Consider the following 144,179-nt stretch of genomic DNA (forward strand, 5'->3'; position numbering starts at 1 on the left):
GTCTCCCATTTTGCTTGCGCCTTCTCCTGTTCTTCCAGGATGGCTTGCCGCACGTGATTGCAGTGAACCCAGGGCCCGATCCCGTCGACCTTAACAGCAGTAGGAGTGGTAAGGAGAACAAAATAAGGGCCTTTCTGTCTAGGTTCTAATGCTTTAGTTTGGTGTCGTTTTACCCAAACCCAATCACCCGGGCCAATATTATGTGAGGGGATAGTCCCCCTGTTTGGACCCTCGTGTATCTCTCAAATTAATTTCCAGACATGGCTATGCACCTTACTTAATGCCATCAGTGTTTGCTGAAATTGCCCCAAGATAGGGGGTGGTAGGCATTTTCCCTCGAATATAGGACACACAGGAGGGGGTCTTCCATACAGAATCTCAAAAGGGGTAAGATTCAGCTTATAAGGGGTGTTACGCAGTTGAAAGAGCGCGAAGGGAAGGAGGGTCACCCAGTCTCCGCCAGTCTCTATTGCCAACTTTGTCAAAGTTATTTTTAGGGTCCAATTCATTCTCTCAACCTGTCCTGAGCTCTGGGGATTATATTCACAATGTAACTTCCATTTTGTCCCCAGAGCTTGGGCCAGCCCTTGAACAATCTGGCTCACAAAGGCAGGTCTGTTATCAGAGCCCATAGTCACTGGCAGCCCGTACCTAGGCACTATCTCCTCTAAGATCTTTTTAGCAACCACTGTTGCTGTCTCTCCCTTAGTGGGGAAGGCTTTTACCCACCCTGAGGAGGTATCTACCAGAACCAACAGATAGCGATACCTGTACTTGCCTGGCCTTACCTCAGTGAAATCTATCTCTCAGTGTTGCCCTGGCTCTTCCCCTCGGTACCTCGTTACAGTGTGCTGCCTTTTCCCTGTCCTCATCAGCTGGCATGCTTTGCAAGCCTGGATTATCTCTCGTACAGTTGCATTTTGTCGAGGGAACCTCAGGCAGGCCGTCTGGAGAAGTGTCAAGGTCTTTTTCTCCCCCAAGTGTGTAGTTGTGTGCAGGTGTTCACGTAGGTGATGGCCCAGGATGGCAGGCAATATCAGGTTGTTGCTTTGATCTCGGTACCATCCATCTTTGTCATCCTTCTGGAGGGTGGTATCCTCATTAATCCAAATGAGGTCAGGGAGGGAATAGTCGGGGACTAGCGGCAGAGTCCCCATACCAGGAGGTGGAAGTCCCATGGCTAATATGGGGGCAGCATAGTCCCGGCTGGCCGCTCCTCGAGCGGCTGCATCAGCAACCCGATTGCCCCGTGCCCTAGGGTCTTCTCCTTTCTGGTGACCGGGGACATGTACAATTGCTACTGCCCGGGGCAGTTGAACAGCTTTCAGAAGCCTGCGGATCTTGGGCAAATTCTTGACTTCTTTTCCCTCTGCTGTTCTAAATCTCCTTTCCTGGTATATCGGACCTTGAATATGGACAGTGCTAAAAACATATCGACTGTCCGTATAAATGGTGACTCTCTTCCCTTTTGCTTGTTCCAGAGCCTGTGTTAGGGCAATCAACTCTGCTTTTTGTGCAGACGTGTTTGGGGGAAGTGTCTCAGCCCATATTGTCTGTCCTGAATCATCAACTATAGCGGCTCCTGCCTTCTTTTGTCCATCTTTTACATAACTGCTCCCATCAGTGTGCCATACTAGCTCACTGTTGTTTAGCAGCACATCAGTTAAGTCTTTTCGAGCCGCCAGAGCCTCAGCCAGTATCTCACTGCAATCATGGAGAGGGTGATCCTTCTCTGGGTTAGGTAGAAGCGTGGCTGGATTCAGGAAGCAAGGGGTCTGATAACGCACCCGTGGGGCATCAAGCAGCAGGGCCTGGTAATGTGTCAAATGGGCATTGGAGATCCACTTACCCGGCGGCTGCTTTAAAACCCCTTCGATGGCGTGAGGGGTGTAAACCCAAAGTTGCTGTCCATATGTCAACTTGCCAGTGTTGCAGACGAGGAGGGCAGTGGCTGCAATGATGTGGAGGCAAGGGGGCCACCCAGAGGCCACCGGGTCCAATCGCTTTGAAAGGTATGCTATCAGCCGCTTCCATGGTCCCCATTGTTGCATCAAGACCCCCTTTCCTATTCCTTGCTTTTCATCTACAAACAGCTGGAATGGCTTATTTGGGTTAGGCAGGGCAAGGGCTGGGGCTTCTAGTAGGGCCCGTCTGAGTGTCTGGAAAGCCTGTTTCATTGGCTCAGTCCAAGTCCAGTTTGGGGTCTCTTTACTTCCCTCATACAAGGGTCGGGCCTTCTCAGAAAACCCCATGATCGACAGTCTACAATATCTAACAGTCCCCAAAAACTCTCTCACCTGGCGGGGGATCTTGGGCTCTGGTATCTGCAATATTGCTTCCTTCATGGTCTGAGTTATCCACCTTTGCCCTTGCCTGATCTTATATCCCAAATAGGTGATCTCTTGCCGGGATATTTGTGCCTTCTTTGTGCTAGCACAATATCCCAAGGTGTCTAGAGTCTGTAAGAGGTCACTGGTGGCATGGCTGCATGCCTCCTCTGTGGTTCCAGCCAACATAAGGTCATCCACATATTGCAGCAGAATGACCTCTGGGTGGCTGAGTCTGATATTCATAGAGGTCCTCACTCAAGGCCTCATTAAACAAGGTAGGGGAGTTTTTGAACCCTTGTGGGAGGCGGGTCCAAGTTAGTTGTACTACCGGTTGGACTTTCCCCTCAGTCCACTTAAAGGCAAATATCTCCTGGTTCTGGGCCGCCAGGGGTAGGCTGAAAAAAGCATCTTTCAAGTCCAACACAGTGTACCAAGTGTACTCAGGCAGCAGACTGTTCAGGAGGGTATATGTGTTGGGGACAGTAGGGTGTATGTCACTCACCCACTTGTTGACTTCTCGTAGGTCCTGGGCAGGTCTGTAATCTGTACTCTCTGGCTTCTTCACCGGTAGTAAGGGGGTGTTCCAAGGGGATTGGCACCACTTGAGAATTGCAGCATCCATGAGCCGTTGAATGTGGGGAGTGATCCCCCGCCGAGTCTCCTGGCTCATAGGGTATTGCCTCACCCTCACAGGAGCCGCCTCAGCTTTTAGTTCGATGACAACCAGATGTCTCTGTTTAGCCAGTCCCATTCCTGCTGTTTCTGCCCATGCCAACGGGTATTTGTGGACCCACGGTTGTATATCTGGTGCTATAACCTCTGAGGGCTTAGGCACAAAAAGTCTGTATTCATCTCTTAAAGCTAGAGACAAGACATGTATCGGCTGTCCAAGTCCATCCGTGACTGACATTCCCCCAGGGTCAAAATGGATCTGAGCATTAACTTTAGTCAACAAGTCCCGTCCAAGTAGAGGGGCTGGGCATTCTGGTATCACCAAAAACGAATGGGACACCTGATGGGTCCCCAGATTTACTTTCTGTTCCGTGGTCCAACAATATCTTTTTGTCCCCATGGCTCCCTGCACCAAGCTGGTTTTTTTAGGCATTGGTCCCAGTTTTTGATTTAAAACAGAGTGTTGGACGCCAGTGTCCACCATGAAGCCAATGGGTTTCCCCTCTATATGTAAGGTTACCCAGGACTCGGGGAGGGGTGCCAAGTCTTGACTCCCCTAGTCACTGTCTTTCCCCACATATAGAACTCGAGTCCCAGGGGAAATATTTGCTCTCCGAGTTGTTCCTCTCTTCAGGTCCCTCTTAGGGCACTCATTTTTCCAGTGCCCCCATTCTTTGCAGTAATGCACTGATCTTTCTTTAGGGCCTGCCTTTTTGGTCTCTCTCTCTTTTTTTTTTTTCCCGTCTGGGGGCCTCGAGGTTTCCTCAATTCTGTTCCCTGCAAAAAGAATCTTGGCTAGCTCTCCCTGGTTCTTCCAGTTTTCCTTCACCCTATGTTCCCTATCTTCTTTTCTGATCTCAGCTAGTTCCCTTTCCTCTCGATGAAGTCGTTCTTCCCTTTCTTCTGGGGTCTCCCTATTATTAAATACCTTTATAGCTGCTTTCAGTAAGTCTTGTATTGTCTGTTCTCTTAACCCCTCTATCTTTTGTAATTTCCTCTTAACATCTGGGTCTGCTTGATTTAAACGCTAGTAGAATTGCAGCGCGTGATTCCTCAGCCTGGGGGTCCATAGGTGTATATTGCCTAAAGGCTTCCATTAGCCTCTCTAGGAAGGCTGACAGGCTCTCAGTGGGCTCTTGCCTTACTAAATTTACCTTTGTCAAATTTGTTGGCTCTTAGCTGTGGCCCACAGGCCAGCCATTAGAGTCTGGCGGTACACTCGGAGACACTCCCTACCTTCCACTCGCTCAAAATTCCAGTTAGGCCGCAACAAAGGAAGCCCCTTGTCCACGAGATGAGGCTGGGCGGTGGGTTTCCCGTCGACCCCCGGGACCCGTTTCTGCGCCTCTGCCAGGATTCGCTCTCGTTCTTCCATGGTGAAGAGCACCTGCAACAGCTGTTGGCAATCATCCCAGGTGGGATTATGAGAGAACAAAATGGGAAAAGGGCCAGCATTGATAGGTTCGCTCTCTGTCTGGGTTAGCAGGTCCCACCCGGATGGGGACTGCCTGTACAGTAGGTGAAGGTATCTCTGGGTCCCCATGATCTTGCTCACCCCTATTTCCTCTATTCCTTCTCCAGGATCAGGATTCCCTTGTCCCCTCTGATTCATTGGGTGGGGCTCTTCCCCCCGGGGGAACCTGCAACGGAGGAGGGGCATATGGCGGGGGCCTAATTTCCATCTCCAAGTCAATCAGGTTCTGGTCCGAGGATTCCTGCAAGACCGGTTTGGGGCCCTTATTTTTTTTTGCTTCCTCTGGAGAGGTGGGAGTTTCCATAACCAGGGCCTGTACATTAGGAGAATCAGGGAGTTTGTGAACAAAAGGTTTTAACCATTCGGGCGGATCTTTTACTAGATTTTGCCAGACCATAACATATGGGACTTGGCTCGGGTGGCCCCAGGGATTAGGAGCCATAACTTTTTCTTTCACTGCCCAAATAATAGAAGGTTGAAAACTTTCCTCTGGAGGCCATCCAACTTGGAAGGCGGGCCACTCTGCAGAGCGAAAGGTTATTAATTTACTCTTTGTAACAAGTAGCGACAGATCATTCGCTCTAGCCCTGACATCCGAGAAATGATAAGTCATGAGAGAGAGTGAGGTAGATTTTCCTTGCCCCATAGCAAGAGTCAGAAGAAAGTCACCGAGAATTACCACCAATAAATCCTATCGGGAGTGGTGGCAGCCAGGAGGTTGGGCTTGTGGTATGCTTCGTGGGACTATTTGAGTGCCTTAGTCATTGCACAGAAGTTTTCTTGCTGGGGGCGGGCACCCTAGGGGTTTCTAGCCCGTTCCATGACCCCCTTATCCTTTCACGGGAGTCTTCCAGTGGCAGGCGCCCTATCGGCCCTTAAGTGCCTGTCCCGTGCCCACACAGACAGGTTTCTGTTTGGCCAGATTCTCGGTTTAGAATATGAGAAAAAAGAAAAGAGTTTCACCCTCTTGGGCTCCCATTACTGGGGCTGACTTGTTGGGAGGCCTTCAGAATCTGCCAGGGAGTAGCCCTGGCTGGGACTCGTCAGTTGCCCTGACAACTGTCAGCCTGTTCACTGAAACTCCCAGAAAGAGAAATGAGGCTCCAAGGCTTTATAGGAAGAAGTAGACAACGACACACCAGAGAACAACGAGACAGGAGACAATGCCGGCAGTTATACAGAAAAACACAGATAGACACACATCAGCCGACAACACAGATCCTCTGGAACAAGGGTCACCTTACCGAATGGCATCCACTGTTCCCCAGATTCAGGCTTAAGAGAGGAGGTCTCCTTCCCGCAGAGCTGGCTGCCTTCCAGTGCGTTCCCTGGCCTCGGCCTCACACCAGCCGGAACGGCCAATCCGTTCCCTCATGGAAAGCTTTCCCTAATGCCAGACACCTTCCTGTCTTTTAGCAGGGCCTCAGATTTACTCTGACTTTCTGTGCCAGACACCTTCCTGCTTCACAGCAGGGCCTCGGATTTATTCTGGCTTTTTGTGCCAGACACCTTCCTGCTTCACAACAGGGCCTCGGATTTACTCTGGGCTTTTCCATACCTGCCTGAGCACCGGTGCTATTACCTGTCCTTTTTCCTCTTTGTTCCAAAGAGCGCTCTTCCCCAGTCAAGGGATCCCGGACAAGCCCCCAAATGTTCTGCCCGTAGTCCAAGTCCCCGGTCGGGAAAGAAGACTCCTCGAAACAATGCAACTCGCAATAGGGGAATTTATTACTGACTCGAGCCAGGGCCTCCCGCCCTCACCAGGTGTGTGACGACGAAAGGCCCCGAGCCCCAGTTCTCTCGGGTATTTATTAGGTCAAAATAAGCAGCAGGTAGTTGGCGCAATCGGATTGGTTACACAGTGGGTAGTTGGCGCAAGTGGATTGGTTACGCAGTTGCAAGGTAATTTTTGTTGGCCCAACGTGGGGCTTTCAGCTTTCCCCCGATAGGTTCCCTTTTTTCTGGCTAGGCATATGTTGATTGGCTGACTCCAGGAGGCCTGATAATTATGTTACCCTGGGAAACCAGGCCTACTCTTAATCTAGGCTGCCTGCCATGGTGTTAGCCATGACAGCCTCACAGTGAATACTAATTAGAGTGTATACAACTCCATGGCTAACACTAGCAAGGGGATACTCTTTCTGCCCCCTTCTGATGCCTATGTCAGAAGCTTTCTCTATCTCCTTTATACTTTAATAAAACTTTATTACACAAAAGCTCTGAGCGATCCAGCCTCGTCTCTGGCCGCAGATTGACTTCTCTTCCAGAGGCCAAGAATCCCAGAATCTTTGCATGGTTCAGCAACAACCTTTCAGTATATGTATGGGTCTTGTTTTTGTATCCATTCAGCCTGTGTCCTTTGATTGGACCATTTAATCCATTTATATTTAAAGTAATTATTGATATATATGTTCCTATTGCCATTTTCATAATTGTTTGTGGTTGATGTTGTAGATCTTTTTTCTTTCTTGTATTTCTTGACTATATAAGTCCCTTTAATATTTGTTGTAAAGATGGCTTGGTGGGACTGAATTCTCTTAACTCTTTCTTGTCTGAAAAGCTTTTTATTTCTCCATCAATTTTGAATGAGATTCTAGCCAGGTACTGTAATCTTAGTTGTAGATGTTCCCCCTTCAATCCTTTAAATATATCCTGCCATTCCCTTTGGCCTTCAGGGTTTCTGCTGAAAGATCAGCTGTTAAGCATATGGGGTTTCCCTTGTATGTTGCTTATTGCTTCTCACTTGCTGCTTTTAGTGTTCTTCCTTTGTGTTTAGTCTTTGTCAGGATTAGTATGTGTCTTGGTGTGTTTCTCCTTGGGTTTATCCTGTATAGGACTTTGTGCCTCTTGGACTAGATTTACAATTTCCGTTTTCATGTTGGGGAAATTTTCAACTATAATCTCTTCAAAAATTTTCTCATACACTTTCTTTCTTCTTCTTCTTCTTTTGGGACTCCTATAATTCAAATGTTTATGTGTTTGATATTGTCCCAGAGGTCTCTGAGACTATCCTCTGTTCTTTTCATTCTTTTTAGTTTATTCTGCTCTTCAGAAATTATTTCCACCATTTTATCTTCCAGCTCACTGATTCGTTCTTCTGCTTCCGATATTCTGCTATTGATTCCTTCTAGAGTATTTTTAATTTCAGTAATTGTGTTGTTCATCTCTGTTTGTTTATTCTTTAATTCTTCTATGTCTTTGTTAATTGATTCTTGCATTTTCTCCACTTTGTTTTCAAGATTTTCGATCATCTTTACTATCATTATTCTGAAATCTTTTTCAGGTAATTTTCGTATTTCCACTTTATTTATTTGGACTTCTGTGTTTCTAGTTTGTTCCTTCATTTGTGCAATATTTCTCTGCCTTTTCTTTCTTTCTTTCTTTTAATTATTGTGTTTGAGGTCTCCTTTTCCCAGGCGTCAAGGTTGGATTCTTTCTTCCTTTTGGTTTCTGCCCACCTAAGTTTGGTCCAGTGGTTTGTGTAAGTTTCATATAGGGTGAGATTTCTGCTGAATTTTTCTTTGTTTGTTTTTCCTGATGGGCAAGGCTGAATGAGTTGGTACTCGTGTCTGCTGGTGACTGGGTTTGTATTTTTTGTTTTGTTTATTGTTTAGATGAGGCATCCTGCACAGGGTGTTACTGGTGGTTGGGTGATGCCAGGTCTTATATTCAAGTGGTTTCCTTTGTGTGAGTTCTCACTATTTGAAACTCCCTAGAGTTAATTCTCTGGTAGTCTAGGGTCTTGGAGTCAGTGCTCCCACTCCAAAGGCTCAGGCCTTGACTGCTGGAGAATTGCTGATTCTAATGCAGCAAAAGAACAAAATGTTTCCCTTTACCTTCCTAGGTTATTTGCCTAGGAGGTCCTGGGAATTCACCTGTTTGCCTTCTCTCTCTTCCTCCTCAGTTAGGCTGGCAGCTTTATGAAGGCAACTATCATGCCTATTTGCTTCAAGATTGTATCTCCAGTGCCAGGTATTAAAAAGATCCTCCATTTGCCCAGGCAAAGTGCTGGCATTGCATTCGTGCTCCTAGTTGTCACAACTAATGCTCCAGTGCCCCAAGGACTGGACACAACACCACCTTTCTTCAATCCACTGATGAGGTATCCTCCTGCATTTTTGTAGGCAGATTCTTTTCTATGGAGCCACAAGGGAAGCCCTACAATGGAATGTTACTCAGCCATGAAAAAGAATGAAATAATGACATTTGCAGCAATAAAGATGAACCTAGAGATTGTCATACGGAGTGAAATAAGTCAGACAGAGAAGGAGAAATAGTGTATGACATCCCTTATATGAAGAATCTAAAAAGAAATGGTACAACTGAACTTATGTACATAACAGAAACAGACTCACAGACCTAGAGAACAAACTTATGGTTGCCTGGGGAGAAGGATGGAGGAAAGGATAGTAAGGGATTTGGGGATGGACATGTAAGCACTGCTACATTTAAAATGAATAACCAAAAATGTTTTACTGTATAGCAGAGAGAAACCTGCTCAATGTTATGTGGCAGCCTGAATGGGAGGGGCGTCTGGGGGAGAATGAATATATATATATATATATGTATGGCTGGGTCACTCTGATGTTCACCTGAAATTATCACATTTTTAATCTGCTATATTCCAAAACAGAATAAAAAGTTTTTTAAAAGAGTGATATATATATGTGTGTGTGTGTGTGTGTGTGTGTGTGTGTAACTGATTCTCTTTGCTATATAACTGAAGTAAACATGACATTGTAAATCAATTATACACCGATAAAATTTTTAAACAATATAGAGATAAATAAATAAATATGGCAAGGAATATACAGATTGTCTTCAAAGTCATAAACTTGCTATTGATCATTGACCAGTTTTGACACTGAAATATTTATTTTAGTGCTTCTAAATTCTGGCTGCACAGTGGAAGCACTTAAAAAAAAAAAAGACCAAATCTGTGTCCCAAACTAGTTCATTTAAATGATCATCTCCAGAGTCATCATTGGACAGAGGAAAAACAAGACTAAATGACAGTTTTTTTATTTTTATCATTGGGGCAAAGTCTACTCAGAATAGTTTGCAAAGTGGGTGTGATTGATTTGTCTGTTTATTTTAGTAAGGCATTAGTTGAATGCATAGGGACTGTTTAGCTTATAAAAGCTTTAGATTTCAGGCTCACAGTCGTCTGAGTTAGAAGAGAAGACATCAGTGGATCTGGCTGTGGTCCTAGTAGTCTGTCTCTCCTGTCTGCTTCTCTTCTTACTCTGGAAACAGAGCTCTGGGAAAGGGAAGCTCCTGCCCAGCCCCACACCTCTCCCAATTCTTGGAAACATCCTACAGTTAGATGTTAAGAATATTGGCAAATCCTTATTCCATATAAGTAGGCTTTATGCTTCTCCACTGTCTTGCAAAAGGTAAGTAATTTAAGCTCAATTTAAAAAATAAGTGCATATACTTATGAGCACACTGTTAAAACAAGTCAGTGTGAAGCAAATTACTCCTCATAAATTTTGATATTTGATAAATAGAGAAATAAAGTAATGTGTTTGTGAGTAGAGAAATATTTAAGTCTTTTCACATATGGTAGAATCAAAATAATAAAGTGGCAAAAGCTGGGAGTGTTCCTTCCCTTTGTTTTACAGGCACTTGCTATGACTTTTGATTAAAGGTAAGTGAAGTGTTTTGTGATTAGAGGTTTCCTTGCAGAAGTCTCTTATTATACAAGCAGTGTGTTTTGTTCAGATGGCCATGAAAGTAGAAGTTTTCTGAAGAAGCACGTTGTGATTAGTATTAAGGAAATAGCTCTACATGCAGGACCAACTTGAATGAATGAAAGAAAGAAATCAACAGCCAGGGTCCTACTGGTGGCAGCAGCATTCATTTGGATCCTGCAGGAAGCTGCCATCTGTACACTGTGAATACTGTAGGATGGAAGGAATTGTTCTTCCATGAGATGCTGCATGTCCTGGTGCTGCCTCTATGATGCTTTCCTCCCTTTCTGTGTTAGTGACACCAGTCCACCTCAAACTAAGATGGGCATTAGAGTTATCTGAATTTATTTTTTATTAATATGGAATTCTACTATTCATCATATGGCTAGCAAATATATTCTCCTGTGGGAAGAATCATACAAGTGGTTCTGAAGTAATCAGCTGGGTGATGGTTTAAAGGTGGGCCCTGAGGATTGATATATTCATTGCTCAAGAATAAGAGGCTGACTAAGATTTCAAATACAAATCTTCTATGTAGTAGCCACAGAACATTAGAAAGGGAAATGGAATTTCCTGACCTTAGTTTCCTTATTTATAAGTAGGACAAATAAACCAGCTGAAGGTGCTGATATTGAGAGAGTTAATTCCTAGGGAGGTTGATAAGATGCCTGGGGCTCTGAAAGAGGAGATAAGGGTCTGGAATTCTCAAGGAGGAGGAAAGGACAAACATCTTTTTCTTTTTTTCTCTACATTCCTTCCTCTTAGTCACATAAAACTTTTTTTTTTTCCTTTGAGCCTGGAACTGATGATTACACAACAAACAACTCAGTTTAAACTCTGTAGTAAGGATTATATAACAACAATGTATCCTGCCTGAGGACAGTTTCTCCTTGAAAATCTTCTGACTAATCCTGTTATCTTAGAAAGTATATATGGCAGTGGGTATGTTAAGATCTTTCTATTGTTATTTCTAATCCTGTCTTCATAAAGTGTAAATTGTGGGAGTGGGTTTAGTAAGATCTTTAAACCTTGAGACATTCTTTTGATTTATTGTAATAACCAATTTAAAAATATATAACTAGGCTAACAAGGGAGGCACTCTCTGTCCCCATTCTGATGTCTATGTCAGAAACTGTCTGTCCCTTTTCTTACTTAAAACTCTGATATAAAAAAGCTCTTCAGTGATCAAACTTGGTCCCTCCTTCAGAAGCTAAATCTTCTTCTTTGGAGATCATAAATAAGCTGTTAAATGAGGATTAATTGTAATCTGTGTACCAGTTACTTGGGCCATTGTTTGGCATTACAGAACATCCATAAGTGGTAATTATAACAGTTATCATCGTGTTTATGTATCAAACTTAGACATATTAAAGCTATATGTGGCAGAATAAAAGCATAATCAGTTCACTTCAGTCACTGTCTTTTCTGACTCTTTGAGACTCCATGGGCTACAGCACACCAGGCTTCCCTGTCCATCACCAACTCCCAGAGTTTACTAAAATTCAGGTCCATCGAGTCAGTGATGCCATCCAACAAACTAATCCTCATCCCCACTTCTCCTTCAGCCTTCAATCTTTCCCAGCATCAGGGTCTTTTCCAATGAGTCAGTTCTTTGCATCAGGTGGCCAAAGTATTGGAGTCTCAGCTTCAGCATCAGTCCTTCCAATGAATATTCAGGACTGATTTCCTTTAGGATAGACTGGTTGGATCTCCTTGCTGTCCAACGGATTCTCAAGAGTCTTCTCCAACATTGCAGTTCAAAAGCATCCATTCTTTGGTGCTCAGTTTTCTTTACAGTCCAACTCCCACATCCATACATGACTACTGGAAAAACCATAGCTTTGATTAGACAGACCATAAAGGTAAAGTAATATCTGTGCTTTTTAATATGTTGTCTACATTGGTCATAACTCTTCTTCCAAGGAGTAAGCATCCTTTAATCTCATGGCTGCAGTCACCACCTGCAGTGATTTTGGAGCTGAAGAAAATAAAATCAGTCACTGTTTCCACTGTTTCCCCATCTACTATCCACGAAGTGATGGGACCACATGCCATGATCTTAGTTTTCTGAATGTTGAGCTTTAATCCAACTTTTTCACTCTCCTCTCTCACTTACACCAAGAGGCTCTTTAGTTCTTCTTCACTTTCTGCCATAAGGGTGGTGTCATCTGCATATCTGAGGTTATTGATATTTTTCCCGGCAATCTTGATTCCAGCTTGTGCTTCGTCCAGTCCAGCATTTCTCATGATATACACTGCATATAGGTTAAATAACCAGGGTGACAGTATACAGCCTTGATGTACCCCTATCTTGATTTGGAATCAGTCTGTTGTTCCATGGCCAGTTCTAACTGTTGCTTCTTGACCTGTATACAGATTTGTCAGGAGGCAGGTCAGGTGGTCTGGTATTCCCATTTCTTTCAGAATTTTCCACAGTTTATTGTGATTCACACAGTCAAAGTCTTTGGCATAGTCAATAAAGCAGAAATAGATGTCTTCCTGGAACTTTCTTGCTTTCTCAGTAATCCAACTGATGTTAGCAATTTGATCTCTGGCTCCTCTGCCTTTTCTAAATCCAGCTTGAACATCTGGAAATTCTTGGTTCACATATTGTTGAAGCCTGGCTTGGAGAATTTTGAGCATTGCTTTGCTAACATGTGAGATGAATGCAATTGTGTGGTAGTTTGAGCATTCTTTGGTGTTGCCTTTCTTTGGGATTGGAATGAAGACTGACTTTTCCAGTCCTGTGGCCACTGCTGAGTCTTCCAAAATTGCTGACATATTAAGTGCAGTGCTTTCACAGCATCATCACTTAAGATTTGGAATAGCTCACTGGGATTCCATCACCTCCACTAGTTTTGTTCGTAGTAATATTTCATAAGGCCCCCTTGACTTCGTATTCCATGATGTTTGCCTGTAGGTGAGTGATCACACCATAATGGTTTTCTGGGCCATGAAGATCTTTTTTGTACAGTTCTTCTGTGTATTCTTGCCACCTCTTCTTAATATCTGCTGTTTCTTCTTGGTCCATGCCATTTCTGTCCTTTATTGCGAGCATCTTTGCGTTGAATATTCCCTTCGTATCTCTAATATTTTGTTTATTTATTTATTTTTTAAATTTTTTTTATTAGTTGGAGGCTAATTACTTCACAACATTTCAGTGGGTTTTGTCATACATTGACATGAATCAGCCACAGAGTTACACGTATTCCCCATCCCGATCCCCCTTCCCCCCTCCCTCTCCACCCAACTCCTCTGGGCCCTCCCAGTGCACCAGGCTCGAGCACTTGTCTCATGCATCCCACCTAGGCTGGTGATCTGTTTCATCACAGATAATATACATGCTGTTCTTTTGAAACATCCCACCTTCACCTTCTCCAACAGAGTTCATAAGTCTGTTCTGTACTTCTGTGTCTCTTTTTCTGTTTTGCATATGGGGTTATCGTTACCATCTTTCTAAATTCCATATATATGTGTTAGTATGCTGTAATGTTCTCTATCTTTCTGGCTTACTTCACTCTGTATAATGGGCTCCAGTTTCATCCATCTCAATAGAACTGATTCAAATGAATTCTTTTTAATGGCTTAGTAATATTCCATGGTGTATATGTACCACAGCTTCCTTATCAATACATCTGCTGATGGGCATCTAGGTTGCTTCCATGTCCTAGCTATTATAAACAGTGCTGCAATGAACATTGGAGTGCACGGGTCTCTTTCAGATCTGGTTTCCTCGGTGTGTATGCCCAGAAATCAAATTGCTGGGTCATATGGCAGTTCTATTTCCAGTTTTTTAAGAAATCTCCACACTGTTCTCCATAGTGGCTGTACTAGTTTGCATTCCCACCAACAGTGTAAGAGGGTTCCCTTTTCTCCACACCCTCTCCAGCATTTACTGCTTGTAGACTTTTGGATAGCAGTCATCCTGACTGGCGTGTAATGGTACCTCATGGTGGTTTTGATTTGCATTTCTCTGATAATGAGTGATGTTGAGCATCTTTTCATGTGTTTGTTAGCCATCTGTATGTCTTCTTTGGAGAAATGTCTGTTTAGTTCTTTGGCCCATTTTCTGATTGGGTCATTTATTTTTCTGGAATTGAGCTTCAGGGGTTGCTTGTATATTTTTGAGAGTAATCCTTTGTCTGTTTCTTCATTTGCTATTATTTTCTCCCAATCTGAGGGCTGTCTTTTCACCTTACTTATAGTTTCCTTTGTAGTGCAGAAGCTTTTAAGTTTCATTAGGTCCCATTTGTTTACTTTTGCTTTTATTTCCAATATTCTGGGAGGTGGGTCATAGAAGATCTTACTGAGATTTATGTCGAAGAGTGTTTGCCTACGTTCTCCTCTAGGAGTTTTATAGTTTCTGGTCTTACATTTAGATCTTTAATCCATTTTGAGTTTATTTTTGTGTATGGTGTTAGAAAGTGTTCTAGTTTCATTCTTTTACAAGTGGTTGACCAGTTTTCCCAGCACCACTTGTTAAAGAGATTGTCTTTTTTCCATTGTATATCCTTGCCTCCTTTGTCAAAGATAAGGTGTCCATAAGTTCGTGGATTTATCTCTGGGGTTTCTATTCTGTTCCATTGATCTATATTTCTGTCTTTGTGCCAGTACCATACTGTCTTGATGACTGTGGCTTTGTAGTAGAGTCTGAAGTCAGGCAGGTTGATTTCTCCAGTTCCATTCTTCTTTCTCAAGATTACTTTGGCTATTCAAGGTTTTGTGTATTTCCATACAAATTGTGAAATTATTTGTTCTAGTTCTCTGAAAAATACCGTTGGTAGCTTGATAGGAATTGCATTGAATCTATAGATTGCTTTGGGTAGAATAGCCATTTTGACAATATTGATTTTTCCAATCCATGAATACAGTATATTTCTCCATCTGTTTGTGTCCTCTTTGATTTCTTTCATCAGTGTTTTATAGTTTTCTATGTATAGGTCTTTTGTTTCTTTAGGCAGATGTACTCCAAGGTATTTTATTCTTTTTGTTGCAATGGTGAATGGTATTGTTTCCTTAATTTCTCTTTCTATTTTTTTCATTGTTAGTATATAGGAATGCAAGGGATTTCTGTGTGTTAATTTTATATCCTGCAACTTTACTATATTCATTGGTTAGCTCTAGTAATTTTCTGGAAGAGTCTTTAGGGTTTTCTATGTAGAGGTTCATGTCATCTGCAAACAGTGAGAGTTTCACTTCTTCTTTTCCTATCTGGATTCCTTTTACTTCTTTTTCTGCTCTGATTGCTGTGGCCAAAATTTCCAACTGTTGAATAGTAGTGGTGAGAGTGGGCACCTTTGTCTTCTTCCTGATTTCAGGGGAAATGCTTTCAATTCTTCACCATTGAGGGTGATGCTTGCTGTGGGTTTGTCATATATAGCTTTTATTATGTTGAGGTATGTTCCTTCTATTCCTGCTTTCTGGAGAGTTTTAATCATAAATGAGTGTTGAATTTTGTCAAAGGCTTTCTCTGCCTCTATTGAGATAATCATATGGTTTTTATCTTTCACTTTGTTAATGTGGTGTATTATATTGATTGATTTGCAGATATTAAAGAATCCTTGCATTCCTGGGATAAAGCCCACTTGGTCATGGTGTATGATTTTTTTAATATGTTGTTGGATTCTGTTTGCTAGAATTTTGTTAAGGATTTTTGCATCTATGTTCATCAGTGATATTGGCCTGTAGTTTTCTTTTTTTGTGGCATCTTTGTCTGGTTTTGGAATTAGGGTGATGGTGGCCTCATAGAATGAGTTTGGAAGTTTACCTTCATCTGCAATTTTCTGGAAGAGTTTGAGTAAGATAGGTGTTAGCTCTTCTCTAAATTTTTGGTAGAATTCAGCTGTGAAGCCATCTGGTCCTGGGCTTTTGTTTGCTGGAAGATTTCTGATTACACTTCCGATTTCCTTGCTTGTGATGGGTCTGTTAAGATCTTCTATTTCTTCCTGGTTCAGTTTTGGAAAGTTATACTTTTCTAAGAATTTGTCCATTTCATCCAAGTTGTCCATTTTATTGGCATAGAGCTGCTGGTAGTAGTCTCTTATGATCCTTTGTATTTCAGTGTTGTCTGTTGTGATCTCACCCTTTTCATTTCTAATTTTGTTAATTTGGTTCTTCTCTCTTTGTTTCTTGATGAGTCTTGCTAATGGTTTGTCAATTTTGTTTATTTTTTCAGAAAACCAGCTTTTAGCTTTGTTGATTTTTGCTATGGTCTCTTTAGTTTCTTTTGCATTTATTTCTGCCCTAATTTTTAAGATTTCTTTCCTTCTGCTAACCCTGGGGTTCTTCATTTCTTCCTTCTCTAATTGCCTTATGTGTAGAATTAGGTTATTTATTTGTTTTTTTTTCCCTGTTTCTTGATGTAAGCCTGTAATGCTATGAACCTTCCCCTTAGCACTGCTTTTACAGTGTCCCGTAGGTTTTGGGTTGTTGTGCTTTCATTTTCATTCATTTCTATACATATTTTGATTTCTTCTATGATTTGTTGGTTATTCAGAAGCGTGTTACTTAGCCTCCATATGTTTGAATTTTTAACAATTTTTTTCCTGAAATTGAGATCTAATCTTACTGCACTGTGGTCAGAAAAGATGACTGGAATGATTTCAATTTTTCTGAATTTTCCAAGACTAGATTTATGGCCCAGGATGTGATCTATTCTGGAGAAGGTTCCATGTGCACTTGAGAAAAAGGTGAAGTTGATTGCTTTGGGGTGAAATGTCCTATAGATATCAATTAGGTCTAGCTGGTCCATTGTGTCATTTAAGGTTTGTGTTTCCTTGTTAATTTTCTGTTTGGTTGATCTATCCATAGTTGTGAGTGGGGTATTAAAGTCTCCCACTATTATTGTGTTACTATTAATTTCCTCTTTCATACTCGTTAGCGTTTGCCATACATATTGCGGTGCTCCTATGTTGGGTGCATATATATTTATAATTGTTCTATCTTCTTCTTGGATTGATCCTTTGATCATTATGTAGTGTCCTTCTTTGTCTCTTTTCACATCCTTTATTTGAAAGTCTATTTTATCTGATATGAGTATTGCAACTCCTGCTTTCTTTTGGTCTCCGTTTGCATGAAATATTTTTTTCCAGCCCTTCACTTTTAGTCTGTATGTGTCTCTTGTTTTGAGGTGGGTCTCTTGTAGACAGCATATATAGGGGTCTTGTTTTTGTATCCATTCAGACAATCTTTGTCTTTTGGTTGGGGCATTCAACCCATTTACATTTAAGGTAATTATTGATAGGTGTGGTCCCGTTGCCATTTACTTTGTTGCTTTGAGTTCACGTTTATACAACCTTTCTGCATTTCTTATCTAGAGAAGATCCTTTAGCATTTGTTGAAGAGATGGTTTGGTGGTGCTGAATTCTCTCAGCTTTTGCTTGTCTGTAAAGCTTTTGAATTCTCCTTCATATCTGAATGAGATCCTTGCTGGGTACAGTAATCTAGGTTGTAGGTTATTCTCTTTGATTACTTTCAGTATGTCCTGCCATTCCCTTCTGGCCTGGAATGTTTTATTGATAGATCAGCTGTTATCCTTATGGGAATCCCTTTGTGTGTTATTTGTTGTTTCTCCCTTGCTGCTTTTAGTATTTGTTCTTTGTGTTTGATCTTTGTTAATTTGATTAATATGTATCTTGGGGTGTTTCGCCTTGGGTTTATCCTGTTTGGGACTATCTGGGTTTCTTGGACTTGGGTGGCTATTTCCTTCCCCATTTTAGGGAAGTTTTCAGCTATTATCTCCTCGAGTATTTTCTCATGGCCTTTCTTTTTGTCTTCGTCTTCTGGGACTCCTATGATTCAAATGTTGGGGCGTTTCACATTGTCCCAGAGGTCCCTGAGGTTGTCCTCATTTCTTTTGATCCTTTTTTCTTTTTTCCTTTCAGCTTCATTTATTTCCACCATTCTCTCTTCTACCTCACTTATCCTATCTTCTGTCTCCGTTATTCTACTCTTGGTTCCCTCCAGAGTGTTTTTGATCTCATTCATTGCATTATTCATTTTTAATTGACTCTTTTTTATTTCTTCTAGGTCTTTATTAAACATTTCTTGCATCTTTTCAATCTTTGTCTCCAGGCTATTTATCTGTAACTCCATTTTGTTTTCAAGATTTTGGATCATTTTTATTATCATTATTCTAAATTCTTTTTCAGGTAGATTCCCTATCTCCTCCTCTTTTGTTTGACTTGGTGCGCACTTTTCATGTCCCTTTACCTGTTGGGTATTTCTCTGCCTTTTCATCTTGTTTAGATTGCTGTGTCTGGAATGGGCTTTCTGTATTCTGGAGGTCTGTGGTTCCTTTTTATTGTGGAGGTTTTACCCAGTGGGTGGGGTTAGACGATTGACTTGTCAATGTTTCCTGGTTAGGGAAGCTTGCGTCGGTGTTCTGTTGCGTGGAACTTGATTTCTTCTCTTTGGAGAGCAATGGAGTGCCCAGTAATGAGTTTTGAGATGGGTCTATGTGTTAGGTGTGACCTTGGGCAGCCTGTATGTTGATGTTCAGGGCTATGTTCCTGCGTTGCTTGAGAATTTGTGTGGTATGTCTTGCTCTAAAACTTGTTGGCTCTTGGGTAGTGGTTGGTTTCAGTGTAGGTATGGAGGTTTTTGGACGGTCTCTTATTACTTAAAGTTCCATGTAGTCAAGAGTTTTCTGGTGTTCTCAAGTTTTGGGCTTAAGTCTCCTGCCTCTGGATTTCAGTTTTATTCTTCCTGTAGTCTCAGGACTTCTCCAACCATACAGCACTGATAATAAAACTTCTAGGTTAATGGCAAAAAGATTCTCCCCCGTTAGGGACTCCCAGAGAGGTTCACAGAGTTACATGAAGAAGAGGAGAGGGAGGAGGGAGATAGAGATGAGCAAGAGGAGAAAAGGGGGGACTCAAGAGGAGAGAGACAGATCTACGCAGTTGTCTGTTCCCAGAGTTTTCTCCGTAGCCTAGACATCCGCAAAGATTCACAGAATTGGATTGGGAAGAGAAGGGGAAAGGAGGAAATAGAGGTGTTCTGAGGTAGAAAACAGAGAGTCAAGATTGGGAGAGAATAATCAACACACTCCTGAATAAAAATGGGAACTGAATATTGGATTCTTAAATGTTCACAATTTATATCATATACTGAAAAACAAAAATTAAAAATCTAGAGTAGAGGTTAGACTCTTAAAAATACTATATTAAAAACAAAAAACCAAAACACACACAAAAAAATTTTAGAAATATATATGAAGTTTGGTTTAAAAATAGGGCTTCCCTTTTTTTTTTTTTTGCAAGGTTATAGTGTATTGAAAATGAAAATTAAGGAGTAGTAGAGGAGTACTAGAGGACTTTAAAAGAAATAAGAGAAAAAGAAAAATAGAAGATAGAGGAGAATAAGGAAATAAGAAGAAGAAAAAAAAATTTTTTCCCCTGATTAAAAAAATCATAAAAATCTATGTAAATGAAAGTCAAGGAGTAATGGTGGAGTAATAGGGAATTTTAACGGAAAATAAAAGAGAAAAAATAGCAAAGAAAAAATTTTTTTTAAATTATTTCTTCTTACTTAAAAAAAAAAAAAGTAAAAATATATCTAGGAGTTTCTCTGGAACTGTTGCGGTCAGTGTGGGTTTGGCTCAGTTTCAGATAGCTCCTCGTTCCAGCTTACACTTCTCGATATCTACAAGCCCCTTCCGGTGTAGTCGGTGTTTTCCTCAGGGATTTTAATCTGTTGCACCAGTCCCTTCTGAAGCGGTTCCCTTTGTTTATTTGGCTTCTGTTTGCCGATCTCTTCAGTGCCTCATTTCCGCCCTGACACAGGCGGGCGGAGGTGGACTCTTATTCAGGTAGCTAGTTCCGTCGCACTGCAGGGAGGGGCCAGCGCTGCGGGGAGGGGCCGGCACTGCAGGGAGGGACTGGCGCTGTTTTCTCCCTCTGCACTGCTCGGGCTCCCGGCAGCTCTATATGGAGCCACCCTGCGCTGCGCGCGGTTCCAGCCCTCAGGTGTTCCACAAAAGCGCGGAACAAAAAGCTGCACCTGCTCTTTGTGCCTTCCCCATCAGAGCGGTTCAGGCAGCCAGGGGCTTGACGGGCACACTTTCCCCGGGTACGGCATGCCCACTCCCTTCCGCAGTCCCAGTCTCAGTTTCCGCCGGCGCCAGTCTGGTGCGTGCGCCTTCTGCCCTCCGTGTCCCCATTCCCAGTCCCCGCCCGCCAGTCGGGTGCCTGTGCCCTGTGTCTCGCCACGACCCTCCCGGCGGTTGTCGACCATCCAGAATCTCGGTCCCTTTGTTCTGCGAACAGCCGGCAGTGTGTTCAGGCCGGTTAATTTTCTCTCTCTCTTTTGCTCTCCCACAGTTCAAGTTGGCAACTCACAAAAGCTCCCTCCGATTGTCCTCAGGGCACTCAGGCCCGGACCTTACCCCAAGCAATGTTGCCCACTCCTCTCCGTTCCGCCCCCACTTGCTGGCGGCGGATGCGGGCGTCTGGGGCACTTTTCTGCTGGGAGTTGCTTTTAGGCTCGTAATCTGTGGGTTTTATTTATTGTTTCTCTCCCAGTCAGGTTGACACCCGAGATTCAAACACTTCCCCCAGGCCCGCCAGGGTAAGGGTTTCCCAGTGTCTGGAAACGTCCTCTATTAAGACTCCCTTCCCAGGACGGATCTCCGTCCTTAGCTCTTTTGTCTCATTTTTTGTCTTTTATATTTTGTCCTACCTCCTTTCGAAGACAATGGGCTGCTTTTCTGGGCGCCTGATGACCTCAGCTAGCGATCAGAAGTTGTTTTGTGAAGTTTGCTCTGCGTACAGTTATTCTTTTGATGAATTTGTAGGAGAGAAAGTGGTCTCCCCGTCCTACTCCTCTGCCATCTTGGCTCCTCCCTTTCATATCTCTAATTTTTTGAAGAGATCTCTAGTCTTTCCCATTCTAGTGCTTTCCTCTATTTCTTTGCATTGATCACTGAGGAAGACTGTCTTATCTCTCCTTGCTATTCTTTGGAAATCTGCATTCATATGGATATATCTTTCCTTTTCTCCTTTGTCTTTCGAGTCTTTTCTTTTCTATTACAAATAGGAGACTATTTGTATGGTCTCGTCAGACAACCATTTTGCCTTTTGCATTTCTCTTTCTTGGGGATGGTCTTGATCACTGCCTCCTGTACAATGTCTCGAACCTCCATCCATAGTTCTTCAGGAACTCTATCAGATCTAATCCCTTGAATCTATTTCTCATTCCAATGTATAATTATTAGAGATTTGATTTAGGTAATATCTGAATGGTTTTCCATCCAGTGGTTTTCCCTACTTTTTTCAATTTAAGTCTGAATTTGGCAATAAAATGTTCATAGTCTGAGCCACAATCAGCTCCCAGGTGTTTTTGCTGATTGTATAGAGCTCTCCATCTTTGGCTGCAAAGAATATAATCAATCTGATTTCAGTATTGACCATCTTGTGATGTCCCTGTGTAGAGTCTTCTCTTGTGTTGTTTGTAGAGGGTGTTTGCTATGACCGGTGTGTTCTCTAGGCAAAGCTCTATTAGCCTTTGACCTGCTTCTTTTTGTACTCCAAGGCCAAATTTGCTTGTTACTCCAGGTATCTCTTGATTTCCTACTTTTGCATTCCAGCCCCCTATAATGAAAGGAATATCTTTTCTGGGTGTTAGTTCTAAAAGGTCTTGTAGGTCTTCAAAGAACCATTCAGCTTCAGGTTTTTCAGCATTACTGGTCGAAGCATAGACTTGGTTTACTGTGATATTCGGTGGTTTGCTGTGGAAATGAACAGAGATCATTCTGTCGTTTTTGTGATTGCATCCAAGTACTGCATTTTGGACTCTTTTGTTGACTATGATGGCTACTTCATTTCTTCTAAGGGATTCTTCCCCATGGTAGTAGATATAATGGTCATCTGAGTTAAATTCACCCATTCCAATCCATTTTAGTTTGCTGATTCCTAAAATGTTAGTGTTCACTCTTGCAATCTCCTGTTTGACAGCTTCCAATTTACCGTGATTCATGGACCTAGCATTCCAGGTTCCTATGCAGTATTGCTCTTTACAGCATCAGAATATACTTCCATCACCAAGCACATCCACAACTCGGTGTTGTTTTTGCGTTGGCTCTGTCTCTTCATTCTTTCTGGAATTATTTCTTCACTGATCTATAGTAGCATATTGGGCACCTACTGACCTGGGGAGTTCATGTTTCAGTGTCCTATCTTTTTGCCCTTTCATACTGTTCATGAGGTTCTCAAGGCAAGAATACTAAAGTGGTTTGCCATTCCCTTCTCCAGTGGACCACTGGAGAAGTTTGTTAGAACTCTCTGCCTGGTCACATCTGTCTTGGGTGGCCCTACATGGAATGGCTCAAAGTTTCATTGAGTTAGACAAAGCTGTGGTCCATGGGATCAGATTGATTAATTTTCTGTGATTGTATTTTTCATTCTGTCTACCCTCTGATGGAGAAGGAGAAAAGGCTTATGGAGTCTTCCTGATGAGAGAGACTGACTGAGGGGGAAACTGGGTCTTGTTCTGATGGACGGGGCCATGATCAGTAAATCTTTAATCCAATTTTCTGTTGATGGGTGGGGCTGTGTTCCCCCATCCCCAGTTGTTCAACCTGAGGCCCAACTATGGTGGAGGTAATGAAGATAATGGCCACTTCTTTCAAAATGTCCTGGGCACCCACTGCTGCACTCAGTGACCCCAAGCCTGTAGCTGGCCACCACCGACCCATGCCTCCACCCGAGACTCCTGGACACTCACAGGCAAGTTGGGTCTGTCTCTTGTGGGGTCACTGCTCCTTTCTCCTGGGTCCTGGTGTGCACAAGGTTTTGTTTGTGCCCTCCAAGAGTCTGTTTCCCCAGTCCTATGTAAGTTCTAGTGGGTTTTGTTTGTGCCCTCCAAGAGTCTGTTTCCCCAGCCCTATGTAAGTTCTAGTGGGTCTATTGTAGGGTTAGTGGTGACCTCCTTCAAGAGGGCTTATGCCATACCCAGGTCTACTGCATCCAGAGCCCCTGCTCCTGCAGTAGTCCGCTGCTGACCCATACCTCTGCAGGTGACACTCAAACACACTTCTGACTCAGTCTCTGCGGGGTCTTTGGGTCCTGGTACACACAAGGTTTGTTTGAGCCCTCTGAGTGTCTCTGGCAGGTATGGGGTTTGATTCTAAACGTGATATTTTGCCCCTCCTACCATGTTGCTGTGGCTTCTCCTTTGCCCTTGGTTATGGGGTATTTGTTTTTGGTGAGATCCAACATTCTCCTGTCGATGGTTGTTCATCAGTGAGTTGTATTTTTGGAGTTCTCACAGGAGAAGATGAGCACACATCCTTCTACTCCGCCATCTAGGATAATACATTTTGTACCAGGCACAATATGTTATCAAATATTGACTTCTTTTGTTATTCATGCATCTCCATATTCAGCTCTCAAAAGTATCACCCTTCCTATTTCAGTATGAAGCCCACTGAGGTCTTGCATGGGTATGAAGCAGTGAAAAAAGCCCTAATTGATCTGGGAGAGGAGTTTTCTGGAAGAGGCATTTTGCCTTTGACTGAAAGATCTAATGAAGGACTTAGTAGATGTGCATGTGTGTGTGTTCAGCATTGCTTCACCCATGGCTGGCTGTGGAGAGGATGGAAGAGAGGAATTTGAAGAACCCCGAAACATACCTTGTTTCATCTCTAAGGCTGCCATGTGCAGCACAGCCTCCCTCTTAGTCTCTGTTTCCTCTCCTGGTAGGAATCATTTTCAGCAGTGGGAAGATATGGAAAGAGACCTGGCATTTCTCCCTCCTGACCCTGTGGAATTTCGGGATGGGGAAGAGGAGTCTTGGGGATCAAATTCAAGAGGAAGCTGGTTGCTTTGTGGAGGAGTTGAGAAAAACCAATGGTGGGTGATGCTATACTCTAACTCTGACCTTAACGGACTACTCACTTCTCCAGTGATGCCCTTGGAAACATTATAGGAATGGCCATATCTTTGCCATGAATAGTGGTTGTCAGTCCTCAGATGGAGGGAATAGGGTGTGAAGCAAGGAACCAAGGGGGCTTTTGTGTATCTATGCTTATTGTATGTATGCTCCCAAGATTGCACATACTGTGTTGTTATAAAAGGTCATTTATTCATAGTCTCTCCTAGGCTTTATTTTAATAAAATCAGAAATCACTAAAAACAGTTTTGAGTCATTTCCTGAAAGGGAGAACAGTGGTTTTCTTATCTCACAAATATATTGTCTATTCCAGAGCATTTCACTTGGGAATACTTGTTAAGTGGACAGGGTGGGAATGACCTCCTCATATCCTTATGGAGCATGAAACAAATGTCATATGTATTCACTTAATGGAACTAAATTTATATGTCCAGCCTCACAGAGAAATTTACTTCCAGGACCCAGGCCTACAGTTCTGGCCTATAGTTCTGCCATCTATGGTTTCAGTCCATTAGGAATATCTTCATGCAATTCTCCTTAATCATGAATTCTCTGTTAAGGCAGCACTGTTTAAAAATACCAGCATTTATTATGTCTTGTTACTGAATACTCACTATATTTATATTTTAAAAATAAATGCTATGTCATAATTCAGCAAAATACACAAAAACAAAGTTATTAATATTAAATGTTTTATTTAAGTAGATTTCAACCTAATCAATACATTTTTACCCTGTCTTCTCTAAGTGAAATTTGACACTATTTTCAGTTTGATAAAATTTGCTTCATCTTTATTGGATTTTGATACAAATTTCTGGTAATTATTTACCTCCCACTACCGGGCATATAATGTTCATCACAATGACTCTGATAGGAGTTGCTAAATACACATGTTCCTTTTGTTCCATGCCCTACCATTTCTTTGAAACATTTAGAAATTTTTGTACTAAACAAACAAACAAAAAACACATGTTATCTAGCCTCTTAACATGTTGAGTGTACATGATACTATTCTTAACTGTAATCATGCTCTTGTACAGCAGGCCTCTAGACTGTCATCCTGTATGGCTGATACTCTATTGAACTCTCCATTTCCTCTCCCCAAAGCCCTGCTAATCAGCATTCTACTTTCTGTTTCTATGAATTTGACTTACTTTGGCTACTTCATGTAAGTGGAATCATACAACATTGGTCCTTTTGTGATTGACTTTTTCACTTAGCAAAATGTGCTTATAGGTCATTCATATTGCAGCATGTGACAAGATTTCTTTCATGTTTATGGCTGAATAATATTTCAGTGTTTGTATTTAAACATTTTTAAATTCAGTAATTATTGCGAGATCTTTAGGTTCTTTCCACATCTTGGCTATTGTGAACAAGGGAATGCAAATATCTCTGAGATCCCAAATCAGTTCTTTTGGATAAAAACTCAGAGGTGGAATTTCTGGGTAATACAGTAATTTTACTTTTAATTTTTTGAAAAAGCTCCATAATCAAAATATGAATGCAAGGACTGGTCCAACCTCAGCATTGGTTATTGATAAGCTGAGACTAGCACGGAACCTAATGATTAGTGACATTGAGCATCTTTTCAGATATCTGTTATCCAGTCTTCTTTATTTTTTTTTAATGAAAACAAATTAAAGATACTATTTATTTCATTAATGAGGAAATCAGTTATAATCAGTTGTAACAAGGTGTTCCAAGCGGTTCAAAGAACATGGATAGAAAACTTCAAATTTATTTAGTGTAAAAGAATGTTGATGTGAATGTGCAAATGAAGGCAAATTATCTACGAAAGTCATTGAATCTGAAAGAACAGAGTTTGTATGTCTATAGACAAGAATTTCTTTGCATCACTATTATTGAAAATTTAGAAAGTTGCAGAATAGCTCCCATAAAATCACAAAAAGATGAACTATAGACAATGAATAGTTTTCTGCTGAACTGTACATTGTTCCTATGCTGTAGCTGTAACTACACGTACATATCCAGTTTTTTAAAAATCAACTTCCTGAATGAGTGTGGTCTGCATTCAATATTTTCTCCCAGTTTTGAGATATAATTGATATTGTGTAAGTTTATGGTATACAATATGTTTATTTTATATACTCATATATGCAGATTAACACCTCCATATAGCCTTGTTTAACACCTCCACCAAGTCGCTTAATTACCCTTTCCTTAGAAAACATATAAAGTCTAATTTCTTGGCAACTTTCAGTAATGATTATGTTAACTGTAATCATAATGCTGTGCATTAGATCCCCATGCTTGATTCATTTTCTAACTGGGAGTTTGTTCTCTTTAACCAACATCTCGTCATTTCCCTGACTTCTTAGCCCCTGGTAACCACCCTTCTACTTTCTATAATTAGGTTTTTTTTTTTTTGTTTTGTGTTTTTGTTTTTTTTTTTAGATTCCACATATATATTATATCCTGTAGTATTTGTCTGGCCTCTTTGTCTTATTTCACTCAGCATAATGTGCTCAAGATCCATTCGTGTTGTGACAAATGCAAGGATTTCCTTCCTCTCATGGTTGAATAGTATTCCATTGCATCTATGGATGTATATACAGTTGACATTTGAACAACATGGATTTGAACTCGTGGGTCCACTTGTATGTGGTTATTTTTCAATAAGTACTTGCAAAATATATAGTACTACATGACTCATGCTTGGTTGTATCCTGTAACATGTAACTGCAGATATGGTGGTCCAACTGTAGGGTTATACATGGACTTATTGACTGTTTGGAGGGTCAGTGCCTCATCCCCATGTTGTTCAAGGGTCAACTCCCTGTGTGTGTGTGTGTGTGTATGTATGTATGTGTATATATATATTTCTTTATCCATTAAACAGTTGATGGACACTTAGTTTCCATATGTTGTGTACTGTGAATATGTGCCAGTTTACATTCACTCCAACAGTGCATAAGAGTTCCATTTTCTCCACATCATAGGCAACCCTTATCTCTTGACTTTCTGATGGTAGCCATTCTACCAAAGGCTTCCCTACTAGCTCAAATGGTAAAAAATCTGCCTGCAATGCAGGAGACCTGTGTTAGAAGCCTGGATCAGGACGAGGCCCTGGAGAAGGGAATGGCAACCCACTCCACTATTCTTGCCTGGAGAATTCCATGGACAGATGATCCTGGCAATCTATAGTCCATGGGGGTTGCAAAGAGTCAGACATTTCTGAGCAACTAACACTTTCATCCTATCAATAACACGCATTTTGTGATTTTGATCTGCATTTTCCTGACAACTGGTAATATTGAGAACCTTTATATGCACTTGTTGGCCATCTGACTGTCTTTTTGGAGAAATGTCTATTCAGTTCCTCTGCTCATTTTTAATCAGGTTGTTGTTCTTTTTACTGAGTTGTATGAGTTCTCTACATAGTTTGGCTATTAACCCTTTATAAGATGTATGGTTTGCAAATATTTTCTCACATTTTATAGGTTGCCTTTAGTATTTAATTTGTTGTTCAATAAAGCTTTTTTCTTTGATGTAGTCCTTTTTGTTTTACATTTTATTACTTATTTAAATGTATTGTGTGTCTATTCAAATACTGCTGCTGCATTTTTATTTTATTTATTTATTTACTTTTTAATTGATTAAAAAAAATTTTTTTACTTTACAATATTGTATTGGTTTTGCCATACATTGACTTGAATCTACCATGAGTGTACATGTGTTCCCCATCCTGAACCCCCTCCCACGTCCCTCCCCATCCCATTCCTCTGGATCACCCCAGTGCACCAGCCCCGAGCACCCTGTATTATGCATCGAACCTGGACTGGCGATCTGTTTCACATATGATAATCTACATGTTTCAATGCCATTCTCCCATATCATCCCTCTCTCGTCCTCTCCCACAGAGTTCAAAAGACGGTTCAATACATCTGTGTCTCTTTTGCTGTCTCGCATACAGGGTTATCGTTACCATCTTTCTAAATTCCATATATATGCGTTAGTATACTGTACTGGTGTTTTTCTTTCTGGCTTACTTCACTCTGTATAATAGGCTCCAGTTTCATCCACCTCATTAGAACTGATTCAAATGTATTCTTTTTAATGGCTGAGTAATATTCCATTATCTATATGTATCACCGCTTTCTTATCCATTCATCTGCTTGATTGCTTCCATGTCCTGGCTATTATAAACAGTGCCGCAATGAGCATTGGGGTACATCTGTCTCTTTCAATTCTGGTTTCCTCACTGTGTATGCCCAGCAGTGGGATTGCTGGGTCATATGGCAATTCTATTTCCAGTTTTTTAAGGAATCTCCACACTGTTCTCCATAGTGGCTGTACTAGTTTGCAGTCCCACCAACAGTGTAAGAGGGTTCCCTTTTCTGCACATCCTCTCCAGCATTTATTGCTTGTAGACATTTTGATAGCAGCCATTCTGACTGGCATCGCATGGTACCGCATTGTGGTTTTGATTTGCATTTCTCTGATAATGAGTGATGTTGAGCATCTTTTCATGTGTTTGCTAACTATCTGTATGTCTTCTTTGGAGAAATGTCTGTTTAGTTCTTTGGCCCACTGTTTGATGGGGTCTTTTATTTTTCTGGAATTGAGCTGCAGGAGTTACTTGTATATTTCTGAGATTAATCCCTTGTCAATTGCTTTGTTTACTATTATTTTCTCTCATATTGAAGGTTGTCTTTTTACCTTGCTTATAGTTTCCTTCATTGTGCAGAAGCTTTTGATTTTATTTAAATCCCATTTGTTTATTTTTGCTTTTATTTCCAATATTCTGGGAGGTGGGTCATAGAGGATCCTGCTGTGGTTTATGTCGGAGAGTGTTTTGCCTATGTTCTCCTCAAGGAGTTTAATAGTTTCTGGTCTTACATTTAGATCTTAAATCCATTTTGAGTTTATTTTTGTGTATGGTGTTAGAAAGTGTTCTAGTTTCATTCTTTTACAAGTGGATGACCAGTTTCCGCAGCACCACTTGTTAAAGAGATTGTCTTTTCTCCATTGTATATTCTTGCCTCCTTTGTCAAAGATATGGTGTCCGTAGGTGTGTGGATTTGTCTCTGGGCTTTCTATTTTGTTCCATTGATCTATATTTCTGTCTTTGTGCCAGTACCATACTGTCTTGATGACTGTGGCTTTGTAGTAGAGACTGAAATCAGGCAGGTTGATTGCTCCAGTTCCATTCTTTCTCAAGATTGCTTTGGCTATTCGAGGCTTTTTGTATTTCCATACAAATTGTGAAATTATTTGTTCTAGTTCTCTGAAAAATACCATTGGTAGCTTGATAGGGATTGCATTGAATTTATAGATTGCTTTGGATAGTGTACTCATTTTCACTATACTGATTCTTCCTATCCATGAATACAATATATTTCTCCATCTGTTTGTGTCATCTTTGATTTCTTTCACCAGTGTTTTATAGTTTTCTATATATAGGTCTTTTGTTTCTTTAGGTAGATATATTCCTAAGTATTTTATTCTTTTTATTGCAATGGTGAATGTTATTGTTTCCTTAATTTCTCTTTCTGTTTTCTCATTGTTAGTGTATAGGAATGCAAGGGATTTCTGTGTGTTGATTTTATATCCTGCAACTTTACTATATTCATTGGTTAGCTCTAGTAATTTTCTGGTGGAGTCTTCAGGGCTTTCTATGCAGAGGATCATGTCATCTGCAAAGAGTGAGAGTTTTACTTCTTTTCCTATCTGGATTCCTTTTATTTCTTTTTCTGCTCTGATTGCTGTGGTCAAAACTTCCAAAACTATGTTAAATAGTGGTGGTGAGAGTGGGCATACTTGTCTTGTTCCTGACTTTAGGGGAAATGCTTTCAATTTTTCACCATTTAGGATAATGTTTGCTGAGGGTTTGTCATATATAACTTTTACTATGTTCCTTCTATTCCTGCTTTCTGGAGGGTTTTTATTTTTTGGTTTTTTGTTTGTTTGTTTTTATAAATGGATGATGAATTTTGCCAAAGGCTTTCTCTGCATCTGTTGAGACAATCATTTGGTTTGTATTTTTCAATTTGTTAATATGGTGTATCACATTGATTGATTTGCAGATAATGAAGAATCCTTACATCCCTGGCATAAAGCCCACTTCGTCATGATGTATGATCTTTTCAATATGTTGTTGGACACTGTTTGCTAGAATTCTGTTAAGGATTTTTGCATCTATATTCATCAGTGATATTGGCCTGTAGTTTGCTTTTTTTGTGGCATCTTTGTCTGGTTTTGGTATTAGGGTGATGGTGGCCTCATAAAGTGAGCTTGGAAGTGTACCTTCCTCTGCAATTTTCAGGAAGAGTAAGATAGGTGTTAGCTCTTCTCTAAATTTTTGGTAGAATTCAGCTATGAAGCCTTCTGGTCCTGGGCTTTTTTTGCTGGAAGACTTCTGATTACAGTTTCGATTTCCATGCTTCCCTGATGAGTCTGTTAAGATCTTCTATTTCTTCCTGGTTCAGTTTTGGAAAGTTGTAGTTTTCTAAGAATTTGTCCATTTCTTCCAAGTTGTCCATTTTATTTGCATATATTTGCTGATAATAGTCTCACGATCCTTTGTATTTCTGTGTTGTCTGTTGTGATCTCTCCATTTTTGTTTCTAATTTTGTTGATTTGATTCTTCTCCCTTTGTTTCTTGATGAGTCTGGCTAATGGTTTGTCAATTTTATTTATCTTCTCAAAGAACCAGCTTTTGGTTTTGTTGATTTTTGCTATGGTCTCTTTTGTTTCTTTTGCATTTATTTCTGCCCTAATTTTTAAGATTCATTCCTTCTACTAACCCTGGGGTTCTTTATTTCTTCCTTTTCTAGTTCCTTTAGGTGTAGAGTTAGGTTATTTATTTGACTTTTTTCTTATTTCTTGAGGTAAGCCTGTATTGCTATGAACCTTTCCCTTATCACTGCTCTTAGAGTGTCCCATAGGTTTTGGGTTGCTGTATTTTCATTTTTATTCGTTTCTATGCCTATTTTGATTTCTTTTTTTATTTCTTCTGTGATTTGTTTGTTATTCAGCAGCGTATTGTTCAGCCTCCATATGTTGGGATTTTTAATAATTTTTCTCCTGATATTGGCATCTAATCTTACTGCATTGTGGTCAGAAAAGATGCTTGGAATTATTTCAATTTTTTTGAATTTACCAAGGCTAGATTTATGGCCCAGGATGTGATCTATCCTGGAGAAGGTTCCGTGTGTGCTTGAGAAAAAAGTGAAATTCATTGCTTTGGAGTGAAATGTCCTATAGATATCAATTAGGTCTAACTGGTCTATTGTATCATTTAAAGTTTGTGATTCCTTGCTAATTTTCTGTTTAGTTGATCTATCCATAGATGTGAGTGCGATATGAAAGTCTTCCACTATTATTGTGTTATTATTAATTTACCCTTTCATACTTGTTAGCATTTGCATTACACACTGCAGTGCTCCTATGTTGGGTGCATATATATTTATAATTGTTATATCTTCTTCTTGGATTGATCCTTTGGTCATTATGTAGTGTCCTTCTTTGTCTCTTTTCACAGCCTTTGTTTTAAAGTCTATTTTATCTGATATGTGTATTGCTACTCCTGCTTTCTTTTGGTCTCTATTTGCATGGAATATCTTTTTCCAGCCCTTCACTTTCAGTCTGTATGTGTCCCTTGCTTCGAGGTGGGTCTCTTGTAGACAACATATATAGGGGTCTTGCTTTTGTATCCATTCAGCCAGTCTTTGTGTTTTGGTTGGGGCATTCAACCCATTTATATTTAAGGTATGCATGATTGATATGCATATTGATATGCATGATCCCATTGCCATTTACTTTATTGTTTTGGGTTTGAGTTTATACACCCTTTCTGTGTTTCCTGTCTATAGAAGATCCTTTAGTATTTGTTGGAGAGCTGGTTTGGTGGTGCTGAATTCTCTGAGCTTTGGTTGTCTGTAAAGTTTTTGATTTCTCCTTCATATTTGAATGAGATCCTTGCTGGGTACAGTAATCTGAGCTGTCGGTTATTTTCTTTCATCACTTTGTCTATGTCCTGCCTTTCCCTTCTGGCTTGATGAGTTTCTATTGAAAGATCAACTGTTATCCTTATAAGAATCCCCTTGTGTGTTTGTTGTTTTTCCCTTACCGCTTTTAATATTTGTTCTTTGTGTTTGATCTTTGTTAATTTGATTAATAGGTGTGTTGGGGTGTTTTGCCTTGAGTTTATCCTTTTTGAGACTCTCTGGATTTCTTGGACTTGGGTGATTATTTCCTTCCCCATTTTAGGGAAATTTTCAACTATTATCTCCTCAAGTATTTTCTCATGGTCTTTCTTTTTGTCTTCTTCTTCTGGGACTCCTATGATTCGAATGTTTGGGCATTTGACATTGTCCCAGAGGTCTCTCAGGTTGTCCTCTTTTCTTTTAATTCCTTTTTCCTTTTTTCCTCTCTGTTTCCTTTATCTACTATTATCTACTACTTCACTTATCCTATCTTCTGCCTCCATTATTCTACTATTAGTTCCCTCCAGAGTGGTTTTTATCTCATTTATTGCATTGTTCATTATATATTGACTCCTTTTTATTTCTTCTAGGTCCTTGTTAAACCTTTCTTGCATCATCTCAATCCTTGTCTCCAGGCTATTTTTCTGTAACTCCAATTTGTTTTCAAGATTTTTTATTATTTTAACTATCACTGTTTGGAATTCTTCATCAGGTAGATTCCCTATCTCTTCCTCTTTTGTTTGGTTTGTTGGGCATTTATCCTGCTCCTTTACCTGCTGGGTGTTTTTCTGCCCTTTCATCTTGTTTATATTGCTGTGTTTGGGGTGGCCTTTCTGTATTCTGGCAGTTTGTGGTTCCTCTTTATTGTGGATGTTCCTCTCTGTGGGTGGGGTTGGACAGGTGGCTTGTCAAGGTTTCCTGGTTAGGGAAGCTTGTGTTGGTGTTCTGGTGCATGAAGCTGGATCTCTTCTCTCTGGAGTGCAATGAAGTGTCCAGTAATGAGTTTTGAGATGTCAGTGGATTTGGTGTGACTTTGGGCAGCCTGTATATTGAAGCTCAGGGCCATGTTCCTTTGTTACTGGAGAATTTGCATGGTATGTCTTGCTCTGGATCTTGTTGGCCCTTGGGTGGTGCTTGGTTTCATTGTAGGTATGGAGGTGTTTGATGAGCTCCTATCAATTACTCTTCCCTGGACTCAAGAGTTCTCTGGTGTTCTCAGGATTTGGACTTAGGCATCCTGCTTCTGGTTTTCAGTCTTATCCTTACAGTAGCCTCAAGACTTCTCCATCTATACAGCACTGATGATAAAACATCTAGGTGAATGATGGAAAGTTTCTCCACAGTGAACGACATCCAGAGAGGTACACAGATTATCATGGAGAAGAGAAAGGGGAGGAGGGAAATAGAGGTGACCAGGAGAAGAAGAGGGGGAATCAAAAGGGGAGAGAGCAAGCTAGCCAGTAGTCACTTCCCTATGTGCTCTCCACAGTCTGGTTCCCTCAGAAGTGTTCATGGAGTTTTACAGAGAAGAGAAGACGGAGGAAGGAGACAGAGGTGGCCAGGAGGATAAAAGGGGGAAATAAAGGAGAGAGACAGATCCAGCCAGTAATCAGTTCCCTAAGTGTTCTTCACAGCCCAGAACACACAAAGAGATTCACAGAGTTGGGCTGAGAAGAAAAGGGGTAGGGGTAGAGATAGAGGTGTCCTGGTGGAGAAAAAGGAGAGTCAAAAGTGGGAGAGAGCAATCAGGCCTGTGATCTCACTCCCAAGTAAAAATGGGTACTGACGATTGGGTTCTTAAAGGTACAAAGTTGATAACAAATACCAAAAGCAAAGTAAAAAATCTAGAGTAGAGGTTAGATTCTCAAAAATACAATATTAAAAAACAACAACAAAAACAAAGAAAAATTATAGAATATTTATATATGAAGTTTGCTTTAAAAATAGGGTTGTTTTTTTTTTGGCAAGGTAATAGTAGATTATAAAAATGAAAAAATATGGAGTAATAGGGAACTTAAAAAAATTTATATTTAAAGATGATAATAGTAAAAATATATCTAGGACTTTCTCTGGATCTGTTGCAGACCGTGTGGGGTCAGTTCATTTTCAGATAGTTCCTTGTTCTAGCTTGTACTTCTCTAGGTCTATAGGCCTCTTCCTACGTAGTCAGTGCTAATTACTGGGTTTTAACCTATTGCACCTGTCACTTCCACAGTGGTTCCCTCTGTTTATTTTACCTTCTTCTGTTTGCTGGTCTCTTCAGTGTCTAATTTCTGCCGGGACAAAATGGGGGCGGTGACGGTCACTTTTTTAGGCTCACTTGTTCAGACATGTTGTGGGGAGGGAGGAACACTACAAACAAACATCACTGGCATGTGCTCACAGTGTTTCAACTGCACTGGGTTTGCCCCCACTCACAACACTTTTGCATTCCCAGTCTACACTGCTCAGGCTCTAGATTGGTCTGCCAGGAACGGTCTGATGCAGGCTCCAGTTTGCATGCACTCCCCAGGTCTAAGCCACTCAGGTTCAGGTTCTTGGGTACTCCGCAAAAGGGGCAGACTTGGTTGGGCCTGCGTTTTGTGCCCGTCCCAGGTCGGAGGAACTCAGGTGACCAGGTGCTTGGCAAGCGCAGTCGCTGCGACTTATCACCTCCCTGTCCCAGCCGCTCGGTTTTTTGGGTGTACAACGGGCACGTCTTCTCAGGTGTGCCGTGTGCTTCTTATGGGGAGTTGATCTCTGGCTGTGACCCTTCTGGCAGATGTTGACCATCCAGAATCCCAAGAAGTCTTGGTTAGGAATGATGTCTGCTTGCAGTTTGGTATACGATGCCTCTTTGGTGCCTGCGATTGCAGCCTTCTGGCTCTGGCTGCCCTCGCCTGCCTGTCTCCAGCGGGGGATAGGCCAGTCCACAGCCAGCTAACTCTGCTCAGTCCTTTGTGTCTTAGATTAGGGCTTTTTGCAGGATACATATCCCACAGTCTAGGTTGCTATCTCAAGCTAGTTCCCTCAGATTGCCCTCAGGGTATTCAGGCCCGGTCCTTATGCAAATCACTGCAAGCTGCACCTCCCTGTCCAGCCCCCGCTTGCTAGTGAGGGATGCGAGAGTCTGGGCTGCTGCTCTGCTGGGAGTTGCTGTTAGGCATGTAATCTGTGGGTTTTAATTATTTACTTATTTTTCCTCCAGGTTATGTTGTCCTCTGAGATTCCAAGACTCGCCACAGACCCACCGGAGAGAGTGTTTCCTCGAGTTTGGAAACCTCTCTTTTTTAAGTCCCCCTTCCCAGGATGGATCTCCATCCCTACCTCTTTTGTCTCTCTTTTTTTTTCTTTTATATTTTGTCCTACCTCCTTTCGAAGACAATGGGCTGCCTTTCTGGGTGCCTGATATCCTCTGCCAGCATCCAGAAGTTGTTTTGTGGAATTTGCCTGGCGTCCAACTGTTCTTTCCATGAATTTGTGGGGGAGAAAGTGGTCTCCCCAGTCCTATTCCTGCACCATCTTAGGACCAAACCCTGATGTAGTCCTGTTTGTTTATTATTATTTTTATTACTTGTGCCTTTAGTGTCCCATTGAAAATGTCATTGATTTCATTCATTCATTCAAGAAATATCTAGTAACTACTACATGACATTCAGATAAGAAGAATAAAGAGGGAATTTAAAAAAAAAAAAACAAAAAACAAAAAACAAAAACACTCGCTTCTTAAACCAATGTCAAGGAGTATTTTCTCAAAGTTTTATTCTAGCAGTTTTATGGTTTCAGGTCTTACACTGAAGTCTTTAATCGACTTAAAGTTAACTTTTGCGAGTGGTAAAGATAGGGGTCCTCTTTCATTCTTTTGCATGTGAATTTGTAGTTTTCCTAACAGTATTTATTGAAGAAACTATCCTTCTCCATTGAGTATTCTTCAGTTCAGTTCAGTTCAGTTACTCAGTCATGCCCAACTCTTTGCAACCCCATGAATCACAGCACACCAGGCCTCCATGTCCATCACCAACTCGCAGAGTCTACTCAAACTCATGCCCATCGAGTCAGGGCCATGTTCCTTTGTTACCATCTCATCCTCTGTCGTCCCCTTCTCTTCCTGCTCCCAATCCCTTCCAGCATCAGGGTCTTTTCCAATGAGTCAACTCTTCGCATGACGTGGCCAAAGTACTGGAGTTTCAGTTTCAGCATTAGTCCTTCCAATGAACACCCAGGACTGATCTCCTTTAGGATGGACTGGTTGGATCTCCTTGCAGTCCAAGGGACTCTCAAGAGTCTTCTCCAACACCACAGTTCAGAGGCATCAATTTTTCAGCACTCAGCTTTCTTCACAGTGAAAGTGAAAGAGGAGAGTGAAAAAGTTGGCTTAAAGCTTAACATTCAGAAAACTGAGATCATGGCATCTGGTCCCATCACCTCATGGGAAATAGATGGAGAGACAGCGGAAACAGTGTCAGACTTTATTTTTGGGAGCTCCAAAATCACTGCAGATGGTGATTGCAGCCATGAAATGAAAAGACGCTTACTCCTTGGAAGGAAAGTTATGACCAACCTAGAGAGCATATTAAAAAGCAGAGACATTACTTTGCCAACAAAGGTCCATCTGGTCAAGGCTATGGCTTTTCCAGTGGTCATGTATGAATATGAGAGTTGGACTGTGAAGAAAGCTGAGCGTTGAAAAATTGATGCTTTTGAACTGAGTATTCTTGGCTCCCTGTCAAATATGATTTGATAATATATTGTTGGGTTTATTCCTGGACTCTGAATTCTGTTGCATTGGTTTATGTGTTTGTTTTTATGTCAGTACAATATTCTTTTGATATCTTAGCTTTGTGATATGATTTGATATCAGAAATTTTAATGTGTACAGCATTTTTCATTCCTCTTGGAACTTCTTTGGGTATTTGGGGTCTTTTTGTAATTACATGTGGATTTTTAGAATTATTTTTTGTATTTCTGTAAGAAATGCCATTAGAATTTGATAGAATTTGATACAATTACAATGACTCTACAGACTGCTTTGGATATTATGGATATAATAATAGTGTTAATACTTCTGATTCATGGACAGTAAATAACTTTTCATTTATTCATGCCTTGTTTAAGTATTTTCATCAGTGTTTTTGAGAGATCAGCATACAACACTTTTATTTCATTGGTTAAATTTATTCCTAAGTATTTTATCATTTTATTGTGAGAAAAATGGGATTATTTTATTTCTTTTTCAGAGAGCTTGTTTTTTTTTTTTTTTTTTTAATTTTTTTATTTTTCAGTGGGTTTTGTTATACATTGATGTGAATCAGCCATAGAGTTACACGAATTCTCCATCCCGGTCTCCCATCCCACCACCCTCTCCACCCGATTCCTCTGGATCTTCCCAGCCCAACAGGCCCGAGCACTTGACTCATGCCTCCCACCTGGGCTGGTGGTCTGTTTCACCACAGAAAATATACATGCTGTTCTTTCGAAACATCCCACCCTCCCCTTCTCCCACAGAGTTCAAAAGTCTGTTCTGTACTTCTGCGTCTCTTCTTCTGCCCTGCATATAGGGCCATTGTTACCATCTTTCTAAATTCCGTATATATGTGTTAGTATACTGTAATGTTCTTTATCTTTCTGGCTCACCTCACTCTGTATAATGCGCTCCAGTTTCATCCATCTCATTAGAACTGATTCAAATGAATTCTTTTTAACGGCTGAGTAATATTCCATGGTGTATATGTACCATAGCTTCCTTATCCATTCATCTGCTATACCATTTCTGGGCATACACACTGAGGAATCTAGATCTGAAAGAGACACGTGCACCCCAATGTTCATCGCAGCACTGTTTATAATAGCCAAGAGAGCTTGTTTCTAATGATCAGAAATGCAAATATTTTCTCTGTTGACTTCATATCCGGCAACTTTACTGAATTCACTGAATACTTCTAACAGTTTTTAGTATGGTCTTTAGGGTTTTCCATATATAAGATCATAGCATGTGCAAGCAGACTTTTTTGCTTCTTCCTTTCCTTTGTATGTGCATGAGTGCTCAGTCGTGTCTAACTCTACAACCCTAGGGTCTGTAGCCCGTCAGTCTTTTCTGTCCATGTTATTTTCCAAGCAAGAATACTGGAGTGTTGCCACTGAGAGACTGCTGGGGTTAGAATTCAGGTACTATATTGAACAGGAGTGGTAAGAGTGGACATTCTTATTATTCTTGATCCTAGAGGAAAAGCTTTCAATCTGTCACGTTTAAGTACAATGTTAACTGTGGGGTTGTCATAGATCACTTTACTATGTTGAGTAAAGTAATATAGAAGTGTTTTTATCCTGAATTTTTGTTGCTGTTCAGTTGCTCATTCATGTCCAACTCTTTGCAACCCCATGCACTGCACCATGCCAGGTTTCCCTGTCCTTCACTATCTCCCAGAGTTTGCTCAAACTCATGTCCATTGAGTCAATGATGCCATCCAACCATCTTATCTTCTGTTGTCCCTTTCTCCTCCTGCCCTCAATCCTTACCAGCATCAGGGTCTTTTTCAATAAGTCAGCTCTTCACATTAGATGGCCCAAGTATAGGAGCTTCAGTTTCAGCATCAGTCCTTCCAATGAATATTCAAGATTGATTTTCTCTAGAATCAACTGGTTTGATCTCCTTGCTGTCCAAGGGACTCTCAAGAGTCTTTTCCAGCACCACAGTTCGAAAGCATCAATTTTTCAGTGCTCAGCCTTCTTTATGGTTCAACTCTCACATCTGGACATGACTACTTTAAAAACCATAGCTTTGACTATATGGACCTTGGTGGGCAAAGTGATGTCTCCTGTTTTTAACACGCCTTCTAGGTTGATCATAGCTTTTCTTCCAAGGAGAAAGAGTCTTTTAATTTCATGGCTGCAGTCACCATCCACAGTGATTTGACACCCCAAGAAAATAAAATCTGTCACTGTTTCCATTTTTTCCTCATCTATTTGACATGAAGTGATGGGACTGGATACCATGATCTTAGTTTTTGAATGTTAAGTTTTAAGCCAGCTTTTTCACTCTCCTGTTTGTTTCACCTTCATCAAGAGGAACCTCTTCACTCTCTGCCATAAGGGTGGTGTCATTGGCATACCTGAGTTTGTTGATATTTCTGCCAGCAATCTTGATTCCAGCTCATGATTCATCCAGTCCAACATTTCACATGATGTACTCGGCGTATAAGTTAAATAAGCAGGGTGACAATATACAGTCTTAACCGACTCCTTTCCCAGTTTTGAACCAGTCCATTGTTCCATGTCTCATTCTGTTGCTTTTTAACCTGAATACAGGTTTTGCAAGAGGCAGCATAGGTGGTCTGGTATTCCCATCTCTTTAAGAGTTTTCAAGTTTGTTGTGATCCACACAGTCAGATTTTCATGTGGTCAATGAAGCAAAAGTAGGTGTTTTTCTGGAATCATCTTGCTTTTGCTATGATTCAATGGATGTTGGCAATTTGACCTCTGGTTTCTCTGCCTTTTCTAAACCCAACTTGTACCTCTGGAAGTTCTTGGTTCAGTACTGTTGAAACCTATCTTGAAGAATTTTGAGCATTACCTTGACAACACATGAAATTAGGGCAACTGTGCAATAGTTTGAATATTCTTTGGCATTGCCCTTCTTTGGGACTAGAATGAAAACTGACCTTTTCCCATCCTGTGGCCACTGCTGAGTTTTCCAAATTTGCTGGCATATTGAGTGCAGCATTTTAACAGCATCAACCTTTAGCATTTGAAATAGCTCAGCTGGAATTCCATCACTTCCACTAGCTTTGTTGGTAGTAATTCTTCTTAAGACCCTCTTGACTTTGCATTACAGGATGTCTGACTCTAGGTGAGTGATCACACCATCATGGTTATCTGGGTCATTAAGACCTTTTTTGTACAGTTCTGTAGATTCTTGCCACCTCTTCTTAACCATTCTGCTTCTGTTAGGTCCTCACCATTTCTGTCTTTATTGTGCCCATCTTTGCATGAAATGTTGTTTTGGTATCTCTAATTTTCTTCAAGAGATCTCTAATCTTTCCCATTAGATTGTTTTCCTCTACTTCTTTGTATTGTTCACTGAAGAAGGTTTTCTCATCTCTCCTTGCTATTCTTTGGAACTCTGCATTCAGTTGAATGAAATTTGATATTTGTCAAATACTTTTTCTACACCTGTTGATATGATTAATTTTTGCTTTTCATTTTGATAAAATGGTATATTGCACTTATTAATTTGCACATGTTCAAAAGAACTTTAGAAGGTGTGGCAATGTTTTTCTAATACTTAAATGTTTGTAGAATTCACCAGTGAAACCATCTGATTCTGAGCTTTTTTGTTGTTGGATTTTGATTACTGATTTGACAACCTTATCATTTTTGGTTTGTCAAATTTTCTATCTATTCATAAATCAGTCCTAACTGGTTGTCTCTTTCTAGAAATATATCTGCTTCTTCTAGGCTATACAATTTGTTGATGTATAATTGCTCATAGTAATCTCTTCAACTTTTCTGTATTTCTGCAGCATCACTGAAATGATATCAGTATCAGTTGTAATATCTCCTCTTCGTTTCTGATTTTATTATTTGAGTTTTCTCTTTTCTTCATAGATAATCTAGGTAAAGGTTTGCCAACCTCTTTTAACTTCTATACTAGAAGTAATGGTGGTTTATACACCACCTTCACATTAGTATGGCATTCTTGATTAGTCTGTATATTTACATATATCAACAAGCTGTATGCTTTTCTGTTGCTGTTCAAAGTTCTATTGTTTGAACTTTAAGGACACCTTTTAGCATTTCTTGTAAGACATGTCTAGTGGTGATAAACAGCTTCAGCTTTTGTTTATCCTTTTTTTTTTTTTTTTTTGAGAATTGCTTACCAGATATAGTATATTTCACTGGTAATTTTTTCTTTATTTTCTTTAAATTTATCATCCCACTCATTTCTGTCCTGAAACATCTCTGCTTAGAAATCTGTTGTTATTGCATGATGTGCTGTTGTAAGTGACATGTCACGTTTTTCTTGCTGTTAACCATAATTCTCTCTTTATCTTTGACTTTTGACAATTTGATTTTCATATATCTCAGTTTAGAATTCTTTTGTTCGTAGTTAGACTGTGTTGGTCTTCTAGAATCAGAGTATCAGTTTTCCACTTGATATGGAAATTTTTTTGCCATTATATCTTCAAATAAGTTTCTGTCCTTTCTCTCTCTCACTTTCCACACAATGAGCATATTGATAGAATTATTGGTGTCCCATACATCCTTTAGGCTTTCTTCACTTTTTTTCATGTTTTTTCTTTAGTTCTTCTGATTGAATAACATCAGATGACCTATATTTGAGTATATTTTTAGGTGAATTATTGTGTTCTTTAATCCAACAAATTTTAGTTGCTGGTTCTTTTTATGTGTCCTACCTCTTTGTTAACATTTTTGTTTTGTTCATGGATCATCTTAAGCTTATGGAGTATCTTTATTACACTTTAAATTTTTCTTTGTTCATGTCAGTGACATTCTCCATTTCTTTAGGACCAATTTATATAGATTTATTTTCTACCTTTACTTGAGCCATGTTTCCTGCTTCTTGTGGTGTTTTATGAGTTTGTGTTGGGATTCAGGATTTCAAAAAAATTTCCGCCTCTTCCAGTCTTTATGGGCCAACTTAATATAAAGCAAAGCACTAGGAATCTTGTCCAGGGCCTCTGGAGGCCTCTGAAACATTTTTCTTATGATGAATGCTACTTCTCTGGCCTTTCACAATTAAGGATGCTTATCAAATTAATTTCAGATAATCTCTGTTCCCTTTGTTGTCTGTCTGCAGCACTGTGATTTCTCTAGTTCAACAGAAGCAAACGACTCCACTTTCCCTTATCTCATTGACATCTAAAGATTGCACGCTCCCCCTTAATGCCCTGAATCAGATGTGACAGATACTATTCCCTTGGGTAGCCCTCCAAAAGATCAGCACCAAATGCAAGGTCTACTCCTCTCCCATCCCCTTCAAACAAAAGCCTGAAGTCTAGATTGTACCAAGCCATGCTGGCCCTAGCAAACCAGTGTCCTCGCTTTCCTTTATTCTCAGTGCTCCCAGACATCCATACTGTGCTAGTTCTGAGAGCTGTCTAAGTGAGATAAGAAAGAAAAGTATTTCTTCAAGTAGCCACTGAAAAGCTGGTACACTGGATGCATGCTCCATACTCGCATATGGTACTGCAACTACTTAACTGGATTCTGAAAATATTAAAATGTTTTAGTTCATTCATCATTGCTAAATTAGTGTTTCTTTGGGAGAACAAGGGCTGGGACTTTCCAGGTCACCATCTTCCTGATGTCACTCTGTCAATAGTTTTGTCTTTTTGTTTGTTTGTTTGTTTGTTTAAATATCTATTTGTTTGGTTGGGTTGGGTCTTAGTTGTGGCTTGAGAGATCTTTCATTGTGGTGCACAGATTCTCTAGTTGTGGCACACAGGCTTAGCTGCTCCACAGCATGTGAGATCTTAGTTCCTGATTGAGAGTGAACCCACATCCCCTGCATTGCAAAGTGGATTCCTAACCACTGGACCACTAGGGAAATCTTATATTTTTCATTCAAGTAATTCTATTTACTTCTTTAGATGTGAATTTCTTTATCTCTCGCTGTGTAATAAATTTTCATTGATCATTTGATGGCAGCAATTTTATTTTATAGATCTCCTACCAAAAAAGAAAACTTTTCCTCTATGTATTTCTTTACTGGAAACATGATAATGAATTAAATGATAATTTTAAAATCTATTGAAACGTGCTGTTCTGTTGATGGCTACATAGAACAATATTCCAGATGTTTGCATAGGGAAGTTTTGCCATAATAAACTAATTTTTGATCCTCAATGGAAAAAAATTAACTTTTAATTCCTAAGGAGAGAATTTTTTAACATTGAAAGTTTAAAAAAAATCATCAATTTACCTTTTTGTTTCATTTACCAGGGATGTATGTCCAAAATAAAAATTTTACATTTTATTCATATTTTAGAAAGGAAAACCATCTTATAGAAATTGTTCATTTGTATTAGTTTTTCTTCTCGTGCATCGTGTTTACTTGCTGCTTTTAAAAATCTGTTCCTTCAGATACATGAATTCACCCACAGTCTCTCTCTCTTTAACTTCCCTGTTGATTCTAGAGATGATTCTTTCAACTATTCATTATATAAAAAGCATTTTGCAGTCCCTAACTATTTTATTTCTTTCTTTATCAGTGCTTAATTTTCTACAGGCTTTGCAAACATAATATTCAGCACTGATTAATTTAAGTTATTATTAATAATGACATAAAAATGGCCTTTGAAACTGTTTTGCTTTTTTCCCTTCAACTTAACAGGCATCTTGGGTGAAAGGGATACAGGTAAAGGCAGTGGATAGGAATTAATTTTTTTTTCAAAAACTGTTATGAGCTAGCTAGGGTAAAGTGATCTACTCAGGTTAAGGTAAAAGTGATGTGTTGATTTTATGCATGTGGAATACTTCGTTGTTAAGGGAGTTAGTAGGTAAAATATTGTGTTAAAGTTTCTAAAATTAGTTTTATCTCAAAGACAAGTGTTTCATATGTATGTTTAAATGATGCATTTAAATTGTTTATTATTCTTTACGGTTTCCCTGTGATCCCACTTTCATCCTGGGCTGTACTCCCTGCAATGTGATCTGATCCATTATTTTCCAGAACCATTTTAATTATAAAGATCAGATTTTTCCAAATCTAGTGGAAAGATTCAATGAAAACATCAGGATTCAGGGCTCTCCATGGGTTCAGGTGAGGCCAGGGTCCTTTCTTCTTGAGAACTCATTTCTGCTCTTTTCTTCATGAGGTCCAGATCTCTCTATACACCAAGCCGTGAGCTGTGAGGTGAATGTGTGAGCAGCACAGTCCTGCCCAGCGCTTAGCATCATGAAGTGTTCATCTGGGTACAATGGCAGAGTCCGATGTGATAGACAGGCAGATGCATGCCCAGAATTGTTGTTGTTGTTGTTCCCTCACTAAGTCGTTTCCAACTCTTTGCAAGCCCATGGACTACAGCACACCACGCTCCTCTGTCCTCCACTGTCTCCCAGGGTTTGCTCAAATTCATGATCATTGAGTTGGTGATGCTAACTAGCCATCTCAAACTCTGCCTCCCGCTTCTCCTTTTGCCTTCAATCTTTTCCAGCATCAGGATCTTTTACAACGAGTTGAGTCTGCATCAGATACCCAAAGTATTGGAGCTTCAGCTTCAGAATCAGTCCTTCCACTGGATATTCAGGGTTGATTTCCCTTAGGATTGCCTGCTTTGATATCCTTGCAGTCCAAGGGACCCTCAAGAGTTTTCTCCAGCACCACAATTCCAAAGCACACTGTTCAGTGGTAATTTTTGTTTCTTTATTTTAACCAATTTCCAAAGCACAATTCTCATAAACTAAAATAGTGACTTCCTCAAAGCATGCCCACAGCAGTAGGACTTCCAGGCCATTCTGGAAAGGTTTCCATTGCCCACAAGTCTTGTTACCCAGCCACCACTCATTGCTTCTTTGTCACATCAGTTGGCAGAAATATCTGTGTTTGGGAAGGAAGAAAATGTCTCCTTCAAGGTGGAGAGTGCTGCTCGGGGTCACTGACTAGCATAGGAGTGTTTGATGCCTTAGTTGGTATTATAACTGACAAGGTAATTGCTTTGAAGATGAAAAAAAAATGATTGTGTTTTTTGTTTTTTGTGTTTTTTTTTGTTTGTTTGTTTGTTTGTTTTTTGTGACGGAACCACAAACAAACATTGCAGGTGTACCCTCTACTTTGCTGACATGTTCTGCCTCTGTCTAAAAGACAATGGTGTGGTATTACAGAAGTCACTTAATTGCTCTGCTGCCCAATTACTTTATCTATAAGATGTTTAGTTGTGTTCCATAGTTCTTAGGATACTTTCAGTCTTAAAATAACTGATCTTATGTTTGAGCCTATGAGACAGAGGTAGAAACATCAAGGACCAACTCTGGCTTGTGTACCAAGTTGTCCAAACTCTCTTAACCTCTATTGTCATTTGCAAAATATGAGTCATAGTTTTTCATGCCATCCCATATTTCATGATTGTAGGGAAGGATTGATGTAAGAAAATGAGATCATTTTTGTAATGATGGTTTTATTCTATAAAAATGTTGTGTGAGTATAGGAAATGATTATCATCTTTAATCCTTGGTCAGTACATTCTCCCTCATGGAGACATCTATCAGCATGGAAGATTAAGTACCTGTAAAGTCCCTTAATACAGAGACCATATTTTGTTAATATTTATAATATCATTTCTGACCAGAGCTTGGCATAGGGAATACAAGTATTCATAAGGTGTTCTTTATTTAATAAACTATTGGTCTCTCTTCTAGGTCTGCAATAATTTCCCTATGCTCATTGATTATTTCCCAAGGAGTCATAACAAAGTACTTAAAAATATTATTAATTTAAGAAGTTATATTTTGGAAAACACAAGCGAACATCAAACACCCCAGGACATTAACAACCCTCAGAACTTTACTGATTGTTTCCTCATCAGAATGGAGCAGGTCAAATGTTAATGACGGTTCAGTTATCTGGTTGATTGTACATCCTCTCATTCATTGAATAATTCTGTATTTACCAGGGTTGTTTTCATGGTTGGGCAAACAATGTTGTCAAGCAGTTTAAGTACCTATTGTGTGCATGAACCTACAATGAATATAATGGAAGACATAACATTTTATTCTTAAATAAGTGAAATAATTGATCCTGCTCATTGGGGACAAAGAATCTCTCCAAGGAGAGACAGAATGACACCTCACGTGAAATGTAAACAATTATAAACAATTGAGAAAATACGGAATGTCATGTTGTAGTACAAAGATGGTCATGGTAATTGCAACACACTGTATGAGGGAATGGAAAATAATTTTTTAATCTAACTGGGCTTCCTGAATGTCTAGTGGTTGGAAATAAATTTTAATATATTTACAGTGAAAGACAGGGGAGGAAATTTCAGAAGGCTGTATGCTGTATACAGCAGTGCAAAGGCAATGATAGGAAAGAGTAGGTGGATGAAAGAGGGAAGGCTTAATTGATGAATCGGCATAGATATGGAGTTGGAGGTTGGTGTCTGTGAGCACCATTTGTTGAAAATATTTTTCCCAAGAGTCATCCTGGCACCCTGGTCAAAAATCAGTTGACTCAAAATTGAGATTACACAAATAAACCCTCGCATTTTCTTTCGGTAATCTCTGTCAATCTTTTGCCAGTATCACATCATCTAGTGGTCTTAATTTTTGTAGTTAGTTTTGAAATGGAGAAGTCCTCTAACTTTGCTGTTGTTTCTGAAGATTGTTTGACTTTAAGGATCACTTAAATTTCCATGTGACTATTAGGATAAACGTCAATTTATGCCAAGAAGGCAGTAGTGATTTTGATAGGAATTGCCTATTTTTAGCAAGCCTGTACCTCTAGAATGTGAACTTCATGTGTGTCTCTCAGTGCTTTTCTCCCTCCTTAGATGGAGCCGGATATGTGGTGTGGGCTAGAGTTGAGAATTTCACTTCTCCCACATAGAATGCTAGACCTTACTGGATGGGATATTTCTCTTCTCTCAGGTCAGTTAGGATCTGATAAAACCCCAGCAGGTGAGGCTCTGGTTAACCAGTTTCTCTTGAGGACAGGCTTTCTTAAGAAGACTTCATTTGGTTACTTATTGCTTGCAAAATCTTTCTTCTTCTTTCTCATTCAAAATACTTGTGTATTTGGGTCTAAGATGAGTTTCTTATAGAAAATGTACATTTTTTTTCTAATTTGAGAAATCATAAACATACAACATATTAGTTTCAAATGTTTAATGTAACCATTCAATATATGCATATATCATAAAATGATCACTACAATAAATTTAGTTAACATCCATTACAATATATAATAGCAAATTTTTTTTCTTGGGATGAAAACTTTTAAGACTTACTCTGAGAAACTTTCAAACATACAATACATATGAACTATAGTCATCATGCTCAGGACTTATTTGAACTTTCCTAGTGGGTGGCTCAGATGGTAAAAGACCTGCCTGTAATGTGGGAGACCCAGATTTGATCAATGAGTCAAGAAGATCCCCTGGAGAAGGACATAGCAACCCACTCTAGTATTCTTGCCTGGAGAATCCCATGGACAGAGGAGCCTGGTGGGTTACAATCATAGAGTCACAAAAAGTCAGACACAACTGAAGCAACTTGAGGGGTGGTCCTAAGATGGCAGAGGAATAGGATGGGGAGACCACTTTCTCCCCCACAAATTCATCAAAAGATCATTTGAATGCTGAGCAAATTCCACAAAACAATTTCTGAATGCTGGCAGAGGACACCAGGCACCCAGAAAGGCAGCCCATGGTCTTCGAAAGGAGATAGGGAAAAATATAAAAGATAAAAAGAGAGACAAAGGAATTAGGGCTGAATACCCATCCCAGGGAGGGAGTCATGAAGGAGGAGAAGTTTCAAAACACCAGGAAACCCTCTAACCGGCGGGTCTGTGGGGAGTTTTGGAATCTCAGAGGGCAACATAACAAAGAGGAAAAAAAAAAAAAAAAAAAAACACACCCACAGATTACACGCCTAACCTCAACACCCAGCAGAGAAGTAGTCCAGATGCTCCTGTCCACCAGCAGCCACAGAGGGCAGAACAGGGAGGCACAGGCTGTATGCTTAGGATAAGGACCAGGCCTGAATGCCCTGTGGATAATCTGAGAGAGCTAACATGAGATAGCAACCCAAATTATAGGATAACCAGAGAGGGAAAAAGAGAGAGAGAGAGAACTTTCCTGCAAAAACCTATAAGGCACAACCTGGCCCTCTCACAGAAAAAGGATTGAGTGAATACCAGAGGAGGGCTAGCTGGTTGTGGACTATTCCCTGCCCCCGCCAGAGGCAGAGAGGCAGACGGACGACAGCCAGAGCCGGGAGGCAAGGGGCAATCTCAGCCCCAGAGAGGGCATCCTCCACCAAACTGTGAGGAGGGTCCCAGTTGCTAACCAAGTTTTCCTGGGATCCTGGATGGTTGACCTCCACCAGGAGGGTCACAGGCACAGATCAGTGCATCAGAGGAGACACACAGCACACCTGAGATGGTGCTCCTGATGCACACCCAGGAAACCGAGGGGCTGGGACCAGGGAGGTGATAAGACACACCGCCAACCTGGGGAGAATGGGTTTGCCAAGCACCTGGTCGCCTGAGCTGCTTGGATCTGGGAAGGACACAAAACTCAGGCTCAACCTAGTCTGTGCCTCCGTGGAGTACACAAAAACCTGGACCTGAGCATCTTAGACCTGGGAAAGGCACACAACCCAGGGCCCGCTTTGGACAGTTTCCCTGCAGAGCAACCTGGAGCCTGAGTAGTGTAGATCAGGAAAGCACACATGCCGTGAGTGCGGGCAAACCCAGTGTGGCCCAGACACTGCGAGCACTCCCCACACACGCCAGTGATATTGTTTGCAGTGTTCCTCCCTCCCCACACCACAACTGAACAAGAAAGCCCAAATAAATGACCACCTTCTCTCCCGTGTGTCACAGCAGAAATTAGACACTGAAGAGACTTGCAAACAGAGGAAGCCAAAATAAACAAAGAAGAGGGAACCGCTTTGGAAGTGACAGGTGAAACAGATTAAAACCCTGTAGTTAGCACTGGCTACATTGGAAAAGACCTAGACACCTTGAGAAGAAGTATAAGCTGGAACAAGGAACTATCTGAAACTGAACTGACCCCACACTGCATTCAACAGCTCCAGAGAAATCGCTAGATGCATTTTACTATTATCATTTTTAATTTAAAAATTTTTTTAATTTTAAGTTCTTTATTGCCCCTTTAATTTTTGTTTTTTTTAACCTACTATTATCTGCAAAAAAGACCCTATTTTTAAAACATATTTCATATATATTTTTTATAATTTTGTGATTTTGTTTTGTTTTTTAATACTGTATTTTTGAAAGTCTAACCTCTACTCAAGATTTTTTAATCTTTGCTTTTTGGTATTTGTTATCAATTTTGTACCTTTAAGAATCCAATCTTCAGTACCCATTTTTACTTAGGAGTGTGATTACTGGCTTGATTGCTCTCTACCACTTTTGTCACTCCTTTTTCTCGGCCAGGTCACCTCTATCTCCTCCCTGCCCCTTCTCTTCTCTACTTAACTCTGTGAATCTCTTTGGGGGTTCCAGGCTGTGGAGAACACTTAGGGAACAGATTACTGGCTAGATCTGTCTCTCTACTTTTGACTCCCACTCCTCTCCTCCTGGTCACCTCTATCTCCTTCTTCCCTATTTTCATCGGTAAGTAACTCCGTGAACCCCTCTGAGTGTTCCAGACTGTGCAGAGCACATAGGGAATTGATTACTAACTAGATTGCTCTCTCCTCTTTTGAATCCTCCTCTTCTCCCCCTGGTCACCTCTATCTCCCTCCTCTCTCTTCTCTTCTCCATGTAAACCTGCGAACCTCTCTGGGTGTCCCTCATTGTGGAGAATCCTTTCTCCATTAACCTAGATGTTCTGTCATGAGTGCGGTATGGATGGAGAAGTCTTGAGGCTACTGTAAGAATAAGACTGTAAGCCAGAGGAAGGAGGCTTAAATCCAAAACTTGAGAACACCAGAAAACTCCTGACTCCAGGGAACATTAACTGACAAAGCTCGTCCAAAAGCCTCCCTACCTAAACTGAAATCAAGCGCCACCCAAGAGCCAACAAGTTCTAGAGCAAGACATACCAAATGAATTCCCCAGAAACACAGGAACATAACCCTGAGCATTAAAATACAGGTGGCCAAAAGTCAAACCAACCCCATAGACACCTCAGAACTCACTACTGGACACTTCATTGAACTGCAGAGAGAAGAGATCCAGCTCCACCCACCAGAACACTGATGCAAGCTTCCCTAAGCAGGAAATCTTGACAAGCCACTCATCCAACCCCGTCCACAGGGAGCAACCTCCACAGTAAAGAGGAACCACAAACTTCCAACATACAGAAAGACCACCCCAAACACAGCAATCTAAACAAGATGAAAAGGCAGAGAAATATTCAGCCGGTAGAAGAACAAGATAAATGCCCACCAAGCCAAACAAAAGTGGAGGAGATGGGGAGTCTACCTGAGAAAGAATTCAGAATAATGATAGTAAAAATGATCCAAAATCTTGGGGAAAAAATGGAGTCACAGATATATAGTCTGGAGGCAAGAACTGAGAAGATGAAAGACATGTTTAACAAGGACCGAGAAGAAATTTAAAAAGAGTCAATCAATAATGAATAATGCAATAACTGAGATCAAAAGCACTCTGGAGGGAACCAACAGTAGAATAAGTGAGGCAGAAGACAGGATAAGTGAGGTGGAGACAGAATGGTGGAAATAAATGAAGCAGAGAGGAAAAAAGAAAAAAGAATTAAAAGAAATGAAGACAATCTTAGAGACCTCTGGGACAATGTCAAATGCCCAAACACTCGAATCATAGGAGTCCCAGAAGAAGACAAAAAGAAAGGCCATGAAAATACTTGAGGAGATAATAGTTGAAAACTTCCCTAAAATGGGGAAGGAAATAGCCACCCAAGTCCAAGAAACCCAGAGAGTCCCAAACAGGGTAAATCCAAGGAGAAACACCTGAAGACACATATTAATCAAATTAACAAAGATCAAACAAAAAGAGCAAATATTAAAATCAGCAAGGGAAAAACAACAAATAACTCACAAGGGGATTCCCATAAGGATAGCAGCTGATCTTTCAAAAAACTCTTCAGGCCAGAAGGGAATGGCAGGACATACTTAAAGTGATGAAAGAGGAAAATCCTACAACCCAGACTGCTATACCCAGCAGGGATCTCATTCAAATATGAAGGAAAAATCAAAAACTTTACAAACAAGCAAAAGCTGAGAGGATTTAGCACCACCAAACCAGCTCTTTAACAAATGCTAAAGAATCTTCTCTAGACAGGAAACACAGGAAAGGTGTATAAACTCGAACCCCAAACAACAAAGTAAGTGACAATGGGATCATACATATCAATAATTACCTTAAATATAAATGGGTTGAATGCCCCAACCAAAAGACAAAGACTGGCTGAATGGATAAAAAAACAATACCCCTATATATGCAGTCTACCAGAGACCCACCTCGAAACAAGGGACACATACAGGCTGAAAGTGAAGGGCTGGAAAAAGATATTCCATGCAAATAGAGACCAAAAGAAAGCAGGAGTAGCAGTATTCATATCAGCTAAAATGGACTTTAAAACAAAGGCTGTGAAAAGAGACAAAGAAGGACACTACATAATGATCAAAGGACCAATCCAAGAAGAAGCTATAGCAATTAAAAATATACATGCACCCAACATATGAGCTCCGCAATATGTAAGGCAAATGGTAACAGGTACAAAAGGGGAAATTAACAGTAATACAATAATAGGGGGAGATTTGAATATCCCACTCACACCTATGGATAGATCAACTAAACAAAAAATTAGCAAGGAATCACAAACTTTAAATGATACAATGGACCAGTTAGTTGACCATTTAATTGACATCTATAGGACATTCCACTCCAAAACAATGAATTTTACCTTTTACTCAAGTGCACACGGAACCTTCTTCAGGATAGATCACATCATGGGCCATAAATCTAGCCTTGGTAATTTCAAAAAAATTGAAATCATTCCAAGCATCTTTTCTGATTGCAATGCAGTAAGATTGGCTGTCAATGACAGGAAAAAAGCTATTAAAAATAAAAATATATGGAGACTAAACAACGCACTTCTGAATAACCAACAAATCACAGAAGAAATCAAAATATGCGTAGAAACGAATGAAAATGAAAACACAGCAACCCAAATCCTAAGAGATTCAGTAAAAGCAGTGCTAAGGGCGAGGTTCATAGCAATACCTCAAGAAACAAGAGTAAAATAAAAAGAAAACCTTACTCTACACCTAAAACAACTAGAAAAAGGAGAAATGAAGAACTCCAGGGTTAGTATAAGGAAAGAAATCATAAAAATTGGGGCATATATAAATGCAAAAGAAACAAAAGAGATCATAGTAAAAATCAACAAAGTGAAAGCTAATTCTTTGAAAGATAAATAAAATAGACAAACCATTAGCCAGACTCATCAAGAAATAAAGGGGGCAAGAATCAGATCAACAAAATGAGAAATGAAAATAGAGAAATCACAACATAAAACACAGAAATACAAAGGCTCATAAGAGACTACTATCAGCAACTATATGCCAATAAAATGGACAACTTGGATGAAATGGACAAATTCTAGAAAAATATAACTCTCCGAAACTGAACCAGGAAGAAATAGAAAATCTTAACAGACATATCACAAGCTTGTAACTCAAAACTGTAATCAGAAATCTTCCAGCAAACAAAAGCCCAGGACCAGATGGCTTCACAGCTGAATTCTACCAAAAATTTAGAGAAGAGTTAACACCTATCCTACTCAAACTCTTCCCGAAAATTGCAGAGGAAGGTAAACTTCCAAACTCATTCTATGAGGCCACCATCACCATAATACCAAAACCAGACAAAAATGTCACACAAAAAGCAAACTACAGGCCAATATCTCTGATGAACATAGATGCAAAAATCCTTAACAAAATTCTAGCAAACAAAATCCAAAAACATATCGAAAAGTTCATACATCATGACCAAGTGGGCTTTGTCCTATGGATACAAGGATACTTCAATATCTGCAAATCAATGTGATACATCACATTAACAAACTGAAAAAATAAAAGCCATATGATTATTTCAACAGATGCAGAGAAACTTTTTGACAAAATTCAACATCCATTTATGATTAAAAAAAAAAAAAAAACCCTCCAGAAAGCAGGAACAGAAGGAGCATACCTCAGCATAATAAAAGCCATACATGATAAAGCCACAGCAAATGTTACAGTGAAAAATTGAAAGCATTTCCCTAAAGTCAGGAACAAGACAAGGATGCCCATTCTCACCACTACTATTCAACATAGTTTTGGAAGGTTTGGCCACAGCAATCAGAGCAGAAAAAGAAATAAAAGGAATGCAGATTGAAAAAGAAGAAGTAAATCTCTCACTGTTTGCAGATAACATGATCCTCTACATAGAAAACCCCAAAGACTCCACCAGAAAATTACTAGAGCTAGTCAATGAATATAGTAAAGTTGCAGGATATAAAATTAACACAGAGAAATCCCTTACATTCCTATACACTGACAATGAGAAAACAGAAAAAGAAATTGAGGAGACAATTCCATTCACTATTGCAATGAAAAGAATAAAATCTTAGGAATGAATCTACCTAAAGAAACAAAATAACTATGTATAGAAAACTATAAGACACTGATGAAAGAAATAAAAAATGAAACAAATAGATGGAGACATATACCATGCTCATGGAGTGGAAGAATAGGTATAGTGAAAATGAGTATACTACCCAAAGCAATCTATAGATTCAGTGCAATTCTTATCAAGCTACCAAAAGTATTTTTCACAGAACTAGAACAAATGATTTCACGATTTGTATGGAAATACAAAATATCTTGAATAGCCAAAGCAATCTTGAGAAAGAAGAATAAAACTAGAGGAGTCAACCTGCCTGACATCAGATTATACTACAAAGCTACAGTCATCAAGACAGTATGGTACTGGCACAAAGACAGAAATATAGATCAGTGGAACAAAATAGAAAGCCCAGAGATAAATCACACGCCTTATCTTTGACAAAGAGTCAAGAAGATGCAATGGAGAAAAGACAATCTCTTTAACAAGTGGTGCTGGGAAAACTGGTCATCCACCTGTAAAAGAATGAAACTAGAACACTTTCTAACAGCATGCACAAAAATAAACTCAAAATGGATTAAAAATCTAAATGTAAGACCAGAAATCATAAAACTCTTAGAGGAAAACATAGACAAAACAATTTCTGACATAAATCACAGCAAGATCCTCTATGACCCACCTCCCTGAGTAATGGAAATAAAAGCAAAAATAAACAAATGGGACCTAATTAGATTTAAAAGCTTTTGTACAATGAAGGAAACTATAAGCAAGGTGAAAAGACAACCTTCAGAATGGGAGAAAATAATAGCAAACAAAGCAACTGACAAGTGATTAATCTCAAAAATATACAAGCAGCTCCTGTAGCTCAATTCCAGAAAAATAAAAAACCCAATCAAAATATCGGCCAAAGAACTAAACAGACATTTTTCCAAAGAAGACATACAGATGGCTAACAAACACATGAAAAGATGTTCAACATCGCTCATTATCAGAGAAATGCAAATCAAAACTACAATGAGGTACTATCTCACACCAGTCAGATTGGCTGCTATCAAAAAGTCTACAAACAATAAATGCTCGAGAGGGTGTGGAGAAAAGGGAATCCTCTTATTCTGTTGGTGGGAATGCAAACTAGTACAGCCACTATGGAGAAAATTGTGGGGGTTCCTTAAAAGACTGGAAATAGAACTGCCATATGACCCAGCAATCCCACTGCTGGGCATACACACCGAAGAAACCAGAGTTGAAAGAGACCCCAATGTTCATCACAGCACTGTTTATAATAGCCAGGACATGGAAGCAACCTAGATGCCCATCAGCAGACGAAGGGATAAGAAAGCTGTGGTACATATACACAATGGAATAGTACTCAGCTATTAAAAAGAAAGCATTTGAATCAGTTCTAATGAGGTGAATGAAACTGGAGCCTATTATACAGAGAGAAGTAAGTCAGAAAGAAAAACATCAATATAGTACATTAACGCATATTTATGGAATTTAGAAAGATGGTAACAATGACTCTATATGAGAGACATCATAAGAGACACAGTGTAAAGAAGAGTCTTTTGGACTCTGTGGGAGAAGGTGAGGGTGGGATAATTTGAGGGTATAGGTTTGAAACATGTATATTATCACATGTGAAGCAGGTCACCAGTCCAGGTTCGAGGCATGAGACAGGGTGCTCAGGGCTGGTGCACTAGGATGACCCTGAAGGATGGGATGGGGAGAGAGGTGGGAGGGGGGTTCAAGATGGGAAACCCATGTACACCCATGACTGATTCATGTCAATGTATGGCAAAAACAACAATATCATAAAGTAATTAGCCTCCAATTAAACTAAATAAATTAACTGTAAAGAAAAACAACTTAAGCAACTGAACATGCATGCACAGGTTTTATTTATATTTTATAACTGGAAATTTGTACCTTTTGAACACGTTCATTCATTTTGACAACTCCTCATGTCTGGGAGCCATCAATGTATTCTCTGCATTTATTTATGAGTTTCAGGATTTTATTTTATAGTTCATTTATAGGTGAGATCATATGATATTTTATTTTCTCTTCCTGATTTACTCTATGAAGCATAATGCCTTCAAGGCACATCTGTGCTATCACAAATGGCAGGATTTCCTTCCTTTTTATGACTATATAATATTCCATTATAAATGGGTTATTTATATACATAGTTTAAAATGGCAGTTTAAAATGGTTAGATGTAGTGTATGATTTACTTCAGTGTACTACTTTTTTTTTTTTAATCTTTTTTTTTTTTTTTTTTTTTAGTTGGAGGCCAATTACATCACAACATTTCAGTGGGTTTTGTCATACATTAACACGAATCAGCCATAGAGTTATACGTATTCCCCATCCCGATCACCCCTCCCACCCCCCCCCCTCCACCCGACTCCTCTGGGTCCAGTGTACTACTTTTTATTGTAAAAAGTACAATACCAGACATTTTCTGGTATTTTTTTTTTAAATATCAAGTATTGTACTTTCTAGTTCCTGAATTTCTATTTGGTTCTTTATTAGAATGCTCTTCTCATCATTGATATTCCCAATTGTTCTTATACTTCTCTGATATTCTTTAGTTCTTTATACATGATTTCCTTCATCTCTTTGAGCATATCTAAAACATGTATCTTATTGGCTTTATCTAGTAAGTTCTATGTCTAGGCTTCCTCAGCAATGGCTTGTGTCAATTTTTCTTCTTCTTTTTTTTTTTTTTTTTTTTTTTGGCTGTCAATAGATCATATTTAAGTGTTTTATATATATTGTTATGTGGTAACTCTGGAAATAAGATTTTATCCTCTTCTAACAATTGCTATTTTTATTTGATAAAGACTGTATTCATTCATGTAGTAACTTTTACAGATTATTTTTGCCAATACTATTTTCTTATCCTGTGTAGTCACTTGACTCTGTTCTGTTATCTCCATAGTAAGATAGTGACCTTACAGAGATTCTCTTAAATACCTGTACCTAAATATAGACAGGAAAAGAAGGCATTATCTTTCTAATTTCAGTGTTCTCTGAGCCAGCCTGTCAGTGATCCAAACACACAATCCCAATGTAGAAGAATGTGGTCTGGTTTCCTACTCTGAGATCCACTGGCTGCACCACAAACATAGTCCACACTTTCCACAACTCTCTGCCTTGGAACTGGGTTATGAGGAATGTTAGGCAGCATGTGAGATGTCATATATCAGACACTTTTATTTAAGTACATTGGTTGTATTAGACTAGAGTCTGACTAGTCGTCAGAGTACCAACATAGTTTCTCACTCTGTCCATAGTCAATAGTTGTTTCAGTAGAGGAAGTTTGTCAAACGTCCTCTCTGCCTTCTTTGTGACACTAATCCAGTAATGTTATCATAACAACGCTGACTTTTGATCTATGTCAAGAAAGTTTTTTTTTTATTTATATGTTTTCTTTAGTTTTTTTCAACACTGTTTTTACAATTCCTTTAGCAGTGTTTTATGTAATCTAATAAACATAGGCTCTGTACACATAACCACTTTATCTCCAAATCCAATTCAAGAAATAGATATACTGATATTGTTTTATGAGTGCACTGCTTTTCTTACTGACTTTAGATTAATTTTGAATTGACAAGCTCATAGCTTGTGTGAAGCCAAGGGCAATGATTCTTTTTCTAACAAGTACACACATTCAGAGAGTTTAGTCTGCCTTAAATGCATTTATTACTTAATATTAGACATTGCACCGGACCCCTGGAGATTGCAAATGCATCCTAAAACTAATACTGGCCTAGGAATGGTTTTGCAAAAATATACACTTTTTCATGTTAATAATCCCTTCTATTTAGTATTTGAAACTGTCTTGTTATTGTCTATTCTATGTTTGCTGTCTATTCTATGTTTGCTGTCTATTCTATGTGCCATCATCTCCTCAGTCCTAAACCAATATTACTTGTACTTATCAACTGCTTTTTCTCTCCCAGTTTCCAAGTGACAAGAGCTCCATTCCATTAGTCTGTCAGTCTTGACATTTGCATTATCCCCATCTGTCCTTTTGCCTTAAGGACAGTGAAGGTCCCAAATTTTCATCTTCATGAATGTGGTGACAATTCAGATTGTATGTTTCAATTCATTCTATATTTGTTTCCTAAACCAAGCTGCTCATTGCATTGCATGTGGAACACCATTGTGATGGCCCTGTATTGTCTTTGTGAATCCATTCACTCACTATCATTCATTTTAAGTTGTGCTTCAATATTAGCTTTTGCAAAATTTCAATTTCATAGTGAATGTACAGACAATTTGGGGTTCATATACATTTTTAACAAAGAAAAGAATTATGAAATGTTGATTCAGGCTTATAACATATTTCATAACATGGCCCTAAGTTATCTATTTTTACTAATTAAGATTGTTCATCTAAAAATAAGAGAAAATTTCTTAATAGTGGTTTTAACAAATAGTGGATTTAATTGCCTCATATACAGGAGTATTATCATGTGTCAATATAGGGCTACTATAGTAGCCCCGAAACCTGAGTTTTAAATGCCTTCCAGTTTTCTTTACCCATACTTAATATATAGGCCTCATTTGATGGCAACATTCTCTTGTCGCTAAATCATGTGTACTCTATTAGTTCAGTCGCTCAGTCGTGTACTACTCTTTTTGACCCCACCAACCACAGCACGCCAGGCCTCCCTGTCCATCACCAACTGCCAGAGTCCACCCAAAACCATGTCCATTGAGTCGGTGATGCCATCCAACTATCTTATCCTTTGTTGTCCCCTTCTCCTCCTGCCCTCAGTCTTCCCAACATCAGGTTATTTTCCAATCAGTCAGCTCTTTGCATCAGGTGGCCAAAGTATTGGAGTTGCAGATTCAACATCAGTCCTACCAATGAATACTAGGACTGATCTCCTTTAGGATGGACTGTTTGGATCTCCTTGCTGTTCAAGAGTCTTCTCCAACACCACAGTTCAAAAGTAACAATTCTTCAGTGCTCAGCTTTCTTTATAGTCCAACTCTCACATCCATACATGACCACTGAAAAACCATAGCCTTGACTAGACGGACCTTTGTTGGTAAAGTAATGTCTCTGCTTTTTAATATGCTGTCTAGGTTGGTCATAACTTTCCTTCCAAGGAGTAAGCGTCTTTTAATTTCATGGCTGCAATCACCATCTGCAGTCATTTGGAACCCAGAAATAAACTCTTTCAAATGGTAGTTTTTTTAAAAAAAAACTTTATTGTAGTATAATTGATTTACAATGTTATGCTAGTTTCAGGTGAAGAGCAAGGTGAATCAGTTATGAATATACATATATCCACTCTTTTTAAGGTTCTTTTCCCATATAGGCCATTACAGAGTATTGAATAGAATTCCCAGACTATACAATAGTCCTTATTAGTTATCTATTTTATATATAGTAGTGTGTATGTATCCATCCCAATCTCACAGTTTATCCCTCTCTCCCACCTCCTGCCTCATCCCCTGGTAACTATATGTTTATTTTCTACATCCATGGCTCTATCTCTGTTTTGTAGATAAGTTCATTTGCACCCTTTTATAGATTCCAAATAAAAGCAATATCATATGATATTTGTCTGTCTCTGACCTACATCACTCAGTATGGTGATCTCTAGGTCCATCCATGATGTGCACATGGCATTATTTCACTCTTTTTAACAGCTGAATAATATTCCATTGTATATATTTACCACATCTTCTTTACCCCTTTCTCTGTTGATAGACATTTCGGTTACTTCCTGTCCTGACTATTGTAAATAATGCTGCAATGAACATTGGGGTACATGTATCTTTTTGAATTGTGGTTTGGTTTTCTCCAGGTATATGCCCATGAGTGGGATTGCTGGGTCATATGGTAGTTCTATTTTTAGTTTTCTGAGGCACTTTCATACTGTTCTCCATAGTGAATATACCAATTTACATTCTTACCAACAGTGTAAGAGGGTTCCCTTTTCTCCACAACCTCACCAGCCTTTATTGTTTGTAGGTTTTTTTTTGTTTGTTTGTTTGTAGGTTTTTTTCTGATGATGTCCATTCTGACTGGTGTGAGATGATTCTCTGTTGTAGTTCTGATTTATATTTCTCTAATAATTTGTGATGTTGAGCTTCTTTTCTTGTACCTCTTGGACACCTGTATATCTTCTTTGGAGAAATGTCTCTTTATATCTTGTGCCCAGTTTTTTAATTTGTTTTTTGATACTCAGTTGCATGAGCTCCTTGTGTGTTTTAGAAATTAATCCTTTGGCAGTTGCTTCATTTGCAGATATATTCTGCCATTCTGGGGGTTACCATTCCATCTTGTTTATGGTTTCCTTTGCTGTGAAAAACTTTTAAGTTTCATTAGATCCAAGTTGTTTTTTGTTTGTTTGTTTGTTTGTTTTTATTTCCATTACCCTAGGAGGTGGATCAAAAAAGATCTTGCTGCAATTTACATCAAACAATGTTCTAACTATATTTTCCCCTAAGAGTTCTGTAGTATCTGGCCTTATGCTCAAATGGTAAAAAATCTGCCTGCAATGCGGGAGACCTGGGTTCAATTCGTGGGTAGGGAAGATCCGCTGGAGAAGGGCATGGCAACCCACTCCAGTATTCTTGTCTGCAGAATTCCATGGACAGAGGAATCTGGTGGGCTACAGTCCATGGGATCACAACGAGTCCGACATGACAAAGTGACTTACACACACAATCCATTTTGAGCTTATTTCTGTGTATAGTTTTAAGAAGTGTTCTAATTTTATTCATTTACATGTAGCTGTCCAATTTCCCCAGCACCCACTTATTGAAAAAGCTGTCTTTTCTCCATTGTGTATTCTTGCCTCCTCTGTCATAGATTTGGTGATCATAGGTTCATGGGTTTATTTTTGGACTTTCTACCCTATTCCATTTATATATATATATATATATATATATATATATATATTTCTGTTTTTGTACCAGTACTATAGTGTCTTGATTACTGTAACTTTGTAGTATAGCCTGAGGTCACCGTGCTTGACTCTTCCAGCTCTGTTGTTCTTTCTCAAGGTTGCATTGGCTATTTGGGGTCTTTTGTGTTTCGACACAAATTGCAAAATTTTCTTCTGATTCTGTGAAAAATACCTTGCTAACTTTGTAGGGGTTGCATTGAATTGTAGATTGCTTTGGACAGTAAAGTAATTTTTGTAATATTGATTCTTCCAATCCACAATCATGGTGTATTTTTCCATCTGTTTGTGTCATCTTTGATTTATTTCATCAGTATCTTATAGTTTTCTGAGTACAAGTCTTTTGCCAACTAGGGTAGGTTTATTCCTACGTATTTTATTCTTTTTGATGTGATGGTAAATGAGATTTGTTCCTTGATTTCTCTTTCTGACCTTTTGTTGCTAGTGTATAGGAATGCAGGATATTTCTGCATATTAATTTTGTATCCTGCAACTGTACCACATTCATTGATGAGCCTTAGTAGTTTTCTGGTAGCATCTTTAGGATTTTCTATGTATAGTATCATGTCATCTGCAAACAATGACAGTTTTGCTTCTTTTCCAGTTTGGATTTCTTTTATTTCTTTGTCTTCTCTGATTGCCCTGGCTAGAACTTCCAAAACTATGTTGAATAGTAGTGCCAAGAGTGGACATCCTTATCTTGTTCCTGGTCTTAGAGAAAATGCTTTCCATTTTGCACCATTGAGAATGATATTTGCTGTGAATTTGTCATGTATAGCCTTTATTATGTTGAAGTAGGTTCCCTCTATGCCCACTTTTTGAAGAGTTTTTAATCATCAAAGCATATTGAATTTTTAAAAAATCTTTTTTGCATCTATTGATATGATCATATGGTTTTTATTCTTCAGTTTTTTAATATGATGCATCACATGGATTGATTTGTGTATACTGAAGAATCCTTGCATCCCTGGGATAAACCCCATTTGATCATGCAAGTTATATGATCCTCTTAATGAGTTGGATTATGTTTGCTGGTAAAAAATTGAGAATTTTTGTGTCTATGTTCGTCAGTGATATTGGCCTATAATTTTTTTTTTATATGTTATCTTCCTGTGGTTTTGGTGTCAGGACAATGGTGGCCTCATATAATGAACTTGAGAGTGTTCCTTCCTCTGCAATTTTTTGAAAGAATTTCAGAAGTGTGGATGTTAACTCTTCTCTGAATGTTTGATAGAATTCAGCTGTGAAGCCATCTGGTGGTGTACTTTTGTTTGTTAGAAGATTCTTAGCCACAGTTTCAATTTCAGTACTTGTGTTGATCTGTTCATATTTTCTATTTCTTCCTTGTTCAGTCTTGGAAGGTTGTACTTTTCTAAATATTTGTCCATTTCTAGGTTATCCATTTTATTGACATACAATTTCTGATAGTAGTCATTATGATCCTTTATCTGTTTCTATGGTGTCCTGTGTGATTTATCTTTTTATTTATAGCTTTATTGATTTAAGTTTTTTCTTGTTTTTTTTTTCTTGATAAGTTTGTCTAAAGGTTTATCAATTTTGTTTATCTTCTCAAAGAATAAGCTTTGGTTTCATTGGTCTTTGTTATTCTTTTATTCACCTCTATTTCATTTATTTCTGCTCTAATCTTTATGACTTCTTTCCTTCTACTAATTTTCATTTTTGTTTGTTCTGCTTTCTTTAGTTATGCTATATATGAAGATAGGCTGTTTATTTGTGATTTTTCATGTTTGTTGAGGTAAGACTGTATTGCTATAAACTTCCCTCTTAGAACTGCTTTGTTGTATTCCATAGATTTTGAATTGTCGTTTTTTGAGGTCATTTGTCTCCAGGCATTTTTTTAAATTTCCTCTTTTATTTCTTCGTGATGCATTGGTTATTTAGTAGTATTATATTGTTTAGTCTCCATGTGTTTGTGTTTTTTCCAGTTTTTCCGGTGATTGATTTCCGATTTCATAACCTTGTGGTCAGAAAAGATGTTTGATAAGATTTCAGTTTTCTTAGATTTACTGAGTCTTGATTTGTGACCCAAGGTGTGATCTATCCTGCAGAATGTTCTATGTGCTTTTAAGAAGAAAGTGTATACTGTTGCCTTTGGATGGATTGTCCTATAAATATCAACTAAGTCTATCTGGTCTAATGGGTCATTTAAAGCTTGTGTTTCCTTCTTAAATTTCTGTCTGGATAATCTGTCCATTGCTGTAAATGGAGTGTTAAAGTCCCCCAATATTATTGTATTACTGTCGAATTCCCCTTTTATGGCTATCATCATTTGCCTTATATATTGAGGTTATATGTTGGGTTCACATATGTTTACAGTTGTTAGATCTTCCTGGTTTGATCCCGTGATCATTGTGTAATATCCATCCTTGTGTCTTGTAACAGTCTTAGTTTATATTTTTTGTTTGTTTGACTGCCTCAGATCTTAGTTTTGGCACAAGGGTTCTTCAATTTTTCTTGTGGCATGTGAGATCTTTTGCTGTGGCATGTGAACTCTTAGTTGCAGCATATGAGATCTAGTTCCCTGACCAGGAATTGAACCCAAGCCACCTGCATTGGGAGTGTGAAGTCTTAGCTAATGGACCACCAGGGAATTTCCAGTCTTTATTTTAAAGTCTATTTGGCCTAATATGAGTATTGCTGCTCCAGTTTTCTTTTGATTTCCATTTGCATGGAGTATCTTTTTCCATTCCTTCACTCTCATTCTGTCAAATACTTGTTTTGAGTAAGAGGAAGAGAAAGTGTACCTTCTACTTATATCTTACTGGCAAAAACTAAGCTTCATAGCCTACCTAAATGCAAAAGAGGTTGATGAGTGCAACTTTTTAGGCAAGTGAGGAATAAGATAGGAGAAAATGATATCTGAGTCAACAGATCTCCAGTAGTTTTGTTTTACTGTACAGTAGTTTTTTTCTTGGACTTCCCTAGTGACTGAGTGGTAAAGAACCTGTCTGCCAGTGCAGGAGACACGGGTTTGATCCTGGGTTGGAAAAATCCCCTGGAGAAGGAATTGGCAACCTGCTCCAGTATTCATGCCTGGGATACCCCACGGATAGAGGAGTCTGGTGAACTGTAGTCCATGGGGTTGCAAAGAGTCAAACATGACTTAGTGACTAAAAAGCAACAACAATTTTTTTTTCTATAAACGCAACTTGTGTTTATATGTTGCTCTAACTTTAAAGGGCTTCCCTTGTGGCTCAGCTGGTAAGGAATCCACCTGCAATGCGTGAGACCTGGGTTTTATCCCTGGGTTGGGAAGATCCCCTGGAGAAGGAAAAGGCTATCCACTTCAGTTTTCTGGCCTGAAGATTTCCATGGACTGTATGTATATTCAGGAGTCGAACACAACTAAGTAACTCTCGCTTTCACTTTCTTTAAGTTTAAAACACTATGAACTATTTTGGACTAACTGCAATTCTGGAAAATTAGGCTGTCAAATAGTTTTATCAAACCATTCCTAGGAAAAACACAATCAAGAATTGGAGTTTACTGTTGAAAACTTGATGATCACTGTATCTGATTTGCTTGGAGCTGGGACAGAGATAACAGGCACCACTCTGAGATAAGGGCTCCTCCTGCTGCTGAAGCACCCAGAGGTCACAGGTATGATAGTTGATGGGCAGGGTAGCTTCAGTAGAGATGATAGAAACATGCTTTAATGTATTCTACTTTGTTTCTCTCAGAGAATTATTTAAATTTCTGTTTGAGCAGCTTAATTTTTTCAGATTTAATGAGCAGATGGTAATGGGGGTATCTTTATATAATACAGGAGGATGACAGAGGGGAGTGAAGACACTGAATAAAAGGAATGTCAACACAGCAGTGTCTGGATTTCATGAGGCCATGTGTAGCAGCCATGGCCAACATGAATCGTCTTGGAGCTGCATATTGGTTTTATTATGAAAAGACACTCTGATGTCCCCTCACTGTAAAAATGTAGTGTTCTAAAGCCCAGATCGGCAGAATTCCCACACGATCTAGTGCTTATGACTCTGTCTCCCAATGCAGGGGTATGGGATCAATCCCTGTTCAGGGAACTGATGTCCCACATGTTGCAGGGTGTGGCCAAAAATCAAAAAAAAAAAAAAAGAGAGAGAGAGAGAAAGAGAGCCAGGGATGGGGAAATGGTAACTCTCCTTATTGAAGCATAACTGGAAATTATAGAAATTTAGTGAGGTTGCCTGATATAATTTCCACAGTCTAGGAAGTTATCTAACAAGTTAGATTCACAAGAAATTGGCTTAAGATATGTATATAAAAGAATTGTATTACTCCATAAGCTTCTATCCAGAAAAATGATTATTGTCAAAATACACATTTGAGGGGTCGGCAATTTTATCTTTCACAAAGGACTTATTGTTAGAAATTAACTTTAAAGGCTCGTAGTTATGCATGCTGTTTAGAAATACATTTCATCTTGTTTAGTGTCAGAATACCACTAAAATGATTATAACAAACAACGTGTGAGAATTAACCTTCTAAAGTTGGAGAAGAGGAGATCAGGAAACAGCTAACAAATATTCAGCAAATTTCTGGAACACGGAGAGCATATTGAGAGGTGATAAAGAAGTCAGTAGAGAGGATGAAGTTAATAGCCTAAATGTCAGAAGAGGGGGCTGTATAATAAAGAGAAGTCATTTATATTCTTAGAGTCCTGTACTTCATTTCAAAACGCATAGAGGGAGACATAGGCTGATAAAGGTAGCTCTCCCAGCCACAACTCTTTGATAACTCCTTTCATCAGGTAAGTTTATTTCTCCAATAGGATGAGAGAGGTTTGCTGTATAGAGAAAGGGAATCTAAGAGGCTCTCCACTCAGGACACTGGGAAGAGACAGGAGAAAAGACTGAGGTCACAGCATAGAGGAAAGTTTAGGGAAGAGTCCACTTCTTAAATTCAGACATTCTTAGTTCCTTTCTCCATTCTGCTTCCTGAAATTCAGCAGCCAGAGGGAAACTCCAGAGAGTGAAGACTCAGGAGAAAAGTCTTCCAAGTTTTGCCATGTAGACAGAAAATTCTGTTAACATGTCTCACAGAGTGAATGAAATAAAAACATCCACCCCTTTTCATGTGTTTGTTAGCCATCTGTATGTCTTCTTTGGAGAAATGTCTGTTTAGTTCTTTGGCCCATTTTTTGATTGGGTCGTTTATTTTTCTGGAATTGAGCTTCAGGAGTTGCTTGTATATTTTTGAGATTAATCCTTTGTCTGTTTCCTCATTTGTTATTATTTTCTCCCAATCTGAGGGCTGTCTTTTCACCTTACTTAGAGTTTCCTTTGTTGTGCAAAAGCTTTTAATTTTCATTAGGTCCCATTTGTTTATTTTTGCTTTTATTTCCAATATTCTGGGAGGTGGGTCATAGAAGATCTTGCTGTGATTTATGTCGGAGAGTGTTTTGCCTATGTTCTCCTCTAGTAGTTTTATAGTTTCTGGTCTTCCATTTAGATCTTTAATCCATTTTGAGTTTATTTTTGTGTATGGTGTTAGGAAGTGTTCTAGTTTCATTCTTTTACAAGTGGTTGACCAGTTTTCCCAGCACCACTTATTAAAGAGATTGTCTTTTTTCCATTGTATATCCTTGCCTCCTTTGTCAAAGATGAGGTGTCCATAGGTTCGTGGATTTATCTCTGGGCTTTCTATTCTGTTCCATTGATCTATATTTCTGTCTTTGTGCCAGTACCATACTGTCTTGATGACTGTGGCTTTGTAGTAGAGTCTGAAGTCAGGCAGGTTGATTCCTCCAGTTCCATTCTTCTTTCTCAAGATTACTTTGGCTATTCAAGGTTTTTTGTATTTCCATACAAATTGTTAAATTATTTGTTCTAGTTCTGTGAAAAATACCGTTGGTAGCTTGATAGGGATTGCATTGAATCTATAGATTGCTTTGGGTAGAATAGCCATTTTGACAATATTGATTCTTCCAATCCATGAACACGGTATGTTTCTCCAACTGTTTGTGTCCTCTTTGATTTCTTTCATCAGTGTTTTATAGTTTTCTATGTATAGGTCTTTTGTTTCTTTAGGTAGATATGCTCCTAAGTATTTTATTCTTTTTGTTGCAATGGTAAATGGTATTGTTTCCTTAATTTCTCTTTCTGTTTTTTCATTGTTAGTATATAGGAATGCAAGGGATTTCTGTGTGTTAATTTTATATCCTGCAACTTTACTATATTCATTAATTAGCTCTAGTAATTTTCTGGAAGAGTCTTTAGGGTTTTCTATGTAGAGGATCATGTCATCTGCAAACAGCGAGAGTTTCACTTCTTCTTTTCCTATCTGGATTCCTTTTATGTCTTTTTCTGCTCTGATTGCTGTGGCCATGAAAAGATGCTCAACATCACTCATCATCAGAGAAATGCAAATCAAAACCACAATGAGGTACCATTACACACCAGTCAGGATGGCTGCTATCCAAAAGTCTACAAGCAATAAATGCTGGAGAGGGTGTGGAGAAAAGGGAACCCTCTTACACTGTTGGTGGGAATGCAAACTAGTACAGCCACTATGGAAAACAGTGTGCAGATTTCTTTAAAAACTGGAAATAGAACTGCCATATGACCCAGCAATAACACTTCTGGGCATACACACTGAGGAATCCAGATCTGAAAGAGACACATGCACCCCAATGTTCATCGCAGCACTGTTTATAATAGCCAAGACATGGAAGCAGCCTAGATGCCCATCAACAGATGAATGGATAAGGAAGCTGTGGTACATATACACCATGGAATATTACTCAACCATTAAAAAGAATTCATTTGAACCAGTTCTAATGAGATGGACGAAACTGGAGCCCATTATACAGAGTGAAGTAAGCCAGAAAGATAAAGAACATTACAGTATACTAACACATATATACGGAATTTAGATAGATGGTAGCGATAACCCTATATGCAAAACAGAAAAAGAGACACAGAAGTACAGAACAGACTTTTGAACTCTGGGGGAGAACATGAGGGTGGGATGTTTCAAAAGAACAGCATGTATATTATCTATGGTGAAACAGACCACCAGCCCAGGTGGGATGCATGAGTCAAGTGCTCGGGCCTGGTGCACTGGGAGGACCCTGAGGAGTCGGGTGGAGAGGGAGGTGGGAGGGGGGATCGGGATGGGGAATACGTGTAACTATATGGCTGATTCATGTCAATGTATGACAAAACCCACTGAAATGTTGTGAAGTGATTGGCCTCCAACTAATAAAATAATATTTAAAAAAAAAAAACATCCACCCCAAGTCACTGGATTGTGAGATATCAGAACACCAGGATAAAAGAGAAAATCACAAAAACTTTCAGAGAGATGTAGCAGATCATAGATAAAAGAGCAGAGATCACAACAGTGTCATAATTTAAGAGCAACAATCAAACTGGGTATTTATTTTTAAAAAGTTATTTTCAGACCTGTATGTTTGACAAAACTTTTACTCACTCTTTCCCTTTTCTCATCCAAATGGCTGAAATCATGTCAGAGGAAGACATGGGCTCCAGGAACATAGGAACCTCATGAAAAAGAATGAAAGTGTCAGTGCTGTTGCTAGAGAGCAGGCTTGGAAAATATCCTCTTCTAAATTGATTAGATGGATAAAGCAGGGATGAGGGGATACACCAAGAGCAAAAGAGAGGTGATAAAGTATATGTGTGGCTTCTAAATAATAGGATAATTATTCGGAGTTTGAAACATATTTGGAAATAATACTAAATCAATATACAGAGTATTATTCAAAATACAGAGTATTATGAATTGGTTTATTATTGTTGGATCACAATAAACTGGGGAAAATTATGAAAGAGATGGGAATATCAGGCCACCTGACCTGCCTCTTGAGAAATCTATATGCAGATCAGGAAGCAACAGTTTAGAACTGGATATGAAAGAATAGACTATTTCCAAATAGTGAAAGGAGTACATCAAGGCTGTATATTGTCACCCTGCTTATTTAACATATGCAGAGTACATCGTGAGAAACGCTGGGCTGGAAGAAGGACAAGCTGCAATCAAGATTGCCGGAAGAAATATCAATAACCTCAGATATGCAGATGACACCACCCTTATGGCAGAAAATGAAGAAAAACTAAAAAGCCTCTTGATGAAAGTGAAAGAGGAGAGTGAAAAAGTTGGCTTAAAACTCAACATTAGAAAACTACCATCATGGCATCCGGTCCCATCCCTGCATGGCAAATAGAAGGGGAAACAGTGGAAACAGTGTCAGACTTTATTTTGGGGGGCTCCAAAATCACTGCAGATGGTGACTGCAGTCATGAAATTAAAAGATGCTTACTCCTTGGAAGGAAAGTTATGACCAAGTTAGATAGCATATTAAAAAGCAGAGACATTACTTTGCCAACAAAGTTCTGTCTAGTCAAGTCTATGGTTTTTCCAGTGGTCATGATGGATGTGAGAGTTGTACTGTGAAGAAAGCTGAGCATGAAAGAATTGATGCTTTTGAATTGTGGTGATGGAGAAGACTCTTGAGAGTCCCTTGGACTGCAAGGAGATCCAACCAGTCCATCCTAAAGGAGATTAGTCCTGGAATGTTCATTGGAAGGACTGATGCTGAAGCTGAATTCCAATACTTTGGCCACCTCATGCAAGTGTTGACTCATTGGAAAAGACCCTGATGGGGTCTTTTCCCCATCAGGGGTTGGGGGCAGGAGGGGTTGGGGGCAGGAGGATAAGGGGATGACAGAGGATGAGATGGCGGGATGACATCACTGGCTCCATGAACTTGAGTTTGAGTAAACTCCGGGAGTTGGTGATGGACAGGGAGGCCTGGCGTGCTGCGATTCATGGGGTCGCAGAGTTAGACACAGCTGAGTGACTGAACTGAACTGAACTGATGAATTGGTTAGGTCCAAGAAAGTACCAAATATGAAGTATAATCTTAATTGTTTTACTGGGGGCATTTATTTAGTCAGAATGATGTTAAAATGAATATTCTAACAGTCAAAATTTGTGGTGTAAATATATTGGGGAATTGGACTAAAGGGATTTGTGTGTGTATATTTTGTATGAGGTGGGGATGGAGATATAAATTCTCTACTCTCCTATCAATAAATTAGATAGTTTTTTAAAAATTGTAAATAAGAAATAAAGACAGAGAATCATTATTTAGAAACAGTTTCTAAAAGAAACTGCTAAAATGCTGAAAGTGGTGGCATTTGGTAATTTGGAGGATGAAGTGAGCACCATTGCAAATTGCACACACATAATACACAATACAAAACAGATATATTATCATTTAACTTTTTAATCCATATTGTTTTGATATAAAATTAATATATAATTCTTGTTTTTTTCTTCAAGGGCTATAATTTCTTGACTTTATGTTCTGTTTATATTTGAAACATTTCATCATTTCTCTTTGTTTTATCATGTATGCTAATATATAGGTATATATAGATGTATTTTAAGCCTTGTTTGTAAGAGACTTACGTGAGAGATATATGTGTTTTATGGCCATTATCTCTCTATATTAAATGCATTCTGGGCATATAGTTTGTGTGTATATGATGCTGGGACACCTTCATAATGCCTCACATATCTGATTTGGTATGGAAATGTGGTGTGTATTTTTCTCTTTCTCCATCATTCTTACTTACCTCTTATCAGCTAAGGTCCAGGAAGAGATTGACTGTATGATTGGCAGACACCGGAGCCCCTGCATACAGGACAGAAGCCACATGCCCTACGTGGATGCTGTGGTCCATGAGATCCAGAGATATATTGACTTGATATCCCCACCAACCTGCCCCATGCAGTGACCCATGACATTAAATTCAGAAACTACCTCATCCCCAAGGTAAGATTGCTTTCTCTTATAGTGACCTTAGTAGTCTTGAAGTTCTTATTTACACAGTATGGGTACAAACCTCGATGAACACAAGGTGAGAAAATTAAAAATAATCATATATGTGGTGGCTTGATGGGTTGTGTGTTGTTTCTAGTTTTTTCTGTAAAGCTTTATAACAGATTTGACAGGTAGCAGTGCAAGACTTCTACATTTCTCTGTTTCTTTTATATTGTTTGACTAACCATTGCTGTCCATATATCCAAATGAATGTTAGTATCAATTTGTCAAAACACTCTGCTGGACTTTTTTATCAGGTGCCATTTTAGATCAATTTGAAAAGATTTAATATCATTAAGGGAGTCCATGGTGGCTAAGCTGGTAAAGAATCTGTCCACAATGTGGGATACCTAGATTCGATCCATGAGACAGGATGCTCCCCTGGAAAAAGGAATGACAACCCACTCCAGTATTCTTGCCTGGAGAATCCCATGGACAGAGAAGCCTGGCAGGCTACAGTCCATGAGGTCACAGTGTCAGACACAACTGAGTGACTCACACACACACACAACATCGTGACACATTGAATCTTTCAATTAATGAATGTGATATAGTCTCCCTATTTTAAAGGGCTTTCTTTAACTTTTTTCAATAATTTTTTCAAGCATTGTTTTGCACGTTTTTTTGTTTTTAGTTTTCCCAAGGTAGTTATTGCTGTTGTTATAATTTTTTTAATGACTTTTCCATTTTTTACCTGGAAAGTGAAAATACAATTGATTTTATCATTTTGATATGCTTATATGTAGCAACCTTGCGAATTTTAGTATCATTTTGAAAAATCTGTCTCTGGTTAATTGTGATTGCTATATATATTATCCTGCTATCTGGATTAATATATTTTTTTCATCTTTATTTCATTTCTGATCTGAAGGAAAGAGGAGGTTAACATCTCACTTATGGGAATGACTATGAAGGTTATTCTAATTCTTCTAAGGGATTCTTGCCCGCAGTAGTAGATATAATGGTCATCTGAATTAAATTCACCCATTCAGGTTCATTTTAGTTCACTGATTCCTAAAATGTCAATGAGGGCCTGGCCTGCATGCAGCTCTTTTTATTCCTGACCACAATTTTACAAAAATTTATCTTGAAATCTGTGGTTGATCCAAAAGATATTGACACCACCCCAGTTGTCAATGGGTTATTTTCTGTGCCACCTCCTTACCAGCTCTGTTTCATTCCTCTGTGAAGAATGTTAGATCATCTGGCTTCTTTGGTGATGTCTTCAACTCCCTCTCATTTGCAGCATCATTCATCTGTTTTCTATCATCTTTTCTGAGAGTGCCTGCTCTGACCTCCCCTCATTCATTGTGCAATTTCACTGCAGAAATATATGTTCTCTTCTTCATACTCTGTAACATCTGTATTGGCCACTACTTTTGTAAATAAAATGTTGGGTCGTTCTATGTGCATATTACTATGTGAAAATGTTAATCACTCAGTAGCGTCTGACTCTTTGCCACTCCAAGGACCATAACCCATTAGGCTCCTCTATCCATGGAATTCTCCAGATAAGAATACTGGAGTGGGTAGTCAGTTCCTTCTCCAGGGGATCTTCCATACAAAATTAAAAAAGAAGACTTGTATGTATAAATGCAGAGCTATTTCTGCTATGTATATTCCTAATAAAACTCAAGAAACTTAGAGATACCAAAGGAACTTTTCATGGAAAGATAGGCCCTATAAAGGACAGAAATGGTATGGACCTAACAGAAGCAGAGGATATGAAGAAGAGGTGGCAAGAATACACAGAATAACTATACAAAAAAGATCTTCATGACCCAGATAATCTTGATGGTGATCATTCACCTAGAGCCAGACATCCTGCAATGCGAAGTCAAGTGGGCCTTAGGAAGCATCACTATGAACAAAGCTAGTGGAGGTGATAGAATTCCAATTGAGCTATTTCAAATCCTAAAAGATGATGCTGTGAAAGTGCTGCACCCAATATGCCAGAAAATTTGGAAAACTCAGCCTTGGCCACAGTACTGGAAAAGTCAGTTTTCATTTCAATCCCAAAGAAAGGCAATGCCAAAGAATATTCAAACTACTGCACAAATGCACTCATGTCACACACTAGGAAAATAATTGGAGAAGGCAATGGCAACCCACTCCAGTACTCTTGCCTGGAAAATTCCCATGGCCAGAGGAGCCTGGTAGGCTGCAGTCCATGGGATTGCTAAGAGTTGAACATGACTGAACGACTTCATTTTCACTTTTCACTTTCATGCATTGGAGCAGGAAATGGCAACCCACTCCAGGGTTCTTGCCTGGAGAATCCCAGGGATGGCGGAGCCTGGTGGGCTGCTGTCTATGGGGTTTCAGAGTTGGACACGACTGAAGTGACTTAGTAGCAGCAGCAGTAGGAAAGTGATGCTCAAAATTCTCCAAGCCAGGCTTCAACAGTACGTCACCTGTGAACTTCCAGATGCTCAAGCTGGATTTAGAAAAGGCAGAGGAACTAGAGATCAAATTGCCAACATCAGTTGGATCATCAAAAAAGCAAGAAGGCTCCAGAAAATAATCTACTTCTGCTTTATTGACTATGCCAAAGACTTTGACTGTGTGGATCACAACAAACTGTGGGAAATTATTCAAGAGATGGGAATACCAGACCACACGACCTGCCTCCTGACAAATCTGCATGCAGATCAAGAAGCAATAGCTAGAACTGGACATGAAACAATAGACTGGTTCCAAATCAGAAAAGAGTACATCAAGGCTGTAAATTGTGTCTCTGCTTATTTAAATTATATGCAGAGTACATCATGAGAAATGCTGGACTGGATGAAGCACAAACTGAAATCAAGATTGCCAGGAGAAATATCAATAACCACAGATATGCAGATGACACCACCCTTATGGCAGAAAGTGAAGAAAAACTAAAGAGCCTCTGATGAAAGTGAAAGAGGAGAGTGAAAAAGTTGGCTTAAAGCTCAACATTCAAAAAACTAAGATCATGGCATCTGGTTCCATCACGTCGTTTCAAATAGACGGGAAAACAGTGGAAACAGTGGCTGACTTTATTTTGGGGGGCTCTAAAATCACTGCAGATTTTGACTGTGAAATTAAAAGATGTTTACTCCTTGGAAGGAAAATTATGACCAACCTAGACAGAATATTAAAAAGCAGAGACATTACTTTGCCAAAAAGGTCCGTGTAGTAAAGGCTATGGTTTTTCCAGTAGCCATTTATGGATGTAAGAATTGAACTATAGAGAGAGTTGAGTGCCAAAGAATTGATGCTTTTGAACTGTGGTATTGGAGAAGACACTTGAGAGTCCCTTGGGCTGCAAGGAGATCCAACCAGTTCATCCTAAAGGAGATCAGTCCTGAGAGTTCAATGAATGACTGATATTGAAGCCGAAAATCCAAACTTTGGCCACCTGACACGAAGAACTGACTCACTGGAAAAGACCCTGATTCTGGGAAAGATTGAAGGCTGGAGGAGAATGGGATGACAGAGCATGAGATGGTTGGATGGCATCAAATAATCTATGGACATGAGTTTGGGTGGACTGCAGGAGATGGTGATGGACAGGGAGGCCTGGTGTGTTGCAGTCCATGGGATTGCAAAGAGTCAGACATGACTGAGCAACTGAACTAAACTGAACTGAATGATTTGTTTATTTTATTTATCTTCTTAAAGAACTAGCTTTTAGTTTTCTTGATTTTTGTTATCATCTCCTTTTTTCTTTTTCATTTATTTCTGCCCTAATTTTTATGACTTTTTTCCTTCTACTAACCCTGGGGTTCTTCATTTCTTCTTTTTCTAGTTGCTTTTGGTGTAAAGCTAGGTTATTGATTTTATTTTTCTCTTGTTTCTTGAGGTAAGTGTGTACTGCTATGAACCTTGCCCTTAGCACTGCTTTTACTGAATCTCTTAGGTTTTGGGTTGCTGTGTTTTCATTTTCATTTGTATCTATGTATATTTTGATTTCTTCTGTGATTTGTTGATTATTCAGAAGTGCGTTGTTTAGTCTCCATATGTTTTTATTTTTAATAGCTTTTTTCCTGTCGTTGACAGCTAATCTTATTGCACTGTGATCAGAAAAGATGCTTGGAATGATTTCAATTTTTTTTAATTTACCAAGGCTAGATTTATGGTCCATGATGTAATCTATCCTGGAGAAGGTTCCGTGTGCACTTGAGTAAAAGGTAAAATTCATTGTTTTGGAGTGAAATGTCCTATAGATATCAATTAGGTCTAACTGGTCTATTGCATCATTTAAAGTTTGTGATTCCTTGCTAATTTTCTGTTTAGTTGATCTATCCATAGATGTGAGTGGGATATTCAAATCTCCCACTATTATTGTGTTATTGTTAGTTTCCCCTTTTGTACCTGTTACCATTTCCTTACATATTGCAGAGCTCCTATGTTGGGTGCATATATATTTATAATTGTTATAGCTTCTTCTTGGATTGATCCTTTGATCATTATGTAGTGTCCTTCTTTGTCTCTTTTCACGGCCTTTGTTTTAAAGTCTATTTTATCTGATATGAGTCTTGCTACTCCTGCTTTCTTTTGGTCTCTATTTGCATGGAATATCTTTTTCCAGCCCTTCACTTTCAGTCTGTATGTGTCCCTTGTTTCGAGGTGGGTCTCTGGTAGACTGCATATATAGGGGTATTGTTTTTTTATCCATTCAGCCAGTCTTTGTCTTTTGGTTGGGGCATTCAACCCATTTATATTTAAGGTAATTATTGATATGTATGATCCCATTGTCATTTACTTTGTTGTTTGGGGTTCGAGTTTATACACCTTTCCTGTGTTTCCTGTCTAGAGAAGATCCTTTAGCATTTGTTAAAGAGCTGGTTTGGTGGTGCTAAATCCTCTCAGCCTTTGCTTTTCTGTAAAGCTTTTGATTTTTCCTTCATATTTGAATGAGATCCCTGCTGGATATAGCAATCTGGGTTGTAGGTTTTTCTCTTTCATCACTTTAAGTATGTCCTGCCATTCCCTTCTGGCCTGAAGAGTTTCTATTGAAAGACCAGCTGTTATCCTTATGGGAATCCCCTTGTGAGTTATTTGTTGTTTTTCCCTTGCTGATTTTAATATTTGCTCTTTTTGTTTGATCTTTGTTAATTTGATTAATATGTGTCTTCAGGTGTTTCTCCTTGGATTTACCCTGTTTGGGACTCTCTGGGTTTCTTGGACTTGGGTGGCTATTTCCTTCCCCATTTTAGGGAAGTTTTCAACTATTATCTCCTCAAGTATTTTCTCATGGCCTTTCTTTTTGTCTTCTTTTTTTGGGACTCCTATGATTCAAGTGTTTGGGCATTTGACATTGTCCCAGAGGTCTCTAAGATTGTCTTCATTTCTTTTAATTCTTTTTTCTTTTTTCCTCTCTGTTTCATTTATTTCCACCATTCTGTCTCCACCTCACTTATCCTGTCTTCTGCCTCACTTATTCTACTGTTGGTTCCCTCCAGAGTGCTTTTGATCTCAGTTATTGCATTATTAATTATTGGTTGACTCTTTTTTAATTTCTTCTCAGTCCTTGTTAAACATGTCTTTCATCTTCTCAGTTCTTGCCTCCAGACTATTTATCTGTGACTCCATTTTTTCCCCAAGATTTTGGATCATTTTTACTATCATTATTCTGAATTCTTTCTCAGGTAGACTCCCCATCTCCTCCACTTTTGTTTGGCTTGGTGGGCATTTATCTTGTTCCTTTACTGGCTGAATATTTCTCTGCCTTTTCATCTTGTTTAGATTGCTGTGTTTGGGGTGGCCTTTCTGTATGCTGGAAGTTTATGGTTCCTCTTTGTTGTGGAGGTTGCTCCCTGTGGACGGGGTTGGATGAGTGGCTTGTCAAGATTTCCTGCTTAGGGAAGCTTGCGTCAGTGTTCTGTTGGGTGGAGCTGGATCTCTTCTCTCTGGAGTTCAATGAAGTGTCCAGTAGTGAGTTCTGAGGTGTCTATGGGCTTGGTTTGACTTTTGGCCACCTGTATTTTAATGCTCAGGGTTATGTTCCTATGTTTCTGGGGAATTCATTTGGTATGTCTTGCTCTAGAACTTGTTGGCTCTTGGGTGGCGCTTGATTTCAGTTTAGGTAGGGAGGCTTTTGGACGAGCTTTGTCGGTTAATGTTTCCTGGAGTCAGGAGTTTTCTGGTGTTCTCAAGTTTTGGATTTAAGCCTCCTTCCTCTGGCTTTCAGTCTTATTCTTACAGTAGCCTCAAGACTTCATCCGTACAGCACAGATGATAAAAACATCTCAGTTAATGGTGAAAAGATTCTCTATAGTGAGGGACACCCAGAGAGGTTCGCAGGGTTACATGGAGAAGAGAAGAGGGAGGAGGGAGATAGAGGTGACCAGGAGGAGAAGAGGGGGATTCAAAAGGGGAGAGTGCAATCTAGCCAATAATCAATCCCTATGTGCTCTCCACAGTATGGAACACTCAGAGAAGTTCATGGAGTTACATAGAGAAGAGAAAAGGGAGGAGGTTGATAGAGGTGGCCAGGAAGAGAAGAGTTGGAGTCAAAAAGAGTGACCAATCTTGCCAGTAATCATTTCCCTAAGTATTCTCCACAGCCCAAAACACACAGAAAGATTCACAGAGTTAAGTAGAGAAGAGAAGTGGGAGGGAGCAGATAGAGGTGACTTGGGGGAGAAAAAGGAGAATCAAAAGGGGAGAGAGCAATCAAGCCAGTAATCACACCCTTAAGTAAAAATGAGTACTGAAGAGTAGATTTTTAAAAGTACAAAATTGATAACAAATACCAAAAAGCAAAGATTAAAAATATATAGTAGAGGTTGGACTCTCAAAAGTACAATATTAAAAATACAAAACAAAATCTACCACCAAAATTATAAAAATAATATATATGAAATATGCTTTAAAATAGGGTCTTTTTTTGCAAGGTAATAGTAAGTTATAAAAATGAAAGCTAAAGGAACAATAAAGAACCAAAAATAAGGCAATCAAAAATGATAATAATAAAGTATATCTAGTAATTTCTCTGGAACTGTTGAGGGCAGTGTGGGGTCAGTTCAGTTTCAGATAGATCCTTGTTCCATCTTATGCTTCTTCTCAAGGTCTATAGGCCCCTTCCAATGCTTAGTCAATGCTAACTACAGTGTTTTAATCTGTTGCACCTGTCACTTCCAGAGTGGTTCCCTCTTTGTTTATTTTGGCTTCTTCTGTTTGCAAGTCTCTACAGTATATAATTTCCGCTCTGACACAAGGGGGCGGAGAAGTCACTTATTTAGCCTCATTTATTCAGTTGTACTGTGAGGAGGGAGCAACACTGCAAAGAAATATCACTGGCATGTGTGGGCAGTGCTTGCAGTGTATGAACCATACTGGGCTTGCCCAGCTCTTGGGGTCTGTACTTTCCTAGTCCACACTGCTCAGGCTCCAGGTTCCACTGCAGGGGAACTGTCCAAAGCAGGCCCTGGGTTTCATGCACTTCCCAGGTCTAAGATGCTCAGATCCAGGTTCTCGGCTACTCCACAAAAGCACAGACTCGGTTGGGCCTGCACTTTGTGCCCTTCCTAGTTCCGAGCTGCTCAGGTGACCAGGTGCTTGGCAAATGCACTGTCCCAGGTGGGCTGTGCATCTTAATCACCTCCCTAGTCCTGGCCACTTGGTATCCTGGGTGCACCCGAGTGCCGTTTCCGGTGTGCTATGTGTCTCCTCTGGTGAGCTGATCTCAGGCTGTGACCCTCCTGGCAGGTGTCAACTGTCTAGGATCCGAGGAAGACTTGGTTAGTGACTGGGAGCCTGCTCACAGTTTGGGGGTTTGCAGTTTGGCCATCTCGGGCTGAGATTGCCCCTCGCCTTCGGGCTCTGGCTGTCACCGGCGGGGAGATGGGCTGGTCCGCAGCTGGCTAACTCTCCTTTGGTATTCACTCAATCCTTTGTTCTGTGAGCAGGCCAGGCTGAGCTTTTCACAATAAGTTCTCTCTCTCTCTTTTTTTCCCGCTCTCTCTGCAATCCTACAATTTGGTTTGCTGTCTCACGTTAGCTCCCTCAGACTGTCCTCAGGGCATTCAGGCCTGATCCTTACCCTAGGCATGCAACCCGCGCCTTCCTGTTCAGCCCCGCTTGCTGGTGGTGGATGCGAGCATCTGGGCTACTTTTCCGCTGGGAGTTGTGGTTAGGTATGTATTCTGTGGGGTTTTCTATTCCCTCTCAGTTATGTTGCCTGCTGAGATTCCAAAACCCCACAGACCCGCCAGTGAGAGGGTTTCCTGGTGTTTGGAAACCTCCTCCTTCACAAATCCCCTCCCAGGATGGGTCTCTGTCCCTAACTCTTTTGTCTATCTTTTTGTCTTTTCTATTTTGTCCTACCTTCTTTCAAAGAGAATGGGTTGCCTTTCTGGGTGTCTGGTGTCCTCTGCCAGCATTTAGAAGTTGTTTTGTGGAATTTGCTCAGCATTCAAATGATCTTTTGATGAATTTGTGGGGGAGAAAATGGTCTCCCTGTCCTATTTCTCTGCCATCTTAGGACACCGCCCCCATTTTAGGAGTTTTATGGCCCCATTCTTACATTTATATCTTTAATCCATTATGAGTTTATTTTTGTGTATTTTCTCATGGTATAATGGAAGGTAACATAACAACTTCATTTTTGTTATTTTTAATTGATTTAATAGAATAGTCTATTTGAAAATATAGCAATAAGATAGTTTGTGAATATATCTTAGGAAAAGTGAGATGAATGGAAAAAAATGATAAAAGTAAGGGGAGAGAACTCTTAGACGTATTCTGTTACAAGGTACTTGTACTTCCTATAAAACAGTATTGGATTATTTTAAAGTGGACTTGGATTAATTGTAAATGTATAATGAAAACTCTAGCATGCAGGCACATGGGCTGTCACTTCAGTCATGTCTGACTGTTTGTGACCGCATGGACTGTAGCCTGCCTGGCTCCTCTGTCCATGAGATTCTCTGGGCAAGACTATTAGAGTGGGTTGCCATGCCCTCCTCCAGGGGATCTTCCTGATCCAGGGATTGAAGCCACATGCTTAAGTCCCCTGCATTGTCAGGTGGGTTCTTTACCACTGAACCACTAGGGAAGCCCTAGGGAAACCATCAAAAAAGAAGTAAGAAAACAGGTATAAGTAATCAGAAAAGACAGAGGATGAGAGATGTCAGCAGCATTATGACTTAAAATGTTCCTCCTTTCTCTCCCCACTTTAACAACAATTTAAAGATCTATTCAAGAATAAACTGCATCGGTGGGAACTGTGGGGTCACCTGTGCCCCTGAAAATAAACAGAACTCAGTAAGGGCTGGCAATGCAAAGGAGTGAGTGAAACTGCCGCATTACCTCTTGCTGCCATCAGGGTAAAAATATGGAGAGTGCTGACCTTGGCAGATATCCACAGATGAGAAGGAATTTCTAGAAGTCTTGTGTGTCTGAGGGACAATTCAAGCATGGTATCAAAGCAAGAAGGATATGAGTTTAGATGCAGTGAAAACAGAAGAACTCCATCATACACCCTTCCCCTAAGGGCAGAGGAGAAAGAGATCAAATTGCCAGCATTCATCAGATTATCAAAAAAAAAAAAAAAGAGTTCCAGAAAAACATCTATTTCTGCTTTACTGACTATGCCAAAGTCTTTGAATGTGTGGATCACAATAAACTGAGGAAAATTATGAAAGAGATGGGAATACCAGACCACCTGACCTGCCTCTTGAGAAACCTATATGCAGATCAGGAAGAAACATTTAGAACTGGACATGGAACAACAGACTGGTTCCAAAGAGGAAAAGGAGGACGTCAAGGCTGTATATTGTCACCCTGCTCATTTAACTTATATGCAGAGTACATTATGAGAAACGCTGGGCTGGAGGAAGCACAAGCTGGAATCAAGATTGCCAGGAGAAATATCAATAACCTCAGATATGCAGATGACACCACCCTTATGGCAGAAAGTGAAGAAGAACTAAAGAGCCTCTTGTTGTCAGTGAAAGAGGAGAGTGAAAAAGTTGGCATAAAGCTCAACATTCAGAAAACTAAGATCATGGAATCCGGTCCCATCACTTCATGGCAAATAGGTGGGGAAACAGTGGAAACAGTGGCTGACTTTATGTTCTTGGACTCCAAAATCACTGCAGATGGTGATTGCTGCCATGAAATTAAAAGACACTTACTCCTTGGAAGGAAAGTTATGACCAACCTAGACAGCATATTGAAGAGAAGAGACATCATTTTGTCAACAAAGGTCCATCTAGTCAAGGTTATGGTTTTTACAGTGATCATGTATGGATATGAGAGTTGGACTATAAAGAAACAGAGCACTGAAGAATGGATACTTTTGAACTGTGGTGTTGGAGAAGACTCTTGAAAGTCCCTTGGGCTGCAAGGAGATCCAACCAGTCCATCCTAAAGGAGATTAGTCTTGGGTGCTCATTGGAAGGACTGATGCTGAAGCTGCAACTCCAATACTTCGGCCACCGGATGTGCAGAGTTGACTCATTGGAAAAGACCCTGATGCTGGGAAAGATTGAGGGCAGGAGGAGAAGAGGATGACAGAGGATGAGATGGCTGGATGGCCTCACTGACTCAATGGACATGGGTTTGGGTGTACTCTTGGAGTTGATGATGGACAAGGAGGCCTGGCATGCTGCGGTTCATGGGGTCGCAAAGAGTCAGACATGAGTGAGCGGCTGAACTGAGCTGAACTTTCCTCACTGCCAGAGATTGAGCTCTGTGGTGGCAGTGTCCTCTTCTGTGGAGAAGGTGGAAAGCAGTGAGTGAGTGCCTGGCCACCTTAGTTGTGTTGGATGCAGCTGGAGAAACTCATTTCTTTCCAGCAGCAACCAGAATACAGCAGGCCTCCCATGACCAGGGGCAGAAACACAGGTAAGAATTTCAGAGGCCGTTATGGGGGACACAGCCCTGCTGACTGTTTATGACTTCAGCAGGGAGTCTGCCCACAAGCCTCTGGCATTGCCTCACATTTAGGACCTCCCCAAAAGGTCTGTAGGCACTACCCCTGCCTGAAGTGCTAAATCCTGTACTTGCCCACTATGGTTGGATACTAATGTCTGTTGTCTATTGCAGTGGTGTGGGCAGAACTAGCAATCAGAGTACTCTCAGAAAATCAGCCCAGAGTGTGTTGGACAAGTGAGAAAGTATAAAATGGAGTTTTAGTCCTATCTTCTGGAATACAGAAAAGAGGTTCCACCAGCAAGTCAGATTAGTTTTAAGAACAAGAGAAAACACAGAAGATTAAGAATTCTGCCATAAGAGAGAGCAAAGAAAGAGTGTGAGTTTTCAGTACAAAACCTAGGACACCTCAGATAGAGAAACACCAATAAATAATACCACTATCTGTAGACAACCAGTTAAGATTTAAGAAGGTGTCTGCTATTTCAAATGTGAAAGTAACAAAACAAAACTACAAGAACATGAAAAATGAAGGCAACAGGCCATTGCCAAAAGAAATCAATGATTCTCTAACAACTATGGAGAAGGCACTGGCGACCCACTCTAGTACTCTTGCCTGGAAAATCCCATGGATGGAGGAGACTGGTAGGCTGCAGTCCATGGGATTGCTAAGAGTCAGACTTGACTGAGCGACTTCACTTTCACTTTTCACTTTCATGCATTGGAGAAGGAAATGGCAACCCACTCCAGTGTTCTTGCCTGGAGAATCCCAGGGACGGGGGAGACTGATGGACTGCCGTCCATGGGGTCGCACAGAGTCGGACACGACTGATGCAACTTAGCAGCAGCAGCAGCTAACTAAACACAAGTTCATGGACTATTATGATCTAGTCACTAAAGAATTCAGTATAGCTGTTTGAAAAACAGCAAATAGAATTCAGGAATATATAAAAAGATTTATAGCCTATGACAAAGTGGGATTTACTTTATGTATGCAAGATTGATCCATCATTTGGATCAATTAAGGTTCAATAGCAACAGGCTAAAGGAGAGAAATCAACATGCTCATACCAATAGATGTAGAAAGCAATTTGGCAAAATCAAAGTCATTCAGGATAAAAATTCTCTGGAAAGTTGGAATAAGGAGGGAACTTCCTTGACTTGATAAACAGCAGGACACTTACATGCAAAAAAAGAAAAAGAAGAGGAAGAAAAAGAAGGTCTACACACAGATGTTATATACTTTACAAAACTTAACTCAACAATGGATCATAGAAATCAATGTAGGATGCAAAACTTTTAAAAGACAACATAAGGAGAAAATCTGATTACTTTGAGTTTGGTGATTACCTTTTGAATACATCATTAAAATCATCATCCATTAAAGAATTAATAACTTGGATTTCATTAAAGTTAAAAACTTCTGCTTTGTGAAACACACAGCCAAGGAAATAATAAGATAAGCAACAGACTGGGATAGAATGTTTGCCTAATGCATATGTGATTTGTGGTTGTTCCGGGACATGCTAGGCTTTCCTGTCCCTCACTATCTCCCAGAGTTTGCTCAAACTTATGTCCACTGAGTCAATGATGCGATCCAATCATCGAATCCTCTGTTTCACCCTTCTCCTGCCTTTAGTCTTTCCCAGCATCATGGTCTTTTGCAGTGAGTTGGCTCTTCACATCAGGTGGCCAAAGTGTTGAAGCTTCAGCATCAGCATCAGTCCTTCCGATGAATATTCAGGGTTGATTTCCTTTAGCATTGACTGGTTTGATCTCCTTGGAGTCCAAGGGACTCTCAAGAGTTTTCCACAGCACTATAGTTCAAAAGCATCAATTCTTTGACCCTCAGCCTTCTTTATGATTCACCTCTCACATCCATACATGACTACTGGAAAAACCATAGCTTTGACTAGACAAAACTTTTCAATATGCTATCTAGGTTTGTTACAACTTTTCTTCCAAGGAGCAAGCATCTTTGAATTTCATGGCTGCAGTCACCATCTGCAGTGATTTTGGAGACCAAGAAAATAAAGTCTGTCAGTTTCCATTTGGCATGGCATCCGCTGATGCCATGATCTTCGTTTTTTGAATGTTGAGTTTTAAGCCAACTTTTTCACTCTCCTCTTTCACTTTCATCAAGAGGCCCTTTAGTTCTTCTTCGCTTTCTGCCATTAGGGTGGGAACATCTGCATATCTGAGGTTATTGATTTTTCTTCAGGGAATCTTGATTCCAGCTTGTGATTAATCCAGCCCAGCATTTCCCATGATGTATTCTGCATATAAGTTAAACAAGCAGGGAGACAATCTACAGCCTTGTCATACTCTTTTCCCAATTTTGAACCAATCAGTTGTTTCATGTCTAGCTCTAACTGTTGCTTCTAGACTCTCATACAGGTTCCTTTGGAGATAGGTAAGCTGCTCTGGTATTCCCGTTTCTTTAAGAATTTTCCAATTTGTTGTGATCCACACAGTCAAAGGCTTTAGAGAAATAAATGTTTTCCTGGAATTCCCTTGCTTACTTGCACATGAACATTTATAGTTGCTTTATTCATAAATGTATGTGTATGAGCAAAATTATGTTTATGTTTATTCATTAGCCAAGTGGTTATAGTTGCCTTATTAATAAGTTTATGTCAAAACTTGGAAACACCCAAGAAGTACTTCAATTGGTGAATGTATAAACAAACTGTGATACATCAGTGCAATGGAATACTGTTCACTCATAGAAAGAAATGTGGTATCAAGCCATGAAAAGATATGCTGAAGTGAAAGAAACTAATGTAAAGACTTCATGCAATTATTGTCCAACTCTATAATATTCTAGAAAAGGGAAAACTTTGGAGAAAATTTAAAAATCAGTGGTTATCATGGTCTTGGGGAGATGGATGGATGAATAGATGAAGTACAGGCAGTTTCTAAAGCAGTAAAACTATTCTGTGCGAATTAGTGGTGGATACATGTCATTACACAGTGGTCAATATCCATAGAAGTCTCAAAATTAAGAGTGAACCCTAATGTTAGTTATGGACTTTTGGTTTATAATGTATCAATGTTGTTTCACCAACAGTGACAAATATACAACCCTGGTGAGGGTTGGTGGTGGTGGCAGAGACTGTTTCAGGTGGAGGAGCTGTGGTGTGAGAACTATGTACATTCTGGTTAGTTTTGTTGTGAACCTAAACTGTTCTAAAAAATAAATTATGTTAATAATAATAAAAAAAAAAAAAACCTAATCCAAAACTCTAGTTAAACTAGTCAAACTGGTTTTCATTAGTCTGTGACAGTGGAGGGCTTGATGTTGATGACCTCCTGATCGTTTGAAAAGCAATGGAAATGTTATTTGATGTGCAATGCCAATAAACTGAAAGTTGGGAAACTGGGGTTTGTAAGACAAGGTCTTGTACTAACACAGTGATGACACTTTATCTCACTGTCACCAATTGCTCTTTAGGAAAAATAAAGATTAGACTAATTGATCTCAGAGATTCCTTCTATTTCTAAGTTACATTTGAATCTTTCATCCTATAAAAAGAAATGAGCTTCAACAGAGGGGAAGTGGGACAGAACAAGGACACTATTTTCCCAAAGAATAAAATGATTGATCTAGAGAAAGTGACCAAATTTGTTTGATCCTAAATAAACTGGTGTACATCTTTTACAGTATAGAGCTGTGTGAGTAAGGCAGCAAATTACTGATTCTCTTTGTCCTAAATACATATTACACAGATTCTTGGAGTCAGTAAAGTTTAAAGTTCATATACAAAACTAAACTTTTCTGACCCTCATTTTATTCAACTGATGCTGTAATTATTAACCAAACTGATATATTTGGAAAATCATTACTGGAATGAATAACAAAATATTGAGTCATAGTACATAATCAATAAATGCAGTGCACCTGGAGAACTGAATGTGTTCTTGGAAAGAAGTATGAGTGTCTCAGGAAGAGGTAATTGAAAGAATCCAAAGAGTTGTCACAGGTATGCCAATTCTCAGTTACCTGAGGAATAAAACATGAATCCATGTGAATATTAGGAACAAAATATTTTATAATTAAGTCTTGATAAAAACTTATTTTTTTCTTACTAAAAGTACTTAGAAATAAATACACTTATCACCTGAAACGAATATGAATATATCTTTGTAGAACATATGTTTGTAAAGTACCAGCATTAGGTGATCTAGTGATGTTTATCGTCCCAGTGATATTTAGATCTTCATGACCACTAACTATCGTCTCCTGTTCAGGTCTGCATGTCTGGTAGTTCTGTGCTGAGCATCTGTTTAATGAAATCCTTGTCTCCCATCCTCCACTGAATCCACACCTGTTGTTCTATGTAAAATCTCCCTTCCTTGCTCTTGATGACAAATTGATATTATAAAGGAGTAATCACAGTTCATACATACAAAAATGGAGTCAGTGGGCCTTTGAGGATGTGGTCTTTGGTGTGTCTTTGTATCACTGAGAACTTGGCATTTCTTTGACCTGATCCAGACCCAAGGACAGGACCAGCCCTATTCAGAACAACACATACCAGTTGCATCTTCATATTCTCAAGGTTTCCCCTTTTAACTGTGCAACCATTTGAGACACCAACCAATACTTACTCTATAAGAACACTTACTTATTTCCACCGTCAATTATACTTCTTGATAAACAACTCATGTTACTAACTGTAACCTTGCCATCTTCGCACTTATAAGCTTCCCCTATTTTGTAGTCCAGGGAAGCACAATTCAAGTGTTTCTTGAGTCTTTGTCTCCTAGGGTACAGTACTAACAAACCTCCAATAAACACCTTTTTATTTCAATCAGGTCTTCATTTTCTAGAATTTTGGTTAACATTGTGCATACTTTATTCTATTATTTCTGACAAAGAGAGACTTCAAAAGAACAGAAGCAATTGTGTGTCTGAAGACAGCTAGGAGGCTTGAGCCATAGTTTTTCAAACTGTCCCCACTAAAATCTTGAGATTGCCTCTTTCCTTAGTACCTGAGCAAGTTTCACCTCTTCAGTGATGGAGAGGGGAGAATTTCTTTTATTTACTCTCTTGAGAATCTATGACCCTTTAATCCTTGGAGTCAAGAGGCATCTATTTAATATGCAGTCTAATTTTTGTGAACAGAAGTGGGATGTACATTCAGAGTAACATGTTTGGAGATGATTGAAGAAATTATCATGAATTGAGATACAGGAAAGTCATTCTGCTTATACATGATTTAACCTGAACTTTATGATAACTAGAAGAGCCTGTCTTATGGCTTTAGGTTATCATACATTGTACATCTCCTTTAATCATTAATGAAAAGAAGATAAAATCCAGAAGTAAGAAATTCTCACTTTGAAAATAAGGGTAAAATGCCTCCCTTCCTATGATACTCATACTAGCAGTCCACTGAAGATAAGGTTTCCTTCTCAGATGCCAAGGTCATGCTACCTCGTTGTGAACATGCTAATCTGTCTCTTTTCAAAACTTGAAGGTATGTACCCCTGTCATGTTTGATGTATGACCTTTCCTCTGATGAGATATAAAACTGTGATGAAACCATCCTTCTCTGGAGCAGTTTCTCAAGGCTACTGAGAGACTGTCTCCTGGACTACAGTTCTCAGTTTGACTCAGATAATGCTCTTCTATTCTGTGTTATTTCTTTGAGTCCCTTTTGGGGGGGGGGGGGTGGCAAGAATACTGGAGTGAGTTGCCATTCCCTTCTCCAGGAGATCTTCCTGACCCAGAGATCGAACCCAGGTCTCCCACATTGTAGGCAGACACTTTACCGTCTAAGCCACCAGGGAAGGTAACCCACTACAGTATTCTTGCCAGGAAAATCTCATGGACAGAGAAGCCTGGTAGGCTACAGTCCATGGGGTTGCAAAGAGTGAGACACGACTGAGTGGCTTCACTGCATTCTGTGTTATGAGCTTCCCTTGTGGCTCAGCTGTTAAAGAATCCACCTGCAATGTGGGAGACCTGGGTTTGATCCCTGCATTGGGAAGATCCCCTGGAGAAGGGAAAGGCTATCTACTCCAGTATTCTGGCCTAGAATATTCACAGCACTGTACAGTCCATGGAGTCGAAAAGAGTTGGACATGACTGAATGACTTTCACTTTCACTTTCATTCTTTATCATAGACTGCTTATTGTTTGTTGGTTATTATGAACTCCCCAGGTTGGTAGGTGCCTAAAATGCTACTGAAAAGTGTGGAGAAATAACTCCTGAAAGAATGAAGGGATGAAGCCAAAGCAAACAATTCCCAATTGTGGATGTGACTGGTGGTGAAAGTAAGATTTGATGCTGTAAAAAGCAATAATTTATACATAGGAACTGGGATTGTTAGAACCATGAATCAAGGTAAATTGGAAGTGGTCAAATAGGAGATGACAAGAGTGAACATCAAAATTTTAGAAATCACTGAACTAAAATGGACTGGAATGGATGAATTTAATTCAGGTTACCGTTATATCTACTACTGTCGGCAAGAATCCCTTAGAAGAAATGGAGTAGACCTCACAGACAACAAGAGAGTCCGAAATGCAGTTCAGTTCAGTCGCTCAGTCGTGTTCGATTGTTTGCGACCCCATGAACTGCAGCACACCAAGCCTCCCTGTCCATCACCAACTCCTGGAGTTTACCCAAACTCATGTCCATTGAGCTGGTGATGCCATCCAACCATCTCATCCTCTGAAGTCCCCTTCACCTCCCTCCTTTAATCTTTCCCAGCATCAGGGTCTTTTCCAATCAGTCAGCTCTTTGCATCAGGTGGCCAAAGTATTGGATTTTCAGCTTCAACATCAGTCCTTCCAATGAACACCCAGGACTGATCTCCTTTAGTATGGACTGGTTGGATCTCCTTGCAGTCCAAGACTCTCAAGAGTCTTCTCCAACACCATAGTTCAAAAGCATCAATTCTTTGGCATTCAGTTATCTTTAGGGTCAAACCCTCATATCCGTACATGACTACTAGAAAAACCATAGCCTTGACTAGACAGACCTCTGTTGACAAAGTAGTGTCTTTGCTTTTTAATATGCTGTCTAGATTGGTCATAACTTTCCTTCCAAGGAGTAAGCGTCTTCTAATTTCATGGCTGCAAGTCACCATCTGCGGTGATTTTGGAGTCCGAAAACATAAAGTCAGCCACTGTTTCCACTGTTTCCCCACCTATTTGCCATGAAGTGATGGGACCAGATGCCATGATCTTAGTTTTCTAAATGTTGAGCTTTATGCCAACGTTTCACTCTCCTCTTTCACTGACAACAAGAGGCTCTTTAGTTCTTCTTCACTTTCTGCCATAAGGGTGGTGTCATCTGCATATCTGAGGTTGTTGATATTTCTCCTGGCAATCTTGATTCCAGCTTGTGCTTCCTCCAGCCCAACGTTTCTCATGATGTACTCTGCATATAAGTTAAATAAGCAGGGTGAGAATATACAGCCTTGACGTCCTCCTTTTGCTACTTGGAACCAGTCTGTTGTTCCGTGTCCAGTTCTAACTGTTGCTTCCTGACCTGCTTGCAGGTTTCTCAAGAGGCAGGTCAGGTGGTCTGGTATTCCCATCTCTTTCAGAATTTTCCACAGTTTATTGTTATCTGCACATTCAAAGACTTTGGCATAGTAAATAAAGCAGAAATAGATGTTTTTCTGGAACTATCTTGCATTTTTGATGATCTAGCAGATATTGGTAATTTGATCTCTGGCTCCTCTGCCTTTTCTAAACCAGCTTGAACATCTGGAATTTCACAGTTCATCTGTTGCTGAAGCCTAGCTTGGAGAATTTTGAGCATTACTTTACTAGTGTGTGAGATGAGTGCAATTGTGCAATAGTTTGAACATTCTTTGGCATTGCCTTTCTTTGGGATTGGAATGAAAACTGACTTTTCCAGTCCTGTGACCACTGTGGAGTTTTCCAAATTTGCTGACATATTGAGTGCAGCACATTCACAGCATCATCTTTTAGGATTTGAAATAGCTCAACTGGGATTCCATCACCTCCACTAGCTTTGTTCATAGTGATGATTCCTAAGGCCCACTTGACTTCACATTCCAGGATGTCTGACTCCAGGTGAGTGATCACATCATCGTGATTCAATATTACTGTAATCCAAGCCTGTGCCCCACCAACTAATTCTGAATAAGCTGAAGTTGAATGGTCCTATGAAAACCTAAAAGACCTTATTGAGCTAACACCAAAAAATGATGTTCTTTCATCATAGGTGACTGGAATGCAAAAGTAGAAAGTCAAAAGGTATCTAAAGTAACAGGAAATTTTGGCAAGGCAGTACAAAATGAAGTAGGGGAAAGGCTAATAAAGTTTTGCCAAGAGGATGCACTGGTCATACCAAACTCTCTTCCAACAACACAAGAGATGCCTCTACACATGGATATCACCAGATGGTCAATACCAAAATCAGTTTGATTATATTCTTTGCAGCCAAAAATGAGAAACTCTATACAGTCAGCAAAAATAAGACCAGGTACTGACTGTGGCTCAGATCATGAACTCCTGGTCACAAAAGTCAGACTTAAAGTGAAAAAAGTAGGATAAATCACTAGACCATTCAGGTATGACTTAAATCAAATCACTTATGATTATACAGTAGAAGTGGCAAATAGATTCAAGTGATTAGATCTTCAGAGTGCCTGAAGAGCTATGAATGGAGATTTATGACACTGTACAGGAAGCTGTGATCCAGATAATCCCCAAGAAAAAGAAATTCTAAGCAGCAAAATGGTTGTCTTAGGAGGTCTCACAAGAGCTGAGAAAAGAAGAGTAGTGAAATGCAAGGGAGAAAAGGAAAGATATACTCATCTGAATGCAGAATTCCAAAGAATAGTAAGGAGAGACAAGAAAGCCTTCCTCAGTGGTGAATGTAAAGAAATAGAAGAAAACAATAGAATGGGAAAGACTGGAGATCTCGTCAAGAAAATTAGTGATACCAAGGGAACATTTCATGCAAAGATGGACACAAAAAAGTATAGAAATTGTATGGACCCAACAGAAGCAGAAGATATTAAGAAGAGGTGGCAAGAACACACAGAAGAACTATACAAAAAAGATCTTCATGACCCAGATAACCACGATGGTGTGATCACTCACTTAGAGTCAGCTGTCCTGGAATGTGAAGTCAAGTGGGCCTTAGGAAGCATCCCTACAAACAAAACTAGTGGAGGTAATGGAATCCTAGTTGAGATATTTCAAATCCTAAAAGATGAAACTGTGAAAGTGCTGCACTCAATATGCCAGCAAATTTTAAAAACTCAGCAGTGGACACAGGACTAGAAAAGGTCAGTTTTCATTCCAATCACAAAGAAAGGCAATGCCAAAGAATATTCAAACTACCACACAATTGCACTTAACTCACACGCTAGCAAAGTAATGCTCAAAATTCTCCAAGCCAGGCTTCAACAGTACATGAACCATGAACTTCCAGCTGTTCAAGCTGAATTTAGAAAAGACAGGGTAACCAGAGATCAAATTGCCAACAACCATTTCTACATAAAAGAAGCAAGACAAAAAAAAAGCCAGACAGTTCCAGAAAATCATCTACTTCTGCTTTATTGACTATGCCAAAGCCTTTGACTGTGTGGATCACAATAAAGTGTGGGAAATTCTCAAAGAGATCGGAGTACCAGACCACCTGACCAGTCTTAAGAATACTATATGCAGGTCAAGAAGCAACAGTTAGAACGAGACATGAAACAATGAACTGGTTCAAAATTGGGACTGGAGTACGTCAAGGCTGTATATTGTCACACTGCTTATTTAACTTATATGCAGAGTACGTCAAAACCCTATCATAGACCCTGTAAACTCCAAGACTGTATATAATAGTGCAGATGATCCAGGATCTTTGAAAAAGAATGGAGAAGATGCAAGAAATGTTTACCAAAGATCTAGAAGAACTAAAAAGCAAGTAAACAGAGATGAACAATACACTGGAAGGAATTAATAGCAGAATAACTGAAGCAGAAGAACAGATAAGTGACCTGGAAAACAGAAAAGTAGAAACACTGGTATAAAACTGAATATAAAACAAGAATTTAAAAAAAAATGGAGATAGACTAAGAGTCTTCTGAGACAACATTAAACACACCAACACTTGCATTATAGTGGTTCCAGAAGGAGAAGACAGGTTCAAGAAGGGAGAGTATAAGGATGTGCACTCATCTTCTCCTGCGAGAACACCAAAATCACAAATAGCTGCTGAACAACCATATACAGGAGAATGCTGGAACCCACCAAAAGAAGATACCCTACCTCCAAGGGCAAAGGAGAAGCTGCAACAAGATGGTAGGAAGGCTGTAATCATATTTAAAATCAAACCTCATACCCAACAGAGATGCTTGGAGACCACATACAAAACCTAGGGCACATCAGGACCCAGGGAAAGGAGCAGTGACCCACACAAGAAACTGAGTCATACCTGCCTTTGAGTGTTTGAGGGTCTCCTGCAGAGGCATGGATCAGCAGTGGCCTGCCACAGGGACAGGGTAGCAGCAGTGGGAGGTGTGGCATGTGGCATAAATCCTCTTGAAGGAGGTCACCATTAATAATATAGAGCTGCCAGGTGGGTGATCCACAAACTGGAAAACAATTATACCATAGATGTTCTCACAGTGTTACAAAATTTCTAGGCCCCCAACAGACTTCCCAACCTGGGGATCCCCCAAAGGGACTGAGAATCCCCAGGGAACCTGACTTTGAAATGAGTGGGACTTGATTATGCAATTTCCACAGGACTGGGGAAACAGAGAGTCTTGGAGGGCACAAACAAAACTTTGTGCACACCAGACCCCAGGGAAAATGAGCAGTGACCACACAAAAGACTAAGTCAGACTTGCCTATGAGTGTCCAGGAGTCTCCAGCAGAGGCGTGGGTTGACAGTGACCGGCATGGGGTCAGGGGCACTGACAGCAGCAGCCCTAGGACATGCTTTCATAAGTCCTTTTGGGAGAGGTCACCACTTCCCTTACTATAGTTTGGCCTAGGGCAAACACAGTCCCACCAATTAGTAGAAATTGGATTAAAGATTTACTCAGCATGACTCTGCCTATCAGAGCAGACCTAGTTTTCCCCACAGCCAGCCCCTCCCACCAGGAAGCTTGCACAAACCTCTTTTCCTCATCCATCAATGGGCAGATAGAATGAAAACCACAGTCACAGAAAACTAACCAAAATGATCACACAGATCACAACCTTGTATAACTTAATTAAACTATGAGGCATGCCATGTAGGGTGACTGGAGATGGTTGGAGTCATAGTAGAGAATTCTGACAAAACATGGCCCACTGGAGAAGGGAATGGCAAACCTTCTCAGCATTCTTGTCTTGAGAACCACATGAACAGTATGAAAAGGAAAAAAGATATGACATGGAAAGATGAAAGCACAGTTTGGTAGGTGCCCAATATGCTACTGGAGAAAGAGTGGGGAAATAACTCCAGAAGGAATGAAGAGCCTGAGCCAAAGCAGAAATGACACCCAGTTGTGGATGTGACTGGTGGTGAAAGCAAAGTCCAATGCTGTAAAGAACAGTATTGCATAGGAACCTGGTATGTTAGGACCATGAACCAAGGTAAATCGGAAGTGGTCAAGCAGGAGATGGCAAGAGCGAACGTCCACATTTTAGGAATCAGTGAATTAAATAGGCAGGAATGGGCGAATTTAATTTTGATGACCATTATATCTACTACTGAGGGCAACAATCCCTTAAAAGTAAAGAAGTAACCCTCATAGTCAACAAAAAAGTCTGAAGTGCAGTACCTGGGTGCAATCTCAAAAACAACAGAATGATCTCAGTTCACTTCCAAGGCAAACAATTCAATATCTCAGTAATCCAAGTCTATGCTCCAACCACTAATACTGAAGAAGATGAAGGTGAATGGTTCTGTGAAGACCTACAAGATCTTCCAGAACTAACTCCAAAAAATTATCTCCTTACATCATAGGGAACTGGAATGCAAAAGTAGGAAGTCAAGAGATACATGGAATAACAAGCAAGTTTGGTCTTGGAGTACAAAATGAAGCAAGGCAAAGGTTAACAGAGTTTTGCCAAGAGAACACACTGGTTATAGCAAACACCCTCTTCCAATGAAACTACACATGGTTGTCACCAAATGGTCAATACCACAATCAGATTGATGATATTTTTGACAAATGAAGGTGGAGAAACTGTATACAGTCAGCAAAAAACAAGACTGGGAGCTGACTGTGTCTCAGATCATGAGCTCCTTATGCAAAATTCAGACTTACCTTGAAGAAAGTAAAGAAAACTTCTAGACCATTCACATATGATCTAAATCAAATCTCTTATTATTATACAGTACAAGTGACAAATAGATTCAAGGGATTATATCTGATAGGGTGCTTTAATAACTATGGACAGAGGTTCACAACACTGTACAGGAGGCAGTGGTCAAAACCATTCCCAAGGGGGAAAAAATGCAACAAGGCAAAATGGTTGTCTGAAGATGCCTTCCCAATTGGTGAGGAAAGAAGAGAAGTGAAAGGCAAAGGAGAAAGGAAAGATATAACCATCTGAGTGAAGAGTTTCAAGGAAAAGCAAGGAGAAATAAGAAAGCCTTCCTAAATGAACAAAGCAAAGAAATAGAGGAAAACAGTAGGATGGGAAAGATTAGAGATCTCTTCAAGAAAACTAGCAATACCAAGGGAATATTTCATGCAAAAATGGGCACAATAAAGGATAGAAATGATATGGATCTAACAGAAGCAGAAGATGTTAAGAAGAAGTGGCAAGAATACACAGAAGAACTATACAATAAATATCTTAATGACCCAGAAAACAATGATGGTGTGCCCACTCACCTAGAGTCAGACATCCTGGAGTGTGAAGTCAAGTGGGCCTTAGGAAGCATTACTATGAACAAAGCTAGTGGAGATGATGGAATTCCAGTTGAGCTATTGCAAATCCTAAATGATGAAGCTTGTAAAAGTGCTGTACTCATTGGGCCAGCTAATTTGGAAAGTTCAGCAGTGGTGACAGGATTGGAAATGGTCAGTTTTCATTCCAATCGCAAACAAAGGCAATACCAAGGAATATTCAAACTACTACAGAATTGCACTCATTTCACATGCAAGCCAAGTAATGCTCAAAATTCTCCAAGCTAAGCTTCAATAGTACGTGAACAAGGAACTTCCAGATGTACACACTGGATTTAGAAAAGGCAGAGGAACCAGAGATCAAATTGCCAACACCCATTGGATCATAGAAAAAGCAAGGGAATTCCAGAAAAACATCTACTTCTGCCTCATTGACTACACTAAACCCTTTGACCACATGGATCACAACTAACAGTGGAAAATTCTTAAAGAGATGGGAATACCAGAGCAGCTTACCTGCCTCCTGAGAAACCTGTATGCAGGTCAATAAGCAACAGTTAGAACTGGACATGGAACAACAGACTGGTTCAAAATTGGGAAAGGACTATGACAAGGCTGTATTTTGTCATCTTGCTTATTTAACTTATATGTAAAGTGCATCATTCAAAATGTTGGTCTGGATGAATCACAAGCTGGAATCAAGATTGCAGGGAGAAATACCAATAACCTCAGATATGCAGATAATACCACCTTAATGAGAGAGATAAAGGGAAATTAAAGAGCCTACTGATCAAGGTGAGTCCTTCATTGGAATAACTGATTCTGAAGCTGAATCTCCAATACTTTGGCCACCTGATGCGAAGAGCTGACTCATTGGAAAAGATCGTGATGCTCAGAAAAATTGAGAGCAGGAGGAGAAGGGGGAGACAGAAGGTGAGATGGTTGGATGGCATCATCAACTCAAAGGACATGAGCTTGAGCAAACTCCAGGAAATGGTGAAGGACACAGAAGCCTGGCGCGCCGCAGTCTGAGGGGTTGCAAAGAGTCGGATCTGACTGAGCAACTCAACAACGAACAAGAAGAAGAGAGAGAGAACAGAACTGAGAAAACATTCGAAAAAATAGTAGCTGTAAACATTCCTAGCATAGGAAAAGAAATACTCAGCCAAATCTAGGAAGCACAGAGAGTCCTAGGCAGGATAAAACCCAAGGATGAACACACCAAGACACGTAGTAATCAAACTGACAAAAATTAAAGACAAAGATTAAATATTTAAAAAACAAGGGGAAAAATGACAAAGAGCATACAAGGGAACTCACATAAGTTTATCAGCTGATTTCCCAACAGAATCTCTACAAGCCAGAATGGAATGGCACAATATATTTGAAGTGATGAGAAGGAAGAAGATATAACCAAGAATACTCTACCCATCAAGACTGTCATTCAGATTTAAAGGAGAAATCAAAAGCTTTATGAAGGCAAAAGTTAAGAGAATTCAGCACCACCACTCATTTGCCTTACAACAAATTAAAAAGGAACTTCTCTAGGCAGGAAACACAAGAGAAGGAAGAGACCAATTTATAAAGAATAAACTCAAAACAATTAAGAAAATGGTAATAGGAACATATATTTTGATAATAACCTTACATATAAATGGATAAAATGCACCAGCCTAAAGATAGACTGGGTGGATGAAAGATGAAATATATGCACGTATGCATTTCCACATACCGCATCACTCTACTTAAGCCCCCAAAATGTAATTATTTTATACTGTTAGGTTAATCATGTTTCCATTATGTCTTGCAATTGCAATTATATATTTTTTGTCTGGTTATTAATTGTGAAAACTGATAAACATCTTTCATCATTATGATTATGTGACTAGTGTTCATTTAATACCATTGTGTCATGACTGGTCAACAGAAAATAATAGAACTCTATATCACTAAAATTACCGTTTAATAGAAAAACCTGTAATCACTTTTTCAAATCCAGATGCACATTAGAATTATCTTCAAATTTTTTGAAAAATACAAACGCTTAGATATTGTTTTTTTCTCCGAAGTTCCAGATGTGATTCTAGTGAGCAGCCATGTTTAAAAGTAACTGGATCATATGATAATCTTTTATTTTTATCTAGTTTGTTTCACTTTTCCTCTTTCATATTCAGTGCTCCCATTTCATTTAGTTTATGTTCTCCAATTTCTGTGTCTCTTTTTGTTGTTGTTCTTTCTCAAACCTTTATCAAGTGTACAGAAAAGTTTTCATTTATATATGTATAATACAATATATATATTTTAGAAAACTTATTAATTTTTGCTTAGCTAAAAAATATATGACATTTTGGTTCCACTTGTTTTACTACATATGAATAGAATGCTAGAATTCTAATTTATATTCACTCAAACCTTTGATATATTTCCATTTATTCTGGCATCAAGTATTACTGCTGAAAGTCTAGAAAGCTTATTATCTTAGTGATTTTTTTAAAATTTTGAATGAGGCTTGAAACTGCTAATCCAATTCTGAAAAATAGTAAAGAGATACTATGTTGTTAAAAAAAAAAAAAAACAGGAAATTAATATGTGGTACAGTATTAACTGGGCTTCCCTGGTAGCTCAGCTGGCAAAGATTCTGCCTGCAATTCAGGAGACCCCAGTTCATTCCTGGGTTGAGTAGATCTGCTGGAGATAGGTTACCCACTCCAGTATTGTTACGCTTCCCTGGTGGCTCAGACGGTAGAGAATCTACCAGTGGTGCGGGAGACCTGGGTTTGACACCTGGATTTTGAAGATCCCCTGGAGAAGGGCATGGCAACCCACTCCAGTATTCTTGCCTAGAGAATCCCCATGGACAGAGAGGAGCCTGGTAGGCTACAGTTCGTGGGATCACAAAGCAACTCAGACACGACTGAGCAGCTCAGCAAAACTCAGCACAGCGCAGCCAGTATTAACTAAAGCACAGATTTTGTTCAAATTTCACAAAATTTTATGCTAGTGTCCATTGTTTTTTTTCATACTTCATTCAAGAATCCACATTGTATTTCGTTGCCTTGAGCTGCTTCAGCTGCATGCAGCAAATTCTGCTAAATGCTCTTTTCATTTTTATTCCATTACAAATATTTTCTAATTTTCCTTGTTATGGCTTCTTAGATACACCCATCATTTAAAAGTGGATATTTAATTTCCAGATACCTGGAGTTTTTAAAGTATCCTAGATATTATTTTCTAATTTAGATGCGTCTCTTCAATCACCCTCTGTGCTTTTTCTTTTAACCTTTTTAAGGTTTTCAATGGCTAGGTCAAAGATCTGTCTTGATAAATATCACATTGCACTTGAAAATATGTGGGCTATTTTAAAATATCTTTTGATATTGATTTCTGACATAATCCACAGTGGTAAGAGAGCACACTCTGTATGATTTCAATATCTTTAGACCATGAAATTTTTGCACCTTGTTTTATGTCCCTGGATATGTTCCACTGTCTACTGGTTTATAGTATATGGGTGCTGGTCCTTTATTGGACTGGAACCTGGTGGTCCGGAGTCGACGATAAGAAAGTGAAAGAAGGAAAGAGGCTAATATTCCCTGGGTTATGCAGCCGGCTTTCGCGCTCCAGGGAATCAGCCATAAATAGAGAGATAGAGAAAAAGAAAGAAAGAAAGAAAGACATGGGGACCCAAGCTCTGATGGAGCAAAGGTGTTTTAATCAACATGGCACGGGCCATATATACTGTCTTACAAGGTAGTTATTCTCAGCAAAGATAAAGATTAAAATTCCAGACTTACAAAACACAAGGCAATCCCTATTAAAGAGAGAAGAGGGTATTTATCACCATAATGAGAAACTAACAAAGGAAATGCCTGGATTCCTCAGTCCCGGGAAAGGCATGCCTCTCCTCTTAAGGGTCAGAGGATTCCTGACAGATCCAAAAAAGCACACAAGAAGCCTCCTGTTAAATGCTTTCTGACATATGGGGACTTGAATAGAATTTTTATCCTGTTATATGTGTGAAATGAAGAAGGAAATGGCAACCCACTCCAGTATTCTTGCCTGGAGAATCCCAGGGATGGGAGGTTGGTGGGCTGCTGTCTATGGGGTCACACAGAGTCAGACACAACTGATGCGACTTAGCAGCAGCAGCATTGTGTGAAAATTGTATAAATCTAACTATGTTGAATTGGTTCATAGTGCTTTTCAGATCTACTATATACTTCTTTTCTTTCAAGTCATTCTATTAACTTTTGAGAATTTGATATTGAAGTTCCAACTAAAAACCTTAATTTATCTACTTAAAAAAATAATTCCAATACACAATGAAGCTATATGCAAATTTGATCTATATTTTCCGTGTTGCCTGTAAATGTGATAACATACTTTCATAATTTAAAGGATTAAAAACATTGAAAAATTTAAAAAATAGATAACTAACTAGAACTTACTGTATAGCACAGGGTGTCTACTTAATATTCTATAATTGTCTATATGGGAAAATAATCTAAAGGATAAAAAGAGTGGATATATATATATGTATATGTATAACCTATTCACTTTACTGTATACTTGAAACTAGCATTTGTAAATCAAGTATATACCAATAAACTTTTTTAATTTGGTAATAAATAAATAAATTAAAATGGCATAGAATATACTGATAGTCTTCAAAGTCATAAATTTGCAACTGATCATTGACTTGAATCCAGAGTTTTGAGCTGTTTTTTGGCATCAAACTTTATTTCAGTGGTTCTCAATCCTGACTGCACATGGGAATTTTTTTTTTTAATTATCAAACATGGATCCCAGCCCAGTACAAGTAAGTGACAATCTCCAAAGTCATTACTGGACAGAGGAAAAACAAGATTAAAGGACACTTTAATTTTATCTTTATCAGTGGCCAAAGTCCACTTAGAATAGAGTATAAAGTGGATGTGATTGACTGATATCTTTAGTTCTCAGAGAGACCAGTGTTGAATCAGCAGGAACTTAAGTTTCAGGCTCACAGTCGTCTGAGTGAGAAGAGACAACATCAATGGATCTGGCTGTGGCCCTGGTGCTCTGTCTCTGCTCTCTGCTTCTCCTGTCACTCTGGAAACAGAGCTCTGGGAAAGGGAAGCTCCCGCCAGGCCCCACTCCTCTCCCGATTCTTGGAAACATCCTACAGTTAGATATTAAGAATATCAGCAAATCTTTAACCAAAGTAAGTAGACTTTATGCTCCTCCAGTGGCATGAAAAGGGTAAGTAAATTAAGTCCAGTTTTAAAAATCATATATATTTCTCTGGGCACATTGTTGTTTTTCTATTACTTTTTTATTTGTATTTATTTATTTTTGAGTGCATTGCGTCTTCTTTGCTGTGCACAAGCTTTCTTGAGCTGTGGCAGATTGGAGCTACTCTCTAATCACGGTGCACAGGCTTCTCATTGTGGTGGTTTCTCTTGTTGCGGAGCATGGGTTCTAGGGCACATGGACTCAGGAGTTGTGGAAAACAGGCTTAGTTGCCCTGTGACATAAGGAATCTTTCTGCACCAGGGATTGAACTTTCATCAGCAGGTGAATTCTTAACCACTGAACCACCAGGGAAGCCCTGGGCATGTTGTTAAAACAGATCAGCAAATTACTCCCTGTAAATTCTGGTATTTCTATTGCCTTTTCTGGCCTGTCATTGTCATAAGTAGAGAAACGAAGTAATGTGTTTTGTGAGCAGAGAAATATTTGTCTTTGCACATGTAATAGAATCAAAATAATAAAGTGGCAAAAGCTGCAAGTGTTACTTCCCTTCTTTGTTTTACAGCCACTTGCTGTGATTTGGGACTGAAAGTAAATGATAAGTGTTTTGCGATTAGAGGTTTCCTTGCAGAAGTCTTTTACTATATAAACTATGTGTTTTGTTCAGATGGCCATGAAAATAGAATTTTTATGAAGAAGTACATTGTGCTTGGTGTTAAGGAAATAGCTCTGCATTCAGCACAAGCTTGAGTGAATGAGAGAAAGAAGTCACCAGTCAGGGTCCCACTGGGGGCAGCAGCACTTGTTTGGATTCTGCAGGAAGCTCCTGTCTGTACCCTATAAATACTGCAGGATGGAAGATATTGTTCCTCCATGAGATATGCATCTCCTGACGCTACCTCTATGATGCTTCGTGACACCAGTGGATCTCAAACTAAGCTGGGCATTAGAGTTATCTGAATTCATTTTTTTAAAATATGGAATTCTAGTATTCATCATAGGGCTAGGGAATATGAATTCCATTGGAAGAACCCTACATGTGGTTCTGAAGCACTCAGCTAGGTGATGGTTTAAAGGTGGGCCTCAGGGATTGATGCATTGCTCCTTAAGGATCATACAGTGAATAAGAGTTTCAAATTTAAATCTTCTATGTAGTAGCCACGGGATGCTGGAAAGAAAATGGAATTCTCCAACCTGTTTCCTTATTTATTGCTGTTGTTGTTGTTCAGTTGCTCAGTCGTGTGTGACTATTTCCTACCCTGTGGACTGCAGCATGCCAGGCTTCCCTGTCCATCACCATCTGCCATAGCTTGCTCAAACTCATGTCCATTGAGTCAGTGATGCTATCCAACCATTTGTCCTCTGTCATCCCCTTTTCCTCCTGCCTTCAATCTTTCCCAGCATCAGGATTTTTCAAATGAGTCACCTCGTTGCATCAGGTGGCCAAAGCATTGGAGCTTCAGCTTCAGCATCAGTCCTTCCAATGAATATTCAGGGTTGATTTCATTTAGGATTGACTCATTTGATCTTGCAATCCAAGGGACTCTGAAAAGTCTTCTACAACACTACAATTCAAAAGCATCAATTCTTCAGCTCTCAACCTTCTTTATGGTCCAAGTCTCACATCCATACATAACTACTGGAAAAACCATAGCTTTGACTAGATGAACTTTTGTCATCAGAGTAATGCCTCTGCTTTTTAATATGCTGTCTAGGTTGGTCATAGCTTTTCTTCCAAGGAGCAAGGGCCTTTTAATTTCATTGCTGCAGTCACCATCTGCAGTGATTTTGGAGCCCAAAAAAATAAAATCTGTCATTGTTTCCATCGTTTCCCCATCTATTTGCCATGAAGTGGTGGAACTGGATGCCATGATCTTAGTTTTCTGAATGTTGAGTTTTAATCCAGCTTTTTCACTCTCCTCTTTCACTTTCATCAAGAGGCTCTTTAGTTCCTCTTCACTTTCTGCCATAAAGGTGGTGTTATCTGCATATCTGAGGTTATTGATATTTCTCCTGACAATCTTGATTCCAGCTTGTGCTTCATCCAGCCCGGCATTTCTCATGATGTGCTCCTTATTTATAAGCTGGGCAAATAAACCTGCTGAAGGTGCTGATATGAGAATTAATTGTAATCTGGGTACCAGGTACGTGGGCCATTGCCTCAAATAACAGATGGAAATGGAAACAGTAACAAATACCTTCATACTTATGTATTAAATTCAGAAATATTTAGGATGTATGTGGCAGAATGAAAGCATAATAGTAAGATAATAATACATTCTGCCTTGGGCACAATATAGTTTCAAATACTGACTTATTTTGCTATTATGTGCACCTCTCTTTACAGCTCTCAAAAGTCTACGGCCCTGTGTTCACTGTGTATTTTGGCATGAAGCCCACCGTGGTCTTGCATGGATATGAAGCAGTGAAAGAAGCCCTGATTGATCTGGGAGAGGAGTTTTCTGGAAGAGGCTTATTTCCACTGGCTGAAAGAGCTAATATAGGAAATGGTATGTATTAAGCATTGGCAATGGGAGTGAGCAGGATGGAAACAGGAACTTGAAGAGCTTTCCAGCAGAACTTGGTCCATGTGGGAGGCTTCCAAGTGTCAGCTTACTTCTCCTTCCCTTGGACCTCCCTCCTTGTTTCTGTTTCTCCTCCTGGTAGGAATCCTTTTCAGCAATGGGAAGACATGGAAGGAGATGCGGCGCTTCTCCCTCATGACCCTAAGAAATTTTGGGATGGGGAAGAGGAGCATTGAGGACCGAGTTCAAGAGGAAGCCCGCTGCCTGGTGGAGGAGTTGAGAAAAACCAATGGTGAGCAACTCTATGCTCTGTAATAGCTCTATCCTTAATAGTCTTCGCTCTCTCATATGTGTTTACTTAATTGAACTATATTCTTATATTCAGTCTCACAGACACATCTGACAGTTATTCCAGGACCCAGGCTTGAAGTTCTGGCCAATAGTTACATCATTTATTTCAGTCCATTAGGAATATCTATCTCAGTGCAATTCTCCTCAATCGTGAGTTCTCTGTAAAGGCATGAGTGCATGCTAAGTCCCTTCAGTCATGTCCGACTCTTTCTGACCTTATGGACTGTAGCCCACTAGGCTCCTTTACCCATAGGATTCTCCTTGCAAGAATACTGGAGTGTGTTGCTGCCCTCTCCTCCAGAGGATCTTCCCAACCCAGGGATCGAACCTGTGTTCGATCTATTACATCCATCGATGTATTAAGTCTCCTGCATTGGCAGGCAGGCTCTTTACCACTAGCTCCATCTGGGAAGCCCTCTCTGTAAAGGCAACACTATTTAAAGATATCAGCATCAATTATTTCTTGCTACTCAATACTCACAATATTTATGCTTTGAAAAAAATATATGCTACACATATTCAGCACAATACACCAAACCAAGTGATTAATATGAAATGTTTTATTTAACTAGATTTCAACCTAATCAATACCTGTTTACCCTATCTTCTCTAACTAGAATTTGACTCTGTTTTCATTTTACCAAACTTTGCTCCATCATTATTGGATTTTGATAACAAATTTATGGTAATTATTTACTTCCCACTGCCAGGCACAAAGTGTTTGTCATAATGACTCTGATTTTTCAGCTTGTATTACAAATTACACTATTTTAATTTTTTTCTTCAGAGTTAAAGACTGGAAATCAGATTTCATGTGAATCACATATAGATGAAATTTCCCAAAGTTTTCAAAATCACCCTCTACCTATAAAGTAAAATAAACTTTATTTCAACCTTACAAGCCTGGACTGTAAAGGAGCTTGGCATAGGAACCACTAAGTATACATTTTCCTTTTGTTCCATGCCCTAATATTTCTTTGCAACACTTAAAAAAAAATTTATAGTAAATAACATAAAACATGAGATCTATCCTCTTAACATATTACGGTGTGCAGGACAGTATTATTAACTATAATCACACAGTAGGCCTCTAGAACTTTCATCCTTCATGACTGATACTCTCTACCCACTGAACTCTCCATTTCCTTTCCCTGAAGCCTTGCTAACCAGCAATCTACTTTCTACTTCTGTGAGTTTGACTTCTTTGGCTACTTCATCTAAGTGGAATCATGCAACATTGCTGAGACCAGCACAGAACTTGATGATTAGTGATGTTAGCATCACCTTAGATACCTATTGACCAATCTTCTTTATTTTTTTAAATGAACACAAGTTAAAAATGTTACATAACTCATTAATGAGGAAATAATTTACAAGTAACAGAGTGTTCCAACCAGGTTATACGACAAGGGTGGAAAAGTACAAATTTATTTAGAGTGAAAAAATGTTGATATGAATGTGCAAATGAAGACAAAACTAGCTAGGAAAGTCAACTGAATCTCTACAGAACAGAGTTTGTATGTTTAGAGACAAGAATTATTTTGTGTCACTATCTATTGTTGAAAATTGAAAAAGTTGCAAAATATCTCCCATTATACAAAAGGGTGAACTATATAGATAGTGCATACTTTTCTACTGAACCATACATTTTCCCTATGTGGTAACTGTAACTACACCTACATATCCAGGTTTTTAAAAAACCAACTTCCTGAATGGATGTGGTCTACACTCAATATTTCCCCCCAGCTTCATTGAGATATAATTGATACTGTGTGAGTTTAAAGTATATAATATGTTGATTTTATATGCTCATATATTGCAATAGATTACTACCATAGCATTGTCTAGCATCTCCATCAAGTCCCATAATTACCTTTCTTTAGAGAACACATAAAAACTAATTTCTCAGCAATTTTTAGGTATGTAATATGGCTATGTTAACTCTACTAATATTGTTGTACATTAGGTTCCCCAGAACTGATTCATTTTCTAACTGGATATCTGTACTCTTTGAGTGACATCTCCTTATTTCCCTAACCTCCTGCCCCCTAGAAACCATCCTTCTACTCTGTTTCTATGTGTTAGTTTTTGTTGTTTTTTTTTTTAGATTCCACATATAAGTGATTTCATATAGTATTTGTCTTGTCTGTCTTATTTTACTCAGTATAATATCCTCACTATCCATTCAGTGGTAGCAAATACAAGGATTTACTTCCTCTCATGGCTGAATAGTATTCCATTGTGTGTGTGTATGTATATATCACTCAAGTGCTGCACTTAAAGTGATACACAGTAGACACTTGAACAACATGGGTTTGAACTCATTGGTCCACTGATATGTGAATATTTTCCGGTAAGTACTTGCTACAATACCACATGATTCATGCTTGGTTGGAGCCTGGAATATGCAACTGCAGATGTGGAAGGTCAACTGTAAAGTTATAAATGGACTTTCAACTGTGGTCGGGTGGGATGGGGGTCAGTGCTCCATCCACGTGTTGTTCAAGGGTCAACTCTCTGTGTGTATATTTATTTTTTCTTTATCCATTCAACAGTTGGTAGAGACTTAGTTTGTCTCCGTATCTTAGATATTGTGAAAAATGCTGCAATAAACATGAAGTACAGAAACCTCTATGATATTCTGTTTTCATTTCATTCAGAAGTAGCAATGCTGGATCATATGGTAGTTCGATTTTTAATATATAGAGGAACTTCCACACTGTTTTACATAGTGACTGTAGAAGTTTGCATTCACACCAATAGTGTTTAAATGTTCCCTTTTCTCCACATCCCAGTCAACTCTTGTTATTTCTTGACTTTTGATGGCAACCATTCTAATGTGTGTTTTGTGGTTTTGATCTCCATTTTCCTGACAAATGGTAATGTTGAGAACCTTTTATGCACTTGTTGGCCATTTTCATGTCTTTTGGGAGAAATGTCTGTTCAGTTCTGTCCACTTTTAACCAGGTTGCTTTTCTTTTTATTGTGTTCTATGAGTTCGCTACATATTTTGGATATTAACTCCTTATAAGAAATATGGTTTGCAAACATTTTCTCATATTTTGTAGATTTTCTTTCATACTTATTTTGCTGTGCAGAAAAGCTTTTTACTTTGATGTAGTCCCATTAGTTTACTTTTGATTTTATTGTTTGTGCTTTTGGTGTCACATTAAAAAAATCACATTGCCAAAACCATTCTCAAGGAGTGTTTTCTCTAAGTTTTATTCTAGTAGTTTTATGCTTTCAGGTCTTCCATTGAAGTCTTTAATCCACTTAAAGTTAACTTTTGTGAGTGGTAAAGATAGGGATCCTCTTTCATTCTTTTGCATGTGAATTTGTAGTTTTCCTAACACTATTTATTGAAGAGACTATCCTTCTCCATTGAGCATTCTTGGCTCCCTTGTCAAATATTAGTTGATAATATATGTATGGGTTTGTTGTTGGGCTCTGAATTCTGTTGCATTGGTTTATGTGTTTGTTTTTATGCCAGTACAATATTCTTTTGATATCTTAGCTTTGTAATATGATTTGAAATCAGAAATTTTAATTTGTTCAGCATTTTTCATTCTTCTTGGAATTTCTTTGGGTATTTGGGGTCTTTTTGTAATTACATGTGGATTTTTAGAATTATTTTTTGTATTTCTGTAAGAAATGCCATTAGAATTTGATAGAATTTGATAGAATTACAATGACTCTACAGACAGCTTTGGATATTATCACAAAATAATAGTATTAATACTTCTGATTCATGGACACTAAATAGTTTTTCACTTATTCATGCCTTATTTAATTATTTTCATCAGTGTCTTTGAGATATCAGTATACAACACTTTTATTTCATTGGTTAAATTTATTCCTAAGCATTTAATCATTTTATTGTGAGAAAAATGGTATTGTTTTCTTTATTTCTTTTTCAGACAGTTTGTTTTTAATGTACAGAAATGCAAATCATTTTTTATGTTGACTTCATATCCTGCAACTTTACTGAATTCACTGATTAGTTCTAACAATTTTTAATAGGGTCTTCAGGGTTTTCCATATATAAGGTCATTGCATGTGCAAACAGACTTTTTTACTTCTTCCTTTTCCTTTGCGTGTGTATGCACGCTCAGTCGTGTCTAACTCTACAACCCTACAGTCTGTAGCCCATCAGTCTTTTCTGCCCATGTTATTTTCCAAGCAAAAATACTGGAGTGGGTTGCCACTAAGAGACTGCTGGGGTTAGGATTCCAGTACTATATTCAATAGGAGTGGTAAGAGTGGGCATTCTTAATGTTCTTGATTCTAGAGGAAAAGCTTTTGATGTGTCACCTTTGAGTACAATGTTAACTGTGGGGTTTTCATAGATCACTTTCAGTTGCCATGTCTCATTTTTTATGTTGACTTTATATCCTACAATTTTATTGAATTAACTGATTAGTTTTAAGTTTTTAGTAGGGTCTTTAGGGCTTTCCATATATAAGACGTAAGATGTGCAAGCAGACAGTTCTTACTGCTTCCTTTTCCTTTGGACACTTTTTATTTTTTTTTACTGAGAGATAGCTGTGGCCTGGACCCCCAGTACTATGTTGAATAGGAGTGGTAAGAGGAGGCAATCTTATATTTTTCCTGATCCTAGAGGAAAAGCCTCAGACTGTCACCTTTGAGTATGATGTTAACTGTAGGTTTGTCATATATCACTTTATTATGTTGAGTAATATAGAAGTGTTTTTATCAAGAAAGAATTTCTAGTTTTGTCAAATGCTTTTTCCACATCTATTGTGTTGATTTTTGCTTTTCATTTTAATAATGTGGTATATCGCATTGATAAATTTGCATATGTTCAAAAGAGTTTGAGAAGGATTGGCAATGTTTCTAATCCTTAAATGTTTGTGGAATTCACCAGTAAAACCATCTGGTTCTAGGCTTTTTTTGTTGTTGGGTTTTGATTACTGATTTGACAACATTATCATTTTTGGTTTGTGAGATTTTCTGTTTCTTCATGATTCAGTCCCAACAGCTTGTCTATCCATTTCTTCTATGCTATACAGTTTGTTGATGTCATAGTAGTTGCTTCAACTTTTTGTGTATTTCTGTGGTATCAGTTGTAACATCTCATCTTCACTTCTGATTGTTTTTCATTTGAATTTTCTCTTTTTTAACTAAAAATTTTTAAATAGCACTTGATATTTGGAGTGAGACTTTCTTGTACACCTTTTCATCCATTTATTTGTTTGTTGTGTTTTGGCTGCGTGGCATGTGGGATCTTTGTTCCCTGACCAAGGATCAAACACATGCCCCCTGTATCGGAAGTGTAGAGCCTCAACCACTGGACTGCCAGGGAAGTCCCTGCCCTCTCTCTCCTGTTTTTTTTTTAGATAATCTAGGTAAAGGTTTGTCAGTTTATCTTTGAATTTCTATACTAGAGGTAATGGTGGTTTATGCACCACCTCTACATTACTGTGGGATTCTGGATTGGTCTATATATTTACCTATATCAGCAAGCTTTATACTTTTGTGCTATGTGTTGCTGTTCAGTGCCCTATTGTTTCAACTTTAATGACACGTTTTAGTATTTCTTGTAAGACATGTCTACTGGTGATGAACACCTTCAGCTTTTATTTGTCCTTTATTGGAGAATTGTTTTGCTAGATATGTTAAGAGTTTTCTTTGTTGACATTTTTTTTTCTTTTTACTGTATCATCCCACTCATTTCTGACCTGCAACATCTCTGCTTAGAAACCTGTTGTTAGTTAGTTGTATGATGCTTCTGTTTTAAGGGACTATTTCCTTGCTACTATCACACTTCTTTCTATCTTTGACTTTTGGCAATTTGATTCTAATGTATTTCAAAGTGGATTCTTTTGTTCATCCTAGTTAGAGTGTGTTGGCCTTCTAGAATCTGAGTGTCAGTTTTCCCCCTAATATGGAAAGTTTTTGCCACTATTTCTTCAAATAAGCTTTCTATCCCTTTCTATCTCTTCCCCATAATATGCATATTGATATAATTATTGGTGTTCTGTAAGTTCCTTAGGATTTCTTCATTCTTTTTCATATTTTTCCTTTTTAATCTTCCGATTAAATAATATGAGCACGGGCTTAGTAGCTCTGAGGCATATGGAATCTTAGTTTCCCAACTGGGAATGGAACCCAAGTCTCCTGCATGTGAAGGCAGATTCTTAACCATTGGACTACCAGGGAAGTCCTTGTTTGATTCTTTTTTGTGTTGTGTTTTGTCTCTTTGTTGACAGTCTTATTTTGTTCATGAATCATCCTCTTGAACTGATGAAGCATCTTTATTAAAAAATTCTTTGTTCATATAAGTAATATCTCCATTTCTTTAGGATCAGTTTCCAGAGATTTATTTTCTACCTTTGAGCCATGTTTCCTGCTTCTTTTTGTATTTTGTGGCTTCCTGTTGAAATCTATGATTTTGAAAAAATAATTGCCAACCCTCCCAGTCTTTTTTTTTTTAATGAGTAGTTCACAGCTGATTTGCCTTCTTTTTTAATTATTTAAATTTAATTAATTTATTTTTAATTGGAGGATAATTGCTTTACATTATTGTGGCTCAATATTTATATAAGGCAAAACTCTCACCAGGTATCTTGGCTAGGGCTTCTGGGAGCCTCTGAAATCTTTTACTTTTGAAAATGAAGATGCAACTTCTCTGGCCTTGAGTGTAAAATTTCACAATTAGTGAAGCTTGCCAAATTCATTTCAGGTAACCTCTTGTTCCCTTTGTTGTCTGTCTGCAGCAAGTTCCCCCTTAATACCCTGAATCAGATGAGACAGATATCATTCCCTTGGGTAGCCCTGCAAAAAGCCTGAGCCCCAGATGCAAGTTCTACTCCTCTACCATCCCCTTCAAGAAAAAGCCTGAAGTGGTTCACTTTCTCTAGATTGTGCCAAGCCATGCTGGCCATAATAAACCACTATCCTCACTTTCCTTTATTCTCAGTGGTCCCAGACATCCATACAATCCTTGTTCTGAGAACACCCCAAGTTAGTTAAGATAGACACCATTTCCTAAAGAAGCCCCTGAAAAGTCAGTTCATTTGGATGCATGCTTCATCCTTCTGTTTCCTGCAATGGAGTAGTCACCACCTTGGCCATTCTCTTCCAGCATCGGGTTGTGCCAGGTTTGGGGAGTTGCTAATACAGGAAAAATGAAATTTCACTTTTTTAAGTTTTAATGTGGCTGTTCTTAGCTGTATACTCATCTATTCTGCCACGGAGCTAGCATCTTTTAATTTTGCAGCTGCAGTCACTGATTTTGGAGCCAAAATTATGAAATCTGACACTGTGTCCACTTTGTGCCAGTCTATTTGCCATGAAGAGATAGGATCACATGCCATGATCTTAGTTTTTTGAACGTTCAGTTTTAAGCCAGCTTTTTTCACTCTCCTCTTTCACCTTCACCAAGAATCTCTTTAGTTCTTCTTCACTTTCTGTCATTAAAGTAGTATCATCAACACTGAATATGCTTTGGAAGGACTGATGCTGAAGCTGAAGCTCCAATACTTTGGCCAACCAGATGCAAAGAGTTGACTCATTGGAAAAGACCCTGATGCTGGGAAAAATTGAGGGCAAGGGGTGACAGAGGATAAGACTATTGAATGATATCATTGACTCAATGAACATGAGCTTGAGCAAAGTTAGGGAGGTAGTGATGGACAGAAGTCTGGCGTGCTGCAGTTCGTGAGGTCACACAGAGACAGACATGAATTAGTGACTGAACAATAACAAAAATTCATATTTTAGACAAGAAACCCATTTTATAAAAAGCTATTTTTTTGTTCTCATTTCTTTTATTTGCTTTTTGTTGGAGGATTTTTGCTTTACAATGTTGTGGTGGCCAACACTGTTCTTTCTGTTTTGATTCTAGAGATGATTCTTTCAGCTATTAATTATATAAAGCATTTTGAGGTTCTCACTATTCTCTTTTTTTCTTTATCAGTGCTTTATTTTCTACAGGCTTTGCAAACAGATAATATTCAGCGCTGATAAGTTTAGGTTATAAAATGATATAAAAATAGTCTTTTAAATTGTTTTCTTTTTTTTTTTTTTCCTTCAACTTAACAGTCCCCTTGGGTGAAAAGAGTACAAGTTAAGGCAGTGGATTTAAATTGAATTTTTTGTCAAAAAACCATTATTTACAAAGTTAGGGTGAAATGATCTACTCAGGTTAAGGTAAAAGTGATGTGTTGATTTTATGCATGTGGAATACTTTGCTGTTAAGGGAAATAGCAGGAAAAATATTGCCTTGTGAAAATGAAAGTCACTCAGTCATGTCCAACTCTTTGCAACCCCATGGACTATCCATGGAATTCTCCAGGCCAGAATACTGGAGTGGGTAGCCTTTTTCTTCTCCAGTGGATCTTCCCAACTCAGGGATCGAACCCAGGTCTCATACACTGCAGGCAGATTCTTTACCAGCTGAGCCACAAGGAAGCCCAAAATATTGCTTTAGAGTTTCTAAAATTACCTTTACCTGTTATCTTAAATACAAATGTCTCGTGTATGTTTTAATGACATGTTTAAATTGTTTGTTATTCTTTAGGGTTGCCCTGTGACCCCACTTTCATCCTGGGCTGTGCTCCCTGCAATGTGATCTGCTCCATTATTTTCCAGAACCGTTTTGATTATAAAGATCCGATTTTTCTAGATCTAATGGAAAGATTGAACGAAATCCTCAGGATTCTGAGCTCTCCATGGGTTCAGGTGAGGTCAAGGTCCTTTCTTCTCCGGGAATCATTTCTGCTCTTTTCTCCATGAGTTCCAGATACACCAAGCTGCGAGGTGAATGTGTGAACAGCACAGTCCTGCCCAGAGCTGAGAATCACAGAGTGCTCATCTGGGGACGATGGTGGAGCCCTTTAAAAATAGACAGGAAAATTCATGCCCAGAATACAGAATTGTAATTCAATCCTATTGACACTGTTCAGTGGTTTTCCCACCAATTTCCAAAACTACTTTCCATAAACTATTTTGGTAGCTTCCTGAAAGCATGCCTACAGCAGTAGAAGGACTTCCATGTCCTGGAAAGCCTTCCATTGCCCACAAGTCTTGTCACCCAGTCACCACAAAAGGACTTCTTCAGCACATTAAGTTGGCAGAAATATCTGTGTTTGGAAAGGAAAAGAATGTCTCTTTCAAGGGGGGAGAGTGCTGCCAGGGGACACTGACAAGGACAGGAATGTTTGGTTCTGTAATTGGCATCTTAACTGACAAGGTAATTGCTTTGGGGATGATAAAGGGGATTGGGGTTTTTTGGTGCAGGAACCACAAACCCACATCACAGGTGTACCTTTGCTGAGCTGACATGTTCTGCCCTCTACCTAAAAGACAATGATGTGAACTTGCAGAGGTCACTTAATTGCTCTGGGGGCCAGTGACTTTATCACATTGAGTTAAATTTCATGGTTTTTAGTATTTTTTCAGTCCTGAAACATGATCTTATGTTTGAGTCTATGAAACGGCAGTAGAAACATCAGGGACCAGCTCTGGACTGGATATCAGGTTGTCCAAACTCTCTTAACCTCTGCTGTTTGTCATCTACAAAATGCGAGTCATAGTATTTCATGCCATCCCATAGAAGGGAAGAGTTGATATAAGAAAATGAGATAATTTTTATAACAGTTCTTTTATGCTATACATATATGATTATAGGAAATGATTATCATCTTTGATTCCTGGTCAGAATGTTCTCCCTCATAGACATCTATCAGTATAGCAAATTATGTACCTGTAAGGTAAGAATTTCCCTCAATACAGAGATCATATTATATTAATACTTATAATACCATTTCTGACCAGGGTTTGGCATATGGTATAGAAGTATTATTAAAGTGATCTTTATTTAATAAACAGTTGTTTCTCTCCTAGGTTTGCAATAATTTCCCTGCACTCATTAATTATTTACCAGGAAGTCATAACAAAGTACTTAAAAATGTTGCGAATTTAAAAAGCTATGTGTTGGAGAAAGCAATGGAACACAAAGCATCCCTGGATATTAACAACCCTCGGGACTATATTGATTGTTTCCTAATCAGAATGGAGCAGGTAAAGTGTTAATGACAGTTCAGTTATCTGATTGTTGTGCATTCTGTGGTTCATTGACTAGTTCTGTATTTACCAGACTTATTTTAATGGTCAGGGAAGCAATGCTGTCAAGCATTTTAAATACCTATTGTGTGCATGATAAGTAGAAAAATTGATCCTGCTCTTTATGGACTAAGAATCTACCCAAAGAGAGATAGAATGACACTTCAGGTGAAATGTAAACAATTACAAACACGTTGTTGTTTATTTGCTAAGTTGTGTCCAATTATTTTGAGAAAATACAAAATATCATGTTGTAATGTGAAGATGATCATGGTAATTGCACACACTGTGTGAGGGAATGGAAAAGAATGGCTTAAGGCAGGTGGCCTTCCTGTATGTCCAGTGGTTGGAAATATAGTAATATATTTGCATTGAAAGACAGGGGAGGGAATTTCAGATGGGTGTATGCTGTATTCAGCAGTGCAGAGAAGTGTGATTGGAAAGAGTAGGTGGATAGAAGAGTGAAACCTTAATTGAGTGTAAAGTAAAATGGATTGACAGAGATATGGAGTTGGAAGTTGGTGTCTGTGAGCATGATTTGTGGAAAAGACTGTTTTTCCCACATGAGTCATTTTGACATCCTTGTTAGAAATTAGTTGACTCAAAATGTGGGGGTTTATTTGTGTAATCTCAATTCTATTTCGATAATCTCTGTCAGTCCTTATGTCAGTATCACATCATCTGGCGGTCTTAATTATTAGCTTTGTAGTTAGTTTTGAAATTGAAACATCCTTTAACTTTGTTGTTCTTTCTAAAGATTCTTTTGGCTTTAGTGATCTCTTAAATTTCCACGTGTATATTAGAATAAACTTGTCAATTTATACCAAGAAGGCAGTAGTGATTTTTATAGGGATTGCAAAATTTTAGTGAGCCTATGCCTCTGGACTGTTAATTTCATGTGTGTTCCTCAGTGTTTTTCTCCCTCCTTAGATTGGACAGGAAAGCGAGAGTGGGCCAGAGCTGGGAATCTCACTTCTCCCACAGCTAGAGCTAGCTGAATGGGATATTTCTCTACTCTCAGGTCAGTTAGTGTCTGATAAAACCCCAGCAGGTGAGGCTCTGGTTAACTAGCTTCTCTTGAGGACAGGCCTTCTTAAGACTGTATTTGGCTACTCAATCTTGCAATATCTTTTTTCTTCTTTCACATTCAACATATTTATATATTTAGGTCTTAAGTGACTTTCTTGTAGACAATGTAGATTTTTATTTCTAGTTTGAGGAATTAATATAATAAACATATAACATATTAGCTTTAGACGTACAACATAAAGATTCAATATATGCATGTATTGCAAAATAATCACCACAATAAGTCTAATTAACATCCATCTCACATATAATTGCATTTTTTTTCTTGTGATAAGAATTTTTAAGATTTACCTTCCCAGCAACTTGCAAATTTACAATACAGTATTAACTATAGTTATCATGCTGTATTGCACATCCTTAGGACTTATTTATATTTTACAACTGGAAGTTTGTACTTTTTGACCACGTTCATTTATTTTCACCCCTCTTCATCTCTGATAGCCACCAATGTGTTCTCTGCGTTTATGAGTTCAGGTTTTTATTTTATAGTCCACATATGTGTGCATGCTCAATCGCTCAGTTGTATCCGACTCTTTGTGACTCCATGGACTGTAGCCACGAAGCTCCTCTGTCCATGCGATTCTCAAGTTGCTGTTTCCTACTCCAGGGGATCTTCCTGACCTAGGGATCAAACCCAGGTCTCTTGTGTCTCCTGCTTTGGTAGGTGGATTCTTTAGCACTGCACCACTGAGAAAGCCCATAGTCCACGTATAGGTGAGATAATATATTTTATTTTCTCTTCCTGATTTATTCCATTTAGCATAATGCCTTCTAGTCCCTTCTAACCCCTTTCAGGATTCCCTTCCTTTTTATGGCTACATTATGCTCCATTATAAATGGGATATTTATATATATGGTTTAAAATGATTAGATGTACTGAATGATTTACTACAGTATACTACTTTTTATTGTAAAAAGTACAATACCAGAAACCTTCTGGTAAGTTTTTAACTTTTTCTGGTATTATACTTTTAGCTCCTGAATTTCTGTTGGTTCTTTATTATAATGCAGTTCTCATTATTGATATTTCCTATTGTTCTGACACTTTTCTGATATTCTTAGTTCTTTGTATATGGTTTTCTTCAACTCTTTGCACATACCTAAGATATGTATCTTATAGTTTTTAATCTAGTAAGTCCAGTGTCTGGGCTTCCTCACCAGTGGTTTGTGTCAATTTTTTTTCAGCTATTAATGGACCATACTTATATGTTTTATATAATGTAATGTGATAACTCTTGAAGTAAGATTTTATGCACGTCTAACAATTGCTATTGTTATTTGATGAAGACTGTATTCATTCCTTTGTGTAGTAACTTTTCCAGATTATTTTTACCAAGACTATTTTCTTATCTTATGTGGTCACTTGACTTTCTGTTCTGTTAACTCCATAGTCAGATAGTGACCTTACAGAGATTCTCTTAAATACCTGTACCTAAATATAAATGGGAAAAGAAAGCATTCTCTTTATGTTTTCAATGAAAGCCATGGAGATTGAAACAGTGGCTGTCCTCTGTGCCAGCCTCTCGGTGATCCAAACACACAATCCCAATGTAGAAAAATGTGGTCCAGTTTCCTGCTCTGAGATCCACTGGCTACAGCACAAATACAGTCCACACTTTCCATAACTGTCTGCCTTGGAACTGGGTTATGAGGAATGTTAGCCAGCATGGGAGATGTCACATTTATAAGACATTGCACTTAAGCACATCGGCTGCAAATATCTAACTAGTTTCCAGAGTCCCAAAGTAGTTGCTCAGGTACTTTGTGCATGGCCAGTTGTTGTTTCAGTGGAGGGATGGATTTCTGAAACTTCCTATCTGCCTTCTTTGTGACATTAATTCAGTAATGCTATCATAACAGTACTGAGTGCTTTGATCTATGTTGAGGAAGGCGTTTTATTTATAAGCATGCTAAGTCACTTCAGTCCTATCTGACTCTGTAGACTGCAGTCTGCCAGGCTCCCCTGTCCATGGGAACCTCCAGGCAAAAATACTGGAGTGGGTTGCCACGCCCTCCTCCAAGAAATCTTCCCAACTCTGGTATCAAGCCTGTGTCTCTTCCATCTACCTGCACTGGCCAGTGGGTTCTTTACCACTAGCACCACCTGGGAAGACCTTTATTTATATAGGTTTTCTTTAATCTTTCAACATTGTTTTATATAATTCCTTTCAGCAGTTTTTTCTATAGCCTAATAATGATAGGCTATATACACATAACTACTTTATCTTCAAATCCAATTCAAGGAATGAAAATACTAGTATTGTTTTATGAGTTCACTGCCTTTCTTACTGACTTTTGAATTGACAAGCTTGTAGCTTGTGTAAAGTCAAAGGCGATGACTCTTTTTCTAAAATGTATACACATTCAGAGTATTTGGTCTCCCTTGAGTGTGTTTATTACTTAATATTAGACATGGCACTGGACCACTGGAGGTTGCAAATGCATTGTGAAATTAATACTGGCCTAAGGACAGGTTCACAATGTTTTTGCATGTTAACAGTCCCTTCTACTCAGTATTTAAAGCAGTCTGCTTACTTTTACGTGTCAAATGCTTTTTTTGTTATTGTTGTTCTAATTCTGTGAAAAAATGCCCTTGGTAATTTGATAGGTATTACATGAATCTGTAGATTGCCTTGGGTAGTATAGTCATTTTCACAATATTGATTCTTCTGATCTACAAACATGATATATCTTTCCATCTGTTTATATCATCTTTGATTTTTTTCATTGGGATCTTATAGTTCTCTGAGTACAGATCTTTTGCCTCATTAGGTAGGTTTATGCCTAGATACTTTATTCTTTTTGGTGTGATGGCAAATGAGTGTTTCCTTCATTTCTTGTTCTGTTCTTTCATTGTTAGTGTATAGGAATGAAAGAGATTTCTTTTCTATGTATTAATGTTGTATCCTGCAACTTTACCAAATTCATCAATGAGATCTAGTAGTTTTATGGTAGTATCTTTAGGGTTTTCTGTGTATAATATCATGTATAATACCATTAGTTGCAGTGTGGTGGGTGCATGCTCAACCATGTCCGATCCATTGGTTATTTAATAACATATTGTTCAGCCTCCATGTGTTTGTGTTTTATACATTTTTTACCTGTAACTGATATCTAATCTCATAGCCTTGTGGTTGAAAAAGTTTCTTGATATGATTTCAATTTTCTAAAATTTACTGAGCTTTGATTTGTGACCCAAGATGATATCCTGGAGAATGTTCCATATGTGCTTGACAAAAAAGTGTATTCTGCTGCCTTTGAATGGAATGTTCAATTAATATTTTTTATATATCTAGGACAGTAAGTTTGTCTAGTCTAACGGGTTATTTAAGGCTTGTGTTTCCTTCTTAATTTTCTGTCTGGATGATCTATCCAGTGCTATAAGTTTAAGTTGCCCACTATTATTTTGTTACTATAGATTTCCCCTTTAATGGCTGTTAGCATTTGCCTGATACACTGAGGTGCTCCTATGTTGGGTGCATATGTATTTACAATTGTTACATCTTCTTGGATTGATCCTTGATAATTATGAACTGTCCTTCCTTGTCTCTTGTAGCAGTCTTTATTTAATTTACTTGTTTATCTTTATTTATATGGCTGTACCAGGTCTTAGTTGTGGCATGCAGGATCTTCTAATTGTGGCATGTGAACACTTAGTTGCAGCATGTGAGATTTAGTTCCCCAACCAGGGATTAAACCCGGGCCCCCTGCATTGGTAGTGCAAAATCTTAGTCACTGGACCACCAAGGAAATTCCAGTCTTTATTTTAAAGTCTATTTTGTCTGATATGAGTATTGCTACTCCAGCTTTCTTTTGATTTCCATTTGTATGGACTATCTTTTTCCATGCCTTCACTTTCAATCTATCAAATACTTGTTTTGAGTAAGAAAGAAGAAGTGTACCAGTAGGCTTCTTTTTATATCATGTTGGCAAAAAATTAAACTACATAACCTGAAAGTGAATGTGTTAGTCAGTTGTGTCTGCCTCTTTGCAACTTCATGGACTGGAGCCCGCCAGGCTTCTCTCTGTCCATGGAATGCTCCAGGCAAGAATACTGGACTGGGTAGCCATTCCAATATCCAGGGGATGGAGAAACCATTGTCTTCTCCAGGGGATCTTCCCTACCCAGGAATCAAACTTGAGTCTCCTGCATTGCAGGAAGATTCTTTACCATCTGAGCCACTACCTAAATGCAAAAGAGGCTGATGAATGGAACTTTTAGGCAAATGAGGAATAAGGCAGGAGAAAATGGCATTTAAGTCAACTAATTTATAATATTTTGTTTTTCTGTACAATGGTTTTTTTTCTGTAATTGCCAAGTAGTTTATATGTTGCCTTAACTTTAAAACACCGTGAGTTATTTTGGTTTAAGGGCAATTCTGATAAACTAGCTTGTCAAGCGATTTTATCAAATCATTCCTAGGAAAAACAAAATCAACAATTGGAGTTTACTTTTGAAAACTTGACAACCACTGTATTTGATTTGTTTGGAGCTGGGACAGAGACGACAAGCACCACTCTGAGATATGGGCTCCTGCTGTTGCTGAAGCACCCAGAAGTCACAGGTATGGTACATGGTGAGCAGGGTGACTGCAAAAGAGATATTGGAAAGAGGACTGGGAGTGTTTTCCAGCAGCATCTGGATTTCATGAGAGGTCATGTGTAGCAGGCACTCCCAGCATGAATTGGCCTGGGGTTGCATAATGGCTTTATTATGGAAAGGCCACTTTGTTGCCTCCTCATTCTGAAAATGCAGTGTTCTAAAGCCAGGGTAAGGAAAATGAAAACTCTCTTTGCAGCTGCTGTTGCTAAGTCGATTCAGTTGTGTCCAACTCTGTGGGACCCCGTAGACAGCCGCCCACCAGGCTCCTCTGTCCCTTGGATTCTAGGCAAGAATACTGGAGTGGGTTGCTATTTGCTTCTCTGGAAACTCTCCTTACTGAAGCCTAAATGGAAATCCTAGAAATTTAGTGAGGTAGCCAGAGATAACGTCTACTTTCTGGTAAGTGATCTAAAAATTTAGATTCATGAGAAATTATACTAATCAGGTTTAAGGAACCTGTAAACGCAATGGCACCCCACTCCAGTACTCTTGCCTGGAAAATCCCATGGACGGAGGAACCTGGTAGGCTTCAGTCCATGGGGTCACAAAGAGTCAGACATGACTGAGCGATTTCACTTTCACTTTTCACTTTTAAGCATTGGAGAAGGAAATGGCAACCCACTCCAGGGTTCTTGCCTGGAGAATCCGAGGGATGGGGTCACACAGAGTTGGAAACAACTGAAGCGACTTAGCAGTAGTAAAGGTATTTTATTAGTCCAGAAATCTGGTTCTAGAGAAACAGTGCTTGCCAAAGTAAGAACTCTGACGGTCTATAATTTTACCTTTTACAAAGAACATTATATAAGCCATTTACATTTAAAGAGTTATGATTATTCATAGCAATTTAGAAACAATGTCCTGTCATGTGTCAGGATGTCTCTACAAGGACTATGAACTATTACAAATGAGAATCAGTCTTCTAAAGTTGGACAAGAGGAGGCCAGGAAACAGCCACAGATAGATCTTTAACAAATTTCTAAAACACAGGGAACATATTGAAGGGTGATAATGAAGTCAGTAGAGAAGATGACATTGTATCCTAAATATCAGAAAAGGAAGATACTTCGCTGGTAGCTCAGTTGGTAAAGAACCCACCTGCAATGCAGGGGACCCTGGTTTGATTTCTGGGTCAGGAAGATTCCCTTGAAGAAGGGATAGGCTGCTCAGTCCAATATTCTTGGACTTCTTTGGTAGATCAGATGATAAATAATCCACCTCCAATGCGGGAGGCCTGAGTTCGATCCCTGGGTTGGGAAGATCCCCTGGAGGAGGGCATGGCAACCCACTATAGTATTCTTGCCTGGAGAATCCCCATTGACAGAGAAGCCTGGTGGGCTATAGTCCTTGGGGTCGCAGAGAGTCGGACATGACTGAGTGACTAAGCACAGCACAGAGAAGATTAAGTTGTGTCCTAAATATCAGAAAAGGAAGATACATAATTAGGAAAAGTTATTTATATCCCTACTATCCTGTAAGTTTCAGCATTTAGAAGTAGCAGGTGTCAAACAGAATAGAGGGAGACAAAGGCTGATAAAAGTAGCTCACCTAGCCACAACTCTTTGACAACTCCCTAGTGGCTCAGAAGGTAAAGAATCTGACTGCAATGCAGGAGACCCAGGTTCAATCCCTGGTCGGAAAGATCCCCTGGAGAAGGGAAAGGTAATCCACTCCAGTATTCTTCCCTGGAGAATTCCATGGACAGAGGAACCTGGAAGGCTACATACAGTCCATGGGATCACAAAGAGTGGGACATGACTGACAGACTAACACTTCACTCTATCAGATCACTGTGTTCCCCCAATAGGATGAGAGAGGTTTAATCTCTAGAGAAGTGGAATCTAAAAGGCCCGATGCCCAGGACACTGGGCAGAGAAAGGAGGAAACAGTGAGGTCACAGCGTGGAAGAAAGTGTAGGGAAGAATCCACATCTTGAATTCAGACTCAGCTCCTTTCTGTATCCTGCTTCCTGAAATTCAGCAGCAAGAGAAAAATTCCAGAGAGTGAACACTCTGGAGAAAAGACCTCCAAATAGTGCCATGTAGATAGATAATTCTTTTAATGTGTCTAGCAGAGTGAATGAAATAAAAACATTCACTCCCAGACAGAAGATTGTGAAACTTCAGAACACCAAGGTAAAAGAGAAAATCACAAAAACTTACAGAGAAATTTAGCAGGTCATAGATAAAGGATTAGAGTTCACAACAGCATCAGAATTCAAGAGCAACTATCAAACTGGGTATTGATTTTATAAAGGGTATTTTCAGACCAGTATGTTTGACAAAATTCTTACCCACTCTTTCCCTTTTCTCATCCAAATGCCTGAAGTCATGTCATAGGAAGTCATGACTCCAGAAATCTTGGGAACTCATGAAGGAGAATGAAAATGTCAGGACTATTGCTAGGTATCAGGCATAGAAAATATCCACTTCAAAATGGATTAGATAGATAAAGCAGCTATGAAGGGAGACACCAAACAAAAGAGAAGTGATTGATGATCTGAGATTTCCTTATAAAAGGGAAATTATTATTTGGAGTTTGAAATATTTATCTCAGCATTTGGAAATAGTTCTAGATCAAGGTGCAGAAATTTATAAGATGAAATAAAATGACATATTTAAGTCCAAAAAAATACAAAAAATGAAACACAATCATAGTTTTCTGATTAGGAAGCTTTGTTTATGTAGTCAGAATGATGATAAAATGAAATTCTAACAGCCAAAAGTTGTGATCTAAATATATTGGGGAGATGGAGTAACAGGAATTATGTGTGTTATGTGTGTTCTGTATTAAGTGGAGATGGAGCTATACTAATAAATTCTCATCTCCCTTAGGACAATATTGTCTAGAAATAAGTATGTTAAAAATAGAAACAGTGAAATATTATTTAGAAATATAGCATCAATTTCAGAAGAAACTGCTAGTATACTCAGTGTGGTGGCTTATGGAAATCGGAAGATGAAAAGAGTACCATTGCAAATTGTACAAATACACAAAAACAAGCATAATTTAACTTTTCTACCTCTATATTATTTTTATATTTATGGAAAAATTATATAAGAATTTTTATTTTAAAAAATATAATAATTTATATTATTAAAAATTAACATCTGATTCCTATTTTTCTTTCAGCAAGGACTATAATGACTTGAGGTTATGTTCTGTTTATATTTTGAAACAGTTCATCATTTGTTTTATCATGTATGTTAATATAGAGATATGTATAGATGTATCTTTTAATTTTTAATTTTTTTCCATTTATTTTTATAAGTTTGGGGCTAATTACTTTACAGTACTTTAGTGGTTTTTGCCATACATTGACATGAATCAGTCATGGATTTACATGTATTCCCCATCCTGATCCCCCCTCCCACCTCCCTCCCTCTGGGTCTTCCCAGTGCACCAGCCCCGAGCACTTGTCTCATGCATCCAACCTGGGCTGGTGATCTGTTTCACCCTTAATAATATACATGTTTCGATGCTGTTCTCTCAAAACATCCCACCCTCACCTTCTCCCACAGAGCCCAAAAGTCTGTTCTGTACATCTGTGTCTCTTTTTCTGTTTTGCATATAGATGTATCTTAAACCTAGTTTGTAGGAAACATGCATACATCTATATTATGGTCATTTTCTCTCTGTTTCTGGGTGTAGTTCTGGGCAAGTAACTGAATTTTTTAAAATTTTTGTTTATTTATTCACTTAGTTTTGGTTGTGCTAGGTCTTTCTGGTTGCATATGAACTTTCTCTAATTCTAGCGACTGGGGACTACTTTCTAGTTGCCGTATTCAGGCTTCTCATTGTGATGGCTTCTCTTGTTTTGGAGCACAGGCTCTAGGGCACACAGGCTTCAGTAGTTAACAACACGTAGGCTTGGTAATTGCGAGGCAAGGGCTCAGTTGCCCTGCAGTATATGGAATCTTCCCAGACCAGAAATTAAACACGTGCTCCCTGCATTGGCAGGCAGATTCTTATCTGCTGGACCACAAGGGAAGTCCTAACTGATGTTTATAATGATGTTGGAACACCTTCATAATGCCTCATGTAGCCCTGAATTCAGTCCTGAATATTCATTGGAAGGACTAATGCTGAAGCTGAAACTCCAATACTTTGGCCACCTGATGCGAAGAACTGACTCATTGGAAAAGACCCTGATGCTGGGAAAATTTGAAGGTGGGAGGAGAAGGGGACGACAAAGGATGAGATGGTTGGATGGCATCACTAACTCGATGGACATGAGTTTGAGCAAGCTCCGGGAGTTAGTAATGGACAGGGAATCCTGGTGTACTGAGGTCCATGGGGCCGCAAAGAGTCGGACATGACTGAGCAACTGAACTGAACTGATCCCTGAATTGGTATGCAAACGTGATATGCGTTTTTCTTTTTTTCATTAGTCATACTATCTCTTATCAGCTAAGGTCCAGGAAGAGATTGACCATGTAATTGGAAGACACCGGAGCCCCTGCATGCAGGACAGAAGTCACATGCCCTACACGGATGCTGTGGTCCACGAGATCCAGAGATACATTGATCTGGTCCCCTCCAGTCTACCCCATATGGTGACCCGTGACGTTGAATTCAGAAACTACATCATCCCCAAGGTTAGACTGATTTCTCTTACAGTGACTTCAGTGGTCTTGACATTCCCATTTCACGGTATGGGTGCAATCCTTAATGAGCACAGATGAGAGAAGCACAAAAATCATATGTGCAGCAATTCAATGGTTTGTGTATTGTTTCCAGGTTAGTCTAGAAAGCTTTATAACAGATTTTGACAGGTAGCAGTGTAAGTCTTCCAAATTTGTTCTGATTTGTTATTTTTCTGATCTTAGCTGTTTACTTTTCCAAACAATGTTAGTACCAGTTTGTCAATTTACCAAAGCTCTCTGCTGGGATTTTTATCAGTGTTATATTTGATCTATTTAGAAAGGTTTAACATCATGACTCATTTTATCTTTGTGTTAATAAATATGGTATATACTTCCAGCTTTGGGGGGTTTATAATTATCTCAAAATTTTTCAGGGTACTGATTGCTTTGCAAATATTTTGTTGTTTTTTTTTCACCTTAGGTGCTCAATATTATTCTTGCTTTTATAAAATTTTTATTCTTTTCTATTTCTTTTTTCTGGAATATGGGAATATAATCAGCTTTTATCATTTGATTATTTCAATGGTAGGAAACTTGCCAATTTTAAAGTCATTACTAATAATCCTTCTCTAAATTAATTGCAACTTCTATATACATTGCCCTGTAATCTGGGTTAAAATCCATGTTTCATCTTTGCTTCATTTCTGATCTACAAGAGAGTGGAGGTTAACCTCTCACTACTGAGTATGTTTTATGTACATTTTGGTAGATTTTAAAAATTAGATTAGGAAAATTTACCCTCTTTTTTTTATGATTTGTAGGTTATAATTGCTATACAATTTTTTCACATTGATTTCTGCAACTGTTTCTATGCTTGTATGGACTCAATTTCCCACTAAATATACATATTATAAGTATACACACAGCTGAATTTGGTTTGCTACATTTTGTTCAGAACTTCTCTGTTAGAGTAAAAATTTTTGTCTACTATATTTCTTCCTCAAAATTTTCTTGTCAGATTTCTGATATTAAGATAATGTTGTCCTTATAAAGTGAGATGAGAAATATTCCCTAATGTGGGCGTATTTTATACGTCTTCCCCTCTTCTACTTGTGGTCACCTAGCTGTGCCTTTGAAGTGCCTAATAACTTTTTGTTGAGTATCAATTGTTATAAATAAGAAAATGCTGTTTCAGATGATATTTTTATTCTTCAACAGGAAGTTCATCCTTCTCCTAATGGACATTTGGAATGATATAACACCTCCCTTTTTAGTAAAATGTGGACATTGACACAGACTAAAATTATTAATAACTTTAGATGTTAAAGCAGTGGAAGCATGAGTCTTAACTATTGGACCACCAGGGAGGTCCCCCCAGCCTGTATTTCAAATTTTCCCACTTTTACTGGAATATCCTTTATAGTCTTCTTTTCCCCCTTTTTAATTCAATATCCAGCCAAAGAACAAGCATGAAATCTGGCTATCTTTACTTTTTAGTCTTCCATTACGAGTTCTGTTTGCCCTCTTTGCTTTCTTTCAGTACATTTCACTTTGAGAAGTGTCCAGGTCAATACTCATGTAAAACATTCTTCAAGCTGGTTCTCTAGAAATTAGATTCCAGTTATGATTGGGCAAAAGAACTACATAGGTGCTTTGTATTTCCCACTGAATTTCATTGGGAAGGTGGGAGGCCACATCATGTCACTTACCTCGTTATTGGTTATGCACTGTTGTTCACATAATAAAAGAGTATCTGTCAGGTTTTTCCATGGCCTAAGTTCTGGCCTTTTTTTTGCACTTAATTAATAAAAACCTAAGGCATAGTACTCAGTTCAGTTCAGTTCAGTCGCTCAGTCGTGTCCGAATCTTTGTGAGCCCATGAATTGCAACACACCAGGCCTCCCTGTCCATCACCAACTCCCGGAGTTTACTCAAACTCATGTCCATTGAGTTGGTGATGCCATCCAGCCATCTCATCCTCTCTTGTCCCCTTCTCCTCCTTCCCCTGAAAGGTTGTCGCTGAACGATAAGACGCCAGGATTCTTGGCCTCCAGAGGAGACGAATTCAATCAGGGGCCAGAGATGAGGCTGGATCGCTCAGAGCTTTTGTGTAATAAAGTTTTATTAAAGTATAAAGGAGATGGAGAAAGTTTCTGACATAGGCATCAGAATGGGGCAGAAAGAGTATCCCCCTGTTAGTCTTTAGCTGTATGTTATATAGTCGCTCGCAGTCTGTTAATGAAAAGAAAGGAATGTCTTAAAATTCAGAATGGCACCAGGCCCCTCATCCATAAGTTGCATTTTGTGATAATTTTGGCACCAGATAATTCATCCCAGGCCATAAAATGATTGACTTGAATCTTGTAGAAGGGCAGATTACCATACAAATAATTTCATTTGCATAGATTAGGGGAACAATATCTGAGTATAACATTCTGGTTTGTCAAGTAGTTTGAGCCATTTGGTGGAACTTAGAGTCTGGGGTAAATGCATAGCATATTAACATAGCTTTAAGGCAAGCATTTCCATAAGAAAAATGTATTGGTTAACTCAAGGTTTGAGAATAGTTAGCTTCAGGTGAAACCAGGCGTCATAGCAACACAGCAGTTTAAGAGAAACCTCCTTTTAAATTTGTATAGAGAAGGAAAAAATTATCGCTAGTTTGCTTCCTCCTGCCGCTTAAGAGAGATAAAAATGTCTGACACTTGCAGCTTATTTCCTCCGTTTGGAGACCCCTGGACTTCCTGCCTGTTACCTTCTCACGCCCAATCCCTCCCAGCATCTGGGTCTTTTCCAACGAGTCAACTCTTCTCATGAGGTGGCCAAAGTATTGGAGTTTCAGCTTCAGCATCAGTCCTAGGACTGATCCCCTTTAGGATGGACTGGATTGGCATAGTACTAGAACTTGGTAAATTTCATGCTTATCATTCACCCTACAGTTTTAGCATTAATAAGTAAATGTTGTTTAAGTCAGTGACCCTAAGATGAATTGTTATAAAATTATTTTTCTATTTTTTTCATCCTTTCTATATGTTTTTAAGCTAGTATCCATCTCTAATGAACCCTGCCATATACCTTAAGACAAACAATCCACATGGCAATGATAAAGACTAGCAGTAGTTATTATACTTATTGTTATTATCACAGAAATTATTATTAATTAGATGAGAAATCTGTTTATAAAAGTCTTATGAACTTATAATCCAGACATCCCAAGCTCTAACCGAGTCTCCCCATTTTAAACCAGAATCCACATATCAGATGAATGAAAACTAAAGTAGGAAAATAAAGCAGCTGATGGCCACAGACACCAGTATGGTAAACAGAATGGATTCATAAGGTCTAATACCCTAGGATCCATGGACTCACTACTTCAAATATCACTGTCACTTGCCTTAAGCTTATTCCTTGTTTATTACTTCTTTGTCTGGCTCAAAATGCCATTGTCTTTCTTTGGACCTAGGATTCCTCATCTGTAGGTCATAAGATTGGAATGATAATTTATAACATTTCTTCCAGCTCCATGACTTCTTTATAATTCAGTTTATCTTCATCTTTTCTTCCCAGGGCACAGGTGTATTAGTATCACTGACTTCTGTGCTGTATGATGACAAAGTATTCCCTAACCCAGAAGTGTTTGACCCTGGCCACTTCCTGGATGAGAGTGGTAACTTTAAAAAGAATGACTACTTCATGCCTTTCTCAGCAGGTAATAAAATTTTTTCCTTCATTACTTCAAAGGACAAGATGCTTTGGGGGGATCAATTGTAACTTCTTATAAAATTCCCACTCAGGGGGTGGTTGAACTGCTTCTTTTCCTGTACTCAGGTGTAGCAATTGCAATGCCCACACACTTTCCCTCTGCATGATATATGCTCTTTATTGGACTAAGTCACCAAAGCTTTGGAAAGATGACCCAATTCTTTCAAATTCAGAAATAAAATTTGAGCTAGGTGCTGAAAATATAAGAGAAGTACACCTTAACCAGAAGGAACCATGGGCTGTAAAACTTGAAACTTCAAGATGTGCTGAAGATTGATGAAGATGTAGTTAGAGCAGAGAACGGGGGCTGTGAGGAGTAGAAATAAAGATGATGGGGACATCAGACTAAGAACATAAAATACAACTCTACTGTGTGTTATCAGGAGAAGAAAAAGATTTATGAAAATATGAAATAACAAACTGCATGAGAATAGTTAATGAACTACTTGGCATAGTGCCAAAACTCATTAAAAATTTGTGTAAATAAAGATAGTCATTAAGATATGAAACTATGTAGACAGCATGTGTGCCCATCCTACGTCTATCTCGCTAACTGTTGTGGCTTACATTTATCCATTCAACCATTCATCAATGGTTACTTTCTAACCATTGACAAGTAACACAGAGGCCAGTTCCTCATGAAACTCCCCCACAGCTGTGAGAGGTTGGAATGCCAGATGTGTGTGCCAACTCTTTCTAACAGCCAGAAACACAGTGTTCAAGGAGTATGTACTCTCTGTGTTTATTATTTTCAGGAAAACGGATTTGTGCAGGAGAGGGCCTGGCTCGCATGGAGGTGTTTTTATTCCTGACAACAATTTTACAAAAATTTACTTTGAAATCTGTGGTTGACCCAAAGGACATCGACACCACCCCAATTGCCAATGGGTTTGCTTCTGTGCCACCTCCTTACAAGCTCTGCTTCATTCCCCTGTAAGGAGGTGTCTCCTACGATGTTGTCTTCAACTCCTCATCTGGACCATTGGTCACCTCCTTTCCTCTTCATCTTCTGCTTAGGAATGCCTTCTCAGTCTCTCTTCTTGTTATGGTGTAGTTTCACTGCAGAAATATATCCGCTATTCTCCATGTCCTATAACATTTTTATTGGCCATCACATATGCTAATGTTTTATCTATTATTGTGTTTGATACAAAATAGAACAAAATGATTAGTGTATGGCAATGGAGAGTCATTGTTCCAGTGCATGTTCCTAATAAAAAGTGTAATTCAATGAGCCAGTTCTCAGTTTCCTTATGGTGTACCTAATACAAGTAGGAAAAGAAGGAAAGTAATCCAAAGAAGTCATGTTGGTCTCATAGTGATGAGCACAGAGGACTAGGGAGATTAAGCAGGAAAGTTCTCTTGGCTGCATGTCACCTAGAGTTACTTGAGGTTTGGATTTGAAACTGAAAGAGATTGTGTCCAGGAGTGCCTCAATAGGAAAATATTGAGATCATTGATAGTAAGGAATTAAATCCAAAGTAAGCCACAGAAAACTACAAATGAAAATTAGAGCAGAAATCAGTGAAATTGCAAACAAGGAATCAAGATAAAAATCAATGAGACCAAAGTTAATTCTTTGAAAAGCTGAATAGAATTGATAAACCCACAAGTAACCTATTCCTCACTCTAAGAGAAGACACACATTATTAATATAATTGCTAAAAGAGGGACCATAACTTTAAGTCCCAGAGCACTAAAAGGATCAGTTCAGTTCAGTTCAGTCATTCAGTCATGTCCAACTCTGCGACCCCATGAACCGTAGCATGCCAGGTCTCCCTGTTCATCACCAACTCCCGGAGTTTACTCAAACTCATGTCCATTGAGTTGGTGATGCCATCCAGCCATCTCATCTGCTGTCGTCCCATTCTCCTCCTGCCCCCAATCCCTCCCAGCATCAGGGTCTAAAAGGATAATAAGGGATTATTATGAAGCTGTATGCCCACCAGTTTGAGAAGTTCAATGATATAGCTTAATTTCACACACAATCTGTCAAAATTCACACACAAAAGAGTAACATCAGTAACATGGCACAATAGGAAGACTTGAACTTTCCTTCTCCTAATGGGCACATTAATTCACAACAACACATGGATAAATTCTTTGTAAAAATCCAAAAACTAGTTGAAAGACTTCTGCACCCTTAGTGAATGTGAACCTAACCACATCAAAGCCAGAAAGAGAAGCAGATCCTCTCTCACCATGACTACCAAGCCCAGAAATGTGCCATATAACTGGGCAGGAATCCCCCTCCCAGCTCTCAGCTTCTCCTTGAGGAGCAAAGGAGTTGGCATGCACATCTGGCATTCCAACCTCTCACAGCTGAGGGGGAACTTCATGAGGAACTGGCCTCTGTGTTACTTGTTTTGGAGCATTGAAAGGACTCAGCAAGCTGTAGATACCTGGGAGTCTCTAGAAAATAAAAAGCAGGCTGGACTAGCACACAGGTTTGAGAGACCTCCAGAGTCTCTGGCTGAGCTGATTGGTGAAGTTCTTCTCCATGTGACTAGTCAGTGAAGACTGAAGCTGGCTATTGTCTAATGTGCAAACCGCAACGCAGAGAGTCACGGAAAACGTAGAAACAGGAGATGTATGATCGACCTAAAATATCATTCAAAACGAGTCATGAAGTTGATCACTGGGGTCTGGAGAACAGCAAAGAAATGAAGTAGGAATTTCAACAACAGGGCAGAAAATTTAAAGGTATGAAACAGAAGTCATAGAGCTGAAGAGTATTTTTTGTATTAAAAAAAAATCATTAGAGAAGGTAACAATACACTAGATCAAACAGAACAAAAGATTAGCAAACTTGAAGATAAGTCATTGGAAATTATTCAGTTGAGAGAAAAAAGAAGAAAGGAAGAAAAAGAAAAGAAGTTTAAGGGACTTATAGAACACTATCAAGTAGATCAATGCATGCAGTATAGGAGTCATAGAGAAGAGAGAAAGAGAAAGGACCAGAAAGCTTGTTAAAATTAACAATGGCAGAAAACTTCCCACATCTGGGAGAGGAAGTGCACATAGAAGGAAGGAGGTACCAAGCAGGACACCCCTTATTCAGGGAATAAAATGGTTACTCCAAGAGAGTGATAGCTTTTTTATTCAAAAGAAGCTGGTCTGGTTCTATTAGAGTTAGAGCCATGTGATTTAGACAGGAAAGTAGTATTTTGGTTTGTCCTGGTTAAAATGTTCCCTGAGACATGGATTCACTTAAATTCTAAATGTTACAGAACCAAACTTTTCTGACTCCAGTTTAATAAGTTGGCACTGTAACTATTAACTGTATTAATATTTATTTTGAAAGTCACTGATTAGTGTGAATCATGGAATATTGAACAATGGTGCCATATAAAGGTATTATAAAAATCAAACAAAGCCCATAGTCAGCATAAAGAAGGAATTAATAAAAATCACAGTGGAAATAAGTAAAACAGAGACTAAAAGAATGATAGAAAAGACCAACAAAGCCAAGAATTCGGTTTTTTTATAATGAAAAGAAAATTGATAAAATTTTAGCCAGACTCCTTATGGAAATTAAGAGTGGAACATATAAAATTAGAAATCATTGAGAAGTTACAACCAATATCACAGAAATACAAAGACTCATCAGAGAATACTACCAATAGTTATTTGCCAATGGACTGGACAACCTAGAAGAAATGGATACATTCCTAGAAACATATAATCTTCCAGTACTAAATCAAAAAGAAATAGATAATCAGAACAGGTTAATTACTAGTATTGAAATTGAATAAGTAGTAATAAAAAAAAAATCCACCTACAAACAGCCGTTCAGGACTAGATAGCTTCACAGGGGAATTTTACCAAACATTTAAAAAATAGTTGATAATTCCCTGGTGATTCAGTGATTAGGACTTAGTGCTTTCAGCGATGGTGATCAGATTCCATTCTTGGTCAGGGAACTAAGAACCCACAAGCTGCACAGCACAGGCAGAAAAAAATAATTAATACCTATCCTTCTCAAACTATTCCAAAAAACCGAAGAGGAGAGAACACCTCCAAACTCATTGTGTGAGGTCATCACTACTTTGATACCAAAACAAGACACTACTAAAAAAGAAAACTACAGGTCAGTATCCCTGATGAACAAAGAAAAGAAATCCTGAACAAAATATTAGCTGAATTCAACAATACATAAAAATGACCATATAGCATGATCTAGTGGGGTTTATTTTAGGGATGTAAGGATGATTCAACACCTAGAAATCAATCAAAGTGATATACCACATTACCACATTAAAGTGTTAAAATCACATGATCATCTTCCCCGATGCAGAGGAATCATTTGACAAAATTCAATATCCATTCATGATTTTAAAAAAAAGACTCTCAACAGACTTGGTACAGAGGGAACATAGTTCAAGACAGTAAAGGCTATTTATGACAAACCAACAGCTAACATCATATACACAATGGAATTTTACTCAACCATAAAAAAGAATGAAATTTTACCATTTTCAGAACATGGATAATCCTGAATGGTATTATGCTTAGTGAGATAAGTCAGATAAACAAAGACAAATACGGCTCCCTCTGTCTCCCTTTCCCCACCCCCCCCCCCCGCCCGCCCCCGCGTGATGGGGCGATCTTCTCTTCATGTCTTTGGATCGACGTGCCCTCATACCTCGAAGATGGATTTTCCTGCTATTATCTAAATAAATAGAGCTGTAACACTGAGCTGTAACACTGATTTATTTAAGAGCTATAACACGGTCCGTTCGAGACCTGAGAGCTGTAACATGGTCTGTCCTCGGAGCTGTGACCCACCAAAGGGCTTTAATGTCCGTCACTCCAAATTTTTATTGTGACGAGACAAAGAACCGAGGAGGATACACTCGCATGACATTTATGGTGCCGTGACTCGGATAAAACCTGGCTGAAACAACCTCCACGCGGAAGAGGCCAAGCGCAGCAGGAGCCCAACTCAGCAAAGCTCCCGAGGTAGAAGCGGAATGCAAAGAAAACCCAGCGCAGTGGAAGGCCCATCGTGCTGGAAACCCAGGCAGCGAAAAAGGAACTCAGCAGAAAGCCCACGCGGTTCAGCCTCAGATTCCAGAAGACCTCCAGTTAAGAAACCTTGAACCACTGGACAAAACCCCGAGAGGGATTGTCAGAAGATCCTCTGATCAATCCTGAAGAAATCTGGTACACTGATGAAAGCATCTTTGTCTTGGATGAAAAAAGAAGAGCTGAATATGTAGTAGTCTCAAATTTTGAGATCATAGAAGCTAAGCCTCTGTCACCACGTCAAGCTACAACATGCAGCGCCAGTTCAACAAAGATATAAAACTACAGCCAACCACGGAAAATATCAGTCACCCTTAGATGGACACCGCTATAAGGACTCTGAGGCCTGAGACTAACAAGAGGGGGAGGCCCAATGCCCCTCGCCATCCCAGTTCAGCAGGAAGTAGCCAGAGAGACCTTGATGACCCTATTCCCAAAGAATCGGGCCTCCCATCTCTTGAGGGGGGAATGTTAGGTAGTTAGAATAGGGGAAAAGAGCCCAAAATGGCTGTGGCTAAAAGACTGGAAGGGAAAGTCCGCGAAAATAGAACAAAGGAAAGTCCAAGGACCAGAGTGAGAACCTCAGATAAAACAAACAACGCTCCTGCCTAAGCCCAATTTGCATAGGACAGGCCCAGGGGGAACAAAAAAACATATAAAAAGAGGAACCAAGGCCCTCTTCTCTCGCTCCCTCTCTCTCTCCCTCTCTCTCTCCCTCTCTCTCTCTCCCCCTCTCTCCCCTCCTTCTCTGTCTACCCCCCACGTGATGGAGCAATCTTCTCTTCGCGTCTTTGGATCGACGTGCCCTCATGCCTCGAAGATGGATTTTCCTGCTATTATCTAAATAAATAGAGCTGTAACACTGATTTATTTAAGAGCTATAACACGGTCTGTTCAAGACCTGAGAGCTATCACACGGTCTGTCCTCCGAGAGCTGTGAACCACCAAGGGGCTTTAATGTCCATCACTCCAAATTTTTGTTGTGACGAGACAAAGAACTGAGGAGCATACACTCGCGTGACAGACGGAACTGCTCTGGAAGGGACAGGTGCAACAAATTAAAACACTGTAGTTAACATTGACTAAGCATTGGGTGGGTGGTGGGGGGGCTTATAGACTTTGAGAACAAGTACAAGCTGGAACAAGGAACTATCTGAAACTGAACTGACCCCACCCTGCCCACAACTCCAGAGAAAGTCCTACATATATTTTTACTATTATCACTTTTAATTAAAAAAATGTTAAGTCCTTAAAAAAACACACATACAAAGACAAGTACTGGATATTTTCACTTATTCAGTTCAGTTCAGTCACTCAGTCATGTCCAATCATTGCAACCCCATGAACCGTTGCATGCCAGGCCTCTCTGTCCATCACCAACTCCCAGAGTACACCCAAATCCATGTCTATAGAATCAGTGATGCCATCCAATCATCTCATCCTGTGTCGTCCCCTTCTCCTCCTGCCCTCAATCTTTCCCAGCATCAGGGTCCTTTCAAATGAGTCAGCTCTTCGCATCAGATGGCCAAAATATTGGAACTTCAACTTCAACATCACTCCTTCCAATGAACACCCAGGACTGATCTCCTTTAGGATGGACTGGTTGGATCTCCTTGAAGTCCAAGGGACTCTCAAGAGTCTTCGATGTGGACTCAAAAATAAAACAAATGAACTAATACAACAAAACAGAAAGAGACTCACAAACACAGAAAATAGGCCAGTGGTTACCAGTGCAGAGAGAGGTAGAGGGAAAGGGTAAGATAAAGGAAGGACATTAAGAAGTACAAACTACAAAGCATAAAATTAAAGTTAATAAGATACAAGGATATAATGTACAGCACAAGGAATATAGCCAATATATTATGACAACTTTACATGGAATATAAATGGTAAAAATATCTAATCACCATGTTGTACACCTGAAATTAATATAATATTTAAGTTAACTGTGAAAAAAGTCAAAGTGTTAGTTGCTCAGTTGTGACTATAGCCCAAAAGTCTCCTCTGTCCATGTTCATTCTCCAGGCAAGAGTACTGGAGTGGGTTGCCATGCCCTCCTCCAGGGGATTTTCTCAATCCAGGAGTCTATCCCAGGTCTCCTCCATTGCAGGCAGATTCTTTACTTTCTGAGCCACCATGGAAGTTTGAGTTAACTATGGCAATAAAAAAAAAAATGGGGCTTTCCTGATGGCTTAGACTGTAGAGAATCTGCTTGTTAATGTGGGAGACCCAAGTTCTATCCCTGGATCAGGAAGATCCACTGGAGGAGGATGTGGCAACCCACTCCAGTATTCTTGCCTAGAGAATTTCATGTGCAGAGGATCCTGGTGGGCTACAGTCCCTGGGGTCTCAAAGAGTTGGACACTTCAAACTTTTTCAATAAAAAATAATTTGAGGTGTCAGTAATTTTATATTTTATGGACAACTTTATTTCAGAAATTTACCTTTAAGGAGACTCTGCATATGCATAGCAGATTAGAAGCATATATAATGTTGTCCTGTGTCAGAATCTCACTGAAATGACTATAATCTCAATTACAAATGGGACTTAGTCTTTTATACTTGGAAAAGTGTATCCCTTAATACACCACTATGCATATCCCAAGTACAAAGATCTTCTCATTCATAACAGTAAAAAATTTTGTGCTCAGGAGTTATTATTGATACAATAGCATCTAATATATAATCTATATGTAATTTTTTCTAACTTTCCTAGAATATCCATTATAGCTTTTTTTCCCTTTGCAATGCAGTATCCAGTGAAGATATTTTTTCCCTTTGGCCTCCTGTAATCAAGAATAAAATCACTTTGTTTCTTTATTTCTGTTCATTACATTTACCTTTTGGGGGTCCAAGCTAGTAGTCAATGTGAAATGTTTGATTGTTTTCTAGAGATTAGATTCCGGCTATGATTTTTGGCAAGAGAACTATGTAGATGCTATATGTATGTCCCATTGAATCTCATTGGAAAGATGGAGGCACATAACATCATGTATCCCATTATTGGTTATGTCAACCTCCTCACTAAACAAGGAGGTATTCCCAGATGTTCCCATTGCAGAGGTTTCATCATTTAATACATAATTAATAAAAATTTTTGGCATCATACTTTGAGACCTTGTGAATATTCTACAGCCAAAGCATTCACCCAAGAGCTTTAGCATTTGTTGATGGTCCTAATATGAATTGTTGTCAAATGATCATTTTTTTCTATTTTATCCACTCTTCTGTGTTTTTAAGCTAGCATCAATTCATAGTGATATTTTCCCCATATTTTTTAATTAAGGGAAATACTTCAGTGATAAATGCACCTTAGTTGCTATTGAACTCTTTCTCATTATCTCAGAAGAGGTCCTTTTTCATTAGGTCAGATTTATTTGTATATTTACAAAGGCTCTGGGAATAGATACTTTGGACATTTCAAGTGCCAGCAGAGATGAGGTGAATGAAAACTAAAGTAATGAAATAGAGCAGCAGATGGGTACAGACACCAGTGTCCAGACTCTCTGGAAGCAGGACAGATTCATGGTGGTAGCCAACCACCCATGTCCTTGGTGCTTCATATGCTATGGGAGGCTACTTTAACAAGATCGCTGCCACTGGCATTAAACTTATCCATGCCTATTGCTTTGTCTGTCTGGTTTGAAAAACCTCTGCTCTTCTTTGGACCTAGGCTTCCTCATCTATGGGCTGAGTTGCAACATTTCTTCCAGCTCCATGACTTCATAACACATTTCAGGACACAACCATATTTACATTTCTGACCTCTGTGCTGGATAATGACAAAGAATTCCCCAACCCAGAGGAGACTGACCCCGGCCACTTCCTGGAGGAGAGTGGCAACTTGGAAAAGAGCAACTGGTAGAAAAATTTATTTCCTTCAATATTTCATGCAGCCAGACACCTTTTTGAGATCAGATAGAACTTACATGGTGCCCACTCTGGGGCTTTTAGGATGGCTATTTGCCCACGATCAGAAGCACCAATCCCTAAGCCCATGTGGTCCCCCCACTTTATGATACACCATTGGGCCAGATCACTGAGGCTTTGAAAGTTGATTCAGTTCTTCCAAATTGAGAAAACTAGAGTATGAGTTGATGAAATTCTTCCGCTAGGCAAATCACTGTGTGTCTGAGAACTCCTTAGAATGTAAAATTCATTAAGACTTTCCTCACCTGCCATGAGAAGGACACCTTAATCTGGCCAAATACAAAAAATGCACTGAAAGGATTATATGCCATGATTAAGTGGGATTTATTCCAGGGATGCAATGATGATTCATTATCTGTATTTGGCTTGTTAATTGTTTGAAGCAATTAAAAATCAATTAAATTAAATTCAAAAATTTTAATTTTTTTTAATTTAAAATTTTTTTAATTAAAAAATTCAAATTAAATTAAATTAAAAATTAAAAAAAAAACTGGAAAAGGTCAGTTTTCATGACAATCCCAAAGAAAGCCAATACCAAAGAATGTTCAAACTGCCACACAATTGCACTCATTTCACACACTAGTAAAGTAATGCTCAAAATTCTCCAAGCTAGACTTCAGCAGTATGTGAACCATGAACTTCCAGATGTTCAACTTGGTTTTAGAAAAGGCAGAGGAACCAGAGATCAAATTCCCAACATCCAGTGGATCATTGAAAAAGCAAAGAGTTCCAGAAAAACATCTATTTCTGTTTTATTTTCTATGCCAAACACTTTGACTGTGTGGATCACAATAAACTGTGGAAAATTCTGAAAGAGATGGGAATACCAGACCACCTGACCTGCCTCTTGAGAAACCTGTATGCAGGTCACGAAGCAACAGTTAGAACTGGGCATGGAACAACAGACTGGCTCCAAATAGTAAAAAGGGTAAGTCAAGGCTGTATATTGTCACTGTGCTTGTTTACCTTATATGCAGAGTACATCATGAGAAATGCTGGGCTGGAGGAAGAACAAGCCGGAATCAAGATTGCCAAGAGAAATATCAATAACCTCAGATATGCAGTTAACACCACCCTTATGGCAGAAAGTGAAGAAGAACTAGAGAGTTTCTTGATGAAAGTGAAAGAGGAGAGTGAAATGTTGGGTTAAAGCTCAACATTCAGAAAACTAAGATCATGGCATCTGGTCCCATCACTTCATGGTAAATAGATGGGGAAACAGTGGAAACAGTGCCTGACTTTATGCTCTCAGGTTCCAAAATCACTGCAACCATGAAATTAAAAGACACTTACTCCTTGGAAGGAAAGTTATGACAAACCTAGATAGCATATTAAAAAGCAGAGACATTACTTTGCCAAAAAAGATCTGTCTAGTCAAGGATATGGTTTTCCAGCAGTCATGTATGGATGTGAGAGTTGGACTATAAAGAAAGCTGAGCACAGAAAAATTGATGCTTTTGAACTGTGGTGTTGAAGAAGACTCTTCAGAGTCCCTTGAACTGCAAGGAGATCCAACCAGTCCATCCTAAAGGAGATCAGTCTTGAGTGTTCATTGGAAGGACTGACGTTGAAGCTGAAACTCCAATACTTTGGTCACCTGATGCAAAGAAGAGTCATTTGAAAAGACCCTGATGCGGGAAAGATTGAAGGCAGGAGGAGAAGGGGACGACAGAGGATGAGATGGTTGGATGGCATCACTGACTCAATGGACATTGTTTGGGTAGACTCCAGCAGTTGGTGATGGACAGGGAGGCCTGGCATGCTGCGGTTCATGGGGTCGCAAAGAGTCAGACACTACTGAGCGACTGAACTTAATTATTTGTAGAGAATTTTTGCACACAATGCTTTCTAATGTGTTCTTCCTCTCATTTATTGAGTGCAGGTGGAGGATTCAGGGACTCCTTCTTCAAGCCAGCTCTAAGTCATGCATCCTCTGTGCAGGGGCTCCCAGTTTGAGGGGGACAGAGAGATCCAGGCTCGAAGTGACTGCTCCCAATGAGTGGGCTCTGGACAAGTGACAGAGCAGTGTTTTCCTCATTGCCCTGGACTTGGCCTTGGATTCTTGGGCTGAGAGATGGGTGAAAGGTCTCTTGGATCCTTTAGGTCCTTTGAGGAGGACTTATGCATCTGAGGAGAAGCCTGGGGGCACCTTGGAGCTCCTCACACTAGAAAACATTAAAAAAGGGAAGAGTGTTTGGACATTTGAAATGATTCTGGTGGCTGATCTCTCACAGAAAATATCATCTTTTTTATGGAAAGTTAGACTGATTTCTTGAATTAAAATCTGCTGCTTACTGGGACATCTCTGGTGGTCCATTGGTTAAGAATCTACCTGCCAATGCAGGGGATGCAGGTTTGATCCCTGAAGGGGGAACTAAGATCCTACATGCTATGGGGCAACTAAGCACACACACTACAAGAAGAGAGGCCTGTGAACCATAATGAAAAAATTCCCGCACAGACAAAAGTGTTTAAAATTTTTTTAAAATGCTACTTATCTAAATAATGCAAAGAACAACATAAATCAGTAAATTATTTTGTGTAATAAAAACTGTTCAGAAAACTATAATATTTGCAAGGTGTGAAGTGAACACAAGTGAAATCACTCAGGGAGCTGGTCCTGGGTGGGAAACTTTACCATCAGAGAATCCACCTCTTGTGTTACCACATCACTCTATCCTCTCTGCTGCTGCTGCTTCTGCTGTTGCTGCTAAGTCGCTTCAGTCGTGTCCGACTTTTTATGACCCCATAGACGGCAGCTCACCAGGCTCCCCCGTCCCTGGGATTCTCCAGGCAAGAATACTGGAGAGGGTTGCCATTTCCTTCTCCAATGCATGAAAGTGAAAAGTGAAAGTGAAGTCCCTCAGTCGTGTCCGAGTCTTCTCGTCCCCATGGACTGCAGCCTACCAGGCTCCTCTGTCCATGGGATTTTCCAGGCAAGAGTACTGGAGTGGGTTGCCATTGCCTTCTCCATCTATCCTCTCTAGGATATGCCAATTTAAGTGACTCAGCAGTGACTTCTGTGAGTTGTTTTCTTGTGAATAATTTCTCTAGGTTGAAACACTGTTATCTGTGGCAAGGTTGGTTTGATCAAACCACTCCACCATGTATCAGAAGGATTAACTTCTCCCACATCAGTGGACTTAAATGAAAGGATAACCCACTTCCTCTCCAATTCCAAGTTCCTGCCCTAGAATGAGTCTTTGGGAATAAGGCTGGGCCGCTGGTTTTAACCACTTTCAATGCCTGATCTCAGAATGTCTGCAAATCCTTCAGACAATGAAGGGGAGAATACTGAGACAACACTAAGAGGTGAGGTTCTTCACAAGGTTTTTTCATTCTCAGGACCTGCAACGGGACCCAGAGCTTTCCAAAATTGGTTCTAACTAAAGTGGGGACTCTTGCCTGGAGAATTCCATGGACAGAGGAGCCTGGCAGGCTACAGTCCATGGGGTCACAAGAGTCATACACAACTAAGTGACTAAATGACCACCACAAAGTGGGGACTTGCATTTGGATTGTGAGGAAAAGAGAGACTTCCCTTTCTTTGATTTTAACCCCAGCTCTTTCGGACCCATGGGAAATTTCAGGTTAGGAATAAAGGAGGACAGCCTTCCCTTAAGGGGATGATGTAGGGAAGGGATGTGAGACACTCCTATCTCAGAGGAAGCAGCACCTTTGGACAGGGATCAAGAAGCACATGCTCCAAGGGTTCCATGCACCAGCTGCTTCCAAGCACCAGCTACCTAAGGTTCCATGCCTGGAACCTGGACTTTAATCACAGGTGGGCAGATCTTTGTGCAAAGTCTGTAATCTCCTCTCCACAGATGAAGAGATTTTGTCCAACCTCCCAAGATCTCAACCAAAGAACACAATATTTTAATTCTAGGGAACAGAATCTGCCTTTGTAAAGAAATGATTCTCTGCAGTATTTCTTTGAGGTTTTTAAAATCACTTTCTGTAGGTCTTAAGGAAAATCCCACTTCTTGCTCCAAGTCACAATCTACCTTGACAGGTAAAACCTCCAGGCGCTCCCCTTTTTATGTTGATAAAGTTCAGTTATTTAATTTCCTTTTTCCTCAACATTAGACATACTCTTTCAAAGGAGCCTTTTTTAGTCTGGAAAATTACATGATGACGTGTCAGGTGGGTTTTTATTTCTCTTCCTCAGCCACGTTGTTATAGGATGGATTGTTCTCTTTGATTTTAATGTTTAAATGAGCACTTAACTTGCAACCTACCTCCAAAGTCTTCTGGGCTTCCCAGGTGGCTCAGGTGGTAAAGAATCTGTCTGCAATGTACAAGACCTGCGTTCAGTCCCTGGATCAGGAGGATACCCTGGAGGGGGGCATGGCAACCCACTCCAATATTCTTGCCTGGAGTATCCCATGGACAGAAGAACCTGGCAGGCTACTTTTCATGGGGTCACAGAGCCAGACACTACTGAATCAATAATGCATCAACACCCTGCTAGATGTTTTTGCCACATCATTCACTTTCACTCTGTCCCTTGATTTCACATTACCTACTGTACTCACTCCCACATTCAGCAGAGAAGCTGCCTGGACTTTGACCTTGAGCTAGCTTCCTGCAGAGGTGTGACTGGACTCTCAACACAGGACCTAGAGCTCACCTTGGAGACTCTGAGGCTTTTTTCAGTTTGTAATAGTTTTGGTACATAGGATTGGACTAGTCTTGGTGCCTTGTTTATATTTAAAATGTTTTATCATTTTAAGTATAAAGAGTAAAAGGACAAATTTTGATTCTCATGAATTCTTTTGGAGGGTTTCTTTGAAGAAGGAGGGAAGTGCAAACCTTCTGTCTGGGATGTGCCTGTTCATGGTATAACTGAGCAGGACCTTCTGGGGCCTTCCCCTGTATCCTCTGCTTTAGCTCCTCTCTGAACTCCCTAGATACTAGAATCTGATGCACATTTTCTGAGTTGTTTTGCAGGTGTGAATCCCCCTTACCAACAAATGGGGGAAGCGATTGATGACCATAAGCATATACATAGCCCCAGGCCTGCTGGAGCCTAAGGACTGATAATATTAACCCCTGTGACACCACTCTGCCACCTCATCATCAGCCAGTCTGAGAACTGTGCAAAAGGTTGATCACATACCCTGCAGATGGCATCCTACCCCCTGCCCTACCACATGTGCCCTTTAAAAAAAGGCTTTGCCAAAACCCTTTAGGGAGCTCAAGGCTTTTTAGGATATGAACCACCTCAACTTGCAATAAATCTTTCTCTGCTCCAAAATCCAGCCTTTCAGTTTGTTTGGCCTCACTGTGCATTGGGCACACAAACTTGCATTAACAATGGTTGTGGGATGAATCAATAAGGAAGGAAATGAGTGAGCCAGGGACAAAGCCATCATTGGCTGATGCTGAGGTTGCACAGTGAACTCTGAACTCCGCAGAAGGTTCCCCTAAGTACAGCTTAAAACCCTGCTGGAAAAGCATACACTCATGGGAGGTTTGGGGGGTAATGTAAACCAGACTCACACCCCACCCCCAGAATGGGTGCTCTATTCATGGGAAGCTGAGAGTCTCATGTCCAAATGTGAAAACTGAAAATTAAAGAGCCTGTGCTTCTTCCTAAACTTCTTAACTTGCCCTTCTGTGGGCTCCAGGACAGGTCAGGCCAGTGGATGCCACTAGCCTGGGAGATAGGCAGTTCTGTCTAGCTGTCACTTCAACCCATGATCCGGAGACATCATATAGATCTTATGTGTACCTGTCTTTTTCCAAAGCGGGTATACTTTTACATTTTTCTTAGAATCTGACCGTTCTGGGTTTCCCACTTGTTTGCCAATTATCACTGTTTTTGAAATTTAGCCTTTTTCATGAAGTGTGAATCACTGATGAATAATTATGCCATATCACTTTTTTCATCTACTCCTTGAACTTTCATATTTCTTTCTTTGTGAATTATCATTACAAGATATGCACTTTTAAAAAATTTATTTGGCTGTGTCAGGTCTTAATTGTGGCATGTGAGTGTGAGATCTTTAGTTGAGGCCTGTGGAATCTAGTTTCCTGACCAGGGATCAAACCCAGACCCCTTGCATTGGGAGCATGGAGTCTTAGCCACTGGATCACCAGGGAAGTCCCAAGGTACGCACATTAAAAGAATTACTTTGTAATTTTATTTTTGAAGTTTGATTAATTTTTTTTTTTTTTTTTTGGAAAATGCTTGTTTATTGAGATATCTTGGTTTGGGATGGGGATGAAGGTGTAGAGGCAGAGTATGGGACAACCTGGGGAGGGGACTTGGCATGAAGTAGGGTGAAGAAAGAACTCCCACTGAGGGACACCCCAGTATGGAGCATCATACTGGAGAGGTAAGAAGGGCACCACATGGAACAGGTGGGGGGGGGGCTACCTTGTTTGAAAAGTCATAGCCCATCCACGTTGATGAGAAGAGGCTGACAAGTACTAACCTAACCAGGTAATCAAAGCAAATAGTATCCTGTCAGGAAGCATTTAACAAGAGGCTTCCTCTGTATTGTTTTGGATCTGTCAGGAGCCCTCTGGCCCTTATTGTTTCCTGAATATTCAGGAATTAAGAAGAGAGGCACGCCTTTCCCAGGGCTGAGGAATCCAGGCATTTCTCATTACAGTGATAAATATCCTCTTCCTTTTTATGAGCCAAATGGTGAAAGGTGATTGTTTGCAACTCTCTCTCTTTGATAGGGATCATCTTATGTTTTGTAAGTCTGGAATTTTAATCTTTGTCTTTGCTGAGAATAACCACCTTGTAAGACAGTATATATGCCCACGCCATGTTGAATAAAACATCTTTGCTCCATCAGAGCTTTGGTCCCCATGTCTGTCTGTCTGTCTGTCTGTCTGTCTTTCTTTCCTTCCGTCTTCTTTCCTTCTTTCTTCCTTCCTTCCTTCCTTCCTTTCTTTCTTTCTTTCTTTCTTTCTTTCTTTCTTTCTTTTTCTTTCTCTCTTTCTCTCTCTGTCTATTTCTGGCTAATTCCTTGGAGCACAGAGGCCCGCTGAGCTCACTTTCTTGCCCGGGCTTCTAAGACCCTCTCGAGAAGGTGCACTGTGCCTTCACCCACTCGAGAGGGCTCCTGGTGCCTACGTGCAGCAGCGCGAGTCCTAAGAACAGGACTCTATTGACTTTCTGCGTAAACCAAGGGATATCAGCCTCTTTCTCTCTCTTACCTTCTTATCGTCAACTCCGGACCACCAGGTTCTGGTCCGTTAAAGGACCAACAGTATCTGTAATGAACAGATGGAAATTGTCACCTCACAGGATGCAGTAAACAGAAAAAACATTATTTTGTAATATTCCTGTCAAAGTTGCACAACCTGAATCTAATCATGAGGAAACATCAGACAAACTCAAACTGAGGGACATTTTACAGATACCCAGACTATACTCTTCAAGAGTGACAAGGTCCTGGAAGGCAAGGAAAGACTGAGGAACTCTTCCAGACTGAATGTTACTAAGGAGACATGACAACTAAATTGCAGGATGTGATTCTAAGGAACTGGACTTAAGGAATATCTTGGGGATGTATTGGTAAAAGACAGAGATATGAATTAGATGGTCCAAATGCATCACTATTAATTTCCTGTTTGTATTTAAGTTTGTATTATGGTCATGCAGGAAAATCACCTAGTTTTAAGAAAATGCATACTAAGTATTCAGATCTTTAGAACACTGGGTCACCATTTTACTCTCAACCTATTCAAAATATATACTACCAAATTTCCTATACACTTGAATGATATAATTATGTACATATCTGTATGTTTATATAGAATGAGCCAACTATGGGTTCATTTCCAAATACACAAGCCTTTCACAAAAGATTTGATACTGCTAGTGAACATCTGAAAAAGTGCTCAGCATTGTTAATCACTCTTCACAGAAATGCACATTGAGACTTAAATGAAGTATTATTATTATATACCCATCAGAATGATTGAAATGGAAAAAGATTATACTAAGTGTTGGCAAGAAAGTGAAGGAACTGGTACTCTCAAAGTAAGCCATAAATTGGTTCAATCATTTGGCCAATTATTTGTCAAGTGTTTACTAATGGCAATCCACTCAAGTATTCTTTTTTTTTTTTTTTCATTTATTTTTATTAGTTGGAGGCTAATTACCTTACAATATTGTAGTGATTTTTGCCATACATTGACATGAATCAACCATGGATTTACATGTGTTCCCCATCCCAATCCCCCCTCCTGCCTCCCTCCCCATCCCATCCCTCTGGGTCTTCCCAGTGCACCAGCCCTATGGAAAATCCCATGGGCAGAGGAGTGTGGTGGGTCCATAGCATCACAAAGAATTGGATGTGACTGAGCAGCTGAGCACACACACACATGTACTTAAAATGAACACTGCATATCCAACAATTCCACTTGTCAGTATGTGCTGAACAGAAATGCAGTACACTGGAATATCAAAGAACCATACTTAAAAATTGTTGGTGGGAGAGTAATTTGATACAGCCACTATGGGAAACAGAATGGAAGTTCCTTAAAAAACTAAAAATAGAACTACCCTATGATCCAGCAATCCCACTTTTGAGCATATACCCAGAGAAAATCATAATTAAAAAAGATGCATGTGCTCCAATGTTGATAGCAGCACTATTTACAATAGGACACAGAAGCAACCTAAAAGTCCATCATCAGAGGAATGGATAATGCAGATGTGGTGCATATATGCAATGAAATATTACTCAGTCATAAAAAGGAACAGAATTGGATCATTAGTAGAGATGTGGATGGACCTAGAGTATGTCATACAGTGTGAGGTAAGTCAGAAAGAGGAAAACAAATATCATGTATTAACACATATATGTGGAATCTAGAAAAGTGGTATAGATGGTCCTCTTTGCAAAGCAGAAATAGAGGCACAGATGTAGAGAACAAATATATGAATACCAAGGGGAATAAGGGTGAAGGAGTTAGGAGGACTGGGAAATTGGGATGGACACATATATGCTATTGATACTGTGTATAAAATAGATGACTGGGCTTCTCTGGTGGTCCAGTGGTTGAGAATCTGCCTGCTGAGGCAGAGGACATGGGTCAGTCCCTGCTCCAGGAAGATCCCACATGCAACTTCTTCTTCTGCCACAGAAAAGCAACAAATCCTGTGTGCCACAACTACTGAAGGCCGCATGCCTTAAAACCCATGCTTCACAAGAGAAGCCTTGAGCACCACAACTGGAGAGTAGTT

The 144,179-nt window shown here is 39.2% G+C and overlaps 1 protein-coding gene and 1 pseudogene across 2 annotated transcripts; both read left to right on the forward strand.

Annotated features, from left to right (window-relative positions):
• Positions 1–9,672: 9,672 nt before the first annotated feature.
• On the forward strand, positions 9,673–71,277 carry LOC136157281 (cytochrome P450 2C9-like; annotated as a pseudogene).
• A 27,531-nt stretch (positions 71,278–98,808) lies between these two features.
• Positions 98,809–126,941, forward strand: LOC136158246 (cytochrome P450 2C19-like). Of its 2 annotated transcripts, XM_065920035.1 has the most exons (9): positions 98,809–98,976; positions 101,353–101,515; positions 101,673–101,822; positions 110,424–110,584; positions 111,749–111,925; positions 117,480–117,621; positions 122,067–122,254; positions 125,810–125,951; positions 126,760–126,941. In XM_065920035.1, the coding sequence occupies exons 1-9, from the start codon at positions 98,809–98,811 to the stop codon at positions 126,939–126,941; spliced, it is 1,473 nt and encodes a 490-aa protein (XP_065776107.1). The 2 variants fall into 2 exon arrangements, with proteins under 2 accessions (XP_065776107.1, XP_065776108.1); XM_065920036.1 differs by lacking the exon at positions 111,749–111,925.
• The last annotated feature ends 17,238 nt before the right edge of the window (positions 126,942–144,179 follow it).

This window comes from Muntiacus reevesi, chromosome 2 (assembly GCF_963930625.1).
Source record: "Muntiacus reevesi chromosome 2, mMunRee1.1, whole genome shotgun sequence".
NCBI lineage: Eukaryota > Metazoa > Chordata > Mammalia > Artiodactyla > Cervidae > Muntiacus > Muntiacus reevesi.

What these genes read in the sequence shown, in the direction of transcription:
- LOC136158246 (XM_065920035.1), top strand. Translation starts at nt 98,809, where the DNA reads ATGGATCTGGCTGTGGCCCTGGTGCTCTGTCTCTGCTCTCTGCTTCTC. An exon ending in GAAGCACCCAGAAGTCACAG is followed by an intron (nt 117,622 to 122,066) that starts GTATGGTACATG and finishes ATCTCTTATCAG; the next exon opens with CTAAGGTCCAGGAAGAGATT. An exon ending in GAAACTACATCATCCCCAAG is followed by an intron (nt 122,255 to 125,809) that starts GTTAGACTGATT and finishes TTTTCTTCCCAG; the next exon opens with GGCACAGGTGTATTAGTATC.